We start from the raw sequence: 121,896 nt of genomic DNA, 5'->3' as shown, positions 1-121,896 counted from the left end.
TTGAAAAAGGAAATATGTTTGGTGAAGTTATGTCCTTGTGTCCTTGACCTTTACCCACTGCCAGTGCTAAAGACCCAAAGGCAGTAAAAGATTTAGCCCTCTGCTGCCTACCCCTCAAAGGTGTCAGTCTGTGAATGTTAGGGTCAGGCTATGGTAATAAATTGAATTTAAGCATTTCCAATGTGGACAATATAGGGTCTACCCACCTTCTACTCTGTGCCTGGAATATCTACATTTTAATACATACTTTTACTACAGCCCTGATAGGCATGACTGTCAAGCATCAGGCTGAGCCTAGAAGCAAAACAGGACAGAGCACTTAGAGAAGCAGGCTACTGGGAGATTCCTCAGCTCTTACATGGTCTCAGAAGTGACCTAAGTAAGAAGGAGGGAGCTTAAAGAGCCTGCCAGAATAGATCCTTTTTGGAAATACAGACAGCAACTGGAGCAGAGTCAACAAACAGGACAAAAAAGGAAGCCACAAAAAGCTTCATCTCTGACACTAGCTTTTTTCTGAAGCTCTTGAGGTTTTTTGATAGTTTTCCAGTTACCTGAAGTAGAGATGATTTAACTTCATGTTATAATATTAGGGGACTACTGCCTGCTGTGTAAAATGAAACACTAGAGATATCTTCCAAAGTACAGCACAAAGAAAAGGTAATTATAGACAGTATTTAAGCCTGAAGAGTCAGGCCTTTTAAGTTTCAGGGCTAATGAATTCCTGATAAGAAATTTCTGAGCTAGAAAACTCATGGTGGGACTAATGGAAAATACCAAATTAACTTGAGAAAACAATCAGAATTTGTCAAGCACAAGTAGTTATCCAGTCCAGACTAGTGCTAGAAAAGGCTGACAGCACTGTAACTTTCTGGGTATGACGGAAGATCCAAAGTAATACAGAGAAAGAGACCAAAGCAGGTGGAGAGAAGAAAGAAAAGAAAAATGGTAGAATTCACAAAGAAGAGCACACAGAGATCTCCAGGCCTGGGCTACTGAGAAATGCCATCGGGTTAGAGATCAAGCCTTGCCACAAATTACATAATTTTTTTGCAAGAATTGGCAAAAACTGCTTGCAAACCCTACCAAAAAAACCCCCGGAGACATTCTCAATTCATTTTACAGCCAAAGTGCCATCAGCACAGCATGCCCATCCCTCTGAACTGAGCCGGGCAGAGACGTGCCCCAGGGCAGAAATATCCACCACCACTTCCCCTGCCATGGAGCCCTGCTCTGGAACCAACACCCTGAGCTGCACAGAGCCAAGCAGACCCCACAAGACAGAGCAGCGTGAGCTTCCTTGGGATTTTTGAACTGCGGATGCTCAACTCCTGAGTACCTTGTGCAACATCTATTTTAGTATGACAGAGGGAAAAAAAAAAAATCTCAGTTGTTGCCCTGACTGCTGCCTACCTTCTCCTTTTATGTTAAGACAGAATTTAACCTACAAAACATTTTTGTGTTGCTGTAGCTGGATGGTTACACTCATTGTGATGCTTTGCTACTGATCTAGCATGTTGGCATGTGAAATTCCATAAGACTGGATTATGCCTTTCCTTTCTTTATCCCCCCAAGTTTTGAACAGGCCCAGTGACACCAAAACAGCTGGTTTTCTGAGCTAGCTCATACCTGGGGCTGTTTCACCATTCTGTTCCTGGGTTTACCAAGTGCTGAAGCACAGCAGCTTCCCAGGTACAGAGAAGTGGAGATCTGAAGTTCATGAATTAATTTATTAGCAAACATCTTTGGCTCTTTGATCAGCTCAGCCAAATGGAAATAAGAGCTCCAGTTCCAGGGGACGTCAGGCCTCCATGTGACCTTGAGTTTGGGATTTTCCAAAGAAAGGCAGCTCTGAAATATTTGCACGCAGACTGACAGCTTGCATCCCAGGCACTAGGACAGAAATCAGTAACAGAGCTCTAGAGTTCACAGTGAAAATGCTGTCTGTGTGAAACTGCACACAAAGACCAGACACTTCTTATTTCACACAGGGAAAGTCTGGTGATTTTTTTTTCTTTTTCTTTTTTTTTTTTTTAAAGGCCATATTTCAATCATCCTCAGTCATTTTGCCCCAAGTTAAAACTCAACTGTTAATTGTAGGTATTTCATCTTGGTGGGGTTGCGAAGCTGGAGCCGGTACGGTGGAAACCCTGCACTCAGCACCAAAAGACTCTGCTGAAGCCTGTCATTTATCGCCTGAATGGAAAGAGTAACAACCCAACGCAAATATTTGAACTTCTCTTTGTTCCTGGCAGAGCTCTTGCAGCATACACACGAGCAGATTGCATTTGTTTTTGCTAGGATGGAAGAAGCAATAGAGACAGAGCTGGGTATGAGCTGAATCCAGCATACAGGAGAGGCAGATGCTGTTCCGAGGGCTGTGCCCATGTGCGCAGGACTGAAGCGCAGCATGTGCAGTTTTATCACGGCAGGGTGAGTTGGTTCCTGGAGCCTTATCAGGGTATAGATCAAGGATGGTTGTTGATCATGAAGAGCAGCACAGGACAGAAACTCCAGTGGGTGAATCCTCCACCTATGAGGGTATGAGCAGAACTGAACCAAGCACCAAAAGACTTTAGATCTAAGCAAATATCCAGGTGGTCCAAACCTGGACCTTCCTCAAAACGGCTCCAGCCTGGTCGCGTCACACTTGACCAGAGCAAAGCATTAACCAGACAAACAGCACCCTCCAAAATAATGGCATTTTCCTGTCCTTATTTCAGAGCAAGAGCAGGACCACTGGAAAACTCAGTGACCCCAGCTGCATGACCACACAGTTGGTGTTCCCCCCCACCACCCCATTTTTACGTCTGCTGCAGGTCCAAATACACAGCACTGCTGTTGTAGGGCGAGTTTGTCTTTATGGTTGCCTTGTGTCTGGTGCCGTGGCAACTCATGCAAGATGTTCCCCCATCCTCAAAAAGCACAGGAGCAGGAGATCAGAGGCCTCTACCACCTGCAAACCAAGAGACCACGAGCAGACCCGGTTTCACCGATAGCACTGGCGCAATATAAACAGCCTGTGGAAAAACAAGCAGCCCATCAGTTGATAGGCCTGATTCCCTGGCTCATGGCCCAAGGAGAAAAAACTCGAGAGCACTGAGCAAAGGATTCAGAAGACAGCCCTTGAGTCAAACACCTGCCACAGAGATTAGTGACCGGTGACCTGCACTTCCACAGGGGACAAGGCCTGAGTGGAGAAGCACCAGTGAAGGTACCCTCTCCCTCCTGGTCCTGGATTTCACCAGCAATCACAAAGGGCTGCTTGTCTCCAGTTTAGAGTACGAGTCCCTAGTGACATAACTTGTGATCGATATAAAAGGCAAGATTAGAATTAACTTCTGATATTTCTCCTACTGCTCACCCTGCCTTAATTCAGCGTGGTTTGCTAAACACCGCATTTAGGCTTTTGTTCTGATATTTAAAAAAAAAAAAATCCGCTCTGCACTCAAGGCTTCAAGAGGAAAGAAGTGAAGGAGAAAGTCCGATAGCAACATTGTCTTTGCTGCTCTGCCCATAAAGACGGGCCCAGCCAGACACGGCAGCTGCACAAACTGGTCTTCTACTGCAGCTCAGCTTCTTCTGCAGTGCTGGGAACAGCAACCCAAAATATCAGCCTTCAGAAGTTTGGTGCTATGATGGATGTTCACTGATACGCATCTGAATTATTCCTAACACTTCTCAGAGCTCTTCACATCCATCTATGCCAATATGCTTCAGAAGCTGGGTTCAAGTGAGGCAAGAGCCCTGACGGCAGGCAGAGAACAATACCGCACTTTCTCTCTGCTATCTGTGGCATGATTACACCCCCAGGAGCTCCACTGGGCACACCTGCACAGTCCAGCCTAGTCCAAACAAAGCTGGAGATAACGTGTACATAAACATATGTGCGTTACAAGGCCAGGCAGGCAGTCACACAGCTACTCCTTTTGGTGGAGTCTGTTGGCCAGTATTTGTTTGCTTACCCTTAGTGACACAGTCAAGCAAGTAGGAAGCAGGGTTGAATTAAAACTCAACACTTTAAGTGTGTTTGCAAGGCACGGGATAGCCTTAGAGCACTTCCTATGCTGTGGGAGAACAGCAGAGAGGGATACTTCCCAGGAGTTGGTAAAGCAGCCCCTTCAGATATTTGTCAAGCCCGTTTCTCTTGGCAGCCTCCTGTTGGGACCCAAGGAGACAGGAATTAAATTAGTAAGGGATCAACATCTCCTGGCAAGCACTTGCCGCGTCAGCCTGTATCAGTCTTTAGATACTCATGGAAGGAGAAGCATTATCCCTGAACGGCTTTGCCCAGGACCCGTAGAGGTGCCAGCTCAGACAGCGAGTCACCTCGTCCTGCCCACGCCAAAGGGACTGGTAGAACAGGGCAAAGCACAAAGCCCTGCGCTTACTGTAACGGGGGAGGCAAGGAAGCCTGTGCTGGCTTCCAGCAGGGTAGACAACAGTAAATAAACAGATCGCCTTTGACAGCGTAGAGAAGAATGTTTCACTTTGCTAATGAGAAACGGCTTATGCCAGTGGAAGAGGAGCACCGGGGTCATCCTCCTTTGCAGCAGCTAACAGAACGACACGAGTTTCGATGCAGATCACAATGGGCAGTTGATGGATGAGCCATACTTCAGAGCTGCTGTGACAGAGCGTGCAGAGCAAAGTTCTTCCATTACGTCACTGCTACCTTGCTTGACCCTAGGGTTAAGAATAACAATCGGGCTCCACTGCCTCAGGCTGCCAGAATGAAACTATTTAGAGACAGGCTTCCTAGGGCAGCCATGAGCTTGCTCCCCTGGCAGGCTCACAGGGAGAAGAGCTTTGAGAGGTAGGGCCCATCAGTACCCCCAAAGGAGATGGAGGCCAGTAGGGACACGACTTCATTCCTATAAATGCAAGAAGTGCCAAGTGTTTGGCATGTGCTTTGCCGCATAGGATTAGCATGGGCCCTGCAAAGCTCTGCTCGCCTGAGCATGGCTTTTGCTTAGGGGGTTTCTGATCTCACTTGTTTATCCTGGTTGTACATGATTGTGAAAGCCTTTCCAGAGCCAACAGAGATGAAGGAAGTGCATTCCTGATGAGCTGCTCCCTCTCGAGATGGCCCCCTCTCTTTCAGTAGAGGACTCAGCAGCCAACACAAGGCATCGTGGTTTTTATGAGACTAGAATAGGACCCATGGCCTGTTTCTGGACAAAACCTACTGCAAGCTGCACTTACATGACAAGAACACCTCAGAGCCCCCCCTCTCATATCCCCCATGACAGAAGGGAGTACATGAGGGAGATTGGGTATGGGAGCACTGTGCAACCTCTTGTTGAGTACTAGAAATGCTCTCTCCTCCCTGGGAAGTCAAGTATTTGAACCCCTCTGAGACACAGGGCTGGGAAAAGCAGGAATTCACTTGCTTGCAGAGGTGCCTCAGGAGAAAGAGCCAGCTGGGCATCTGGAGTTACAGCTAAATCGCTCCACTCTTCTTCATGGTCTCCTTACACACATACTCATTGCAGCCTGGGATGTCTCCTGCTGCCCAGCAGGCACATCTGGACAGATGTTTTCAAGCCGCACCACAGACATCTGTCAAATTCCATCATGCAAGTCTCCCTTCTGTAGATGTTCCCAGGTCACTCCAGTCCTGCTTTCTCCCAACTTTGTATTCCCAGGTCAGACTATTGGAGATTCACCAAATACCTTGTGGTATTTCTGATCCTCATGACCCTGGGCTGAGGTCATGATATCCTCTAATGGGTGGTGGTCATCCATTATACACAGATAGAAGAAGCTCTCTAACCACTGGTGCCTGCAGAGCTCCAGGATCTTCTTTCCTAAGAGACCATTGACTCCAGCCTGACCTGTGCATTTTGCAACGGGGAGGGAGAGCTTCATGGCAGCAGATGAGGAAAAAAGGAGGATGAACACAGCAGTGGAAAAAGGGAGGGTGAAAGGAGATAATTGCTGTAAAACACTGTGTGCTCAGGAAATTAGAGCAGTTAAGAGCCTGGACTGAGCATTAGCGATGACATTTCAGGTGAGTTCAAGCACAGCTATACAAATGAGCGGGGCAAAGAGCTACCACTGCTTGTGTGGAAACCCCTCCCTGCGAGCTCTGCTCAGAGGCAGGGCTTCGAGGCAGGAGCACAGTTTCATCACAACAAGCCCTTATTGGCCCCAGTTATTCCATTACCTGGCAACTTTGGAAACAAGCAAACCCATCCCACGGCGCTGCCTCTTTACTGACACGCAAGAGCTGATGCGTGCGCTGCGTAGCTGTCATCCAAGTAAACATGGAGTAGCAGGGCGAGTGCCCAGGAGCAGAGGAGTTGCAGGATGTGAGATAGCCATGGTGCTTCAAGACAGCTGACGATGGACAATTGCCACATAAAGACCACCCAACACCATCATTTTCTATTCCCTGGACAAACCCAGCTTCAGATCCAGAATAAACATCAATTTCTGAGGCTGGGAAGAGGAAGGAGACGTTGTCGCCGAGTTGCCCTGTAACCACCAAGCTCCCTGCCCTCCTCCCCAGGGAAAGCATGCCAGGGGCCATCCTGACTTGGCTATTTCTGCAGTACAGACAGGGTGGGAAGCAAAATAGGGTATTTCCACTCTTTGAAATTTAGTGGAGGGGCCCTGCATACAAACAGGCTTCCACAATCATCACCTGTGCTCCCCCCACGACCCTCCTCTTGTTCTGACAGAGAAGACAAGACCAAATGTCTGATCTGGAGCGAGACACCCTTTTGCTCCCAAGGTTTTCAGCTGCACAACACATTGGCTCGGTTTGGCTTGTCAGATGTGGGGTGAGAAGGCCTCTCCCCAGGATGCACGTTTCCTCACATGAAGCCCAACGACGAGTTGCCACAACCCAAGCAATGCAACCCATAAATCTTGACGCAGTTCCCTGGGAAGCTTGTCAAGTCTTGTCCTCACCGCAACAAAGTGGCCCTGTTGTCAATGCAGCTCTTCCCCTGCCAAGCCGTGCTTGCTGAAAGCTGCTCAGAGCAGACTGATCACTGTCCCAGTGAAAGCCAGGCCTGGGTCTCATTTTATTGGACTGCTTTGAGTGTGCAGTCAAGCTCAAAGCCCTTTAAAAAAAAAAAGAAAAAAAAAGAAAAAAAAAGAGCGAAACCCAGATCCTTCCATGCCACCGACAAATAAGCCCACCAGAGCTGGCAACCTAGTGCTGAGTTAGAGTTTCACTGCTGACAGGATCATAAATCCCAGAGGTTTGGGATTTGTTTTTTTAAAACCAGGGATGAGAAATTTGGGTGGAGGACAGGGAACTGCTCTGGCAGCTCTTGTGGTAGTTTTGTTAGTGCCACAAGGTCAGTAATCATTTGTACTGCAGAAGATCCAGAGGCAGCCCCTCCGCTTCCCATTTACAGCCCTAACACATGCCTACAGAAATCCTCCACATACCATCCGGCTTTAATACCCTCTCCTATTCTTAGCCCAAGCTGGTCTTCTTATAGACTATTACTCAGCTATGTTTTTGGCTGTCCTATATCCCTCCCCTGGCCTGTTCCAGCCCCACAAGGCCAGCCAACTCCCCCTGCCTAGAAATTTCAGAGAAAAGTAAGTGATCCACAGCACCAAGCTTACCAGGAACTGCTAGGACATAGAGAGCCAGGACAAGCCCCCTTCCCCTGGACAAAACATCCCTTGGGCTTGCTTCTGCTGCTTACAGCAGCAGCAGGCTCAGCCCCAGCTCATGCACCATGCTCACCTGGCAGAGAGGATGAAAAAAAGCAAGGTGGCAGGGCTGGAGGCAGCTCTGGTATTTGTCCTCTCCCAAACAGCCATCTGAGAAGCAAAAGGCAGCTCCATCTCTAAGAACTGCAGGAAAGGTTTAGGAGCATGTACCCACCTGCTGATATAGGGCATCATCCGGAACAGCTCCACCTGAGCTATGGGGCTGAGCCCCACCACCTCCTCTCCTGGCCCACAGTTGTGCAAGGGCATTTTCTGATTAAATTGGGGGTTGAGGAGAAAAATGTCATTCTTAATAAAGCAGAAAGTCCCATTTTAGAAAAGCCGTCTGGGGTAAGGGCTGAGGGTCTTCCCCGCAGCTATAAGGGGGCTGTGGAAGGCAGGAACATTTTATGGCACACACACCCATCTTATGATTTGAATCAGCAAGTAACGATGAGTCTCTTTTCAATAACTTTATTGCATTTCTCAAGCTGCTAAGTCCCAGGTCTTGTCTGAGATGACTTGTTATTAATTTTTAAAAAATGCAGGCATTGCCATGGCTCTGTGATTTGAAAACTGCTCCTGCCCACTTTACTCTTTTTTTTTTTCTTCTGCTTTCCTTTATGGTACCAAACCAGAAAAGGCCTCAAGGGCTGGCTGAGCCTGGGGATGGGTGGGAGCGAGAGCCAGGAAAAACCTTGACTGGACCGTGGAGCCAGCCCCAGCAAGCATAGCTGCCATAAACTCATGGGTTCAAATGGCCAGTCGTGTGTGTGTTCCCCAGCCCCCCCCACTTTAAATTCCCATCCCTCCTATTACACAGAAGTATTTCAACTCTGAAATGACCTCACAAAATCCTCTGAGAATTTAAATAGTTGGAAAATATCTAGACTGGGCAATATGCAATAGGAATATGATGCTCAGGTTATTTTTTCGCAGGGTGGAGGTGGCTTTTCCAGCTAAGACTAAGGATGTTGTTGTGGAGGAGAGCCAGCCCAGGGACTCTGGGTAGGACCGGAGGAATCCAGGCACAGGGACGGTGCCAGGGAGCCCGGCGGCAGAGCATCGGCAATGTTTCGGAGTCCAGAGACCGCATTTACATTACATTCTTATTTTTAAGCTGCTGGGAAGCACTTCTGTGTCCCTGCAGGCAGAGCTCTGCAGGGCCGGGAGCGGGAGCCAGCGGCTGTCTCTGCTGTCATCCCGCGGCCGTGCTGGGGACGCCGGTGCTGCCGCTGGCCCAGAGCCGACCCGCTGCCTTCGACCTCCTCTGTGCCCTGGGGAGAGGGCTCTTAGCCCTTGGCAGCGGTACAGCCCCCAGCCCAGGGCCGTGTTTGCCCTTAGCTGGCTCTGCACCCGCTCGGGCCCTCTCGGGGACGGTGCCCGTCTCCCCCAGACCCAGAAAAAGAGGGGGGGGTGAGCCTGGCTTTAGAGGAAAACCCAAGAGAACAAGTTCCCCAAGTACCAGGCACGTGCTGTGATTTGCACCTCTTGCCTCTACCCTACGAGCGATCCGCAAATGTGGTTGGAACTGGCCAGGGATTTCTGAATACACCGTGCCCAGAGGCATCGGGTGGGAGCGTCGGGGCCCTCGCGGCCTTCACAGCCCCCGCCGGGTGCCGCAGAGCCCCCCACCCTGCTGGGCACAGGGCTCGCTCTGCTTTGGGTCTGTGAAGCACGGAACCCCTTCACCGACGGATGCGCACTGCTTCACCCACGCAGGACTGCTGTGTCCCCGTGGAGGAACGATGCAGCACCCCGAGCACCAGGGCGCTCGCTGTAGCACTGCCTTTGTGCCATGGCCGTCTGCTCCCAACGCCCCAGCCCAGCCAACCCCACGCTGAACCAGTGAGCTCGATGGGAAACGCTCCAGCTCCCATTTTCATCCCGGGGGAGCTTGAGCATCCTGCGGCCGCACCCGGAGCTGATGGCAACGGCAGGGCAGCTTTGCCAGTGGCTGGGGGAACGACCAAGCAAGCCACACGCTGGGAGGAGACAGCAGCATCTCTCCATCCTTCCCAAGGGTTGTCCAGTGGCAGCAAAGCCCCGATTCCTGCTCCATTTCTGATTATCAAAATGCATCATTTGAAGTAGAGAAGGGCGTATTGAAAGCCTTTCCACAGGTGAGGCTTTATTTATAAATCAGAGTCCCCCACATTAAATAAACATAATTTAACTTGATGTCCTGTTAGCGTGGGTCCCAGCACCATTGTGACCACATCAGCACGGCTGCAGGGCCACCGGTCCTTGTCACCACAACAGGATCCTTGGTTGGGCTGGAAAAGCCATGCAAGCCGTGCTAGCCATCCATGCCTCCTCTGATCCTTCAGGTGCAGCTTCTGGATAAGTTCTTTTGTGGATGAAGACAAAAAAAAAAAAAAAAAGAGAGAGAGAGGGTGTCTTCCCCAAGATGCTGTGCTCCTACCTGGCTTCATCTCCAAGGGGAATCTGTAACATGCTGACATTCATGCAGTGTCACCCCAGCAAGGACTAAAAGCCGTGCTTTCTTGACACAAGAGGGGAGAGGAAGAAAAGTGATGTGAACCAAAGGAAAATCCCAGCTCCCACGATGGCAACCCACAGCGCCCTGCCTCTGCAGCCTCCGCTCAAGCCAGCAGGCAGGGGTGGGATGGGGACCTGCTTTGAGCAGAGCAAGACTGATGCAGAGGGAAGACCAGAGGCAGCTTAACTCAGCAGAGGGAGGTGCTATGCATGAGGATTTTTGGTTTGTAGTTGTTTTTTTTAAAAAGGATATTTAATGCTTTAATGGGAGGTTTCCATTGACTCATGCCCCATAAAATCACACTGTAGCACATCGTCCTGAAAATAGCTGCACCCTGTGAATGATTGGGACTATTTAAAAATGCAAACAGCAGAGAGGAAAACTCAAGGTGACCCCTTTTTTCTATCAGGAGGCAACTGTGCACTTCTGCCTTTCCCACTCTGCCCCGGAGGGCTTTGTGTTATACCCAGCCCGTGGCAAAAGCCCTGGCTGGCACCGGGGCCAGTGGAGCAGCCTTGGGTCCCACAGCGACACTGCCTGTGGCCAGGTCTCTCCCAGGAGCTGGCCCTGGCAGAGGCAGCAAGAGGCATTTCTGTAGGAGCTTTACAGAAGCAGGGCAGAGAAGAACAGCGTGTCGCAGTGGCTGCTGCCCATTTCTCTCCTTTAACAGCCCTTGACAACACCACACTGGAGGACCCTGGCCTTCCTGACATCTCTATCACAGTTCCTAGCAAAGCTTCTCACTCACCATTTTCCAGGACTCTCAGATGCCCAAATTATACTGCAGAAAATGGATTAGCAGCAAGAAAAAACCCCCCAGGAACATCCTAGTGCAGCGCTTGACCTTGCTCCTGTCGCTCCAAACTCCTGGCAGAGGCATCAAGAAGAGTTTGAGGCTGTGCAGCATCCCTCCTCCCTCCAGCCCATCCTCCGCAGCGCAGCCAGGTATGACAGAGTCACAAATGAATGCAATACATCTTGATCCCTCCCAAAACGTAAAACAGCCTAAAACAGGAACTCCAAGAGCAGGAGTTCACGTGCACGGATTAGGCTGGGGTGGTGGGTGTAATTGCATCTCATTTAGCTGCGCTCGGCAAGGTTGCTCCTTGCATAGAGGTGAGGCTGCTCCCGAGCTTCAGTACTCAGCACCTTACTGCAGGTGGCAGGCTTGGTCTGGCAGAGGACTGGGAGAGCTCTGTGTAGGCAGCCAAGGTTTATTAGAGAAATTGTTAAATTCAAATGACTCGGATACAAAGATAAGCTGCACTGCCTTCTGAAAGGCAAAGGTGTTTGTGACCCGTAGAAACTGATACAGGTTACCGAGACATCAGTGACCACAGCAGGTTTGACGGTAAAATGATCACCTCGCAGTTAATCTTAGTGGAGTCAAAGTTTCTTTCTACCTAGTACATCCAATAGGATGCGTACATTGTGTCAGCATATAACTACCGCCTCTCGCCTATAGCCTTGCTGCCTTTCCTTCGGGATGTTGCCATCTGTCTCAGCAGCATCTCTTCTGTTCCCATTCAATCACAGTAGCTCTTTCCTCCCTTCTTTGCTGTGTTTAAACATCCAAAGCAACACATCTCTATGGAACATTTATAAATTCAACGTTAGGCTGCTCTCATCTTTAACGAGATGGGGGAATAAGAAGGTGCAGAACTCAAAATCTGTTATTAGACCTTTAAACTAAAATTAAAAGAAAAAAACCAGAAACCACAGTTCATTTCTCATGGAGAATTCAAACCCTTCACCGGCATGTTCCTAGGAATGTTTTTCTGCTTGCAACAGTTAGCATCACGGGATGGCATCCCCCTCCCCTCCCTGGAGCACCGTGGCGTTGTCTCCTCTGTGGGATGAGGTGTCATAGGGCTGCACACAGCAGCGTTGCTGTCCACAGGCTCGTCAGCACGAGGCTGGATGACAGTCTGAGCACGGGGCAAGGCCGGAGGGACGGGGAGGCCGAGGTGCAGGAGCAGACCTCGTAGCCGTTTTCTGAGCGGCTCTCGTCGTGCTGCCCTGGTTTGGAGCGTGCCCCAGTCCTGCTGCTCCCAGCTGCTTCTGGAGAGTCAGACTGCATGTCGCTGCACACCAGCCAGTCTCTAGCGATGGACTGGGGATAACCAGGCTGGGCTTCCAGGTCACTGTCCAGCACTTTCCAGTACTCCTTGCCCCTGAAGAAGTAACTCGCACCTGTGAAGAGACCAAAACCCAAAGGCAACATCAGCGGCGATGGGTGCTCTCCCAGCGGAAAGGGCACAGGAGCACTGGGAGCAGCAGAGGAGCAATCCCACCCCTGCTGAGCTCCAGGCAGCGGAGGCACACGCGATACCCCCCCTTGCCGTACCCTCTCTCACCGCAGGAGCACGGCGGCTGCTGGTGGGATGCTCAAAAAGATGGTGCTACGCCCGGCCGGGATCTCTCACACCAGCCAGGAGCCACCAGACAGATGGGAGGCAGGTGGTGAGATGTCACCTCTTCTATGGTGGGTCCTAGAGCAGATGCATCCCCCTAGTACCCAGGGCGTGCAGGATAAAAACCCTAGTAAATCCACGGCTGGATCCACTGTACACGTCCCAGTGGCTGTCAGTGGACGGTCTTTTAACAGGGCATGGTAAGGCTAAAGAAGACCTCACCTACCTGTTAATGACCTGGGGTGCACGCTGCTATCCCCGGGCTCAGATAAATAACCTCAGCCTTGCAGGGCCCTGGGAACTTTCTGTTCTCAGGTGCGTGTTTTCCACTCTGAACTGGGAGGTTGTGAATTCTCTAAGCAGGTCTTATGCTCATGGAGGACTCCTACCCACGTGAATGGCCGGTCGCTCTCAACAGCTTTGGAAATTCAGCTTGAAAGGCCTCTTGAAATGTCTCTCCCCTCTGCCTAGTTTAATGGTTGCTATTACACTGTTAGGTCGTCAGTAAATAAAATCTGGAAGTGCCACTTTGTTGTGAGTGACTGCCTGGTTTTATACATCTGTGACAAAATTTTTGTGGTCTTTTCAGGGGGAAGAAACCACCGAGAAATCTCATCCCCAGAAAATAAGTCATAACTCTGGGGAAAACGTCTCCTTTAAAAATATTTTCTGTCCACATCCTCATATATGTAGCTAAAAATCCAATGACAACAAATTCAGTGAGGAGCAGATCAGCACATATTAGGATAAAAATCACTGCAAAACAACATCAACTGTGTTCTTTTAATAAAATCAAATTATTAGGCCCCCAGGATATTTTTGTTGCCTGTACTTGAAAGTACAAAGTCTTTTAGCGAGCAGTGTGGGGAGCTCTGGCTGGAAGCCTATCTCCCTCTTCAGCTTTCAGACACTGGGAACTGTTGACCCATCAGGGACTTAGCAGTTTATGTCGGCAGGCACGGTAGAAGGGGCTAGAGCTCAAGTGCAAATGAAGCACTGATTTTTTTTTTTTTTCTTGTGTTTTTTTGAACCAGCATATGGACTCACCATCTGACCACCTCATGGCATCATCTAAAGGGCTTGGTATTCCCTTCCACAGGATGGTCTCTGAAGGGTACCCAGGATCCATCCTCCGCTCATGGTCGTCGTAGCACCAGTAGAGATTGTCCTTAAAGAAATAAGTCTTGTCATTGTGGGCCCAGGAGAAAGCGGCGTCGATTCCTCCCGGTGGCAGACCAAAGTCCGAGATCGGCCGTGGATATCCTTCCTCCACGTTATTGTCTTTGAAGACCCAGTATCTGTCTCCTGTGGAAAGGAAAGAAGCACGGAGCAAAATCACATTTGTTTCCCAGCCAAAACCAGCATTCTCCAGCAGACAAGCTGATGTTTCATTATCTGTTGCCGTGACAATTCTCAGGACCGAGCTTTTGGTGTTTAAGGATGGGGACGAGAAGGCAGCAGCCCAGTGGGGAACCTCAATCTTTGAATAGTTGCTTTTTTTGTGTGTCAGGCTCTCCATGGAGCATAGCCCCCCTTTGCTCCTCAACGGCTGCAGGCGTGACAGTCCTGGGACACGAACACGCCGACAGCATTAGTACAGTCGTCATTTTTATGTGTTTGGTAGTGGCATTTGGTTTTCTGCCCCATTGATTTCTGCCTGATATCCGGCTGCAAGAAACAGAAAGTTACATGCAGCTTTTCTGCCTGCTATCTGACTCCTGGGAAGCAAAGTGTAATCGCACTTTGGGAGAGAAATTGCCACAGTTTTTAGAGCCAGCTGGGCTGAAGGACCTGTGGATTTTAAGGGATGTAAGGAGGATGTGCAGGGGCTGGACAAATCCCATCGGAGCAGCCCACTGCTCTTCAAGCGTCCTACACAGCCACCTCACCCTGGCCAGGAAAGAACTGTCAACATGGTTTTTTTTCCAATAAAAATGAAGCCCAAAACGACTGGCCCCTGGTCTGTGGCAGAACAAGAAAATGAACCCAGATCTCGCAATTCCTACATAATCCTCTAACCACTGAGACAGTCTTTCTGTTTGTGCAATGTCTCTTTGGGAACCTGCAGCATCCTTTTAGGTATCAGATGACCTATTTTAAAGATCAGAGTTTTTCCTCCCTTAGTTTTCTAGAAAATCTGAAAAGGCACTTAAATAAATACCCATGTACCAGCAGCAGGACCTTAGAGGCTGGGGTAATTTGTGTGCTTTGGTTTCTGTCCAGGGATCAGTGAAACAGTGCTGGAGAGAGGGAACGAGACAGTATTTTATAGCTAGAAACAAAATCTTGAGTTTAATCTTCAGAGCCAGGCAGGACTAACACACACATCGTGCGTGACCGTGGAGCTCTGTGCCTTGCAGGGGCGAGGCCCCAGCTGTGGCACATCTGTAATTCTGCCCTCCCAAGCAGCCAGGAGGAGCCCCTGGACCTGAGGTGCCGGGGGCCTGTCCGTCCCCAGCAGGGAGAGAAGGAAAGAAGGGAAGGAAGCAAGCGAGTGCCGCTGTGGTCCGCAGCCCGGACCGGGAGGGTCTGGTGCCAGGCGTAAGGGCTGCCATGCTCCAGCTGGCCCAGTTCCCTCCGGATTAGCAGAAAGGCAGTGCTGGGCGGGCTGCCCGAGGCAGCTGGAAACATGCGGCGGAGCTTTTTGCCTCCCGTTCCTTGGGGAGATGCAGGGCTGGGGGCAGCTCTGCGGTGCTCGGCACGCGGGCAGCCTGGAAGGGCTTCGGCTGCGCTTGGAAACGCTTCTGCGAGCAAAGGGGCTCGCGCGGGATGTAAGCCATTCCTCTAGCCTTGCTGGAGGAATCGAAACCCAAATTATTGCTTTCAGAAGTGCTTGGTTCAGCACTTCTGAAACCGATAATTGCACCACGCTCGGAGTAGAACAGTCGGGAGACAAAAAGCAATTTCCAGCCGGGGAGTACGGAGGGCTGGGATGTATTTAGCTCTTCAAGTGCACAACCTTTCCAAAACAAAAGCCAGTGCCTGCCAGGGGCTTGGGTAACATTCAGCACATGGGTAGCATCTAACCAGCACAGGCAGGTGGTTTGTGGGGGACTTGGACACTTGTAGAGGAGCCAAGAGCTAATCTCTTTCCTCCAGCTCTTCTGAAAGAAACTTGCGAGTAATTTTAAATAAAAAGAGAGGATTATACCACTTATTTTAAGAAAAAAAAAAGAAAAAAGTAACAGAAACATAATTAGCAAAACCAAGCACTTCAGGTTTGATTTTTGTCCCCTCTGCTGCTTCTTCTCTTCTTAACAACAAATACTAAAGAGTCAAAAGGCCAAAGAAGGAACAGAAAACCCGTAGTGTGTGCCAGGATGGTTCCTGCTTTTATTTCATTCTTGAAAAGCTAAGATATCAGTTAGATTTGGCTGAAGTTTTTCTTCAATGACATTTCCCTCATTTTCTGGGGAATGTGACTGCTACTTTTTGCCTGCCCTCCCTACAAGCTGGTTTCTCCCGGCCTTGCTCACAGACAAAAGGTCTTGGACCTGCCCTGGGAGATGCTCAACGGCTGACGCTGGTGTCTCCTGCCTTCAGGAGAGGTTAAACGCTGCCAAGATACCTTGGCACCGGGCTCTACAGCAGGGAGACACGCATGCTACCTGCGGCACTGCGTTTGCTCTCACCTTTGAAGAAGACGATCTTGTGGTCGCTGGTTCTCTCATAGACGGCGTCCAGGCTGTCCAGGTTGAGCGGCAAGCCTCGCCAGAAACGGTGGATCTGAGCCGGCTGGAGGGAGACCAAGTGCTTATTGCGAGTCAGTCTCCAGAAGTACTTGCCTGGAGGAACAGACTAGACATTACTGAACCACACTGCAACCCTCCTTCGCTGGGGGAAACGAGCACCAGGCACGTGGCGGCGGCAGAAAGCAAAGTGCGTGAGATGGGAGCTATGAATCAGAGGCATCCTGCTTTCCAGCCGCAGCTGCTAGCGCTTTCTACGTCTGGCAGACCATTAGAAGAAATCCTCTTTTGGGGATCAAAATAATCCTCTGGACATTGCGCTGGAGTTGTTCTACTCCTGGCCGCGGTGTGAAGCCGCACCGCTGAGCCGGATCGGGTGAGAGGAGCCTTTCATCTCCCACCCTGATCTGCACGGGAACTTCTGGGACCAGGCAGCAGCTGAAGCTACGCCAGGCACCAGCAGCCTTTAGTGAGAGCCTCTGAAAAAAACATCCCTATTTCTCCTCTCCCGGAGCACCCGCAGCTTCCTGCACACAGGGTACCCAGCTGCTTTCGTATTTAGAAATATGTATGATGTTACGATGAAAGGTGGACATATCAGAGGGTTTTTTTAAATGAAGAAAGGGAGTAGGAAAATAGAGGAGGAGGAAATTATGTTAATAAAACTGGAAGGGGTTGTGGTGGGGAAGGAGGCACGATTAGGCACATCTAGAGGTGTAGGATGAGCAGGGAACTTCAGTCCTGTGGTGCTCCCAGGGGCTGAATGTACCGGTGGTGTAAGCAAACACACTTCTAGTACCTGCAGCAACACTGCCCCAGCCAGAAAAGTTTGGCTTGGGGTATTTCTGGAATATTTTGGGTAGCGGAAAAGGAAAGAGGTTTGTCCTCTGTGGGAAGGATGCCAAACTTTCTCCTGACAAAGGAGCCTTACGTGGGATTTTCCGCAGAGTCTTAATGATTTTTGGGGCAACTCAAAACCCGACTCTCTGCACTGTCTCTGGGATTCCCAGCCTAAGTTTTTGCAGCACGCTTTCTGCTGCATCTTCCCCGGAGAGCTCGACACAGTGAGATCTGAGCTGGAGCAAGATGTCTAAAAGCCAGCTCTCAACTTCATCTCATATTTGTTATTGCCTGTTAGAAATTATTGCATGTTATTTACATCTGTTCTTGCACGGATTCCCAAGGGGGGATAAGCAACAGAAACCAAAGATGCGTCTTCAGATTTGTATTCACGACAGTCAGCCCTTTCTCCAGAGCCAGCAGATTGTGACACCGTCTTTTAAAATTTTATGGAAATTGGATCTTAGCCTAATAATGCAGGAGGCAAAACTCTAACACTTAAACATCTGCAGAGAGAGGGTTTTATTCTAATTATAAGGATTTATATCATATTCTTGTTCTTCTGCTCCAGTTTGCATATTTGCTCTATCTGACTGAAACCCACAAATGAATAATACATTCAAATGTGGCAGGAATTGCCATAATTACAGATTCTTTTTAAGAACGTTAAAAAAAATAGGATTCAAATTTGGTGGCTATTGTACATCGATGGAAACACATGTAATTAAATAAAGATGATCTCTGCATCTCTAATTAGCGAAGCACTAGACAAAGCCAGATTTTCACTTTTTAAACAAGAAATACAGCTCAACAGAATTCCTTCTTTAGTAGATAAGTATCTGAACTTCAGAGTGCCCTGGGCTCATCTGAGACAAGGAGGGAAGCCCCAGTGCTTTTGACATTTCAACCTTTTGCCAGTGATGGGCTCAGCGGGTGTGCAACTGCAGCAAGCAAGCTTTAAATCTACCCTCAAAGTCAGGCATAGCCTGGGCTGTTGGTTGTTTTTTTGATAAACTATCAGGAAAAAGCAAAAAAATAATAGCAATTAAATAGCAAGGAATTTTTAACACAACGGCCCCAGTCTGCCCGCGCTCATGTTTTGTCATGGCCAAGCCTGCTCGCCAAAGTGTTGTGTTTACTTGGTCGATCATCAGCCAAAGCCAGATCCGCAGGCTGCCATTATCATGCAGAAATAGAATAAAATAAAATGAAAAAAAATATCTCCACCCCCTGTTTGTTTAAAAAGCTGGATTTAAAACCACCCACCAAGGTGGCAAACAGAGCAGGATGAAAGCCAAGTGTAAAGTCCTGCTTTCCCAAGCATCTCGTTTTATATGGATGATGGGTTGAGGCAATTGCTTTCTTTAATACCAGGCGATTTTGATCCCAGCTGTGTACCATGCTCTCCTTACTTCGGCTGCCTCTGGCAAGGTTGCTGCACGCACCGTGCAGACACACACACAGGCCAAAGTTGTTTTAAAACTTCAGGAGTCTGGAGCAAGGCACCTAAATCAAAGCAAGCGGTGTTTTGGAAGTGCAGAGAACCCGCTGTTGCCTTCAATACGACAAACCTGGGAGCCCTGGGGAATTCCAGTCCTGGTGTCTTCCCGGTGGGAGAGGCTGCTCTCCAGCTAGGGAACCAGCCGGACCAGCTCAGAACAAAACATCCATCGATGGAGGGAGCTCATCACTGGAGGTCATTAAAATCCTGCCCCAGAGGTGACATCCCCGCTCCTTGGTGCCCAGGATGGTTTGGTGGCAGCAATGGGGGCTCCAAGGGAGGTGCTGGGCTCCGGAGGCAGCCATGCAGCTGGCACCCACTGACACTGTGCTCTTTACATTTGCATTTTGGCCCACAATAAGTATATCCAAAAATAGACACCGAGATAGATTTCTCTTTAGTTTTCTTTTTTTTTTTTCCCCCTCTGAAACACAGACACCCATTTATCCTGGATACCAGTTCTTGTCTCTTATTTTCCCTTCTTCACTGTGGCTTTTTGGAGCCGTCATCCGAACAAATACCACAGGGGAACAGCCTCTGTATTGTGCTCCCCCAAGGGCACAGACAACATCGAATTCTCTGGAGCTCTTTTGCCATTCTTGCCTGTGACCCGAGACTCGCACTGTGATACCCAGATGGGTTATACATGCCCGGACGCTGCTCCCGATCCCTGGGGGAGATGCTTCTGCTTCCCTGCTGAACGGCTTTGGGGTGGCCAAATGGTGGCCAGGGATGGAAAGAAATGCCCAGTGGGCACTTTTCCATCTTGGAAAGATGGGAAAGAAAGCCCACGGAGTGCAGCCTACATGGGCTCTGTACAGCTGAGAAGGCACCGATGGGACCCTTGTCGACAGCCTGGGGACACACTGCCAGTGAGTGTTTGCTGACACGGAACCAGAAGGCTCTGCAATCGCACGCACGTTGTCTTTGAGCAATGCATGGCAAGCAGCGTTAGGGAAGGTGAAACGTGGGAGGAAAGGGAAGCTGAAGGCATCCAGGAAAAAAAAAAAAGCAGTGGAGAGCTGTTGTTGCTCTGCTTTTTTTTCCTGGATGCCTCCAACTTGGGCAGTGCAGCGTGATGGGGCAGAGCGCTGTACAGAGTGCTGCGCTGGATTCTCACCAGCCCGCCGCTTCAGAGGGAAGCGTTAAACCCCGGGACGTGCCACGTGGACACACGTCTGCCCTGGTGTTAGGACGCACGTCCCTTGTGGGTGCCGCAGCGGCTGTGCACTGCGGTGGGCAGGAGGGTTTGCCGCCACCGGCACAGCTTGCAGGTACTCCTCTGGTCTCTCCTTCCTAACCATCCGCCAGACCACCCAACCGCTCTTGGCTGCAAGTCCCACAGGTTAATTACGTGCTGGGTTTAAAAACATCCATTTTTATCACTTTAAAATAAATTGTGTTTCAGTTTTGCTGGCTTTCACCTTCTTTTTGGATAAAAGAAATGGTCGATTTACCATGCAGCCTTTTGGATACCTCTAGCACATCCCTTTCCCTCCTCCTGCTCCCTCACGGTCCCTGTTCGGCTGTGTTCTCTGCCTGTTCCCCAGCAGTGCCACTGTGTGTCCCCAGCCATCGGCAGAGTGGGCACCTCCTCCGCTGCGCCGTGACAGACCGTGCACGAGCCGGGCGGTTTCCTTCTGCACTGGAGGCAGGATTCCCATTGACATTAAAATTTCCTTATCGTCTGTCCTCAGCCTTAGCGGGTTGATTAAAGGTCTGAGCCCTTTGATTTGAGCCAAAAGGAGTCGGCGGCATGCGAGATGTCTCCCTGGGTCTGCAGACCCCGCAGCCTGCAAACCCTGAGCCAGCTTATCCTCATCGCCTGCCCCAGCCCGTCCCACTCTGCTGCTGCAGCATCCCACGCCAACGCCACCGCAGGGCGACGCACGCAGAGACCAGGTGGGCGCTTACCTTTGAAGAAGAAAGCCTCTCCCCTGATCTGGGCCACCGCGTCGAAGTGAGTGTTGCATCTGTTGGGCACGTCCCTCCTGAACCTGCGGAGAGATGCCCAGGTGAGCACAGCCCAGGCGGGCAGCGGGGAGCCACGTCCTCCCTGGTGTCCTCCATCCTGCAGACCACATCTCCCCTGCCCCCAGAGCCCCCAGCAGAAGACCACAGGCTGCGTCCATCTGTCGTTCCTCATGCTCAGACCCAGCCATCCGCACGGGGATTTCCGAGGCGTGATTGGGAAACCCTTAGCCTGAAGACAGCTTTGTGGCAGACACGCTCCCTGGGCCGCTGGAGGCCATCGCTGGGAGTCAAGCGGGGACACGCTCTAACATCTACCAGCTAGCATAACTGGTGAGGGCAGAGCTGGCTCGCCGCTCCCCGGTGGCACAGCGTGGCTCAGCCGCCTGCCCCCGGGCAGCAGGACACGTGGTGGGCGAGAGCCAAGCAGCATCTTGCTCCGGCAGCTGGGGACGTTGCTGCTCTGAGGCTGAGCTCCGAAATGCCAGGGAGAGGTGACAGAGCTGCAAAGCAGAAAGCAGATGAGACCAAACACAGGGAGACGATGCCACAGGCGAGACGATGCCGTGTGACGTGTGGTGAAAGCCACCCGGCAAGTTGCAGCTGAGATACTGAGCTGCTTTTAACCAGGTGGGTGGGAAAGGCACAGAGTCGGAAGGACCGAAAGAGCTACAAAGCCCACGTGAGAAATGACGACTGATGGAGGACAAGGAGAGGATGCTGGGAACAGGCACAGAAAAGCTGCTGTGGGTGACGGGAAAGCATAAATCTAATTTGCTGATAGGAGAGTTGTGCTGGGCTGCCAGTACCCATTTGACAGCTCTCTTTGGGCGCAAAACGACCGATGGGGAGGTGAACCCCATCCACCCTCCCAGTCATACACGGCGCAGGAAGAAGGGGTGGGTATGAACAAGTGCCCTGCTCCTCCTGGTGCCGGTGTGAGACGATGGTCTCCTACAGCAGCAGAGAGAAATACTCTCATCTCTAGGTCAAAACACAGCCATACAGACCCTTGTGGACAAGATCCATTAGAAGCTACATGGGAAGAAAGATAACTAATGGCATTCAGCATATTCAAGGAAAAAGGGTCCGTTAGGACCCTCATAGCCTTTCTGCATCCCCTGGCAGGTGGGACACCTCCGCCAAGAGCAGGTGCTCAGCACCTCTCTACTGTGGGCATCACACCAGGCAGGGCAAAGCGGGGTGAAGAAGGTGCTGAGGTGGGAGACATAACTGCAGCACCGGGATATTTTTTCAAGATTATATTCTTCTTGGTCCCACTCCTGTAGGAATAATCTGGTTGTTCATGCTTCAGTGCTGTTATCCCCTTTTTGCGGATGGGGCATTGAGGCACAGAGGGATGAAGTGACTTCCTCAAGGTCAAACCCCAGATGAGGTTAGACCAGGAGGTGATGACCTGCTCTGTCTCTGCTGCTCTCACCTGGGGCACTGCTGGTATCTGGCAAAAATATGCGTGACCATGAACTCCTGCCTTTTTGTTCAGTGTCCCTTCCTCTTTTAACTGTCCTGCTGCCCTGGTAGTAAAACAATTTGGTAACTCCAACATTTATTAATGAGCTAGATCCAGAACTTCCCTTAATGAGGGCACGCTGGTTGCTTGATGACACTCAGTGTAAGCAGTCCTTTGCCAATTCAAACCTGCGTTGGAGTCAGGTTATCGGTCCACTTGTTCCAATATTCACCCCCCACAGGTACATTAGGGAGTTGCTCACCGTGGAAAGATTCAGGTAAGTTAGGCTTGCACAAATCAGGATATTGCAGAGGAAGTTTGATTAAAATTTCAGCAAGGATGAGTTCACCTAAGGGTGGTGGGGACAAATTTCCATTAACATGAGTAAAATTTTGAGTCTTAGGGAAACACAAAGCATTCCAAGATGATACAGGATTTCTGGATGTGCCTTGAATGATAACAAGTAGCTAAGGGATAGATAAAACCTATCACTTGTTCCTGCTTTTAACCACTTTGGTTGTGGGCTGGCTGTACACACATACTGCTTGAAAAAAAGCAGCAGTGTGTGCAGGAGATGATCAGGAGACATGAGGAAGAAGGTGCACTTTCTGTGTGTCTGTGTTTTCCAGAAGACAAAAGGTCCAGAGGGAAATACTGAAGCCAGAGTGAGCGGGCAAGATACTGATGCTTGAGTGGAGCTTCACTACTAGATGTCCTTTGCAGGAACATCAGCGACAGTTGAAAAGAAACAAACTTGACTTACGGGACAGTGGAGCGGTTCTCTGGCAGCTCTGGCAGGATAGGATGGTCATCGGTTTTGCTTACTTCAGGCTTGGCTGTGGGGGACACAGATTCCCTGACTCCTGTGCATAAAGACAAAGAAGCAGTAGAGGGCTACACCATCTTCCCCACCAGCTCCACTCACCCCAGAAGACAGCTCTTCCAGCATGCCTCATGGCAGAAATGGGCCATAGCCAGGTGAGGGAAACAAACTTACCGTAGAGTTGCCAGATTCGGACTTTGTCCTCATAAGGTAGGTCATACTTCAGAGGATCCCCCACTGGACCTTGGTAGTAGGGTCTCATGATAGACTCTATGGCAGAGATGTGGGTCAAGCCAATGGCATGGCCAAACTCGTGGACAGCTACAGCAAATAAGTCCATCCCATGAGCGTCTGGAAATAAAGACAGAATTGAAATAAAAGTCACTACATGCTGATTGTGTTTTGGGGGTTTGGGTGGGCTGTAAGGGCTGTAAGAAGAAATGTAGGTATATGTTGGATAAACTGGAAAGAAAAGCTTTGGAATAGGTGAAGTCTGAAAAAGACATTTTTCTCCAGTTGGAAAAAGGAGACCTAAGTGTATCATGTGAAAATGGAAAGCAAGCCAGACATCAGCCCACACTGCAAGTCCTCAGCCCCACACAAGCATAGGGATCACCCCTCCTATTCCCAGATCCCCAATGACACCTGACAAAGAGCTGGACAAACAGCTGAGACAGCGACCTTGGCACAACCATCCGTCATCCCCACTAACCAGCGCTGCAGGAGCTGGGCCAGGGCGGTCGTCTCCCATACCTTATGCCTGCCCTGCAGCAGCTGCCAACACAGTCTTTGTGATGTCCAGAATACCAAATTTCTGCAGCCGCTAGCCAGAAGCTTGTCAAAGCCTGCGATAATGAGCAAAGCCATGTGCCAAGGAACCGGCGAGTGCCCGGCAGTGCCCGCCTGCCCGTGGTGCTCTGCTGGGCTTTCCCTGCCTGCACAATGCTGGCATTGCACGCCGCTGCCCTGGCCAAATCCACCGCAAACGCCTTCCTGCATGCATACAAACGCGGAGCTGTTCACCTGCTCATCGGCCACCAACCCTGGTCATCTAACTGCTGCCCAGTGACCATATCCAGCTTGTTTCCAGAGGACTTGGCCGTCTTCTCCCTTTCTACAGCTTGTGCTGGTGGGGCTGCTGCTCCAGGGTCTGCTCCCTAAGGCAAACACTTTGATCCTCACACACCACACTGGGCGCCAGGGAGACTTTATTGAACATTGATACCTCCTTTGATGACTTTTTTTCCTCAGTCTGGACTATCTCTACTCTATTCTCTTTCCCCAGATTTCTGTATTTGCAATCCAACCCCTAGTGCCTCACACCGTACCCACACACAGACCCATCCAATACTCTCCAGAGCCTCAGACACTCAGGTCAGATCTCAATAGGGGTTACTGTCCACTTCCAAACCTACACCACCACTGCCAAAGCAAAGGAGGAACTGCTCCCAGGAGCCGCATGGGACTGATCCTGCTCGGTGCATTCTCACCACCCAGCCCCAAGACTAGCAATTGCTGCCCCTCGCTGCACAGCAATGCCCTGCAGAGCAATACCAGAGGGCTGCGGTGATTTTAAGTATGGTTCTTGCCAAGATCATGATTGCAAGTATTGTAATAAAAAGGCAGTGAGGTCGGAAAGGTCTCTGCAGAGCTCAGGGGAGCCCCATGTTCCTTGATCCATGGTTGGTGCCTGAGGAGATGTTGCATAGAAGCAGCTGTGGCTGATCCTGCGCAGTCCTTAGTGCTCCCCACTGGGCTTGGGTTGTTGCGGGGGGTTAGGGGGGTAGGGGCAGGCATATTTTTGCTGAATTCTGCTTTTTCCTTGATGACTATTATTTACAGTGTCTGTAAACAGCCAGGATTTTTATAACCTGTGCTGTTTTCCCCAGCACTAGAAGAGAACAAGACATATGCTTTCTGACATTTTAATGCCAAACTGACAACCTTGGGGATATTTTTATATCATCTACCAGGTTGTTATTTTTGAATCACTAGGGAGAACAAAATAAATAAAAGATGAAGCTCAGATAGCTCCAAGACCTTCAAAATAGAGGGCAGCTTTCTCGCTGTCGGGTTCATCCCCTCATCCCTTGGTGGCGCTTGGAGGGATCCTCCCTGCGAGGCCGGCAGCCCTGAGCTCGCTCCTCCACACAAGCCTGTTTCACGACAAGCATTCCCAACCACCAGCTACAAAAGGGGCACCACTCCTTACTTCATCACGTAACACATGTGCTACAGCAAGTTACCAGACCTCAGCGCTTGCCTCTGCCCTGTATGTCTGCAGAGCAGAGCTGCTGTTTTTCTTCCCCATAAGAGACGTCGGTTGGGGTTGCGCAGCAGCATGAACCAAAGACCAGGCTGAATCCTGAAGAATCAGCCTGTCCGGACCTTTAGCCTTAACCTCAGACCTCCTCCAGCACATCTGGCGAACCTCCTGCCCACAAACACTCCGCAGGGATGGATGGAGGTCAACCGGTGGGCAGGGAGGAGAGGGGTGGGGAGAAAGAAGGTATTAGCTGGATTCAGGGAAGATGGTTAGGTCTAAACAGAATCATTAAGCTGAGGCAGCAGGAGCCCCCGGGAGGCTGGCAGAGAAGGTGACACGACAAGTAAATTAGCAGCTGGTGACTGCAGAGGAGACACTCTGTCAAAACACGTCTGACACGAAGGTTGGGGACCCGATCCCCACAGATGGCTCACGCAGCAGAGGAACACTCCCTTCTGAAAGTCCCTCTGCTTATTAAAACTCTGCTCTAGCCAGACAAGATGCAATAAAAGAAAAAAAGACTAAAATTGTAACTTGTAACCATCCTGATGTCAGGTAATGGACACAAGATGGCAGGAAAAACCTAGGGTTCACAGGGGGCTTTTTCCCTGCAGACCAAAGAGCCCTTTCCAGGCAGGTCAGCTTATAAATAACGCTTTCAGAATAGGAAACCGGGATGTGTGGCAGGGAAGCCACTCAAAAGACGCCAAAGTCAGAGAATGCAGTCCCCATCCAAAAGCTCCAAGAGCTAGCACACCCAACTTGTGACCTTCCAGGTCCCAGAAGAGTTGGGGACTGGAGGTGGGCAACGGGGAGCTCTGCAACTGCTGATACAATGGGGAGAAACACGGAGATGCCATTGAGGCTTCCAGGAACACAGAAGGTCCTCAACACTGGCTGTTGTCATTTCGCTAGCAAGGCTGAGGGGGGAACCCTCATTCAAAAAGCGAGTGGACAGGGTACTTCAGGACATGGTTTAGTGGGCATGGTTGATGGTTGGACTTGATGATCTTGAAGGTCTTTTCCAACCTAAATGATTCTATGATTCTAACCAGGAGAAGGTGTTGGGATCCCCAAGCCTGGGTGAAGGTGTAGCAGAGGCTAAACCACTCTAACCACCACCAGAGCAGAAGAGGGAAACTGGGAGCCCTTGCTTTTGGCTGCAGCTCTCCCACCCTGACCTACCTGATGATCGGAAGGTCCAATACTCGTCATCATCAAAATGAGTGTCTCCTGCCGTGTGATGGTCTCCAGGGAAGAAAGCATGTGCCACTGTCCCACCAGGCCCATCGAAGGGATAGCCGTCATTGTGATCTGCCTTGGAGAAGTCTATCTGGATGTCGGCATTGTTACCTGCCACTTCATGGAAATTCAGCGGGGTAATGTCACTCCAGACCTTCAGGGCGTAGTACATCAGGGCTCGGACTGTGTCGTGGCCCAGGTGGGACTCTTTTGGGAAAGTGCGAACTCTGAAATAAAGAGGGCAAAAAAAGAGGATAGATGAGTAGCATGGAAGATCTTCTCTGAGGACCACCAGGAAGGGCTCTGCAGGTGCCTGGTGCATCACAGAGCCTCGGTGAGGCCTCCAGAGCTCTTCGCACTCCTCCTGAATGTGGGACCTCTGGAAATACCGAGCCAACCTTGCCCAACAGAGCATGAAACACAATCAGGATTTGAATCCTGATGCCTCCAGATCCTGCTGTACCAGGTGGCAGTCAGCCTCAGAGCCACGATTCACGCACAAACTGCTGTTAATAACCCAGGACTACTACCCTTGCCCAGCCTTGGAAATGCCAACACCGTGAGTCCCTTGCCCATTTTTTTTCAAGCTCCCTTTCAGATCTGTTGACAATTATTTTCTCACCACTTATTTGTTCCAAATGCAACCCAAATATGCAAAGATCATTGACTCCTGAAGCCTTTGCACCACACACAGGCCCATCAGTTTCTCTGCAACAAACAGCAGGTCATTGCTCATTCTTATTACACACACACAGAAATCCAGTACGGATTTGCTGCCTCCATATATTTCCCAGCATATCTGTTGGAGGTATAAAATATACTCTGAAACCAGTACACTGCCAGCAATCTCTGAGACTGCAATTCATAACGAGGAGGAAGAGGAAAGGATGGATTTTATGCAAATCTCATTCAAAACACCTCCAGCCTATTGCCTGCAGGAGACAGGCTGTCTGATGGAGCACTGTAGTTGAGAAGCTCTTGCATTGCTTCGTGGTAGAAAAAGCAGTGATGAGCAGGGGCTTACAGCACTACTGCACACATCCCAGGACTATTATAGTTTCTCTGTATCAGCACTGCATCCCTTGGTCCCCAGCTCTGCCTTCCCTGGAAGAGAAGCCAGGTGGGACGAGCCGTGTGCTGGCATTTGCCCTGCAGCTGCATGATTCAAACCTCCCTTTTGGTCGGAGCTGGAATGAAAAAAAAGGTCCCTGTTTCCTGTATAATCAAACTTTGAAAAAGAATTCCTAACATTGTTGATTTAATAAAGGAGGTGAAAAGACAAAGATGCAACAAGGCACCTTGGCTTCTAAAAGAGTATGTTTAGATAATCTTTCATTGACAATTTTGAGAAAAATAAACACCCTCCAGGAAAATGTACTGTTGACTGAGTAATTATTGACAAAAACCAATTCTGCTGGAAAATTTCTGGCCAGCTCTACCCCAGTAATAATGGATACTTTATTTTTTGTATACAAGAACACCAACCAAAATGTTCATGAAATATTCATGGCTTGACAGACTTTTAAAGGCTGAAGCAACAATTTTGATCGCCTTACTTGCCCTCCTGCATAATATAGCTGGGAGAGCATCGCTCAGTATTACACCAGTCGCCCAGCACCAATGTGAAGTAATGATCTGACTAAACTTCTAGAGGTAATCACAGGTATCAGAAAGGGACGTGACATCATGTCACTCAAGCTCTTCTTATGACTAGTGATTTGGGTACTAGGAGACACATGGGTCAGAGGAGGGGAGTAGGAATGACTTGCTGACTGAGGTTGGATGCTCTCGCTTCCACAAATATTTGCATATATCCCATGCCCTCAGAGACACACAGCCCAAGGTGGGTAAAACCTCCTTACCTGGGCAAAACTAGTGAGGGTTAAATCCAGGACAGAACAAAAAGGGACTCATGAGAACAAGCAGAAACGTTACTAACAGTTTCTCTGGAGAGCTTGGGAATTCTATCCTAGAGACGGTGGGAATGAGATGGGTGAATCAGGCAAAACACATCACAGCCAGAAGAGCAAAAATCACTGACATCCATGCCTTTGCTATCCCTGTTATTCCTGCTAAACTGTTCTGGGCAAAGAAAGACCTTATCTACTAAACTAAATGAGCCAGCATACATGTAGCATCAGATGATCATAGGACTTCAAACAAAACACATTTGTAAAGACAACATAGAGGTACAAGCAGTATGAGCACAGGATTAGAGAAGACAATTTTCAAGCAATTTTTAATTTATAGAAGAGGCTGTGGCTGGATGTAAACCTCTACAATAAAAAAAAAAAAAAAAAGCCAGCTGGTTTCCAGGTATTCTTTAACTAGGTGCCTTCATCTTCCACAACACTCCTCTGGACTTAGGCAAACCCTTTGCTGCTTTATTCTCCACTGAACAAGTCATTATACATGTAAAACACACCATGTTTATTCCAGGAATTATGACCTATCTCCAAGATCATGGTGCCTAGGGCACAGACTCAGATTCAGGGACATTATCTGTTCTTCCCTCCTCAAGTTCTGCTCAACCACGTGAGCTGCTTTCCTTTTCTTTCCCTCCCTTTCCAGCTGTAGAATGAGGATAATGAATCTGATCTCCCTTGTAAAAGGACGGTGCATGAAAAGCCCTGTCTAAAGAGACAAACATTATTAATATTCATTCCAACCCCTGACTCCAGAAACATTAGATTAAGGCAGAAACAGTATCAATACTTATTTTGCTTCTTATAAGAGGTCCTGCATCTCTGAGCTGACCCACCTTTTATTAACATGCTGCAGGTGTAAGTGAAAAATCCCCCATCCTTTATTCATTACCACCGTTATTTTTCAAGAAAATCCCATCAGGGTTTTTCAATTCAGCATCTGATTTGATTGCCAGAGCTCTGCTAATTGTTTTCAATGAGATTAGGAGAAGACTATTATGCTGATAGGACGTTCGTCAGCACTGCATTACCCAGTTCCACTGAAAAGGAGGCCCATTTCTAATGTCATGCAGATGCAGACAGGACTAAGTAAGCTTCCTCCTACCTTGATTATTATTACTATTATTTGTATTAAATGGCGCTTAGGTACCCAGCGGAGAGCAGTGCTCGTTCTTCTTGGATGTTAATCCCTCCTGAGATTCCCCTTACAGAGCTCCAAGCGTAGCCAAAAGCCCGATGTGAGTAATTGGAGAGAAACCTCTCCCCTCCAGCCCGTCCCTGCCAAGCCACCGGCAAGGTGAGGAATGAGGACAGGGCTGCTCGGTCCCCCTCCGGCCACCCCACCAAGGTGGCCCCGAGCCACGGCGTCAGTCACATCCCTCTGCAAAGCCACGCACTGGGACACCCTGGGGAGCATCCGTCCCCGTGGCGGCTGTGGCCGCGCGAGGCAACGTCAGCCGTGGCGCTTGAAACAGCGGCTGCCGAGCAGCACCTGGTTGTAAGCGGCACAACTGGATGCCGAGGAGAACAACTCTGCTTTTAGAGCTCACCCAGGCAGCGGCACCGCCACGCAGACAAATGAAAGCTGAATTTCACCCGGCTGCTGCCGGTCCTTCGCATGTCCCCCGAGCCCCCTCCTTCACTTGTCTCATCCCAAAGAGATTTTGGGTCCAAGGTGGTTAATAAGTAGAGGCCAGAGAGAGCTGATCTGCCTCTGCTTGCTATTGAGGGACACCCACACCAATGGTTCTTCTGATTTCTGGGTTCCTTTTTGGTTTTTGTCCTCCCAAAGACAAAAGTGGAAGAGTATTAGTGATGTATGAGAAATCAATTGCTGGTTAATGAAAGCACTCCTTCACCTTCTGCAGCCCTGAAACCACAGAGAAATAAAATAAATGCTGATAACTACCAAACACAGCAGGCTAAGGATCACCTGATATACCCAAATTGATTTTTCGGGGGTGGGAGGAAAAGGGGTGGATGCTTACTGCCACGGCAAAGATGCTTTCCCAGCTGCCCAGAGCCACCCGTGGCGCAAGCTGTGGCACGACCCGTGGCACGGCAGCCCCGATCCGGTGCCACCCCGACACTGCCGCAACACCCCAATGCTACAGGCGGAAAGCAGTGGAGCTGCTTGCATCCTCCATTGCACCTCTCCCAGCACTTTGCAAAAATTACTGAATATTTTGGGGTGATAATCCTTTTCCGGCACTTTAATATGCACATAGCACCAGGCAGCTCCCTGTAGCCCAGCAACAGGTGCCGGCAAGGGAATTATCCATCCCAGGGAGAAGAGGTGGGGGAAAGCAAATTTCACAGCCGGTTTCTTGGGTTGTGAGAGGAGCAGCTGCTCCAGCGGGGTGCTGCTGGAGTGGGGCAGCTGCCGGCACTCTGCTCCAGCCGCTCCGGGCTTTTCCTACGAGGGTCCCAGTTGCCTGCAATGGGTGCGTTATGAGAGCCCTAAAGCAGCTCCAGACTGGGGGGAGACACTCCTGCCCCCCTCGGGCATCTGTCACCCCCAGGGAATGGGGGGCACAGCTGTCTGTGACCAGCTGGGCTGGGCTAGGAGGTCCCCACTGTGCGATGCCACCGATTAGAGGAGAAAAGTGGGAGGATGAGGTCCATCGTGGGGATGGGAGCACGGTACTGGGGGTCACCCAGATCGCACACCTTAATCGGGCGGTACGTGCGCAGCAGCTGCCCTTCCGTGCCTTGGTCAACCCATATCTCAGGTCAGGCAGCGCCGTACCTCTGCTGCGGGTGGGCTCAGGGTGCTCCCGGCGGCGATGGGCAGCGGCTGACAGACGTCGCTGCTCCCCTGCCGCCGGCGTTTGTTCCAGCCCCGGCACCTCGTGTCCTGAGCGCCGCAGTTTCAAAGACTGCAGCTTTGATGAAGCGGCACCAGGGACCCGTCCTTAATTAAAGATGGATGAAAGTCAGTTCAGCACCGGGCTGAGATTTCAGCAAGGAAAAAAACCTGGGAAATTTAGAAAGCTGGGCTTCGGGGGCTTCCCCCTGCCCCAGGGAGTTCAAGGCACGCAGAGAGGGGGCACGGCTCTGACGCTGCATTTCCCATGGCGCCTGGGAAGAGGCGGACATGCCGGCCATGAACTCCCCTTCTGCGGGGCATAACCAGAAGCAAGAAAGCAAAATTAGCAAAAGAAAAACCAGGCTGCAAACACAAAGGGGGAACAGGCTTGCGGGCAGCTCCCGGCGCTGAAGCCAGCAGAGGGCATTGGCAGCACGCTGCTCCCCACCCCAGCCGCATCCCAAACCCATCCCGCTGCCGCCTCATCAGCTTACCAAGTGCCCTGGTACCTACGTACCACGCAGAAAAAAAAAAAATCCCATTAAAAGATTGCTGTGTTGTAATATCCTGGAAACATCCATTGGAGATCAGGCACAGAAGACCGCGTGTCTGATGCTGTAGCGGGATGCTCTGACGCTGTACGACGGGCTGTGCGGGATGCAACCTGTACTGTTTTGCCGCTTTAGCTTTCCAGTCCCACAGGCTGGCTGTACGCAAGGGTAAAAAGAAGAAACCTGAGCAACCTGCATGCCTATAAAGTCTCGTTTGCCAGACACTGCATTCTCCATCAGTGCAGATGCCTATCTTGAGATCATCCTTTCGTACAAGTTTCTTACCCATTTATTCCAGCCTCGCAGTTGTTCAGGTTCTTCTTCAATTTTTAAATGCATGCCATAATAGAATTTGGTTTTGTTTTCTTTTTTGAAAATCTTCAATCAATGTGTAAAGGGTAAGCATGTAAAACGTTATGCCTCTACTGGCAGATTTTCATGGCAGTTTCAAAAAGCTATTTTAATCTCAAGTGCTGGATGTAAATACTGTGTTGGAGTTTCTATAATGCTATAGCCTTCTGTTGGCTTATACAACCTCCAGCTATAAAATACAGACCTTTCTTGAACAAAAGCCAAGATCTTGGAAAGGATCAAAGAATAAAAAGCAGAAATGACTTTGTCAGGAGATGGAATTTGTATATTATACATATAAAATCGTCTCAGACCTAAACCCTGTTTTATGGCAATCTTTGCCGCAGCATCACAGCTCTGAGGGGGTGGGAGATGGGGAGTATCCCGGGGCTGCATCCACCAAAAGAGCCCGATCCTGTTTCCCCTCCACACTTTGCTCCAGCCTGGGACTGCGGACATTGGACCAGCATGTCTGGAGTCCTGGTGGTACCTGCAGCACTGGGCTCTTGACTGCCCCGCCTGGCCACCGCACCTGCCCTGCTGTGGGACATAGCTCGGGTTTGTCCAGCCCAGCTTTGCTCAGAGGAGCTGCCAGGTTCAGGGCTGCAAACAAGCTGTCACCCCTGCGCTGGCTCTGGCAGCTCGTGGGACATCAAGGCAGGTTTTACTGATTTGCCCAAAGGGATTTTTTTCCTCTCTGAAATGTGAAGTTTATTCCTCTTACCCATGAAGACGGGGCTAGTCAATGGGGGGACAGGCTGAGCTTTTATAGCATGGGTCACTTCACTACGAGAAGCCATCCATGAGCCAAAATTGTTTCTTACTGAAGCTAACAACGGCTTAATTATGTTTATCTTTTCTGAAAATAAGGTCTCAGGAGAATGTGCTGGACCAAATCCCTGGTAAGGCCAGAGTTTCAACACATGTCAACAGCGACAGCCAAGTTGAGATTTGTTACTGCAGTGGGAGATAGACCCGCTCTAGGGATTATGTCAGGATCAAAGAGAAGCTTATTATTAATAAGATCTCTCCATAGCTTCCACATGTGTTTTCAGGATAGTACGAGCACCTCATGGTGCTCACCTTTCTTGGAGGAACAATCACTGCAGCATGTGGTCTTTGAGGGATGAAAAAGGAGTCCCAAAAAGCACAAGTCTTGGTGGGACAGGGATCAACTTGTTTGCCATCCCTGACCTGCAGCGTGACTGCAAGGGGCTCTGGAAGTTGGACCCAAACTTCTGTGTGTCAGGTTCGGTGACCCACACACATCGCTCCCTGATGTCAAGTGAAAAACACTCCCCTGTAGCAAGGGGAATATGGGGCTGTGGAGAAAAAAAAGTGACTCTATTACCCAGAAAATGCTCCCAACCCTTGGGCTCAGGTGGGGCAAGAGAAGAAGCCTAATCTGTGCTGAGCCAAGTCTGTGGCAGCTGGTTGAGAGAGCGCAAAGTCCCAATGATCTCAAGAGAAATGATGCTCTAACCACTGCAACGCAGCAAAAAGCTCCCAGCTAATCCACCAGCAAAATCTGCACCATTCCCAGCTGGCAGCCGAGCGGGTCCAAGAAGTCAAGGCTAGGATCGACAGGAGAAGAGTTTAAATAAATAGTCTGTGGGGTCCTGGGAGCACAAAGGGACACGTTTGAACACGTCACCCTAAAACTCACCACAAAGCTCTATTTAACCCAGGTCTGTGTGGGATCAGCCCTTCGCTGCAACATTTCAGTACGAGAGGATGAATTCCTACCTCCAAGACAAGTTCCTTTTGCTCCACTTGGTGACAGCCTGCGTGAATCGCTTCCTCCTGGTCTCTGCGGTGGTGAGGTCAGGCAGAGAGCAGCGAGGGGTCTTCATCAGCTCCAGCGTGGCTTCGTCTAGGGTTAGAAAAAAAAGAAAGAAATCATGGGAATGGTGGGTTCTTACTGGAGAAGGGAAGGGAAGTGCTGAGGATGCAGCAGTGGAGTGAAAGGTAGCGCCTGGGAGCCCTTGGGACATGGTCCTTGACCCAGCATCACCCATGTGGTGCCACCCATGGGACACTGAGTCCTCTCCACGCCACGGTTGCACCCACCGATGGCAGCAATTCCTGCTGAAAGCCCTTTTCTTCAAAGCACCCACCAGCTGGGGCTGCCAGGAGGTGAGGGGAGATGACACCCCACGGCCAGGGGGTGAGGTGCTATCTCTGCTGTTAGTGTCAATGGATGGTTTTATTGATTTCGGGAGGAAATGCAGCAGGTTTCCTCTTGCACGACACTCTACAGATCTCGAAAACTTGTATGGAAAATCACCTGTGGCCAGCCTTGATTACACATTAAACCATATTTTTTTAATTATTCTGTTTTGTTCTCTCTTGCTGAATTTCCCATTATTCCCCTGGCAAAGCAGAGACGTTCACATGTAAATAAACTATATCTCTGTTCAGCTAGGAGCTTGTTTGGAAAATGTTCATATTCCTTCTTACCTATTTTTAAAACTGAATGAAAGCTTAAAGCTCCTATTCTCATCTGCTGAAAGGCAAACAAGTTGTTCGTTCATCCATTTTCCGTGCTGGCTTTACCTCTTAAACACTCTTTCAGATGCAAACCCACGTCCACAACCTGCCTGGGGCAGCCCCCCCAGGCCTGTTTCAAACACCCCCTCCAAAAATGAAAATGCAAATGTATTTGAAAGGCCATCCTTGCTCCCGGGCCTCCTGCGGCCTGTGATAAGGTAGAAGAGAAATAATTGCATGCACTCAATTAAGAGCAGAGAGGGAAAAATCTCAGCGATGGGACGCGGCCAGCGGCTACTCAGGCAGCAGCTGCTCCGGGGGACCGGCGGAGGGCTGCCGGGGGCAGCGCGATGGACGGAGACTGGCCTGCTAATTAGCAACTTCTCATTAATTCCGTCCCAAGCAGCAGAACTGAGCTGGCCACGTGGCGGGAGGTCGCGGCCGTGCGTCAGGGAGGAGAGGAAAGCAGACAGGCACCCTTCCAAAGGCCAGGATAATGCTGGCTTTCTCTTTCCCTCAATGAGGACGTTGAGAGGAACGACCTCGGCCATGCCAGGGAAACTTGTGTCACTTCAGCCTGGCCTTGGGCTGCTCCCTCCCAGCCAGAGGTGGCCGCCACGTCAGGCAGAAGCCACCCACTGCCCTGTCCCGTTGACCGCTGGAGCTACTGGGGAGGGGGACGGGCTCTCAGCTGGCCAGGGGCAACCGGGGGTGGGTGCCCAGAGCCACCGTGGCTCGGTGAGAGCCAAGGAGACCCCCGCCAGCTCCGCAGGCACCTCGGGGCTCTCTGTGTTATGGGCAGGAGCGAGCAGCGCTGGGGGGAGGCAACACCATCTTCCTCCCTCCCCTGCGCTCTGCCCCAGTGGTGAAGAAACCAGAATATCTACATGTACAAATTAGGAGGCTTAATTAGGATTTTTGTCCAACTCAATGTGATGCTGCAATTAAGGCTTTGAACAGGACAACCTATCACCCTTAGTTTCTCTGGTTTTTTTTTTTCTTTTTTTTCTTCTTTTTTTGTTTGAACACACCAAGAGCTATTTTAAGCTATTTTAAGCACGACAGGAACCCCAAGGGTGTGTGGGTCTGGTGAAATAATTGCTTGCCTCAGGTTCTTGAAAGCACAAGGCAACAAAGCACCTGAGCCATGTAATTACTCTTACAGCTGTAAACTGGGCCATATGTTACCCCCGTGCGAGCTTTTCCTGGAGATGATGCTACTCCACAACTCAGCGCCAAGTCCCCTCTCCTCCCCGGACCTGCAAGGAGCCATCCCTGCATCCCTCTGCACCGGAGAGAGAAGGGATCATGAGCCACTGACCTAGGACCCCCGTCGCCTCGAGCCCCCCAAACCGCTGCATGGCAGTGATGGCCTTGGTGAGCTCCTCCTGCGTCTGCAGTTGTCCTGTGACAGGATCCGGAGGAGGCAGATACCCAAATTTTGTCAGCCAGTCCTATGAAACAAGGAGAAGAGGGCAGAATGAGAAAAGGAAAGGAAGGGAATACGTACGCAGGGAAAAATGCTCCAAAGGTCCCATCCACTCTGCTCGGAAATCCTTTTCCCATTTACACATTTATACCCGACTTCTCCATCGAACTGCTAACAAATGGACATGTCAGGACGGATCTGTACACATCACTTCAGTAATGGGATCTGGCGACCTTCACACATTCCAAGGGTGACATCTAATTTTGCCACCCAGCTGCAGACCATCTTTGATAGCAGCAGCAGAGCCCCAACCCGAGGGTCACACAGGCGCCTTTGATTCTCCCCTCGGACACTGGCAGCTCTTACTGGAAACTTGTTGCAGGGCTGAGCACAGCACAGGGAGGAAAACCGCTCGTTGTGAGGGCCAGGCAATGCCACCTCACTTCCAGTGGGAGCCCACGGGGGTCTTGGGGACGGTCCCTGGCTCTGATGGAGGAACCTCGCCGACCTCTGGCCGAGGCTGCAGCTGGGTTTTGCCCAACTTTGTCTTGGTCGGACCTCTCTGACCATATGTACTGGGCTTTAAACTTTCTGCTGTCCCCCACAGGCACCACAGTAAGGTCACAGCTTCCCATGAGGGGTGGGTGACAGGAGGGGACCTTTCCTCCTCCCTGCCAGCATGGGGAACACCTCTGTGGCCAAGTGCCCTTTGCAAGTCCTTCCATGTCCCCACGCTGGCACAAGAGCTGTGCCTGCTCTCCTGGTCCCTTCAGCTAATCTGCCACAACACTATCATCCTGCTGTGACATTAATCGACCTGCTGCGACCTCCGGTTGCTTTCCAGTCCATGAATGGCTGGGGTGGCCGAGCTTTGAGATTGCAGTGCATTAAGGGTGCAAACAGCTTGGCAGAGGCTCCCTTCACCCAGTGGAGATGAGCTGGGACACAGGGATGAGGACATCCCTGAGGTCCGAGTCCCCTCAATGCACCCTGATAGTTTGAGGACGTTAGGTTAACGGTTGGACTCAATGATCTTAAGGATCTTTTCCAACCTAAATAATTCCATGAGAGTGACTTGTTTTACCTTGACGTTCACAACACTAGGATTTTGATTGGAAACAAACCCAACCATGAAGTCTCCAACCCCACTCTGACCCTTACAGTCATCCGAGAGCCGAGGCGGATGACCTCAGCATTGACACAAAACTGAGCCCTCTGGAGAAAAACAGCATAGAGTCGTAACATGCCAAGCCACTTCCTCAGAGTCCACCATGTGTGGTGGGACCTTGACTTGGTCCCCTTCCACCAGCTCCCAGGCAACATGATACTGCAGCCACAAAGTTTCAGCTTCCAGGCACCAAAACGCCACCCCCGCGAGACCCAGCGGTTTCCCAGCAGTGCTGTTGCCCTCCAGTGCAGCAGGGAGGGGTATGGGGACAGGGAGCAGAGGAAAACCCTGCAACAGCCTTCCCCTAAAATTTGGCCAATGCCAAAAAGTCATTCCTGCTGATTGAAGGCCCTCGTCATTTTTAAAAAAAAAACAAACCCCAAAACTTACATAAATGGATTTTTTAAAAAACACTAAGAAAATCCCATTGATGGTGGCAGCAGGTTTGTAAACTTCACATTATTTATTCAAAGGGATAAATCTGCAGTCATGCTCACCCCAGCAGCACCAGAAGTGTGAGGACTGGCTTACTGGTGAAGCTGAAACCTCAGTCACCTGCAGCCCCGAGCAGGGCCATCTGGTTTATTTAAGAAGAGAAATAGATGGCTTTTCTCTCTGTGCCCTCCTCTCCAGCATTTCCACGTGCCCTGGTTTAACCATCTCCCTGCCAGTTGCCTGAAAGCGTTTAGAACCAGGTGTGGGCATCTCTACCACCAGAAAGCAGTGGGGACCTATGAAACACCCATGTGTCCCTCTTTGCCAAAGCCTAAGCAAGCACAGCGGCATGCCAGCGATCACCCTGCCATGGGTGCCTCATTAAACCCAAGACCATTATTTGATAGGAATTTGTCTCTCAAAGGACGATACATTCTTATGAAGATCTTTCTCTTCCTCTTTTCAGCCTAAAACTGATGAAAAAATGCCATAAATCTCCTTCTTACAACTGCTTTTTAAATGTCTGGTGAATTATCATTCTAAATCCTTTCTTACCTTCCTTCTCGCTCCCCTCCCCCACCTCAGCAGAAGGATCAGCAAAGAATAATAATACCACATGCAGGGAATGCCATAAACACCTACCCTTTATTTTCTTTATCTGTATCAAAGAAACATTGATCTATTGAGCCTCTTGAAGACTGATATTGATCTAGACTTCCACTGCGGTCAATACGCCACAAATTCATTGTAGTCAGATTAGTGCCAAAAGTCAGTACCTGCTTATCGCTACAATCTGAATGTCTTATAGCTTGGTGTCACCTGCAGCAGCCACCCGAATGCCACAGCATCCCCAGTGCCTCTCTGGCAAACCCAATTAAAGAATTTCACACTTACAGAGCTTTATAACACATCTCCCCACACCTGGTGTGGCTCTCTATTGGGGAACATGGTCTCCTGTGCTGGGTTTCTCACTGGTAATTTACTTCCCTCCTCACCCTCCTTCACGGTTGCCTTATTTTAGCAGAGTGGTGTGTAATTACAGCCAGAGAAAGCAGCTTATCTGGCCATTTCTTGTTGCTTGATGCAACTCCATTAGCCACCACCTTGCCAGGAGCGTGTCAGCATCGTCACAGCTTTCCCTCGCCATCAGGCTGAAGGCCGGGCCAAGCGCTCTCTCCTCTTCTCTCTGCTCCTATTTGTCCCTTTGCATAGCAAAAACATTTGTGACAGAAATTAGAGATACAATTCGCCCTTGATTGTTTATGAGAAATTGGCTGCGACGTGGAGCTCGGCAGCCAGCCCATCAATTGCTAAGGATGGTGGGGTTTAATTTGGTTTCTTCCCCAGCCACGGAGACAAGTGTCATTTATTCTCTAATGACAGAGGAGCCGAAGCTATGCTGGAGATGTACATAACTCAGGTTTGCTCAGGTCCTCCTGGAGATGGACGTGGCAGCAAAAGGCTGAGGAAAGCAAAGGCACAGTGAGGTCCAGCAAAGGTCCTGCTGCTCTGGCTGCAGCTGGGGCAAGATCTTCTCTCCTAATCCAAAGGGACGGAAAAAGCACAAACACAACTGGACACCCCAGAGCAAATGGGGGATTCACTAAAGAAAAGATGGAAGGAATGGACAAAAGTCACAAATCCTTCACCTGATCCACCTTGCAAGCACTGATTTTCCTGAATGTGATTTTTCATGTAGACCATCATGTTTATCATGCCTTACTCAGGTTCTCCATAATATTATAGTCCTCTGTGATATTACTCTCATTCATCTCTTTTCCAGTGTATGGGTTCTGGCTTGTTTCCTCTCTCCTCATAAGCAAAGCTGATCCATAATATTGAACTTTCACATTCCACCTTTGCTGTGGCAGAAAATTTCATTACGGAAAATGCAGCTGGATTTGAAGATGAGAAAGACCAGCAGGAATTGTCTGGCTAATTATCTGTGTGCCCTGTGAAAGCTTTTCAGATATTTTCTTGTCCTTACTTAAAACAAAAGCTAAACTCATAAACTTCCACAGATGAAAATATGAAAACATTTTCCACCGAGATAACTTCAACATGTTCCCTTCTTATTTAACATTTTTTTAATAAAAAAAGGCTTTTTTTCCCAACTCATTAGCTTAAAATGTTTAAATGAAGTAGTGATTTGAGCTGAATGCTGAAATTCTTTGAACATTTTTCTTGCCTGAGTTAGCATGATAAAAACTTTTCCCTAAAAATGTGCTGTGCTAAATGAATTGACCTAATCCCATGAGAAGGTTCAGCTCCAGCAACTCCTTGTTTTAAAAGGAAAAAAATTGCTTCACCCAAAAATTCAGATTGAGCCAAAATCTGACCATCCTCCAGCCCTGAGATGATCTGGGAACAAGTGTGGCTGCACTACATAGCTCATGCCATGGCCCAGAGTACATACCTTGGTCTGGGGCTAACGGGATCCCAGCTCAGTTTTTGTGGGAATCACCTCATTTTGCTTCTGGCCCATAATTCCTCATCTATAAAATACTTGCAATAGACTTCCCTAGTCTCCCTTCTATTGGTCCTGCACTGGGAATTCCATCCTCAACTGCGGGGGGCTGCCAGGTCGGACCCAGCCAACGTGTTTCACTGCCATCGCCAAAAGTGGACCCACACGATGGACTTGTCTGGTGCTGGGAGCTGGCAAAGATGGGGCTGGGGGAAGCTGGAGGGACTGAGCCCAGTCCATGATGACTCTTCTGGTCCAGCTCCACCACTGAGCAATACAGAATTAAACGTTTCCCGTTGTGCTCGGGGCCAGGGGAAAAAAAGAAAGAAAAAAGGAAGAGCTGCATGCCTGGCAAAACCGTCCAAAGACACCCATCCATCTGCACCTCCCCTCCACTGCACCGAATAAACGCAGCTGCCGGAGAGAGCCCTCACGCTGCTCAGCGCTGAGCAGAAGCACATACATACCCCTTAAAAACCACAGCCGGGATGTTTATTGACAAAACACCGTCCCTCTGTGGGGCTGGAGATCCCACCCTGCCCCACACGGGACTCATGCCGTGTCCCGGACAGTGGGGAAAAGCCATCGCGACATGTTCACCTCTCGGGACTGAGGCACCAGGACCGGAGGCTCCACAGGTGCTGCCCATGTCCCATCCCCTGTGGTCTCATGGGACCAGCCATCCACGGACAACACAACTCAAGAAATGAAGAAAAATGGAAAGGAGTTTTTCTCTCCCTTATATCCCTACAACCTTTAAAAGGTTTGATTTTACCCCTCCCATCCCACTGCAGGTGGTACCCAATAAAAGATGTCTTAAGGCAACTGCTTCAAAGCACAGTTTTCCTTTGAAAAGGGACTGTGTCAATGGTGACGCAGCAGCGTCGTTCCTCCACGGAGCTGCTCTGTGCGCGTATTTGGAGACGGATTGCTCACCTGGTTGGCTAAAAATAAGCTCTATTATTTTTTTCTCATTTGGGTTCCCATAGTGCTGTGGCATAGCATAATGGAGAAAAGCCTGCTTCTTGCCTCAAAGAATGGTAAGCAGAATCTAAAACTGCAGAATGTTTTTTTCACGTGATTTTTTTTTTTCATTTGGAAAAGGCACAAAGTTAGAAAAAAATGCTAATTAAGTCCTCTTCTCCCCTGCAAACACGCCCTGCTTCAATTTTGGACTTTTTTTTTATTCCTTAACCCACTTGAATGGAATACCAGGGAGCAACACTGCTGTGGCAGCAGCCAGGAACTGGGGCTTTCCAGGGCCAAGTGATGACCCAGAGCCAAGTGCTGGCTCCAGCAGCAGTGAAGCCTCTGGTATCACTTATGCAGAGCCAGTTTTCAGATTAAAATGGCAATTTCATTTCTTTCATCTATCCACTTCCTTTGTATCTATACCCTTTTTTCCTAGAACCTACTTACCTGCTTAATTTTAAAATAGATGTAGATATTGTCCCTCTTTTATGGAAGATTTATGAGCTCCGTAGGTTTGCTTTTACAAATATTAATATTATATAAGCTGATGGGCTTATTCAACTGCCACAGGCAAAAAAAGACTCCGTCAGCAAGTTTTCTTCCTGATGATTTCTTTTTAAGGGTCGTAGGTTGGCGTTTACAAGAAGACAAACTAGTTCAGGATAACAAGGAGAGGATAAACAGGATAAACAGCAAAAAAGAAATCAGGACAAGCAGAAAAACTCTACTCAAGCCAGTTCCATGCTTCTGCCTGCTCTTGTATTATTATAATGACCACATTTCTAAAGCTTAGCCCCGAAATTTTTTTTTGCTTGTTGTTGCATAAACATACAGGGGAAAAAAACAGCCTTAATCCCGCAGAGTTTGTAACACTCCCTTTGCTCAGGGATGTAGATCGTTATTCTCGCTTTACCCGCCACATTGCCAAGCAGAGAGAAGAGCAGAGCTTTACCCCCAGTCCCTGGGTCCTCTGCAGGTTCCTAGACCGGACCCTGAGCTTTGCACCAGCATCCCACACTCCCCACCCCACCAACGCCAGAGGAGGAAACCGGGTTTAAATTCACGCCCTTGTTGACCAGGGTGCAAGCAGCACCCACAACGCTCTCCGAGAGCTGTCGGTTCTGACACCCGTGGGCACCTCTCCCTGGTCCGTGCCACGGCCACCGGCGTTGCCCCAGGTGCCTCTCTGCAGCGAGGAGCCACGCTCACGGTGACTTGCAACGCACCTCTGGAGACTCTTTGGCTGCACGGAGAGGATGCTGGTATATCCCAATTTCCAAATTTTCAGGGCAGTCCAAGGCTTGAGCAGAAGCATGTTTTTTCACTCAAAAGATCCCTTCCATTCATATTCCTTGAAAAGCTTTACCAAAGTGCACCCTTGGCTCCTTAATCATTTAAAAAGGCTCTTGTCATGGCTGAGAGCCTAAACCCTTACCCTTACCCCAACGTGAATCCGGCCCTCGGCTCTCCGGTGGGGGCAGCGCCGGTGAGGTCCCTCCCCGCCGTGTCCAACGTCCCTGGCTGCAGCAGGAGCACAAACCGCCCCAGCGCTCATCTCTGCCACTCGTCTCCTGCTGTCCACACCGGATAACCACAGAGAAACGGGCTTTGTTTTTGTAGGGTCACCCAGGGGATAGAGGATTTTGAAATATCCCTTTCCTGACCGAAGTCCCTTTATACCCTGGGTGCGGTTGTGCTTCGCGCACACAAGGGAGGAAAAATCCAAACACACTATTCAACAAAATTAATGACCCAGATTACTAAAATAAAGCTACAACTCAAACAGCCGGAACTAATTTCCAAATTACACTTCACTTTATCTCTGCAGCTACCATTAAATAGGGTGGAAGCTTTTAAAATAAAAAAAGAAATTAAAAAAAATCACCACCACCACAAGCTAGATTAAAGGGAAATTGCTTTTGGCTGTTTGAGTTTTTCTTCCAAGTTTTCGAAGGTTTACAGTATTAAAATTTTTACAGTCATTTTCCTGAGATCAAACGACCCCAGGAACAACGCCCATTAGTTAGAGCAACACATATGGTGCTGCAATACTCCAAGGAGTGTGCTCCTGCGATGTAACGGCCTCCGGGCCGCACAAAGCCAGTAATTTCCTTCCAAAGGTTGCCACGCACCTCTCTAATGAGCTATCGCGTGCACGTAATCAGCTGATTAATTCATTAGGAGAAAAAAACTGCAGTTTGGATTACAACCAGGATTTTGGTTGACGCCACCACTGAACCGCAGGACCGGTTTCATTAGCTCACGCTGGAGGAGTTGCTTGAATCCAAACAGCTATTTAATTCGAGCGAACGCTGTGCACAGAATCCAGGGTAGAAGTTAATGCAGCTGCTAATGATTTCCTCTCCCTCCCCCTTGCTTTAAATGTTCGATTAGGTTAACAACAGCGGCGTTGCAAAAGGCCACAACCTACACATCCCAAAGCTAGCAGGTCCCTTGGCAAGGGACGGATCAAACCACTTGATGACACTGGACCTGGGACATCCAGGTCATTCAAGTTCCAGCAGAGAGAGCACCTCCGCTCCGGCGCGGCTCGCTTCCCAGCCAGCAACTGGATGCCAACTTGGCTGCCTGCGGGTCTTGTCGGACGTGATCAGGTCTCGCTTGTAGCCTCAGATGCTCATTTGCAGGGTTCTGCTTGCGTTGCCGCTTTCCTGGGCGTTGGGGGATGACGTCCTCTGCCAGGCAAGGTGGGCACAGAAGAAGGCGGTCGTGATTTGGAAGCAAATTTCATCCACTCTGCGGTAGATGTTACACGAGGTCTAAGCATCTCTTTGGTTGGATGGATATTGAAGGCATTCCCAGAAACACAGAGTTAATCAAGAGATGTTGTAGAAGCAGAAGGAAATTCTCTGCAGACCACAGAAACAGCCTTTTCAATGTCTTTGAACTGAAGATCAAAGAACCAATTCCCACCCATAGAAGGCAGGCAGAACAGTGCAGCACAGAACAATGTTTCCTACAGCTGGTTTAGGTTTCTTTTCAGAGTAAGAAAAAGTGACAAAACATGTAAACAAGGTACAGTTTATTCTGTATTTTCAACATACATGTGTATTTTTCTTGGTGGAGATTTAACACACCAGGACTTTAGGGAGGCCTTCAATCACTAGAGGTTTCCCAGCACATCCTGAAGATTTCCATTCAAAGGCAATGAATGGTGTAAAAAATCTGTGTGTAATTGAAACTCCACATGACCTCAAAAAGGAGTTTCAACGGGAATAGTTTTTTGTTTTTAAATCAGCCCTAGTTTTGCATAATGCTGCCTGTTGCGCTGAAGCATCCTTTGTCATCAATGAGTTATTTAGGAAGGAAAAGAAGAAAGTTCTGGCATAGAATAGTCTGTTGAACTGTGAGGGGAAGTCAGGTAAATGACCGAATTAGCATTCTTTTATCTTGCTGCAAAAGTAGCTCTAAGCCATGTAACTCATCGCTTAGCACAGTTTGTGAAAAATCGCCCTGCTCCTTTCGTGCGGGCGTAGTTGGAGGCTGTTTGCAGCAGGCCAGAAGCTCTCACCTGGCAGCAGCATGTCCCAGTGACAGATGCCGCCTGCCAGATCCTGGGCTGAACAGCAAACTTGGGACTTTGGCCCTCCCTGAATACCCTCAGCCCTGCTCACTACATAGGACAGTGCCAGCGCTTGCATTAAAAACAAAAATGCGATGACTTCTAGTCCTCTGGTGGGCCCAGAGGCCAGTAACCCCACTGGGAGGGGATCTAAACAACCCCAATACTCTATTCCATTGAGAAGCACAAGTAATTACCACTGCAACATATGGCACATAAATACCGGCAGCAGAGTTTGGATGTGCTTTAAAAATCCACTTTAGAGCATCTGTGCTGCTGGAACCCAGGCTGTGCCCAGCTTCATCTGCATCATGGAGCGTAGTGGCTGTTGGGTTAATTCACAGGCTCGCTCCGGCTCCATTTACACAGGAAAAACCAGAGTACGACCTCGACCCATAAGTCCAGGTAGGACGGAGAGTGGCTAAGCAGAGTAGAGGAAAAAGCCCAATTCCAGCGTGAGCGATGGAGCAACTGGAATCCATGAGACCTGCCACCCACTGCTCTTGAAGCAGCTGCGGATGATGATCTCCACTGTTCACAGCTCACACAAAACCCCAGGACAGGCGTTTTGCCTGGATGCTGGCTCCCCTCCGTGCTGGACCCCAGCAGCTGGCGGGTCCCCAGAGCCGGGGAGCACGTCCCCCTGGTACCCCCCTTCCCCACCAGCATCACCCGCTGGTGTGCTCTGAGCATGCCGGCAGGCACGGCTGGATCGAATCTAACCTCAGATCTGGTGTGCCAGGGTTAAATTAGATGTCACCAGATACAGTTCTTACAGCATTTGTAAGCCCAGGAGAACTCTCCTCCCCGTGTACTGGGCTGCCGTCCACACGTAGCCAGGGAAGAGGTTTCCCTGCTCAACACAGCGCAATAAATCATGGTGAGAGGTTGCCTCATCCCTGAAATCACATCCTCTCTGTACGAAGAAAAAATCAAAGCCAAGACTTTGCAAATTCCGGGTTTTCTGGGCACAGGACACGGGAATGTCCGTGGTTTCCTGGATGATTTTGCACAAGGCTCATCAGAGTCCAAAGCTGCCGGGGGGCTGCTGTAAGCAGAGCCAGCTGGACGGCGCTCCTCAGGAAACATCTGCTGGAGATGGACGGGGGGAACAGAGCATGCCTTGACCCTCCTCTGCCCGCTCTCCTCCACCTTGTCTCATCCATAAGGCAGGAGGTTTGGCAGGGAGGGTGGCTGCTGTGTCCCTTGCCAAGGGGAATCCGCTGTCAGGAGGCTCCCCAAGCCCTCTCCACCACAGGAGCTGGGACGCCTGTCCTGCATACAAGGGGTAGGCTCTGCAAGATGAGCTCTCTGGGGGTTTGGTTCATCTCAGCACACAGATTTTCGGACATTTAATTAAAATCTCCAAGCCTCCCAAGTAGCTGACACGGGGCTGTTGACATCACCCAAGCAGACTGTGCAGAGAACTTCTAAACACTCCTGTCTTCCAGCTGGATTGGAACCAAGATGAGCAAGAAAACGATGAATCCTTTTAAAAAAGAAGTACAAATTGCTCTTTACCAAAGTGAGAATACACAGCACAGCTCTCCTAGGGGGTGACTTTAGAGGTCCTGGTTTTGCTTAATGAGCCTGTCCGTCTCATTGGACCTGAACGGCACGTTTGCTTATGGTACGTAGGGAAAGTCAATGACGCATTGAGAACACAATGGCGTTAATCTATATTCTCTCCCAGTCTCACCGAGATGAGCTCCTACTCTTTCGGTTTCAGTCATTAAACAAACCACGTCTGGTAGCTAACTGAGCAGACTGCTATACATCAAAACAAATCTCTCTCTAACTCCGTTTATTGGATCTTTTGTTAGGACAGTGTCTTCTCCAGGATGGACTCCAGACCTGACTTTCTCTCTGCAGCATGACCGCTAACACCAGAGTTTGCCTTGGCCCATCCACATCCTCGCTTACAGCCCTCAGCCTCCATCCCAGGCTTCAGAGCTGAAGCTCCAGCACAGCTTAAATGTTACCCCATTTTACAGCAGCCAACAACATTTTACCTTGATAAATCAGCTCAGCTGCCCGTCTCTCCTCCACTCATTAGCTCAGAGATCAGTGACTTGCTTCCTTCCTTCCCCTTGTAGCATCACGCTTCTCTCCAGCTAGGTAGGCTTGGTTTTCAAGATAACCTCAGGACGCAGGCTGCCTGTTTAAATATGCTGACTGTGTGGCTCAATATCCCTTTCAAGAGATTGCAGAAATCCTCTAGTCCTCTGCAAACTGGGAATTCAAACGCTGTTATTACCGCGCTCTGTGCTAGGACTGGCCCAAGGGCTGCTAACAACAGCCACAGTCCCTGTATTTACCTCAGCAGATTTTAGATTGGGTCTTAGCTGCATCTTCCCCTTTAGTTTTTAGCAATGAAAATATTGTGACGTTAAGAAATCTATAAATCAGAAGCTGTGCTGGGGTGTGAAATTGAGCATCCATTTGGGAGAGGATTAAGCCCCACTTATGTCTCCTGTCCCTGGATCTATGTGACTACAGGAACAACACATTTGCTACCTGGTTGGCTTTGCTGCTTCCCCCAATCTCTTTAAAACAGCGGTATTACAATGAGCTTTTCTTGTTGACAGGCTCTTTCTATTAGCTGTACAAGTGTCTTGAACAATTATTGATGCTGTGGGCAACTGGCGAACAGAAAAAAAAGGAGCCTTCTGTTCGCGAACAAGGCTATTAAATCAAAGGAAGCAATAATATCACAGTTCTTAGATGACCAGCCCTCAGGTACAAACACCAGGAACTCTGCAGAAGTACTTCAGGAGAGCCCCACAGGCTGCACTAGCTGGAAGAAATTACCCACTGAACAGTGGCAGATTAAAAAAAAAAAAAGAGCCCTGCATCACCACAGTGTCGGACAATTTGCAAAACATGACAAAAATTCTTTAATTATTAAAACAAACTAACCAAAATGAATAATTTAACCTGCTCTGACTAGTCCAGGGCATTTTCCTGTGGCTACCAGGACGACTCTGCTTTCAGTAAGAATTGCTGTTAATCATGACTTGGGACCAAAGCTGTTTTGCAGAAAACATCCAGAACAAAGCGGAAACCAAACAAAACCTCAGATTATACTCCTCCCCAGAGGGATTCAAATTATACAGTACCTGACTTCTGCAAACGAGCTGAACTATGCAACGCACTCCTCCTGCCCCAAATGCTAATTTAAATAATAATAAAACTGCACGTCTATACACACTGTTATCTCTTCAGGCATTACAAGCTGTACCAAATTATGCAGCACCGCTTGTGTATGTACCAGACCACCGCAGTTGGGCAAACAGCAATAACTAGCTCCCGCACGAGAGTAAAGCCAAGGGCGCGGGTGCCGACCCCTCCATCCCTCCGGCTGTGCAGAGCTGACACCCCCTCCTGCAACCCACCCCCACCGCTCCCCAGCTCTTCTCCGCGGGAACACGGGGTGCCCTGGCCACTGCTCGCACCTGCGGCTCTGCCACATCGAAGGACGGGCTGAGAGTTGAGTTTTTGCAATGTTTTGTCCAACAGAAACGTGGGTACAGGCTACGGTTTGTGTACCTACTACCAGGTTTTTTTTGCCCTTGCTCACCCCCTCTCACCTGCTTCCAGGCTTTGCTCTGGGCTGGGCACGCACAACTTCATCCCAGCCAAGTACAAGCTGATGGGATATTGGAAAAGCAAGGTTTTGGGGTGGTTTTTTTTTCCCCTCCTTGTTAGGAGGCAGGTTGCTGTTTGTAACACAGCTCTTTGCAGGGAGAATTGCCCTCCCTGCCCCACCAGGACCGCAGCCCTACAGGGGAAATACTCCGCGCTCCCTCCTGAGCCCGCGCGCTGCTGGGGCTGCGTAACGTCAGGAGCTGGCGGTGGGTATACAACTGCTCTTGCTTATGTGGCATGACACAGGGGAAAACTCACGCATCCGGGAGACACATCCCTTTTACTCCGTGGCTGCTATTGGAAGCATTTTCATAGCACAGGAACTTCACACAGGTCCTATTTTACCAATGGGGAAACTGAGGCAGGGGCAGCAAAAGGAAGAGAGCGCTGGGTCACTGGCGGCAGCACATAACGGTGCTTTGCAGACAGTGGTGCGAGGGCATTTTGGGTGCTGTTCCCACACTACCCATTCCTGGGGTGTGGGCACCCTGCAGATGGAAGGATCAGAGGACTGTCCTCTAGTTCTGCCCAGGTAGTTCAGAGGAAAACAGAGGTCCAAACCCCACACCCCACTTGCAGTAATGAGAACTTCTGTCTCCCTGGCACTCATCACGGGGTGGCTTTGGAAATATCCCCAGAAGGTCCTGCCAGCTTTGGAGTATTTCACAAGGGGTTGGCCAGCTGGATCCAAACCAAACTGAGCCTGGAAGTGTCCCTGGCTGAAATACTACCAACAGTTTGCCCATCTGGAAAATCTTCCTTTTTGCCCAAATCTTCCAGTTTTCCAGACCCCGCTGTGCTTAGGGCAACTCAGAACAGTTTACTGGAGGGAGAGGGAAGCTGCGTGCCAGCTGTGGGCTGCACAGCGACCTGGCAGGCTGCAGCAAGGGCACTTCATTAAGCACAGGCATTTTGGGTGCTCAGGATCACCTCCAGGCTCCTGCAAGTGGGGCTGAAGCCAGAGGGCTTCAGGGAGGTGCCAGGGAAAGGGGGTCCTCATTCTGCACAGTGTTCCCCAAAACTGAGGCTTGGCAGGGGGTCCAGGCTTGGCTGAGCATCGCCTGTGAACAACCATGTCCCTAATTAGGAGTCCTCGTTCCTGGCTCTGACCGGGAGCAGCAAGAAGCCTCGGAGGTGCTTGCCGTGACTGATGGCACTGGCTGCGTGGCAGTCAATCGGTCAGAGGCGATGCTTTATGCACAGGCTGCAGATAATAAATAATATTTGGGTGGATTTTAATGTTCCCTTGAAGAACATGGGTACCAAGTGTTGCTGTGACTCACGTCTATTTGAAAGGACAGTGCATTGGGTAGCCACGTGCTGAAGGACAGACTGTCCTGATGTAATTTTCAGATGGGTTTGGACGGGTGGTGGGCAGCGGCACCCCGAAGCCGTTGGGCAGGGACAAGTCTTTTCCCAACGCCACGGCTGTCTGTGCGACCGCAGCCACGCACGGCACCTCAGATCCAACCCTGATCTTAATTACAACAGCGTCTCTTTGCTCACTGCGGTCCCGATTGCACCAACGTGGGATGTGCAAATTAAAGCCAGTGCCTGTGATTTTACACATCAAAAGCCACTCCCCTTCTCAGCATGGCTGGCAACAGGCACATTTATGCACAAAGATCATCTCTCCCCCACTGGGCGGCAAATGATGAAATAAAAAGATTATAAAACTTACATATTTGAAAAAGCTCTAATGGGAAAATATCCCCAATCTTCTGTGGCCTCTCTATGGTGTTGATACAGCCTGACACAGCTGGAGGCATCTTTCACCTTTCTACGCATAAACAGCCAGACTTATATACCTATTAGATCTATTTGCAGATATTAAGATTAAGGGGTTTCAGGTTCCCAGCCGCGTACCCCATGCCAAGACCCAGGTAAAAGGATCCCATCTAACCACCCCAGCTACCGCTGGTCTCCTTAACCCTCAGGCACACTTCCCTGCGCTCGAGGCTGGGTTTGCCTCTCGTACCGTAACCCTTATAGCATCAGCAATAAAGGAAGATGGATATTTTTATCTTGAATCTTTGCTAAAAGTATGTTTCCCGTCTGCGAGGGCTGTGGATGTTGGTGGTGATGGCAGGACGAGGCAGATGCTCCCGTTACGGGCAGCCGCTGCTCTCTGCTCATGAGATTTATGCAGAAGCTCATCCCCCAGCCCCTTCCTGAGACCTATTCCAGCAGGAACGACACAGACTAACTTTTGATACCAATCAAACTCATTAAATGGAAAGGTCTCGCATTCCTACATAAGCGGAATATGAAATGCAGAGAAACTCCTGGAACAGTCCATCCTGCACAGCAGAGCAGAAATCCATCTGGTAAATTGGATACATTTAATCACACCAGGTTTGTTTTGCCCTTTCTTTTTTTTTTAAGGCCCATATATTTTGACTCCTTCAGCTTCACGACACAAGCTCTGTCAACACATTTGATTGAAAATGTCAAAGTGACCATCTGTATCACGTCACAAGCAGAATCGCTCTCCTTGCAACACCAGGACGGCTCTTCATCAGGAGCAGAGACATGCCCCAGCATGCTGAGCGGGCTGCCATTCTCTTAGGCCATATATATATACACACACACACATCTATCTATCTATCTATATCTATCTCAAGTACCATTTGTTAACTATATAGAAGCCAACCATCCAGGCCTGCTTTCTCCTGCCCTAAGTACCATGTGGACGATCTCATCTCCTGCTGAACCTTGTGCAAAAAGGTAATTGGCACCATCCTGCAACCACAGAGTCTATAGGTACTGCTGGCTGGACTAGACAAACTGCCCACAATTTGCAGACACATCTATTTCCAAAGCTCACAAAGCTGCGCAATACCCCAGAAGGAGCCGAACGCCTTCCTATGGGGATGAGGAGCCACACACGGCCACGGCTGCAGCGCCCTGGGGCTCAAGGACTCGGAGCGGTGATGCTACAACAGACACCGTTATGGAGAAAGGCAACAAAACCTGCCAGAAAGGTTGAAGGAGATATGACATGTATGTCCTTGGAGGGACTAAGGCAAAGCACCAGGTTCTGCTGACTGCTGACTTAGGGTTTTGCCTTGACCACACGATAAGCTTGCAGGCGATGAGTTTCTTTTTCATAGAGCAGGGTGAATCCTTGTTCTTCCTCATCAACACATCAATTCTTCCTGCTTTGCTTGGGATAGGAAGGATGCTGCTGTGCTCAAACAGCAGTGAGCACAGGAGAGCTAGAAAAATAAGTGTTATTCCCTCTTTAACACAGGGAACAAACCAATTTGACCTTTCCAGACACCTGCAGCTTTCTACAGCTCCAGCCCTGCCTTTTAGAAAATGTTTTGGGTTACATCTAGCCCGCAGAATGCAAAGCGCAGAGACATTTCAAACAGCTTTAAGCAGGTTAGATACGGAGACCTGTCTAGCTGCAATAATAAACTAGCTTTATTTTGTTGAGGTTTTTTCTTCTTTTTTCTACATGCCACAGCCACCAGCGTGGCGTTAGCGTAGGCGTTATCCTTTATTTTCTTCCATAGCAAGGACACAGACATCTCAGTGCAAGCAGATCTGCTGCTGCTGTGCAATTAACCCACTTTAGCAGACAGCTGTCCCCAAGCAAAACCACAGCAGCAACCGTGGAGGTAGGACATAGCCCCATCCTCAGAGGGATGACTTTCAAACCATGATCAGGCCAATTTCAGCAATCAAGCTATTAAACTGAGTTAATCTTGTTCTTGGTCAAATAACCAAAGTAGTCAAAATGTAAACCCCTAAGTTAATTCAAATTTAAGCTTTCACATTGATTGCCCATCACCTATTTATGTCATTGCTTAATCTAGCAGCACCAAAATTATTCTTCTAGCAACAGTACAAATAATAACCCTCGGTGCTTTTCAGTGAGCAGTAGGATCTCTGGCTCCGAGGCTGCTGTCCTGCAGGGGTGCACAGAGGCTACATGCAGACAGGCAGAGCCTGTCCTTCCCCCAAAGAGATTTCTCCACTTCAGCAAGAGAAATGACAAAATGGAAACAGGGAGGATGAGGTGTGGGCTGGAGGTCGCACCGCAGGGAACACAACATGTCCCAGGCAGACGCCCCGGCCACCAAACCTCAATGCCTCTCAGCAATTATTCACAGCAGCGCTTTGCATTATTGTCTAGCCTTTCATCCTGGTTAAAGCCTCAGGTTAAAAATAAAACAATGTTTTGGTTGAAAATCTCGCGCTTTTTTATTATTATCATTTGTTAGAATTTGTGAAGTATCTGCAACTGATGGAACATTGCTGGGGAGTCGGCGCGGCAGCGATGCTGTCAGCTGGCTCCCTGCCAGCACGCATCAGGCCATAATGGTTAACGAACCCCCTGTAGCCCTTGTTTTCCTCCCTTTTCTGTATTTAACGCCATCATTTATAAGGCCCTTGGGAAAAGCAAAGGGTTTGCATGTGACTGTCCTGTGAATTTTCCACAAGAAACCAGGTTTCTGTGATCAGGGATGCAGCCGAGCGCTTGCGTTTAATGAGGTTATGTCAGAGCTTGCTGTATGGGAAGAGTGAGGGGTTTGCAAGAGCCTTTCCTTTTTCTTTCTCTCCTTTATTTCCTTAAATGAAGGAAATATGCCTTTTGTCAACTTTTCCCTCTCCTTTCTGCTTTGCAAACAAGCCATGAGCGTGGCTCGATGACCATGGCCTGGCAGAGTGGGTGGCTGCAAGCAGAGAAACTGAGGCACACAGGGCTCCCTCAGGATCCCCAGATAAAAGCATTTGTGCTCCCAATGAAAGGAAACTCTAGGGTGGGAAAGTCGATTGGATTTGGCCATAGAGGGCTGCGTTGCCCCATTCCCCACAGCCTTGGGGACATCACAGCCAGCCCTGGGGGACAAACGCCAGCCCAGCCTGACGAGGAGGGGAACAAAGCCGGCAGAAACCTTCACCGCGCATCTCTTGGAGGTGCCCGAGCACAAATGTGATGCCCGGCCCACGGCACAGCTACCTGCTCGCTCCCAGCCGCTGTCTTTTATTTCCTCGCTCCTCCAGGCTCCGCCACCCTCCAGCGAGAGGAAAAGCCCGGCTGCTGGGCTGGGATCAGGTCTGTCCACGTGACGGTGCCACGGACAGCAAATTAATTTCTCCTCATCAGCTCTGTTGCAATTAACGCAGAGCGGTAGCAGGGTGCTTAGAAGTGGCAGGTGCTTGGCAGGACGGGCATTCCTTGCTGTTGCAAAGAAATTCGGGTGGTGCGTGGCTCCCCTTCCCCTGCATGTACGATTAAAACCAAAAAGGGCATGTGCTGTTGCACAGCATCGGCTTTTCCTTCCTCCCCTGGACTAGCCCCACTACGGGTGGCACGAGGCTGCTCTGCTCACCAGGTACAGCAGGAGCAAAACAAACACAGGAGAAGAAACAACTGACCTGCTGCAAAAGTATATTTACTCCGTGGTAGCCAAAACCAGATATCAGAGCCCCTTCCTCTGCTGCTGCTCTTAGGCGGACAACCCAGAGAGGGGCGGCTTCACCCAGCCAGTACTGATCTCAGTCATCCCAACACTTAATTTTGATCTGTCTCTTTTCTTGCTTTAATACAAAGACCTCACTTGGCTTTGGCCAATCTATTGATCAGGCTGAGCTTTCAAAGCAATAAAAGAAGATGCCCAAAGTCCATCTTGTAGACAAGGGAAGAAATCTTGCAGGCAGGACTTACCACAAGTCAGGACAGCATTGTTATGTATATATTCTGTGAATTAATGCCTTTTAGCTAAGCTAGTAAGATTTGAATCTTTTCCAGCCCATAGGCTCATGGTTTTACTAAGTAGCAAGTATTGACTTTTAAAAAGGCCAAGATAATTTTATGACCATCAGGAATATTTCAAGCTATACAAAGACAGATAATAGCATGGGGGGGAGGGGGGAAGAGAAATCAAATCAGTTCATATATATCAGGCCTTAATTACTGACTGACAACAGCCAGGAAGGAATTTTTCCTTTCAGAAGCAGCATTTCATACACTGTTAGACACAGGACTGGCAGGAGCTGAGAGCACATTTGCCCTTCGCGGGACAGGCTCAGAGATGGAGCAGCGAGACCTGTGCTCCCACCAGCGCACTGGGACCCTGCCCAGCCTGACCCAGCGTCCTTTGCTGTCAAGCCAGCCTTCCTCTTGACCACCAGGCTGATGATCGGATGCATGAGCCCAGCTGTATACTGGATGGAAAAACGACGTTTCTCTCCCCAGACTGCCCAAATAAAGAGGGAAAGCCACTGGCATGGAGCTTATGCCGGCACTCCAGAGGAAAGTGGGGAGAAAACATGATATGAAAACACGCAGGAGACAGCTTCTCTGTGACCAGCTTGGGGAAAAAAAAAGCGCTAATTAATGAATAGAGTGGAGGGACTAAAGAATCAAACAAGAGCCCAAATATATCCGATTATTTGAGCTTGCTGGACAGGCAGGAAGGAGCACCAGACCCGGCGGGGATGGAGTGAGGCACTCCTCCCCACCCGTCCCCGCAGAGGGGCAGCTGAGCACCAAGTCCACGTCACAGCGAGGATGGTGAAAGTTAAAAGATTGTATTTTTTCCCCTCAATTCCATGGCTATAAAGTGCCTTTCTCTGGAGGGCCAGCACTGAGCGCAATCCAACACTTCCACTACCGCAAAATCTTACTTCATTTTGCTCCCAGTTTGCCACTTCATGGGCTGGCGGGTTTTGGAAGAAACAGGGCAGGCGAAGGAAGGGTGAAATCTCAGCTCCTCTGAAACCGGGGCAAGGCTCCCACAGCTCAAAAGGAGCCAGGATTTCTCCCCCACATCTGATCACCCAGGCAAGGTGGTCTGAGAAGTTGCTTTCTTCCTCCACCACCCATCACCCCAGGGAGACCCAGCCTCCACCACGGCCAGTTTGCACCAGGTGGGAGTATAAACGCGTCAGCGAAAGGCATCCCCTGATGGATGGATGGAGAGGGAGGAACAGAAGAAAATCTATTCAGATTGCTCTGACACAATTTAATCTGACTAAAAGTCATGACCACAAAGGCAGCAGCAGGCAGACGCCCACAGTAACACCAGCCCACCAGGGCCCATTTTAATGGACTTTTTGTTTGCTCCGTGTTTAAGTGAGTATATTGTATGCCATTGTGTTGTACTACACAGAGCATTAAAGCAGTTTCCCGGCTCTCGGGGCATAAGTGACAGATAAGATGGCTTGGGGAACCGCTCAGTGGGGTGCTGGGGTGGGCAGGCTCCACCGGCTCTCCCCCCAAAGCCTGGCCTGTGGAAAAGCAGCACGTGAGGCAGGTTAGGAAATGCAAGGAAAGGGCAAGAAGAAAGCATTGCACACCCTGATAAAGAACATCACAGACTGCTTGGTAAGAGAAGACAAGTGTCAGCCAAGAGCAGAAATAAGACAGACCCTGATGAAGATGTAGCTAAATAGAAAATTGCGACAGTAGCTGCATTACAGGGATTTCTACAGCAAAGGCAGGTTCAAGAAGGAACCAGTGCTGGGAGAAGCCTCACCCCATGGATGCTGCCATGGCAGCCTAAGCATGGCCCACCACCTCCTGCTGTCCCTAGACCCCCTCAGGCCTTCAGAAAGCAGCTGGCTTCCCCCCGCGCACTGTGCCAGCCAGGACCATCGCTCATGAAGTTATTCCTCCTTCCCCCAGCAATGCCCCATGGGCAGCATCGGCATCCCCATCTGTCTTGACAAGCAGTCCAGAGCCATATTGCCCACAAAACCATCACGGTTCCCCCCTGGGGGTTAGGGATAATGAACAGGCACGCGACTCCCCACTCCCCTGCCTTTGCTCCCACTGCACTTATCCTCCTGCCTGCGCCTAAAGCATTGGAGATGAACTCTGCCATCTTGAGCAACCCGACATGAAAGCATCTCCAACAATAAATCCACCACCACGCGGCAAACCAAAACTATTAGGAGAAAGCAAGCAAGATCTTTGGGTAAGAAAACATTAGCCGAACAATTATAAGCAGATTTGCTTATAAGTAAATTCAAGTAAATTCAAGATGAACTTGACCTAGACAGCAAGAAAAATAATCTCAGCATGCTGCTCCTGCCTCCATTTGCTGCTGGGAGCTCCGCTGGCTCCCCGCACACAGCCCCAGCAAACAGGGCTGAACATCCCCCTGGCCAGTGCGGGCAGGATCCGGCCACATACCAGGCAGCTCCTTGCCCTCCTGACACCAGGGACATAAGAACAGCAGAGGCAAAGCCAAAAATCTCCTGCCGCTTGGGCAGACGAAGCCAGGGGGAATAAGAGGCGGTGGGTGGGTAAGTGGGGAGCAGCCAGGGACAGGAGCCTCCCCCAGAGCCCGAATGCATAAGTGTATTGTAATGCTGCATAAGGGTGGATTTTATAGCAAGGCCCTTTTTGAAATGGATCATGTAAGGAAAGGTTAAAGAATCTTAAATTATTCTTTCTGAACTCCGAGGGTCAGAAGCGATGTCTTTCATGTTGCTTAAGGTACTGGAAGTGCAGCCCTGTGCGGGGTCCGGCTGCTGCAGGGGGCTTTGGGCTTCAAGGGAAAACAAAAAGTTTACAGGAGATCATATTTCTTTTCATTTGTGCACTTAATACAGTGCAGGATCCAGCTGGGACTAGCTAGAGAAGTGGGGAAAAAAACTTTTTTTTTTTTTTAATTAAGGAGCTGGCTGACAATGCCGTTATTCAAGCTCATTTTGTGGCTTTTTTGACTGGGAGTCTCCAGGACACCCCAGGGAAAACCAAAGCAGCATCCTCAAACGCTGCCCTTCCTTGTCCTCTTGGTTAGTTAGAGGGAGCGAGCGGGTCCAACTTGGCCAGACACTCCCTGGGGCTCTCCACCCAAACAAGGCACCTGTGGGGCCACGTTCCCTCACCCAGCACCCCTCGCAGGAGACCTGCCCCACAGTAGCAGGACATTGCATTTTCCACCACAGACATAGGATGCTCCGGGATGGTGTTTAAGGAGGTTTTGGTCCAGCTTCTCTCAAAAGCCACCTCCATCCCTGCCCATCAGCATGCCCTATGCTACGTGCCTGCAGGGAGAGCTTCCTATCTTAAGGGAAGTATTCCCAGTCTGGCCTACTGCAGTACCGTGTCTGATCTCTGCACCCTGCCAAGAAATAGATTAGTTAATAGACAAGAAGGAAATATTTACTGCTTCTTATAAGGGAATGTATGAAACTGCCCCAGCACACCTTCAGAAGACTGCAAGAACCTTGAAACCTAGAACCAGGAATACGCTAATGAAGGGATATGATAAAAAAAAGATTAAGCAGTTTTCAGACTTTGCCTTTCTGCCTTGTCATGTGATGTCCCACTCGCCAAGCCCAGAAATTAGGGGAGAAGGGGGGAGGCAGGACCACTGCCCCCAAGGGACTGGCCAGGGTCCCCCTCCAGGCAGCTCTGCTGCATCTTTAGCAAGAGTAGGAGGCAAACCTGGCCTGGGAGAGGCTTCAGGGGCTGATCACTTGGCCTAATAAGCCAGCTGAGGTGCTGAAGCAGCTACATAAAGAACATATAGTTATGCATCATTTTAATTATACATATAATGGCTTTATCTTTTTGTTACCTTATTTCATTATTGAAAACCTTTATGTTGCATATACATTTTAATTCTCAAATCCAGCCACCAACAAAACTACTTATAAATAATTTAGCACACAACAAGGCACCAATTCCTCCAAAAGCAGCAATCCTGGAATGAGGCTACTGGAAACTCTCTCAGCATCTGACATTTTAATGTTGTACCACAGCACCCAGAAGGTAGCAATATACAGCTCCTCCAAGCTACGCATGCTCATTTAGAAGCTGTAGCTGAGGAGCTTGTGCGAGAAGAGCATCTCTTGGTGATCGTCAATATACAAGAGAGGTCTTTGGCACGCACCAAAGCAAGAGAGCCTGCCAGTGAGTTTGCAACACCAGCTTGAAAGCTGCACAGAGAGAAAGAAGAAACCTTCAGCTGCACGGTCCACTCTGCCTTGGAGACCCATAGCCAGCTATGCAGATTGGGCTGGGCAAGAACATTCCCCTACCAATATCTTTTGGCACTACGACACCACATTTAGGATGGAGAATAGTCATTACAACATGTCAAACCACGCAGAGCAATGAAGAAGTTCTTGAGCACTCATAGCAGCTGCTGAGCACCAGCATCCCTGCAAAATAAACCCAGGAAAGCTGAAGTGAAACCCTCACCTCCCAGCTGTATCAGGAGGAAACAACACTAGTTATCCTAATCCACAATCAGCATTTGCTTAATAAATAGATTTTTCTAATGATGTTTGTCAGCTTTTCTAATTACACAAGACATGCAGCGCAACACCTTAATTTTTCACACACTTGCCTTCCTTTTTTTTTCCAAAATACTGAAATTAAAGACAAATCCACCCATGCAACCTCTACCCCAATAGAACTAAGATTTTCACCACAGACCAGGCTTTTACCTTTTATTTTTTCATTGCATTTATTCTCCCAGTGAAGCTGTATTAAAAATGTATAGGTTAAAACAATAGATACCTGGAGATGGAAGCATGTTTTCTCTCTCTTTTGGTCCTGCTATAGTAAGCATTTGTGTCTAAGACCCAGTGAGGTCAATGGGAAGTAAGCAGGTGCTTAAGTTTTAGGCATGTGAATAAATTAATTGTTATTGAAGAGAGTACACATGTGCATACTTTACTGATTGCTGAATCAGTGTGTTTAAGCTATCAAATTGGATCAGACTGATTGCCATCACAGAGTACCCTTTTTCTCCCCCACCACTGAGGCAAGACCTCCTTAAACTGATTATTTTTGCATTACTCAGTGGAACGGGAGAGATGCAGGGAGCTTCCCTGAGCCCCTGTGTCCACCAACCCTTCCCATGGGGCACCTCTGCTAGATCTTCAGCTCAAGTAAGTGGGAGATGGAAGAGAGCTGCGTGTTGTGATATTACACACTGGGTTTTCCAGTTCTGCGTGTGCTACGTGGGCACTGCGCAAGCCTTCTGCTTTACAGTGAGATGGGAAATTAAGACATATTCCAAGGTAACATAGGATTTTGCCAGTAATGCTAACGAAAGCACAGCTGGCATTAAACTGATAACGATTTTGGGTTCTGACAACAGTCTAAATTGGTGCAACAACACAGTGGCAAAACATTTGCAGCTGATGGTGTCAAACGAATTGCAGGCAGCACTTCATCTGAATGACCACCTGGATGATGAGCTTCCTCCAAATCCCTCCCATGGACAAACCCAGTCCATTTTTTGATGTCGGTAAGGGGGACGCTCTGGATTGCCCCCAGCACGGCCTGCACCAGCTCACTCTGTGAAGGGCCCAATCCGGCCTCATGCAGGCAGGCTCCTGCCAGCAGCTTGTGTTTCAAACCTGACCTGCTGGCTCCTTCCCACCCCCGTTCCCAAAAACCAAAGGGTCGGCTGCTCACCAAGCACTTCCCAAACCGTGGTTCCCATCCCTCCATCCCCGTTTATGCACAACTATGAGACATTGCTGCAGGCTGGATTAAATCCCATTTTTTAAGCCCTCTGAGCTCATCAGATGAAGGTCCCATGGCTGTGGCATGCATCACCCTCCCCTCCTCCCCACACTTTCATCCGGCATGGGAGTGCTGGGACCCTCTCGGGAGCAAACAGCCTTTGCAAAGGGCCTTTATCTTTGCTTGCAGCTAACCTTGAAGTTTCAGAAGGCAGCAAGGGAAATTTGTGCTGTCAAAATCAAAGCTGCGGTAATTAAACAGGAGTTTCCTCTGTCCCAGGGAGGCGGTCGGCAGAGTGGTGTTTGTGAGCGGGGACACGAGGTTATGTCCTACATGAGGGACTGCACACGCAGAAGGTGAAAACTGATCCTGCTCCACAGCACGTGGCACCAACCCCACGGCTGCAGCCGGATCCGGCAGCAGGGGCAGCGGGGTGCTGAGCTGCGTCCCGCACCCACATGCAAGTGCATCCTGAGGACCCTCACCCTGCTCTTCCAAGTACATCCTCACCCTGCAACTCAAAACTTATCCTTTCTTTGTTCAAAACTAAAAAAATCTTTCAGAAAGAAGGGGGAAAAAAAGACCCCACAACCAAAGCAGCTTCTAAAACACCTCCCAACCTGATGTGCAAAGCAGCATTGATCCGGGCTGTGCGTGGCCCTGGGAAAGGCCAGCCACTGCCTTTCCCGACACCCAAGAGCCTTTTCCATTGATTCACCTCTGTGGCTGGCATCCACTCTCCACGTTTCTATTTGTTCCAGTGATGGGTTGCCAAGATGCCAAAGTCAAATCATTTTAATTTCTCGCTGAGTGAAAGATACTCAAGGTTCAAAATTACACCTTGACCCAGCTGGGTCATTTTGCAGCAATTATCACCAATTTCTACGGTGGAAGATTGTACGAGTTCAGAGGAGGAGAAAAAAATTGCTTGTCCTTTCCTCACCTTGCATACAAATGAAAAACAAATGTGATCTTCTTGCTCTTGACATAACCATGCTTTAAAGAGCTTCACAAACATCTATTTCCTCATTTGAGCTCACACAGAAGACGTATTATCTCTTTTAAATATGCTTTCTCCTTGGCAGTGTGCAGCCTATCCCCTATCTTTAACATTTTAAGAAGCCGCCAAGTGGTTATTTGCAAAACTGACGTTAGGAGATGGATATAATCTATTTTAAACCTCAGCAAAATTGGCCAATTTCATGAGGTTTTAACATACAGCTGAATTAATCAAGTCACACAGATTATGAAATGTGAAACGCAGCTCCCCCAGCTCTCCACCCGCATGGGAGCGATTTGGAAAAAGCCCAACTACCTCACGGCACAGCGAGGAGAAAAAAAAATAATCGTAAAGGGAATGGTTTCCAACACACACCGGCTTCCCGAGCGGCGATGCTCTCCCTAGCAAAGCGTCTCTGTCTTGCGAGACTTTCACCTCGACTCACATTTTTGGCATCGCCACGCTCCTCTCCTTTCGGCAGCGAAGCCCAGGGAAACCTGGAGCGATGCCTTCGAGCTCTGCACCTGCCCGGCGCTGCCTCTTCTGCAGTGCGGCCGGATCCAGCCCTTCCTCCCCTCTTCCCAGACGCTTTGGCTACCGCCTGCCTGTCCCTGCTGCCCTCTGCACGGGTACTGGCACCACAGGGTCCCCTCCCCAGGAAAGGAGCCCCCACACTGGCTGGCAGCAGCTTCACCCTTTCAAGGGGATATAAATCCGGGAAAAGGCATTTCCTCCAACGTTGGAATTCCAGGCTCCTCTGTCTGTCTTGATTTTGTTTGTGCTGTCTTGCTATTCGGTTGCTTGGAGACTTTTGTTTATTGCCTTGTTTTTCTTTTGTTTTAAATGGTTGAAGTTAGTGTTTTAACCGAGAATGAGGCCAAAAATATTGATTCCCAGGCAGAACTGCCTGGAGCTGGCCGCGGTTTCCATTTTTTGCTAAAGATACGTTTGATGCGAAGCACTGCGCCCTGTGCAGGGACCAGCGCGCAGGGCATCGCACACCGAATTCTCCTTCCAGCGCAGGTCGCTGGCTTAGGCCAGCGGGCATCAGCAGAGCAAAGCTGTGTTGTGCTGGTGTTAGTAAGGAAGTTGCTCGCTGGATCTGGATTTTTGTATCTGTGCGAATTTCTTCAGCTGCCACCCTCCGTCAGGCTCCGTGTATGGGCAGACGGGCAGCAGCATGCTGGTGATGGTCACCAGGAGTGCTCAGAAAGCCAATTTTTCTGTGTGCCACCATGCAGCAGCTCTGGATGCTTTACCCAAAGCTTGAGGATTTGCTCGGGACGGGGGACCCACGCCAGGCAGCGGAGCCCTGGGCTCACCCTGGCAAAACCCCAGCGGTGCCAGCTCCCACCTGGGCAGTTCAGCTGCTCCCGGGAGCAGCAGCAGGTCCCAGCCCTGGCTCGTCCCCCAGGCACAAGGCGGCTTTAATGTCCTGGTGCTGACCTGCCCGGGTTGTTGGCTGGCTGCTTGTCCTCCTGCCCTACCATCGGCAGCGGGCGAAAGCTTCCCAGCACGTGCTGTGTCCCGTAGGACCTGTACCAGCTGGCCCGGTGTGGGTGCAGTGGGCAGCAGCAGCTCCTCAAAGCTGGGCAGCTACTTTGTAAATTATTCAGTGCGGCAGCGGCTGCCACGAGTGAAGTGAAACACGGGCAGGAACAGGAGCGTGGCCCCCCGACAGCGCGGAGAGGGCTTGAGCAAAGGCTGCGTCCCCTATGGGAGCTGCCAGATGCATCACCCAGGGTGCTGGACCCACGGAGCAACTTGGAAAATAGGGTGGAGCTTTCCAGCGACGGCAGGAGGGCAGCAAGGGGACCCGGGCATGCACCAAGAGGGGTTTCCTCTCGTGCCCCGCCATCCCCTGGGCTCTTCTCCAACACACTGGGTTGTTTTTGAGGGTGCAGGCAGCAGCATCGCTCCCACAGACACCTTCTCTCAGTTGCCTGCGCTCAGAGGGGATTTTCAACAGCGCCAAACACGGCGTCCACAGAGCGGAATTCAGTCCTCCCTCTCCCCTGGCACCCCGGGACAGGCAGCATCTCCCAGGCACCGGCTGCTGTGCAAAGCCAAGGAAGACAGGATGCGGTTTGAATGCAAACACGCCGGGGATAAGAAGACAAATGGCTCTGGGGGAAATACGATGACCTCCCCGGCAGTGTCAGGAAACATTTGTCAAATGGCAGAAGTCATTAGCTGTTTCGCCGCTCACCTATTGGGAACGTCACATCGCTGGTGATGGCTGGTTAATGCAGACCTGGCAGGGCTTTTGCTGCCAGAGCTGAGGTCAGCTCCCTTCTTTGGGTGGCAACAGCCTGGTTTGCCCAGCACAGGCTTGGCCACTGGTCCGGGCACTCCTGGCTCTGCCCCTGCCTTGCGGATGGGCACAGCAAACCGAGCCATGCCAGGAAAACCTGCCTGGCTTCTGGCATCCCTTTTGAAGTAACACCCTGGGCTCATTTTTCTATAAAATCAGAAGATTTCAAAGCCTTTTGATAAAGGTGGAAGACTACTGCAAGCCTATTGCAATGGGTGGGAGGCCAAAGACCTGAGCAGGTAAAGGACTTTCTTAAAATCCATGAAAGGTCGATGCAAACCCCATCAAACCCTATGACCCATCCTTTTGGACGCCTTCAGGGAACGTGCTGAACCGTATTGAGCATAAGCATCCTCTGCAGAAAGCCGCTTGCCTTCTACATACAGCAGAGCAGGAGCCAGCCACCAGTCACCGGCCTTATGGTTGAAGAAAGGAAAGCAGATTTAGTTTGTGTGGTGATTGAATTTTGCCTACCAGCAAACCCGCCCAGCTACTGAGATCTGGCAGTGCGGAACTGCCAGCTGCCTTGCCCTGCAGCACCGCTGGGCCAGCCGGCGGCATTTGGTTTTGTGAGGGTGAAGGTGTGCTCAGCGAAAACGAAAACTGAGAAGCCATCAGGTGAAAACCACGCTTCTCCCTTCATGAGCACGGAGATGGGATGGGGACAACTGAGAGCTAACACCAGGGCATGCAGATGGATTTATACAAATACTTAAATAAGAGCATGTACTCAGGCACTTAACATAATTTAATACATTGCCAATAACATCCCACCGTAACTCGACCACAGCAGCAATTATTTTCCAGTGCTGCCGTGTGACCAGCAGCCCCCCAAGCTCCCGAATTAGCAGCTCGGGCAGCAAGAAGATGGCCCAGCGGCGTGCGGGAGCCTGGCCCATGCTGTGGCCAAGCACTCTCCTGAGAGGCTTTTACTCTGCAATTGCCTTAGAATAAGGGGAAAGGAATTCAATTAACTGCACCCATCACCTGGCAATGAAATGTTACTGTCAAGGCTTCGTTTGGGGAAGTCAGGGAGGCCTCCTCTCCTCTCTTAGGAAAAATGGCATAGATATCTGGACCAGCCAAAAGGGGTAGAGTGAGAGATGAAGGAGGTTAATCCAAACCCAGGTGTGACCAAGGGATGCTGAGACACAAAATGAACAAGCAAACTTGTGTGTTGGGCCGCCCTGCCAATGTGAGCTTCAAATTTAGCATGACCGCATTAAAATGCATTCAAGATAAGATGCATTTTCTGCCTTACATCTGAAACGCGAAGGGGAGGTGGTACCCCCAAGAAGGGCAGCCTGGAGGGGCTCAGCAGCATCAGGCCCCTGCTGAACCTCCCCCTCCAGCGGGAGACGGTGTCCGGCACCTCGGCAGCACATCGGCTGCATTTGCAGCACGCATATCCCTCACCCATCTCAGGCCCAAACTCGTCTTCCTACGTAAACCAGCAACATGCACCTGGAAGCTCAAAAAGCACGGTGCTGGGACTTTGTGAAATGAGGCAGTGAAAGTGAGCAAGAGGTCGATTCCGTAAAAGCTGCCACCACCACCCCTCAGCAAAGAGGCCACTTATCTGCAATGCTACCCGCAGCAAAGGAATAAAGAATTGCAATGAAGTGAAGACGCGATTTCTTTTAGTGGGTCCTGAGCCTCCTTCTGCAGTTAAGACATCAACACAGGCGCGCGTCGGTTGAGTCTCGAAACCAGCTTTTGCAGGCTTGCCTTCCTGGCGGAACCCCTCCTGCGAAAGCAGCTTTAGGAGGAGAGTAGAAAGGGCTGCAAAACGCTCGAGTGAGCAAAGCCACACGGCGTTGCCTCCGCAGCCTCCGCGGCAGGGCACTGCTCTCAGCTGCCTTGATGGAGTGCTGCTTTTGCACCGTGGCCCTCCTCCCAAACAACATTTTCCCTAGAATGGAGCTGCATCTTAAAAGTCAGTATATAAAAAATACTTAGGCCTTGCCTGATCTTAACACGCCTTCCCCTGAGCGCTGAGGAAATTCTCAGCCTGGCTTTCTTGTTCTTGAACCCACAGCAGAGCAGGGCAGGTCCCAAAGCCTCCCCCCGTCCCCCCCAAACCAACCAGGGTCTCAGCACTCCCCACCACCACCTAAAACACTTACAGCACTTTCAGCTGCGTTCAGTTTTCTTGTCCTGGACTCTGATGGTGTGGGGGTTTTTGGGGTGCCCAGCTCTTCACTGGCACACATGGGCAGTGATGCCCAGGGATGCCTTGGGCACCTGATGCCTGCCACAGGCATGGGTCACTGGCATCGCAAGCACAGCGCACCGAAATCAAGAGTTAATGTTAAGAGTTAAATTCAAAACACAAGGAAATGGCACTAGCACAAGCCTGGAAATAGGAAAAGGCTGTCAGAGATGTGAGTGCTGGGACCGAGCCCCCCGGGTGCTGTTTTGGTAGGGCAGCGGGGAGAAACAGGATCACCAGGAGACGCTGAGCAGGTCAGAAGTGTCCTCCAGACATCGCTCCCCCAGACCACGGCAGTTTTTGGTCCTCCCCGTCCTGCCCAGAGCTGTCCCCACGGGCAGGGACTGTGCCGGGGAAGCCCTGCGAGCGCCTTTGGCCGCGCACGTCAGCGCACATCGGTGCACGCCGTGTCGGGCGCCTCGCGCTCTCCTTCCCCCTCCCCGGCGCAGGGCTGGCAGGGCACCAGGGAAATTAAGCAGGCGATTTCTAAAGCCGAGAGAAAAGCAGCCATCTGGGCCCTAACAGACAGGTCGTTTAATGAACAAAGGGAATTTTCTAGAGAAGCTGGAGAAATGCAACGGTCTGAATAAAAGAAGCGGTAACCCCTCCAATCCATCCAGAAGCTGCCATATGAGAGAAGCTTTCAGGGAGCGCTGAATACCGGGGTAACGCCCCGTCCTGTCTAATTAAAGGATGAAGCAGGAGATGGGCTGACGCGGTGGGAAGCAGGAAGGAGCAGGGTGGGCTGGGGGTGAAGTTCAAGGTTTTCTGTGCCACAAAGAGCCGGGGCAGCCACGCACGACGGTGGGAGCAGCCGCCCTGGCAGCCCCCTCTGCCTGGGCGCCTACTTCCGCGCCTTTGCGGATGGGCTTTACATCCCTGGGTCCCCTAGGAGACTTTATGTGCCCTCTTCTTAACTCTCAGCGTATTCCCCTGCAGAAAGCACAATTACTACTCATGTGATGGACGGAAAACCCCGGGCACTTTCCCAGCTCACTGCTCCAAAGTTCAGGGTGCAAACCTGGCTTCCTTGCCCTCACCTTCCACATCCACCACCAGCTATAGACACCTCCTCGCTTTTCTGCTCTTCCTTGTAGGAAAACCATTACCACTCATAATTCAATTTGCGAGCACTTTCTCACCCTATCATTCTGTGCTCTGCAACATTTCATAACCTTGTTTTGCACGCTCACGGGCGGCGCTCCCCCTTCTCCTGGGGCTGATGAGCAGGTCTCTTTTGAAGCTCTTCCAGGTTATTGAACTACTGTGTTAATGCAGCTTGTTTCCCATCAGTTGAGGGCAGAGTGCCGGGGACATCATTTATTTTCCATGTTTATTTATGTCAGGAGAGTCCTTAAAGGATTTGTTTGCAGCTGCTTCGGTCGCTGCTCTTGCCGAGGTTACCTCCCGCCCCGCTGCGTGCCAGCAAGTCAGGCCTGGGGAGACTGGAGTCCACCAGTTTCCTTCAGCTGTTTTGATGCCGTGGAAACAACTAATTTCCTTTATGCTTCTTAATGAGAAGCAGAATTGCCCTGTTTTCTGGCTAATAGGCCCTTATGCCCCTTGAAGGTAAGGCAAGCTGGGAACTAGCAGTGATCCCTCAGTCAAACACCTCTATTTCTGCACCGTCCCCAAAAAAGGATCGGTTCTGGTCACCTCCTTTTCAGATGGCTTGAGCATGTCCTGTCTGGACTTTGATGATATGGTCACAACAGAAAGCAATATTGCTCTGGTAAACCACAACATGCTCCCACGGCATGTGGGCCCCGCCAGGACGATGCGGATGGAGACCTGTAAGCCCTTGAAAAATTGAGGTATTGGGATTATCTCAACTGAGCAACTCCCTCTGCCGCTCTCATCCTTGTGGAGGAACCAGTGGGGTGCATATTTTACTCCACCTGCCACTGCCTTTATTATAATTATTTCTCCAGGCTCAGTCATGGCTGCAGGTGGTCACTTTTTTTTTGCTATAAACAATATATGGCCAATTTGCAAACCGAGATGACCTCCTCTGCACCAGCTCCTGCTCAGGGCTCCACAGCAGCCCTGGTTCATCACCCAGAGACGATGGCCAGACCCTGCGCCCTTCCCCAGGTGGTCTAAGCCAGCACATCACCCCGCTCCCAGCTGCTACCCAGCAACTTCCAGCTCTTTGGAGCATTCCGAGGTGATGTGCTGGGAAGCTGGCTGCCAATTAGAGGGTTTTTTTAGGGTTCAAGGCTACCCTGGCAGAAGAGAGCGTGCCATATCGATTTCCTCTGTTGTCCTCGCAACCATCCGGGCAAAGAAACATTCCTTATTTTGTGACAGATCCCTGCGGAGGCCGCTCAGGCATCCTATCCGCTTGTACAGCAGAGCTGGCAATTTTGCCAGAAACTCTGCTTTAAAGGGTTTCGCAATGTTAATTAAATATCTGCAGTTGTATCTCTTGGCTCTGAATAAGATCCGAGCTTCTCTGAGCACATGAGGAAGGGCTCAGCTCTTCGTCCCTATTCAAATCTGGCCCTGAACAAATCTGGCTCCCAAAACTGAATTCCCTGTACTCAACATCAGAAATACAATATTGTCCCTCACCAAAAGGAAATGAATTCAGAACTGTCAGGGTTCAGAGGCAGTATGGGTCTAGATAACCTAGAGGCTGAGAGATGATCCCGGAGCTACAAAAAAAGCAGATGCCCTTGCCCTGAGAATCGATTCCTCTAAATAGACAAGCAAAAATGAGTATCTGTGATCACACAGACAGGCACGATGCAGGAGGGACAGCGAGTCACCCCAAGGATTCCGGATGAATTCAACACAAGCTCCCACAACTCCGGCTCCCTTTCTCCTCCGAAGATGCACAGCCTCTGCCTCGGGCTGGCACCGATGACCTCCGCCAACATCACACTGCTTATAGACACTGCTTTCCGGGAAAGTATGGAAAGAAGAGGAGCTGCCAAGCCTGGGAAATGCAGGAGAAGACAGGTTGGGTTTAATAGTTAAAATTCTTTAGAAATTTAAAACAGAGGCTGTTTTTTCAGGAAAAGGATAATAATAAATGAGATGGAAGGGAAACGTGGAGAAGATAAGGTGAACTTTAACGCCGGGAAGCTGTGGGACTGGCGCTTCCCAAGCAGCAGGGCTAGATCCAGTGCCTGAGCTTTCCTGCGGTGGAGCTGGGAGACAGGCACGTGGCTCACCAGGGTTCCGCAGGGCTGTGAAACCAGAACAGAGGATGGAAAACAGACCGATGGTGCTGGGCTGGCATTTCCTACACAGTGTAGCACGATTTCTGCCAGCTATTACAAAAGGGCTTGGAAGCGAGGCGGTTGGCGGGGTCAGAAGATGCTTGGCACCAGCAGGTTTGCTTCAGGGCAGCTATTAATCATCACCCTTCGTGGCCAGAGCTGCCCGAGTGCGACAGAGGGGTGGTGCTGGGCTGCGAATGTAGGAGCCAGCATGTTGGCACTGTGGTTCCGCGGGTGCGTTCGCCCGCTGACATTTTTAGGAGATGGCCGAAGCAGCATGACGCCTTCCCGAGGAGAGCGGCAGAGCCGCCGCCGATGGGTGACGGTGGGTCTGTGCCGGCTCTGCGGCTCCGGGAAATACCCGGTGGGCTCAGTGCCGCCGTACACTATCTCAAGAAGAAAGTCAAAAATTTGTGCAGCTGGTGATAAAGGTGTTTGCTACGAGGTAAATGGCAATTATGGCAGAATAAGAGCAAGGAGGCGCAGAAGGTACTTTGCAAACTTTATCCACTTAAAGCACGGACTGCTGCGGCCACGCAGGGGTTTAGCGACCAAAGAACTGCACCGAGGGGCAGGATTTGAACGCCGGCATCCCCTGCCTCCCCGGCTAAGTTAATACCATTTCCCTCACCCTCTATCGATACCAGCGATACAAAAGGCACCGGGGCAGCAGCCTGGAGGGCTGGCCAGGGCTCAGCCCCGGGGGGCGAGCCCAGCCACCCCAACCCACTCCCACGGGTGGGTTTCCAACCTCCGCACCCAGCCCGGCCCCAACGTTATTTTCTGGGATATTTCCCCAGTTTCCACAAGAGGGCACCGGCACGACACCGACGGGGCCGCACCGGCGTCCCCGAGCAGCGCCCGGCCGGCCCCTTCCCACCAGCCCAGAGGCCCCGGGGATGGGCTCTCGCCCTGGGGTTTCGTCTGCAGAAGAAAAGCCGATGATGTCCGTCTCCCAGGAGAGCTCCCTGCAAAGGCTGGGAGGGGGGAGATCTCAGGTCTGGAGCCCTGGCTCACCAAGGCATTTGCTATCGCAGAAAGAAACCCCTTTTGCTCCCGAAGGCGATCTTCTGGAATAGCTCTGCTAACACCGAGTGGGTGCGGAGGGGCACCCACTGTCACCCATCTCCTCCAACCGTCCCCGTGCACAGCCCAGGCAGGAAGCACGAACCCTCGGGAGCTGCTCCTCTGGGGAAACAGCTTCATCCACAGGGTGCTGTCGGGCTCCTGGCAAACCCTGATGCAGGGAAAGATCCCAGCTGGAAAGAGATAGACCAGTGAAAGTAAACCTCCCAGTAGCAGAAACTGGATGAGAAGAGCTGGCCCAGCTCAGCAGATGGGCTTTGCAGAGCAGATCCACGGCGCACACACCTACCCCAACGCCGGGGTCAGCCAGCAGACCTGTAAGTGTCCAGAAGGCAGAAGTCACTCCAGGGCATCACCTGGGAGAGCTGCAAACTGCCACCGGCACCTGCGCAGCAGCATTCGCGCTCGTACCGCAACTGTGAGCAAATACACCAAGGGCTTCTTCCTCTACTACGCGACCCTCCGCACTGCCACGAGGAATAAAGCAGCTCTTAAGAGCCGAATGCTGCCAAGTGCTGATCCAGCAACCAGCTCTCCCATGGAGCCCCTTGAGCTGTACCTAACCCCGGTGAGCTGCAGCGATGGACCCCACCAAAGCCACCCAACTCCAGACTGGACTGGATACCCTTCACAAAGCGAAGCCTTTGAGTATTAAGAGACCTGGTGCTCAGAGCTCAGGTCACCTTTCAGTGAGCAATGCGGTTGCTTGGTCAACAACTACATGTCATGCCTGAGAGTCCGGCAGATTTGGCACTTGGTGCTCTGGGTTTTAGTTAGAGAAAGAGAATTTTAGTATCTTCTCGGGTGAGTTTTTTAACCCAGGTGAGCTTGCAGAAGACTACTCAAATCACTGTTGCCCCGTTCACCACCCATATGGGACCCTAGAGCGTGACAGCTGATTTCCTCTAGGTTATCTTGATCTTGCTGGACACTGAGTGAGTGTGTACCAAAGCACGAGGTGTATTAGGAATGCCAAAACAGCAACAGATTGTCTGACGGGGCTGTCATTCTGTCATGAAATATGACATGCATCCAGCCCGGGAGGAAGAACTGGATTGCTGTACACTTTAGTGCCGGCTGAGGCCATGCAAGATTATTCCTTGGTTCGGAGTCTCATTGATCAGACCTGGAGGATACATTTCTGCAGCATAAACAAAATGTGGCAGAAGTCCCAAACCACCTACCTCCCTTTAGCTGCGTCTCTTTATAAAAAACATGTTGCCATTTCACAGGCGTGTCTATGAGGGATTTCCCTTTTGTGAACCCAATTTCCTCTAGCTTTTGAACAAAAATGCATCTCTGACATGAAGGATGCAAAGGTAGAGACAGCATGGCTCGGTACGGAGCAATGGGGAATTTTCCAAGCAGTAACAAAATGGAGAACAAACAAGAAAAATAAAAGCCAGTTTAATACAGAGAATTTATCAAAGGAGCAAAGATGCTTCTTGAGCAGCATCACCGACTGCCCTTCTGCTGGCGGACGTGCCAGAGGGACACTATGAGCACAAAGAAGGAACAGCAACGACAAAGTAAATACAAGTAACAAGGTGGGAACAAGCCTACGGGTGGGTGGGAGCTCCCTATGCTCCCCACCACCTGCCTTGTCAAAGGCACAGCCTTGACCAAGCACCACCTAGCACATAACTAATGCTGAGTGGATGTAATATCTCCGCAGGAGATCTCACATGGTGGGCTCAAGAAAAACAGGAGAGACCGCTTTGTTTTTCCTCTTGCTCAGTGATAAACAAGACCTGACATCCTTTCCCAAAGGCTGAATATATCAACTCCAGAGCTTACAGGTAATTAGACCTGGAGTTGTGGTGGGATTGTCTCTAGCAGTCATGGTACCATTTTGCTCCTTGTGCTTTCCTTGAGATTCTATAACCAAACTTCCCAGGAGCTACAGTAAGACAAAAGGAGCATTTTCTTGTGTTACACCCTTCAGCCAAGCAGACCTCCAAGTTTTTGGTAATTACATAGGCCTTTGAGAAGGCACTGCCTCCTGGGTGGCTGGGGAAGAGCCCAGCAGAGCCACGCAGCAGCTCAGGGCACTAGGAGTCACAACTTCGACTTTGAGGGAAACATGAAAATCCATCTCCTAAGACATACTTCAGCCACAATACCAGCAGTAGTACTTCGGCATGTGACAACTTCTCACCGAGAAAAACAAATCTTCACGAAGGGTTGACTGATGCGTAGACAGTCAAAGCCTGAGAACAAGCAGTATAGCCTATAACTCACAGTATTTTGGAAAGTCTACAGCTGCCAATCAAGTGCACGCTTCCTCAGATGAGTGTTTCCAGGCTTTCCTCTCAAAAGTGATCTCATGGGAACCCCTTCCTCGCACACCGGTCTTTTCCATCTTTTTATCCCATCCAGGTCCCCTCCAGGGTTCAGTTGCTCACTTGGTCCCAGCACCACACTCAGATCTGCTTCTTCAACCTCAAAAAAGCCTCGAACAGCGAGATCCCCACGGTCTGGCAACAGCCCGTGCAGTTTCCTTTTGATCTCTTGGTAGTCTGCCATCTCCAGCAAGGGGCATTTGGTGGGAAGTGGAAAAATCCAGAGCTGGGTGCTTTGGGACGGGAGCCCTGGGGAAGATGTATGGGGGTTAAACGCCACCACCGTGGTGTAGGACAGGCAACCTCCACAAATGAAGATAAACCTGTGGATGAAGCAGTCCAGACCTCTTATCACCCACTTGTATTTTGGAGGAGGGAACCTTTTGTCCTGCATCCTTAAAGAAGGACGTGTGTAGCGGTCCATGTAGGACACACTTGAATTGCAGAGCAAACCCAGGACGTAACGGCAGCACGTGGGCTGTCGGGCTATCTTCAGCAGCTGGGAGCTGAACCACAGGAGATGCCACTTGGGGTTTGTTAAATGACAAGACGATATAATCCAAACATGTCCATCACCTTCAGCAAGGACCCTGTGACACAGGTAAAATTGCTTTTGTTCACCCAAAAGATCAATATTGTCAGGATGAAATAATATGTCAGCTGGTGTGAAGAACGCCGCCTGACCACTGACAGTCAACAGGCAGAAACTCCCTCTTAAAAAAATAATATAAAAAAAAAAATCCTGAATATACTGCTGCTTTCCAAATCACCGTATTCGGACCGTTCTCACTAGGAGCTGTAGATCATCTCCAGATTTCTTGGAAAAATGATTTTCTGTGCACACGGTTTATTCTGATGCAGGAAATTCCTCAGATTTAATCTTTTTTTTCCTATTAAATCATCATGGCTAATCAAACTGCCAGAGTTTCATCTGAAGACCACACTCCTCGGTGAATGTCAGCATTTAGTCCACGTCAGTCACAGCAGGACTTTCCTCTGAACAAATCCATTGTCAAAGGCAGTTTCTCATTACACTCATCTAAAACTCTCCGGCCCTTCAGCAGCTTCTTCCCCTCGCCCCCACACGTCTGCTTTGTTTTGCACTGGATTTAACTTTGCATATGTGGTTTGGTGTGGATTTTTTTAATATAACATCAAATCTCTTAATTCTCTGACCCAGAAATCAGAGAAAATCCTCATAAAAATCTGGGACAAAGAAGACGCAGCTGTACACGCACAGCAGCAAGAGCTTCCGAAACTCCCAAATCTACCCATTTAAAGTGATTTTGATTAAAGAAAGCATTTTGAGAACTGTTGCTGTCAGATCTTGGGTTATTTTGAAACCAAATCCTTGGCTTTCAAGTGCAGCTCTACTCTGAACAAGAGACTTTGAAGAGCGATGACGCGGTGGCCCAGGTTTACCATCGGCTGGCGATTCGCACCCAAGATACGAGGGCTTTTCCCTCCCACGTTGTCGCCTCCACGAGGCCAGCTAGGACGCGAGACCCACGCAGGGTACGCGCCTGCTCCCACAGCATCCAGAAATAAAGGTTCCCTCCGCCGCAGCGTGACCTTTCCCAGAGCCGCACAGCCCATTGCTGCAGCGCTTTTGCCAATGAGTAAATAATGAGAAATTAGTACGCGGCCCCGGCGATGAGTCAGAGCAAGCTGCCGCCGGCACTAATGAACCCGCGGGGACAAAACAGAGTGTCAGAGACATCCAAGCCCCCCGGTTTCACGATGGCATCACCCATGTCAGCCCCGTGTCCTCGGCGTGTGGTCCCACCAGCGGGTCACACCCAGACACCAAACCAGGATAACCCCGTCCGATGCCAGGCAGGGGACGGGAACGCGCTGCCTTTCGCGTTGCCTCTTTGCCAGTTTAATTTAATGAGGGAGAATAACGAAACATCGCAGGTTGAGTCAGGTGGGCACACGCAGGCACCCTTGCGAGAGCCCCAGGAGTTTTAAGGGGCAAAAGGAGGGTACAGAGGTAGAAGGGGGGGGTCCTGCCAGCCAGGACCTTCTTCCACCCCCCAAAGCTTTGCTGCAGTGCCCAAGGATGAAGAGCGAGGCCAAGGTGGGAGCTCACCCGCTCGTCCCCAGCACCAAGCATGGGCAAGCGCCCAGTGGCAGCAGGGTCTCACCTGCCTGCTCTGAACCCTTCCTGAAGGCAGTCTCATTAAAGCGAGTAATTTAGCTTAACTACCCTGGGTAATTCACACGGCCGGGCCCACAACAGCAGCCAAGCAGGAGGAAATTGCATTACTGTATCTGGAGGTCTGGGGTGCTTAAATCTGAAAGGCAAGTAGCAGTTCAAACCAGCCAGGGCTTTAATACCAGATTAAATGCTTTCACAGGAGCCTGTCTATTTGAAAGCTTCCAGCCAGCCTTTTGTCAAGCCAATTTAGTTTACATTGTACTTTGGCTTCAAAAGGTACCTTAAAATGTAACCAGCACCATTTTTTTTTTTTTTTTTTAACGTGGTAGCTTAACTTTGTTGGAGAGAATTCACAGACCTGGGATGGCCACTGCTCCATACGGGAAGGGAATGAAGTGCTTTAATGGCAGAGGGGGCGAGCAAAGCTCCTCTCTCCAATGCTGTTGGCCTGAATGCGTTATTGTTTAGGGAATCTATTGAGCATTTTGTCCTGAAAGACTTGCCATTTTAGAAGGCTGAATGAAGCTCCAACTGGGATTATCAATTTTTAATTTCCCCATTAGCAGAAACAGAAGGTTACGAGTCTGGTAGTTTCTGCTGATAGAGGGAACGGCCTATTTCCATACAAGGCTTTTACTTTAAGCAGGCTAATTATGCCAAGCCTTGAACCAGGAGGTAAACCATGTCTCAGGGACACCGTGCCTGACCCCAGGTGCTTAAATGCAGCCATTTAGGAGGGTTCCTGGCTTATCCCGGGGCAGGTGGGAGCAGGAGGGCGGCTGGACCGGGATGTGCAGCTGCACGTGGGCATCTGGCAGCGACAGCAGCGGGATGCTCCTGCCCTCCCGCAGGCAGGAAAAACACCCCCGAAACACCAAGGAGGAACCCGTTCCCCAGGCCTGGGCCAGCTTCTGCTTTGAAATTCAGCACCTGGGAGATGCGGGGCACAGACTTGTAGGGAATTGCTGCTCCTCCTGCCCCTCCGCTCCCTGATGTGGGGACACAGAGGAACCTCTGTCTGATCCCTGGCCCACCACAGCCAGCTGGGGGGGGGGCACAGCGTCACAGGGCTCTGTGCCACCCCGGTTCTCCCCACAAGTGCATCCTTGTCATTCAAATGAGAAGCTGCCACAAAGGCGAGGGCCCTGCCCCGAACAAAGAGCCGCTTGGGACGGCGGCAGAGGGGGATGCGGGTCCGGGTCCGTGGTCTCCACCGATGAATGCAAATGCCTCCATCCCCAGAGAGCAACTTCTCTGGGAACAACACAGACGGGCTTTGTGAGCGGGAGGCCGAGAGAGGCATCGAGAGAGGCGTCGCTCATACGCAAGCCCCCAGGAATGCCCAGCAAGCCCCAGCTGGAGAAACGCCTGGGGGGCATGCACAGACCTTCCCCGTCACCCCTGACCACGAAGTCAAGAAAAAGCAGCTCACGGCCTTTTTTTTTTTGGCACCCGCACCCTTGCAACCAAACTAAAACTTTCCTTGGCACTCCTGCATCCCTTGGCCACCGACGCCAGAGCCCACGTCCGCAAGGGATGATCTCGGCGATGCCGCCGCCACCCCCCCGCTGCCAACTCCCATCCTGCAACCTCAGTTCCAGGGCAAAGCATCTTCTTCGGGGCCAAACTCGCTCAGCCTTGGGCATCAGCCCATCCCCAAGCCACAGATTTTGCCTGGCACCCAGCGTCCCACCGCACAGCTGCCGTACCCGCAGCGGGCTTTAACGCAGCCCAGCGGGCAGGAGCTGCCTGCTTTGTTAAGCTCCTTCACAAACCAGCAGGTCTCCAGGTCAACACCTGCGGCGTACAGACTCCACCGCGCCAGCTCTTCTGAAAAATAAAACTTGAAGGTAGACCTCCCTTCAGACCTGGTTCGAAGCCCAGCGAAGTGAGAGCTCTTATTACTCGGTTACTACTAACGTATATAAAGTTTTTGCTGCTCGCACCCCTGAGACGCTCAAGCCCAACAGCCATAAAAAGATGCAATTTGTGAACGCTGGGCACTGCGGTGAGGAGGGGTTGGGGGGTTTACTGTAAAGGCAGCAGTGCAAAATACAAAGTAGTAAATCTCAAAAGCGACATACTAAAATTCAAGGGAAACACTCAAGTCGAGCTCCGTTCCATCTGCTATTTTATGCTCTCTTTGTTAGAGCAGCTAATGGAGAACAATAAAAACATTAATAATCAAGCTAGATTTATAAACTGGGCAGGATATTCCACTAGTAATGAAATCTGGAGAATCATTCAATATTATATTGCTTTGGGCAGCACTCTAACAAGAACTGCCTTTGAATTATAGCCCTCTTTCGTTTTGCTGAACTTTAATTTGGCCCAGCATCACTGTTTCATTTAAAACAAACCCATAGCAGGACTGGAGCAGAGGATGCGGTTCGGAGGCGCAGTCCTGCTCGATGCTGAAGGCCTGTCGGCTGCAAGGGGGGACTATTTGGGATGTAAAAGCTCTGTTGACATTGCACTCTATTTACTGCAGAGAATTGCTGGATATAATTTTCAAAGGTTAGTGGAGCTTTCTATTGCCATGGTTTCATGCTTCCTAGTTTTCAAATATTTGGTTGAAATGCATCACAGATCTTTAATTTCTTAGTTGCTTCATAAAAGTGGATGTCAAATAATTCTTCTTAAAGCTCTGATTTCCCAGGCAGTGCTATTTCCCTGACAAACACCTCTGAAAATACCTGGCATTTTCTGCTCCCTGCTGCTCATTAGAGGGCATAAGCACAGACCTGCTTTACAGTCAACCCCTTTGTAATCCCACCAGCGCCGTCTGGAGCCAGAGAGATGTGTTTGCCCCAGCAAGCACACCCAGTGGAGGGGAGAAATCACCTGGACACCCATCTGACATCCTCTACTCTCTACTTCCCAGCATAAATAGAGCTTGGTCTTAACGTAGGACTCTCTAATCTCTTCCTCGTGCAGTTCACTTCTGCACCGTTATCACCGTTCCTGGCACCTTTTGCTTTGCGAGAATGCCACAGCTCTTCAGCATGGTTTTGAGCTACCGCTCAAATCCGGTCCAGGTCCAAAAAAAAAGGTACCTTAATGCCTGAAAGTTATCAGCGATAACTAATAAGCCCCCTCGAGTATTAACATTTAACCTGTAAAAGCCGAGTGCAGCATGTACGGTAGCAAGGGTAAAAGCAGGTCAAAGATGAAGTTTGAGTCAAATTGATTGGGGCAGAATACACCAAGTCGTGTGCTGTTTGCATGAAATATTAATTCCAGCTTTAACATTTGGTTATAGAGGAAAGCAAATGCACCATAATGCTGCAGATGTACCTTATTTTCCCCACATTTTCTGTTCTGCTAGGAACCAACGGGGAACGACGTGCTTTGTCCTTCCCGGCAGGTGTTTGAGCAGGAGCCTGCGAGCCAGAGCACGCGCTTGGCGGCCGAGCCTTGGCGGCGGAGGCAGCGTCCTGGCGCACTGCTCCGTGCGAGCCCCGCTCGTTAGATAACCCTGCCGTGCTGCAAATCCTCCCTCCCTCCTTCGCAGTAGCGCACAGGCAGCGTTTTCAAATTTGCTGAATTTCAGGGAATTTCTCCAAACTGGCGGGTCCGGCCCCAGGACTGCTCGCCCACACCCAGCCACAGCCAGCTTCCCGACACCCGGGGTCTGACGTAGTCGTGGGGCTTCTCTGAGCTACGGCTGGTATCGGCTACAAGAAACTTTTCCTCCTCCGGGAGAAAAGCCTCCATCTCTCCCCTCTCAGAGGGGATGGCGTGAAGCTTTACAGACCCACTGGCACCGTGACCTGGCAGGGACGCGACCTAAGCCCTCGCTGCCTGCTAAAACCCGTCACGTCCGTGCAAACCGAGCGGGCACCTGCGAGCGGAGAGGCAGGACCACGAGGATGCCCACGCTGTGCAGACCACCGCAATGAAGTCAACCCTCCACCCGCCGCCGGCGCAAAGCAGCCCCTAACGCATCCCCGAGCGTGACCCAGTCCTCCGGGATCGCTCTTACTCCAAACGTGCCATTTTAGCCGGCTCGCTGGCCGGAGTTCTCGTGCCTCTGCTGCAGGCAGAGAGCCCTTGAGAGAGGCCAGCTCTTTCTCAGCGCCTGAGAAACCACCATCCATGTGGGAACGCTGGTGGGGCCATCACTCCGCGGATGCTGGGCTGGAGGAAAGTAGGACCACCGCACCAGGGTGCGGGGGGACACAGAGTGCTGGGGGGGCATGCAGTGGTTGCAAGGGGACGCACTGTATACCGGGTGCAAGGCAGGGGGGACGTTGGCTTCAAAAGGGCTCCGTGCAGTGGGTATGGGGCGGGGGGCACTGGGTGCAGGGGTGGGGGTAAACTGGACCCTTCCGTGGCTCCGGGTGCAACGAGAGGCACCGCGTAGGGAGCGCTGGGGGGGATGGAGTGGGCACCGGGTGTAAAGGGGCACCGAGCAGCGGGTACAAGCCGGAGGGCACTGGCTGCAAAGACTTGGGGGGGGGCACCGAGCAGCGGGGCGCTCCGGGGAGCGTTTCCAGCCGCCGGAGCTCGCCCAGCGACGCGGGGACCGGCGATGCCCGGAGGTGGAGAGGGTGTCGGGGGGGACGGACACCCGGAGAGGCGAGTGCCGGGTGGGGTGGGAGCGGAGAGGACCCGGGGGGGGGGGGTGGGTGTCGCGGATAACTCACAACTCCCCGGGTGATGTCGTCCGCCGCGGGGGTCGGCGCCGCGGGCGCTTCTTGCCACGCCAGCCACAGGGCGACCACGAGGAGCATCTCCCGGCGGCGGGCGCGGGGCCGGGCGGCGGGGCTCAGCATCCCCCCGAGCCCCGCACCTCCCGCCGCCCGCCCCGGCAGGGCCCGGCCCCGGCCCCGCTCTGGGCTCCGCCGGGCCGCCGGGCTCCGCGCCGCATCCGCGCTCCCGCCCCGGGCTGCGGGCGCTGCCGGGGAGGGAGGGAAGGAGGGAGGGAAGGGAAGAGGGAGGGTGGGAGAGACGCGGGGGCGTGGGGGGGGGGGGGGGGGATGCTCCTCGCCGCTCCGCGTTGCCGACGAGGCTCCGCCGCCCGGCGGGTGCGCGGTCACATCGCCCGGTTCCCGCAGCCGGCGGAGAGAGAAAGTTGCTCCAGGCGCCGCCGCGGAGCGGGGCTCGGCTGCGGCTGCTGCTGCTGCTACCGGGGCCGCCGGCGCTTCGCCGCTCCTGCCATGCACCCCTCTGCGCCCGGCCGGCGGAGCGCCCCGGTCAGCGGCGGAGGAGGAGGAGGAGGAGGAGGAAGGGATGCTAATGAGGGAGGCGGTGTCCCGGCTCCGGCGGGGAGGGAGGGGAGGGGGGGGCGGCAGAGCGCGGTCTGGCCGCGGGGCTGCGCAGCGCCGAGCACCGGCACCGCTCCCCGCCGCGGCTGGCAGGGGAGGGAGGGCTCAGTCCCCGCTCAGCTTTGGATCTGCCTCCGGCTGAAATGCCCCAGCGTTCCGCCACGCTTCTTTCTGAGCATCAAAATGTACTGAAGTACCTGCCTCATCCCCCGAGGCTTTTAAGGTGCCGTGGAAGAGGCCGGGTGGTTGGCGCGTCTCCGACTGACAGCCAGTTTCAGCAAGACAAATGTCTGGCTTGTCCCCATAAACAGCATAATGGGATCCTACGGCCTCTGCGGCGTGTCCTCCCATGAGAGCTGTGAATCTGCCACATGCTCCGACAGGCCAGATGGCAGGGGACATCCTGACATCTCCAGCTCCTGCCAGTTCGGGATGAAAATGTACTTCATACTTAGCACCCGTGTTCCCCACTTCTTATTAGCACATTAATATACTCAACAGCTTTGGAAACGATCTTTAAAGTTCTTTAAAACAGAAACTGTAAATGCACTCTTAGGAAAAAAAGATAAGAAATGGAAATAATGAAGAATTGGCAGAGGTGAAAAATTGTTTCTAGATGCTGCTGGGGCAAAATTGTAATGGACATTGATATGACACCTTCTGCACAAATAGATTAATTCCACAATGAACCATAGCTGCTTCTGGAGCTATTTAATATCAGGCAGGATTAGAGCAAAGCAGTGGAGGAGAAAAGAAGAAATTCATGTCCAGAAGGAACTGGTTAAAGAGAATTGACAGGGAGACCTCGCTTCCGGAATGCGGGCGAGTTTGCGCTACCCTGTGTCCCCGTGAGCTGGGCTGAAATTACTGCTCCAACACCAGCAAAATCGGAGGGAAAAACCCTGGATTACAGGGCTCAGAGCCTCACCAACTAGAGCTACCTGTTGTAGCTCAAGAGCTGTTATCTTGAGAGCTTTGCTCCTCTCTACAGCAAAGTTCAGTTTCTTAAAAAAGCCCAGCAAAGCCTGGCCTCTGGTACCGCAGGAGCAGGAAGGGGAGTTCCAAAGGGCAGGAGCTCCCCATGCCCCCATGCCGAGCGATAGGGCCGGCAGCTCCCACTCACCATCTAATTTCACTTTGGAAAGATGTCCACAGCCACCTTGCCGCAAAGCCCCCGTCTCCCAGGGGGTGGTTCCCCCTCTCCGTACGTCCCTCTCACCTTTGCGGGACTCGCTCCTCCTTTGTGCATCTCCTGCTGCCCCTGCCTCATCCCGTCCATCCCGCAGCTGCTGCTGCTCTCGGGAGAGAACTCTTTCTCGCTTCCCATAACTGTCACACCAGCCCCGTTGAGACAAAGATTATTAATTGCTCTATTCCAGAATTCACTGCTCTGAGCAGAAAGCAGCGGCCACCCAACACCCCTCGACCTTTCCCGGGTTTTCTAGCAGAGAAGCGTTATCCCGGGCAGTCAGGCCAGCCTGACATTGCTTAGCAACATCACACGTAGTAATTTCCTGCTAAGCAGCTCCAGAATCTCTTATTAGGGATCATTTCTCTTGGCAGTTGGCATGACTGTGGGCAGATCAAAGTGGTCCTCGGGAGGGAGGCAGAGGCAGCACAGTCGCACAAGGCTGGGAGGAACGCGCAGCAGCGACTCAAAATCCTTGAGTTTAGGACAAGCCTACAGCCCTCAGGGTCAGTAGCTTCTGTGGTGACAGCCCTGACAGGGTGAAAACTGCCAGCACAAGTTCACTAACCTCAGTAAAGGACATGAAATGCGTTTAGGGTTATCACTGACAAATACTTCAGCATCTCAAAATGCGTTCTAGGGGTTTCGGGCTCTTTTATAACAGCTCAGCACAAAAAAGCCTCTCTCCCTCTACGTGGCACAGTTTGCACGCTAGCCTGGTCCCTGTGCTGGGCAGCCTGAAGCTCCAGGGCTCGGTCCTACACCATATCCACTGTGCCACCTCTCCTGCACTGGCCACATCATCCTGTAGCAGCAAGGTTACCTCAGCTACCTTCCTCGTGTTTCTGGAAGACGTTGCACGCTTCACCCTGACCTTTAATCCTGTTTTGCAGATGAGGGCAACAAAGGATAAAGGTTCATCATGGGCAGCCTGTGAGCTGTTGGACCAAAGATAAAGTCTAAGCCCACTCCAGCTGGAAGAGTTTTGCTCTTAACTTCAAGGGGTCAAGATTTTAGGGCACATGCTACCATTTTATCTTCACCTCCTAGGTCATCCTCTCACAGCAGCACATCAGGGACAAAATTTTCACGGTTTCCATCAGACCAGGTGTTTTAAGCAGATTGACAGCAGGGCAAATGGAAGATGCTGCTCCATGTCAAATGTAGTTTAATCCTTTTAGATTCTTTCCTGTGGCATGAAATGTAAGAGCGTACCCATTTTTACCAAATGTAGAATATACTAAAACTTACCTATTGCAAGAGAATACTTTTCCCACAGCCATTTGCCACGTACATGTATTATATACAGGCAGAGGCTGTAATTGCAGAGTTTTGGGTGTTTGTAGAACATTTCACTGCAGCAGGCTCAACCCAAGCTGCCAGCTCCATCCTCCCACTGAGGAGCACCACGCAGAAGCCCAGCTTCCCACCAGCTCTCCTTTGCACAGCCTCCTGCCTCCAGCATACCAGGCAGGAGTTCACCCCAATTGGGATAGATCAGAGTTTGGTGCAGCAGATAGTCAGATAGCCCCAAGCAATTTAAAAAAAAAAAAAAAAAAAAAAAAAAAAAAAAAAAAAAAAAAAAGGTCTGGTATCATCTATTCCTGGTAACAACCACTGTTGCGGAGGACTATAATGTTAGGGTAGCTGCGGCTATTATAACGAGAGCAAGGACTCACAAGCAGCACTGCCCAAATCAAGATTTTGAACCTCTTTTAGCACCAGTTGCTCTGTGGCAGATGGAAACCAGTCCCCAGGAGATGAGCTTTTAACACTGAGCTCAGTTAGCAAGGGCTGGATGGAGTCCCTGCTTTCTTGGAAGCGGGGTTGCTCACCTGCACAGGGGGATTTTTAGTTCCTGGGTGGTCAAAACAGTTCTGTCTGCAACTTTAAATGTCCAAGTGCTGTCCTAGCCCCCTCTACACGCAGCAAAAGGAGAGGTGTGCGTGGGGGTGAGGAGGGCACCCACTGCTCTCCCCTGCTGACACAGGGCCCTGAGCAATCAGCTTCAGGGGGCAACGTTTCAGCTAGTGGAAGTTTGGTGGGATGGGCAGCATCCTTGGTCCTGCTCAGTGAAGCGTCTCAGCTCACAGCTCAGGATTCTTACTCGCATCCCAACTGCTCTGGCGTGGGCTCGGGTCCAGGGCTGTGATCCGCGCACCTTCCTCCAACCAGGAGTGGAGCAGAGCCACGTGCAGGGGAGGAGTTGAACAGTTCTGCAGATCTGGCTGAGCTTTTCAAAGAAAACAAACCAACCCCACAGAGTTTTCAGGTGACCAAATCCCACTGAATTTTCCAGCCTCTGACTCCTGCAGTTGTCAATACCTGCTCTGTTTCACTGTCTGCCCAGGTGTTGGTTATTAGCATCTGTGTTGTGACAGCACCTCAGAGCCAGTCTTGCACCACAAGAACCTACGATGTGAATAATGATGTAGACTGGATGAGCAGAGGCTTTGTCCGTACCCTAAAGCTATTCGAAGTGATTCCCAACATATTTATAAACATTTTTAGCAAGCACTTAAGAGACAAGATGGCAGGTTTCTATGTGTTAATCAAAAGCTGTCATAAATTACAATACCAAAAAAGTCTACAACCATGCCATGTACAAACAGCAGGGAGAGATTCTTTAGTAGTTTAAATTTATTGCATGAGATTTCCTCCTCCAACAAAACACTGCTTGATCATCAAGGCCCAAAGAAATATCAGAGAAGATCTAAACCCTCAGACTGTTGTAGGGTATGTATTCAACTTTAAGCATATGAGTGATCATGCTGACATCACTCTAACCAAATGAATGTAATAAAAGTACATCTCTTCCTGGGCAGGTGGAAGCTATGCACAATATAACGAGGCAGATCATATGGCTGCCATCAGCTCCTTACAGCTGCAAGAGCAGAGTTAGGCAATATGAAGAACCTAGTTAGAACAAACTGAACTGCGAATATTTTTTCTCTCTTTCCCTTTCAGTCAATAAAAAGCCACCTCAATGGCACAGGTTTAACTCCACACTCATGCCGTAAGAACAGTACGGGGGTAGATGGAGTTTTCATGCCATTCGTTACACAGGAGAGTTACTAAATAGAATTTATTTAAGGAAGGAACAGCATGATGATTTTAATTCTGTTAAGTGTAGCTTCCAAAATGCATTCTTTATGCTTCATTTGTTGCAAATGAATGACTCAGTTAAAACAGCATTTCAACACGTTTTAGCCAAAATATTTGCTTTACACCACAACAAAATACAGATAACTGCAATCATCTGTAAGTAAGAACAAGAAAACTGACAGACACAGCAGATGTGTTTATTGTGGTACCTATAGTCTTTTTTAGCACAAAACTTTTATGCAAAACAAGAAATGCTAGTAAAGCTGATTTGCAAGTTCACATTTCCCTGATCTGCCTGTTATTGTCAGTGTTTGGAAAAAAACTGTAAACAAGTACACTATATTTGTTTTCTTTCCACATGCATTCCAACCAAAATGCATGTACTTAAAATATTTTCAACTTTGTGCACCAAGATGATGAGCACGAGTCTAAAATGTCATTATCTTCTAACTATATATGCTACGTGCAAGATGAAAATTTTTCTTCTTGCCGTCTTTAGTATAATTAGCATGTATGACAACATTCAGACGATTTAATTTCCCAATTACACAGCTATACTGAAAATATCCTTCGCATTAAATATGCAGCAATTCTTATCAGTAGATGCTCTACAACTTCTTCTGCCCTGTTACATCACTGCAGATGCTCATGTTTCTGCAAGTTGAGAAAGGATAATTTTTCTGCCCTATCAACCAAGGAGACAGAAATTGCAGTGCCACAGCAGAGAGGGGGTCTGGGCCGATGCGGTGCCCCCTCTCTGGGAGCAGCCACTTCAATGGCACACGTGGCATTCCCAAGGGGCAGCCACATAGCACGGGCTTCTTGCTGAGCCCAAGTGGTGAATCAGTTTATGCTGTGAAGTGTGAGAATGAGGACATTTGTAATATTATCCTGCTGTTCTCCTGGAAGCTTTGGTAGCCATGGGAAAATCAGTTACTGGAATCTAATTTGCTCTCTCGTAATTAATATCACCCAGAAGCTACTTATTTGCTTGCCTACATTTAGGACTGTTGGTGACCAATGATAATAAAAAAAAAATCAATTATTCTTCCGAGACCAATAGTAGACACCTAGCTGTGTAAATGTTAAGTATTACTCATGGCAATTTTGGAAATTTTTCTTTTCTATGGGTAAAAATGAAGTGGAACAGGGCGTTTAAAGATAGCTTGGGAGTATACAGCTGTTTTTGCTTCCTTGTTCTCTGATTGAAAAACCAATGTACTGACATTTCTTCAATACCTAGTATGAAAGGACGGAAGCCAAAGTTAGGAGTGGGGAAACCAGTATTTTCCTGGAGGGCAGGGCTCCGGAGCAGAGGGATGCTGCAGAGATCTTTGTAGTGCTCTTGGCCACAGGAGTCTGTTCTCTGCATAATCACACACGAGGGATCTCCAGCATCTCACGGACATCCATCTGCCAGCTCCAGCTCCACAGGCCAAGGCAGCACCAGCCATCTCCCCTCAGAGTCATCCCACTTGAGCCCACTAACAACACGGCTTAGACCTAACTCACTCTAAGGTCTAAATCTTGCAGATTTCTCCCACATACCGCCCGAAAAATGCAGCTTTCCCTGGCTTCCCACTCAGCTGCAGGTCTCCCCAGCTTGCTTCTCCTCTGCTGCAAAGCCCTTTTATGTCTCGCTGCCAATCACGCTCCTACAGGTACCTGTATCAAATGCAGTTTCAGAGGTCTTTTTCCAAGCCTATCGCTTTGACCATCTCTCTGCGCTCCTCTCCGAGCAGCTCTCTGCTGAATTCTGTATATCAGATCAAACATAAACTGCTTGTCTTTATTTCAAAGGCTTGCACAGACAACCCTGCTTTGTCTTTTATTACTCATTTAGGACCAAGAAATCTGCTCCCTCTTCCAGCTGGCTGTGAAACCAGCCTGTCTCTTCCTTCGCTAGGCTCTCAAACAATCATGCTCACACTTTTGTCCATGCTGTCTCTACTGCCTGGGGATTTTTCCTTCTAAGCAAACCCAAGTCAGCTGTGCTATCCTCCCTCTGCCTATGAATATACCCTATAAGATCAGGACCTGCTCCCCCCCCGCCCTGTATTTTTTCCAATACAACTATGCTCCAAGAAGATGAGCAGGATTTATTTTGTAGTTTCCTTAATCTCCCTTGCTTGCAGGCATGCCTTGTTTTTTGTCTTCTCCTGGGTAAGAGAGCTGGTTTTTTTCCAAGTTTGTGAGGGCCCTAACATGAGTTCATCTTAATCTACTGCTGGAGTCCCTTGACACTGTAGTGACATCACTGGTGGCTACAACATTTAATAACTCGGCTCACAGCCACATTGCCACCAAGCAGATACAAGCACACACCACATCACACAACACCGGCCACTTCTGCCTCCCTGCTGCATCGTATACTTCTCACAGAACTGTGTTTAACACCCATGAATTATAAAACAGTACAAAAGAGGCACATGTTCTCCAGGCTTAGCTTTGCTGCAAGCTTCCCCAATACAGCAAAGCCTTAATCAAGATCTTGTAATAATGAGACAAGAAGTAGAACGGGCCAGACTGCCACGTAAAGCAAACTAAAATGCAATTGTCTCTTCACTAGCAGCATTCCCATCCTTGTTCCCATTGCTTTTTAACATCAACATCCTTCTATGCACTGTCTTGTTTAAGCAATGAAGAGAAGTCCAGAGGTTAATTAACAAGTAGAACATAGTCACTTTACTAAAAAAAAAAAATAAAAAGCCCAACAAAAAACAAAAAGCAGAAAAGATATTAAAAGCTACAAACCAGCAGTTGACGGAGCTTTCCAGTGGAAAACAGTACTCATTTTAACATTCTTTAAACACAACAGACTGTCCTTTGGCTTAGGAAAACCATGAAACCTTTGACCTGCTTTTATAATGCTTTAATAAGCGTTTGTGCTTTCTGTCAGTCAGGAAGACAGCAAATTGTGTGGCACACTTCAAAAGCCAGTAGTCCGTTATATGCACACATAGACCATACCCTACAGAGGCAGATAGGCTGCTAATCAATGTCGTATGTTGAAAGAAGATATATGGCTAGATTTATAGATATGTAAACATATAGATATATGGCTGAGGTGTTCTGCTGTTACTAAAGTGCCTTTCTAGAGACCTGGCCCAGACATTTGGGGCATTTTGCTGGCAAGGTCAGTAAAGCTTCTAATGCAATGCTTTCCATCCTGGAGTCATGGGTGATGAGTTAACAGGCCTCAGCCACATGCTGTGCTCCAGCACCCCCACCTGCAAAGAGCACATGCTGCATCAGGGATGCGTGCCCTGATCTCAGGTCCTTGCTCTGCTCTCTACGCTGTTCACCTTCTGGGTTTACCCCCAGATTCTTCCTCTGCCCAACTCCTCCTTATGTACATCCTGCCAGCTCCTCGAAGTCCCTAATAAATGGGGTTTGACTGCAGTGCTATTCCCTGCTCCCCACCGAGTTCAGTTTTCTCTTCTTGGCCCTGGCTACTCCTCTTGGAGGGCAACAGTTATTTAAGGTGCTGAGAGTCCTGGGTTTGAACTCTGGATAAATCCTGGTGTCCTTCACCTTCTAGTTCTGGGAATCTCACTTCTAGAGAGACAGGGATTACTTGGTGTTCAACAGACAGCAACAAAAAGCATTCAGATGTTTTATGGGAAAGGACTTAAGACTGATCGTACCCATCTTTTCAAGGGAAAATGTTACCAGAAAAGAAGAGGCGGGAAAGAAACTCTTCGTGAGGATGGGACAAGCAGAAAGGACATTGAAACAGAAGGTGTGAGATAGACATTATGGCGAGCTGTAAGAACAGTGAAGTATTCAACCCCATTGCCTGGGAAGGCTGTGGGATCCCTACCACCAGACCAAGAGGCTCTCAGGACCAGCTCAGGCATGGCTGGCCACCTTGGTGCAAGAGGATGGAGAACGGTCTCCTGATGCTCTTCCTAGTCTTGTTTTATATTTTATTTCTTCTGCTCCTCATCTGACCTACATCTTCTTCCCTCTAAGATCTCCATGAGGTTTAAGAGCTGAGGAAAATCAGCCATTAGCCTAAGGCCATTGTTGCATTCATACAGATGCAGTCCCAGATGCTTACCCTATATAATGGGATTTGGGAGCCTGAATTTTCAAATTCAATTTTTTCTTCGGTAAGCAAAGAACCTTTAAGATGTGTCTGAGCCACATGTTAGGATTCAGAGCTGAACACTTACCAAATGGCATGTCCAGAAGTTTTCCCTGGCCCAGTTGGTTACAAAGCCCAGCTGGCAACCATGGAACCCATTTTGAAATGTCAGCAAAACCCAAGGATATTTTGGAGCCAGTGTTGCAAATTCAGGGCTTTTTCTTGCTATAAACAATTCATCTCTTGGAAGTACATTGCCCACAAAGCTAACGTGTCCCTTAGCAGAGCTAAGCACAACCTAAGGACAGCTGCCAGTGCTGCTCAGCTTTCCTGTTAATGCCCTAATGGGAAAACACTGTATCTCTCAAGCAAAGCTATTCCAGTGCATCAAATCCAGACCAATCAATACTTGCAAGGCTTCTTTCTCCACAGCTTCCTCTAGACCTTCTCAGCAAACCTACAACCAAAGGAAAGTTTAACCCACTTGATCAGTCCTCCCTGCCTGAAGCCTGCAGGGAGAGCATCAGTTAAATAAGGCAAATGTTTACCATGAAACTTGTTCTTGGTGGCAAAACTTGTATTTTGCCTTTGTGGTGATTCTCACCGATGGTAGTTTCCATCAAGGTTAAAAGTAAGTGGCTTCTGTTGGAAAAGGAAGGCTTCACTACTGGAAACACAAGGCAAAGGCCCAAGAGGAACATCCTTCTCTTGCTCTGCTCTCCTGTGGATTGATGAAGGGTGAAGAATGAAAGCCCCATTCAGACTGGAAGGATTATGCCTCTTTATGTCAGAGGCATATGAAATAAACAGTAGCCTAGTTTGTGGAGCAGCTTCGAGAATTTAATTATTTCTCAGGATTTGACTTTAATGACTCCTTTCTACTTTCTACTCCCTGGATCCTAAGCAGCTAGTTATGTCGTATTGTTTTAGAAGCTGAAGCTGCAGCAGACAGAACAGCATCAGACCTGGGGGAAAAAAAAAAAAAAAAAAAAAAGGAAAAAACCCTAACCAGTTTTCCTTTACCAAGAACAAACGTATGCAGTAGCACAGTGCTTTGGAAATAAATTGCTCATGAACCTTCTGGCTTGAAGCTACCAGTAAATCTTCCTGTTTGCAATGATGCCCAGGTATATATGGCAAAAAATCTCACTGCTCTATTAAAGGTCTTACTGAAAAGTCTCCCTGCTTTACAGAAAAGCTCTTATTTACCCCTTGTGTCCTCAGAATAACAGATTACAACAGCTCCTGGCAATCACAACACAGCTCAGCTCTATGTCCACACTGCAGACCAAAGTGCATTACATAGATTGCAAGCTGTTACATAAACTAAACTTTTATTATGGTGGTTATAGAAGCAAGATGTCCAAAGGGATGTTTTATATACAGCCTCTCTCTGTGCTTAATCAAAGTACAATCAAATGCCTTTTTTTTTTAAGCTTCACCAGAGAAATGTTTTATTATTTTTAAATCATCCAATACTTTACCACTAATTCCCTATGTTATTAAAGCTTGAATGAGGAGACTAGGGTCTAGTTCTTGCAAATCCTCAGTCAATTGAGTCTGGGGTTTCTAAAGCCTCAGTGCTGAGTGATTCAGACCTGAACCCATTGCAACTGAACTGTCAGAAGACAGCTCTCACTGGACAGGAGGCTCAAAACTGACATTGTTGTCCCTGTTTTGTCCTGAGAACAGGCAGCTACATTGCTTGGGAGCAGGACAGAGACGGTGGGCAAGCAGATGACCCTTTGGCTTGGAGATGCTGTGTGAGATTGGGCACAACCAGCAGCCCCTGGTCACCCACATCTGACAGCAGCATCGTGTTTCTCAGAGGCTTCTTGAGGAAGATACAGGACAGAGCATAAGATATTCAGTTAATGTGGCAACGAGCCTGTGGAAAGAAATTAGGCTGTTACAACAAAGGTCTGGGATCCCAGATCCCCTGGCTTCCAAGAAATACCCTGGTCCTGACCCACACCAGTGGCTGATGATGCTCCACTCAGCTGCACCCCGTGTGTGGGAGCAGTCAGAAATGTGCACAGACATGGGTGTGAGGGCTCTGTGATGGGTGTGCTGCATCACAGCACCCTAAATACCCACCTCCTGCCTCACAGCAATGCACATTGTCCCACATGCTCCCCCAGAAGCTCTCAGCACACACAAGTCCCCTCCCAGAGGACAGAAGCAACTTTCCCCTGCCCAGGACAAACCGGCTTTCTCCTGACAGTAGAGCTATACTTATCGCTGTCTGGTACAATTAGGCTTATTCCTACTTGTAATTTAATTTGTGCAAGAATGCTAGTTCAGCACAGGCGTTTGCGTGCATTTGTGGCTCCTTCAATTAGCGGCACTTTGTAGTCGCTCAGACAATGGCTGCCATAGGGTTTTGTCTCATCCCTCCTGGAACGATGCTCAGAGGGCAGCAGGCACAGGGCTGGTTGGGACTGGGGCAGGGACATGCCCCAGCCTTGCCCCTGGATGGGGGGGACCCGCTCAGGGTCACAGGGCAGGACATTTGGGATCAGCCAACCCTGCCATGACCCTGCAGGGCAGCAGAAGTCACCAGCCAGGAGCCCTCTTGTCTCTCTTGCACCAAGGGCAGCTAGAGTTAAGGGATAGGTAGAGATGGGTGGCAACAGAAACAGAAGAAAAGGAGAAGGAAGGGGACAAAAAAAAAAAAAAAAAGCTGCTGAAAGAAGCCTGACATATACAACACCATGGCAATCAGCCAAGGGCCCCCTTCCCATGAGGTTTGCTGGCCCACAGGACTCAGGTGGACCCAGAAGGGCACATGCTTCACCAGCCAAGTCTAGACAATGTTGTGCTTCACTTGGGGAAAGGAGGAGGGAAAACACTCAAGCAGAAATCAGAATACGATTAATGCAAATCAGTATTTGTGGGTGCCCGTGATGTTTCACTGATCTTTATGTATTTCTTGTGGGATCAAGAACACCTTAGGTACCGTGAGAGGATAAGAGTTCTTGACTAAATAAGCAGATCTCCCGACATCTATCTTTCTTATCCTTTGCTCTGCACACAGATACTAGATGTGGGAAAGCTATTGTATCCCTCTGACAAGATTTTCCTATTAAAAAAAGTATTTCCTTAGCCTTCAAATAAAACCCCCTATTTGGAAAATAAGAGACCTGGGGAGATCTGATTTGAAATTCATCACAGCTCCTGCTCCAGAGACATGCCTAAGGACAGATACTTCAGAACATATGAAACTCTTTTCAGACTTAGCCATGTCCTGCCTGTCTGTTTTGCTCTGATATTTGCTTCAAGAGCATCACAGGGGCTGCTGCAAAGATTTTAAAAGTAGAAAAGACCCCTTTGGTGCTAAGAGAGGCAAGCGGTCACTTAGAGGAACAAAGGCACAGCATTGCATCAACAGGGAATTTGAGAGATAAAGTGTTTTATTTGTAGAAAGTAGCAAAAAAATCCCAAACAACCCACCATTCACAATAACCTGAGAAATTAAGATGATTACTTATGTTCCTCCCCCCTTTTAAATAATCTTGACAAAACAAAACACTTTTCCTTCATTCTGATGCTTAAAGGACAGCCATAAAGATTTAACAGTTAAAACAGAACCATTTATTTCAAAAGGTTGTAGTAAAAGATATATAATTTTAGCAGCAATTGCCTGTGGGCAGTGGAAAGAGAGCTGCTGAATGTGCCATCAGCGGAGAGATTGAAGAGAGGTTAAAGAGGAGAGCTGGGAGAAGGCATTCACCTTCCCGAATGGGCCATAAAATCTAATGACTGACTGCAGCCAGCTAAAAAGCAAGAATATTTCCATTGTGTATCAAAATAACAAGCAGGAGGCTTGCTGGAGCCCTGAGGATGCTTTAGAGGAGCATCTAACTTGAAGTGCTGTTTTATACAGGGAGCAATGCAGTCATCACACACCACAGTCAAAGTGATTAGCCCCATACCGGGAGCTGAAATCCAGCACAAACGTTGGCCTCCTTAGGTAGCGGCTGTGTTGGTAAATTGAGAAATCTAACACTGAAAACCCTGCAGTCTCCCCAGTTATTAGACATTGACAGTCTTTTTCCCCTTGCAGGTTTCCTGGTGCACACCTGAGCCCATGAGCTCCCAGGGACCTGGCTCAGGCTCAGCAGCCTTGTTCCCAGCTGGACAACAAGTGATACACTTGGAAAGAGCTTACACGGAGTAAGCGCAAGCAGAGGCATCGTCACACCCTAACGTGAGTATTGTACCACTAGCCAACGCATACCAAAGGGACAACCAGAAGGCAGGATGGGCAGCGCTGCAGAAGGAGGGAAAGGGACAGCCTGTCCCAGCGATGGAAGTAGGTTATAGCTGGGCACTAACAGGCACTTTGAACAGAAGTTTTGTACCTTCCCAAATGCCAAAGGGCTGAAGTTCATTAGGCGATGCCCCCGAGACCACCCTGCGGCCCCTGTGCCTTGGGGACAGGGAATGACACCATGCATGCCTCCGATCTGCTCCGAGGCGGCCTGGTTATTTGGTGTTAGTCCTGACACCAAATCCCCACTGAGCAAAAGAAATTGTCTCTTCTCAAAACATTGCACCAAGCAGAGAGAGGGACACACAACAGACCCAGCTGGGTGGGCTCCTTTGGCAGCGTAAGGCAGAAAACATGACTCCATGGGTGCCCACCACCCTGCCAGAGAGGGGCCACTGCTCTTCCCAGACACTTCCAGGTGGGAAGACGCATTGTGTTGACCAAAGCCCGAGGTGATGAGAGCAGCTTCGGGGCTTCAGGTAACAGATTTATGCCAGAAAAAAGAAACCCAAATAAAAAAAACAGCTGAATGTATTTGCAGCATTAATAAATCATTTAGGAGTCAGGGAGATGCCCCCATGTTTGACATGGTTCACACACCAGTTGTCCCCAAGCTTAGCCCAAGTGAAAAACGCATTTCAGTTGTGCCAGGCTTTGTCGGGTGCTCAGCAGTTTCTGGAACTCGGGTCTCTCCCCAGAGCTCTGTCAAATCCAGATTATTCCCATCACTGGATATTTGGGCCCCACGAAAATCACGTGGGTGGGAAGGAAGGAAGGACACAGGATTTGCAGGCAGCAGTGTTCCAGAGGAACAAGTGACAGCACAGGCAAATGCTACTGGAGAACAGAAGTAGCAGCAGGGGAGGCTGAGCACCCGAAGGCTTTTCCTCGTGGCCGTGGGCATGCCCAAAGTAGGGGCTGTTCATGCGGGGGAGATGCAGACAGAGGAAAAACAGAACCTCTTCCTAGGCAGTGACCAGAAGGAGAGAGAGATGCACCTCCAATGCTTGTGCAAGCCATAAAAAGGAGAAACTCTCCAAAGTCGCTTGCCACACTGCCTGTTGCAAGCCTGGCAGTGTTTAAACTCAGTAAGTGATGCTCCAGGTCAGCCGTGTGCACTTTATGAGAGTCAGGAGCCAAACAGCAGCTCCTTGCTCACAGATTTACAATGCCACAGATTTACAGCACCATCTTGCCCAGAAAGCCACTTCAGGACATACCAGGGCACGGTTCCCCATCAGCCTCCCCACCTCCACCACGGCCAGAGCTACCCAGCCAGGGGCACAGGAGCATCCCCCATCCCAGGGTGGGCTCAGCCCTGCCGAGGTCCTGCTTTACACCGATAAGTGCTGCTGTTGTAGCTTTTTTCCTCTGTTTCCATGCACCACCACCACTCCCCCCAAGGCTTTTCCTTTTCCTCACAGCCTCAATTCACCTTTACAGCCCCAATCAAGGGGACAGAAAAATTTTGCCCTTGTATAAGAGGTGGAAATTCTTTCAAAAGCAGCAGAGAGAAATCTCCTTTTATCGACACCAGGAACAGAGAAGAGGGAAACAGACCCACTGCTTTATGGAAGATTTATGTACATAAATTGCACACAAACACAGCAAAAGCCTTGCTCGGCTCTGCACAGGGAATAGCCCAAAGAGCCTTCCCGCTCTGCCCCACAGCTTCCAGCCCAGCTCTGCCGGAGCCCGCAGCATTCAGCCCAGCCCCACGCTTCCCCTCCACAGCGTTTCCCAGAACCCTCGAGAGCTTTACCACCCTAAGGCAGTCAAAGAAATGGCAATCACTCCAGGCTGGTAAATGGGACATGGCACTCGCTGCTCTGGAGCGGTTTAAGGGAGAAAATATGTTACACAGCCCCAGGTGACCCTGCAGCAGCGGCAGCAGCACCCCGGGCACCCAGCGGCAGAAGAAATCTGCCAAAAGGGGTTTTCTAGTTTATCAGAACTGAACAAGGAGGTGGTGGTGAAATGTGGGGGTTTCTGCAACTTCTCAGCACTCAGGCACCCCTTTGCTTGGGCAGAGCTATGGCCATATCATCCTAGGCCAGGGCAAGTTTCTGCCCTGTTCCCAGTCAGAATATGTCTCGATTCAAGCACCCTGAACGCCCAGGAGGAGGAAGAGACTGCACTACTCTGGAGCACTCAAGAGAGGGATCAGAGGTCAGGTCTGTCACTGCTACAGCAACCAGTGACCAAACCCCAGAAAGAACCGAGTCACAACAAATACAACAAGAAACATATCACTGAAACCCACTGTGGATTTTATAGAAAAAAAAGTACCTGAAGTGCTAGGAAACCAGTTATTAAAGACTTTCCCTTATCTGAGAGTTAGATACTTGGGGAACTTCTTTTGCAAAAAAGATTTTTTTTTTTAACATTAGTCATTTTCTTAAAAGTTTTCTTTAAAGGAAGACTCCACATTTCTAGAAAAAAAAAATCTACCCTGAAAAAGTAGAACCACTTCATTTTCTGGTCCTTTACTATCTGCACTTCCAGATCGCTTTCCCCTTTCCTATCTCGCTCTCACCCTTACTCTCACACTTAATACATGCATAGAAATTATACAACACACATTTAGCTTTACCTGTACCATTTCCCTCAGACGTGCTCTCCTATATCTCCAAGCCACGCTTGCTCCATACCTCCCCTCTTCTGCTGTGCAGGATTCAGCCAGTCAAGGTAGAAATGGCATAAAACCCATCAGCCCCCAGCCAGCTGTGAGCCACTTACTGCAAAATCTCAGGGGCTTTATCCCTCTGCCCGGAGCAGCTGGGGCCCATCACTCTCCCTGAGCTGCCTCCCAGCCCCAGCTCCTCCATATTAAGCAATCAGACATGCCAGACCTTACAAATCTCTATCACCCAGGTATGCAAACCAACAGATGCGGCTTAAGAAAAATCTTACTGCGGGGTACAGGCCCCCCACCTGCAGAGTGTGAAGAGACTGATGCTGTACTTAAAATTGCTGAAGGTTTTCTATAGATGTAAAAGGGCATTAATTTTATTTCCTTCTGCTTTTTAGCATGCTTTGAGCTGTTAATTTAAAAAAAGGCTTTAAACTAATTAGAATTGTCTACCGAAAATGTACAGCTTCATAGTTTAAAAATATGAGCAAGGGTCCTGCCTGCCTCATGTTTAGCAGCTCAACTTGCACACATGGGGCTAAAACCTGACTTTTTCGGGGACACGGCCTCCCTGCATAGACCTCGGATACTCTGCAGTGGATGGATGGGAGGGTCAGGGACGGTCACTGTGTTTTATGGATGGAGAAATTCAGCCACAACTCCGATGTTGGGCGACTTGGCTGGGACCAGGGCTGCAGAGCACAATCCCAGCCCTGCCGGCAGCTGGGTGCCAGGGCTCCCACGGGGGAAGGTCCCACTGGAGCTGGGGCCAGTGCTGAATCCCAGGCCCTGAGGCAGCTGCTTGGGAGCTACAGCACGCTCCGGGTGGCAGCAGCTCCACCGGCACAGGCAGGGCAAGGGCAAGTACACTCTGAGATGTTGGGTACGCTTATGTTTCAATATATTATTTTTTATGAAGAAATGAGAAGGTTGAGTCAAGCTTTATAGCTCTCCTTTAAAAGTTTGGCTTTCTAAATGATTTCATTTGGGAGAGGAACGAAATCCTTCCCAAGCAGGGGAAGGCTGGAGAGGTCAGCAGATGGGGCATCCGTCTTGATGGGATCCCAGTCATCAGGTGCACAGCACCCAGCAAGCAGACGCAGTTGTGAAAAGTCAGATATCCCAAAGGCAAAGACCATTTCAATCGCCATGTTGTGCCTGGCACTGCTGGAAGATACGAAATGCCTCCAGGGACAGCTCAGCCCTGGTTTTGCAGCCCGTGCAGGGCTGGGGCCAGCTCCTTCCTCGGGAAATGGCCCCCAGTAAGAATCCCAGGTTGGGGTGAACCTGCTGGGTCGGATCCTGGCACTGACAGGTTTAGTTAAATCTTGTGTTTCGAGCTGAAATACATAAAACAAGCTGAAGAAAATGAACCATGGGAGTTAATGATAAGGTGAGAACTCTGCCCAGTAAAACCAACTGCCTTGGGGCCTCCTGTGCATGAAAGGACTTGAAATGGTGCTGTAGCAATGGAGAAACAGTGGAGTTCCAGGAGAAATCCCAGAGAAACTTTGTTTAAACTTGGAGTAGTTGAAAAAGCGATAGGAACTCTGGTAGAGAAAGCTTCATGCCCTGGGCCTGCTGCCACCCGCGTGTGTCCCCGTCCCCACCTGGGGTCCTGCTGATCCCACGGAGGTTACACGTGTGCACAGCCTGCACCAGGACCAGGCTGCTGTGCTCTCCTCTAAAAACGCTCCGGTACTGCTCAATGTCAGAGGAAAGCTCCTGCCTGCACTGCGGTAGTGTGGTCGGTGCCCATCACTCGTGTGACATGAAGGTTAAACGCACCTGTGGAAATTGCTGTTGACGGGTGTGTGCCAGTTTTGGTGCAGTTCTGCTGGAGAAGACATCAATGCCTGTTTTTCCCGCTGCTGTTCTCAGTGTCCCCAGGTTGGTGGCAGGGCTGGGATCTGGCTGCCAGCACTGGCAGGACTGTGGGAAGCTGCTGGTCCAGGGGCTACCCCAGCTGGGCCGTCCCAGCTCTCCTGTCTGCTGAGCACGGGCTTTGCACGTCTTTCCCATACGCATAGTCAGTGATGCTAATGCAAAATTTGCGGTTTCCCACAGGATGCACGCTGCGAGTGCTCGGCACGGTGTTCACGGCCAGGGATAATACAATAATTTGAGCAAGAGCTGTCCAGGGCTCTTGGAAATGTCAGCCTTGTACAGCTCTGGTGTGCTGGGGCTGCATTTCCCTGCCTGCAGAGCAGGCAGGGAGTTAAATGTCAATACTTGTGAGTCTCCTTTGGCAAGCGTTCAGGGCTTTCACTGCACGGATACCCACCCCGCTTCCCTCTCCCCAGGATACCCACCCACCCGTCCTGAGAGTCAGACACTGCAGCCAGTCCCCATGCTTGGGGAGGAGGTGGCTGGAGGGGACCTGAGGGTTTCCAGGATGCTGGAAGAGCCCAAACAGTAAATCTAGGCTTCTTGGCTCCGTAAGCAGCCCAAATCCAGCCGGAGCATGTCCGAGTGCCTACTGAAGGTTTGTCCTGCAAGGCCGTGCCTTGGGCATTGCAGAACAAACTCCCCCCCATAGGACAGCCGGTTTCAGGAAAGCGCGTGGGTCCTGGACCGCGAGGGGTGACAGGCACATCACATTGGTACTCGGCTCCTCGCCTCCCACGCAGCATCCCACTGATGCCCCACTGAAAACACCCCCCAGTGTGCCCAGTCTGACCATCGCTGTGGGTCTGGCCTCGCTACTGGAGGCTCGTCAGGATGGGAGCAACCTTTCACTGAAGACAGGGTGCCAAAACCCCGGGGGGTCTCACTGCAGAGGCCACCAGCGAACGTCCCAACCCGACGGCAGCGCTGCATCCCCCCCCCAGGGGCTGTGCAGAACTCAGCCTTTTCCGAGAAGCCTCACGCGTGGGTCAAATACTTGGGCCAGAGGTCTGAAAATCACGTCTTCTGACAGCTCATCTTCCTGCAGGCTGGAGAGTAGTGTGACACAAGGAAAGGCGCCTGATCCCCATTATAATGCTAATCTCCTATAGAGAGTGACGTGGAGTCCCTCTGACTCCCAGTAGGAGCTGAGTAGCATCCTGTTAATGAAATTATAACCATGGCTCACACAGTGCATTTCTGCTGAACACATCTGAAATCTCTTTCCCTCAGAGGCTACATAACCAATGCCTGGGAGTTATCTTGCTGCTGTTATAAAAGCAACACGATTAGAGTGCTGAAGCTAATTTAAATCCCGTTGAATGCTATTGTAAAGCAGCAAGAGACGAGCCAGTATGTAATGTGTCATTGAGCCATCCTCAGAGTGGGCACGTCAGCCTGATAGCCAAAAGTTTAAGGGCTAAATTCAGAGAATTTAACACAAATCGCAAATCCTGCGTGAACAGGTTCTGTTTGGTGAGACTTTCAGGTACTTAACGTACAAGTCTCATTTAATTGTGTGACCACTTGAGGACTCTTAGCCAGCCACAGTGAAGTATCTTCTTGGATCCTCAGTTATCCCGAGCATCCTCTGGGTACAGTGGCACCTCTGCTCCCAGTGTGAGCAAGGGGTGTGGAGCTGGGGGAAATGACTGTGATAAATCTGAGCACTGGTAATGAGGTCAAAGTGGAGTTTAATTGTACAGGTCAGTTTTGTTGGAGGTTCTTCTAATCCCTTGCTCTATGGGCTTTGTAGGGATTTGGCGTGGGTGTGTGTTTGAAGAGCTGTGTTTTGTAGATCTTAAAGAAGTGTCTCAGCCTCTGCGGTGCCGAAAGGCAACGCCGCTCCCACGCACAGCCAGGACATCGCCGTGGGAGAGACGAAGTGGCCCCTGCGCTACAGAACAGCCCCGTCAGCCCAGATCGTGACAAGCAAACCAGGCACTGAGCTAAGAGGTTTTGTCTTGACCTTTACTAGCTGCCGCAACACCCCAGAGCTCCGGCAATCGCCACCTCGCAAACCCCGAGCAAACAAACTGCCGATTCAGCGGGGAGAAGCGAGTCGGTCAGTACCCGAGCACGACAGCAGACTGCAGCATTCAACTGCTCTCCCGAGCCTGGTGGCGCAGAGACGGGCTCCTAACATTTGCATTTTATAATTGATACTGCACTACAAAGGAGGGTTGAATCGTGCCTTTTTCTCCCCTCCCTTTCCCGGCGCACCTGGGGGCAGATCGCAGAGATGCAGCTGGGCCGAGTGGGTGGTTTTCCGTGGTGCTGAGCAGAGGGCTCTTGCCCTGGGGACAGTCACAGAGCGTTTTGTTCTATCTCGAGCCAGCCCCATCACTGGCTCTTGGCCATGCTTGACATGGATTTCATGCCCCACTCCATTTTCCCCCCTCTCCTGACATTATCAGGATGCCCTCACTGGGCTGGCAGGCAGCGTTGTATGAATTTCAGCCCCTCATGGGAGCTTTGTCCTGGAATTGCTGCCCCTGGTCCAGCCAGCTCATGATTTCCTACTGTGTAATTTAACATCCTATGCCATAAAAATATAAGTGTGGGGAGGGGAAGAGGAAGGAGACAAGGCTACTGCGAGTAGCAAGGAAAGGATCCCAAAGCCTGGGAGATCATCTGTCTTTATGTCACTGAAAGATCAAGCTAGATCTTCACCAGGGTAAAGCAGCTCAGCTCTCTACTCCATCGTGGGTGTCCCGTTGCTTTTGCAGCCCCAGACTCGGCTCGGCCGCCTGCACAGCAGGGTTGGCTGCAGAAGCCCCTGCGTTCCCCCGAGCCGGCTGCTCCCTACCTGGGGCCACTGCCTGCAGACCGCAAGGGTAAGGAGAAAAGTCACCTGCCTTGCAGGAGACACGAACCTTCCCCCGGGTATGTCCCTGCCCCATCAGCTGTTTCAGAGGCTGTAAAAATACTGGTTGGTGTTGAAAAGAGCAATAAGTAGGCAGAGCTTTAAAACAAGCTTGGCTTTAGGGAGCCCCCTAAAAAGGCAGAGGCCATCACCAAAGCAAAGAGGTGAGGGGGTCTGCCTTCTCGGCTCTCACCCGCAAAGCAGGGCTGATACATCCTCGCCGAGGGAGGTTCGATGGATCTCCTCGGCAAGAGCTGAATGAAGGCCAGCAGCCTCCCAGATCAACTCCCCAGCTGGCTTCCTGGAATAACACTGCCGTACCTTTGGCTTGGGCTTTCTGGGCAGCTCCCGTGCCTTCTCCTAGGAGACAAGGTAGCTGCTTCTGCTCTGTAAATGACTTCAAAATCAGTGCTGGAGTCTTGATCTGACAGGGTTAATGGACTTGAAGTCAAGCGAAGGTGGGAGACCAAAGAAGTCATGTAATCCAGGTGGTCTAATCCATGGTTGAAGGGAGCAACAGCAACCAGCCCAAGCTGGAGACATCTCTTCCAGACACCAAATGCTATAGTCTCCCTGCCCAGCCATGACCCATGCTGGCATCACCTGTTTTCTGGGAAAGACCTCTAACTGCATCCCCCAACACAGGATGGCTGCGTCCCTTGAAGCAAGATTTCTCTCTCTGTTCCCGCTCGTATTCTGATCCACAAATTCATGCTTCTTTCCAGAACTCCCTTTCTCCACTGAGACCTCTCACACAGCCGTATTACTCTTCACCAGCACTCCTGCCTGCCAGGATCTCACTAACACTTGGCTAGATTTTGTGCATCTCCTGAGGACCCTACAGCTGTTTCTTCTCAACAGGTCTCATTTATTTTGTAACGTGGCTGAATTTTTAATTCTGTGACTCACTGCAAAGTCTAATTTTCCTCCAAAACCCCATCCAAGGCAGAGCTCTAGTCTCACAGTCTGCACCATGCTAACTAGCCTGTGACTCTCCCACCGAGGTGGGTGGGACTGGCCATATCGCGCTTAGCACAAATGGGACTGCTCATCCATTTATTATTTTATATTTAAAATCCATTTAAAATATTTAATTGTCAGGATATTTTCATCATGGTGCTGAAACAGGGCACCACTATGATCAGAACTCAGTTTGGCTATATTATGGAGAAAGACTCCCCCAAACTGAAGTATCAGCCCAGGGTTCAGCGGCAGAGCTGGAAAATTGGCTTCTCCTGAGCTTTAGAGCCCAGCCAGCCATCAGTCTGTCCATCACTCTTCATCTTGGTCACCAACATCACCCTGCTCTTTGAGAGTTGCTGGGGCCAAACATGTACCTGCTGCCACTAGAAACAGATAGCAAAGTATTTTAGGAGGAGAGTTAACACTCCCAAAATGAACTCATCCTTTCACTTCATGTGCTAGCAGCATGGGCTGTCACAGCTTTATTTTTAAATGGCCTTTCCCTTTATCACCAGAAAAATTTCTTCCCATTGACCTGAACGGCACTAACAAAGTCAAGTGGAATATATATATTCTTTCCTACTCACTGAACATAGGCATTGTTAATCTGAGCATGTTAAAACCACAAGGGACAAGACGTGGAAGGTGGTTAACGCTAACATGATGGGAGCAAAGGGGAAGAGGTGAAGACCAATCTTGCTGAAGGCAGAATTAGACGTTTAAAATGGAAGTGAAGCGGCTATCCGTCTTGGACTTGTGGTACCTACCTCCATCTCACGGGACACAACCGCAGCACAAAGACTCTTGAGTGAGAAGACACAGGGAACCAATGGTCTTGTGGAGCTAACGGCAGCACGAGAAACATGGATCCACGTTCACATGCGTAAAACTGGGAGATCCAGAGTAAGAAACCAGCAAAAGCAGCTTGCACAGTGTTTGCAGAGCACACTGCTGTCTGGTCACCGGGAAAACATTTTGTAGCCACTTTGAAAACCCTGAGCCAAGACAACAGATACTCAGAGACTTTTTTTAAATGTAACACCCTTTTAAGTTAGACCTTTGCATAAGTTTAAGGTCAGTGGAACACAACACGGTTTTCATAAGCAATGACTTAATTTGGTCAGGTTAGTATCGATAAACAGCAATTAGCTATGCAAAAGATAATATGCAAAACCCGCATTTGAGAGTCAGTTCATAGCTGGACTGTCTCATGCAAAGATGATGTGAGTGAATGTCCACGGCGCTTGGCAAAACAAACTCACCTGAAGACCAGTCTCTGAAGTGGGCTAGGAACGATCCTACATTTCCTACATCCTGGAAACAATCCTATAAGCTTCAGTAGTTCTCCCTTTCCACGGCGAGGGGAAAGAAAAGCCTAGAGGAAGAGTTTTAGCATGCAACAAGCAGGGAGAGGAATGTTTGACTAGCCGAGAGAGGACAAGCGTACTGTTCTTTCCATCCTGAGAGTTTTATAGGAGTAAAATGTACCTGTATAATCCACCCAAGGCCTGACAGCACTTAAATCAGTTTGAAGGCATCTGTGGTAGCTACTGGAGGGGGGAGAGAGGAGTAGGAAGCTACAGAGCAGAAGGGATTGACCCCTTCAGCAGGACCCAGAAAGCAGGCAAGTCTCCTCCACAAAATCACTCACCCCCAGCCTCCTCCTCTCAGTGTTTATGCGAGAAGTTCAAAAGCAGCAGCTAAGGTAATGCATTGGAATGATTTCTAACACAGCAAATTCCAATTTTAACAGTGAATTTCATCTGCAGGGAAAAAAAAAAAAAAAAGAAGGAAGTGCCAAATCACACCAATCCATCAGAAACTGTCAAAATTGTCTTTGCTGGTACAAATGTCTTTCTCATTCACACAGTGCTAGAGGTTTAGAACAGAGCAGAAAATCTCTTGCAGAGTTCTTTGGATGGTATTTTAACTATACTACAAAACACGGGTCTAATTAATCCCTGCAATTGGTGACATTACACTTGGGTTGAGTCTGCCCATTAAGCCTGAGGAGGTGGGAAAGGAAAGAATAAAAATATCCACATGCTTCAATTTGTTTCCAATGCAGCCAAAGACCTAGTAAACACAGTTGCTTATTAGAGATTAATTTAAAAGTTAATTAGAACTGGTCTGAAAAACTGGTAAAGGTGAATTTTAATGAAGGTTTAATCACTAGAAGGACCATGAAGTACTTTGGTTTGCATGCCCTCCGCAGCAGTACGGCGCCGCAGTTGCATCTCTGCTCTGGGTACCGCACCCGAGACATCAGGAAGAAATAGTTGAACACCAAAAGGAACCTCCAAGTTCAGAAGTCCCCAGCAGACAGGGGTTTTGTACAAAGCCGTCAACGATGCACAATGGAATCAGACTCTGTTTCACACATGGGATGAACGTTACTTCGCTGCCAGTGTTTTTTTAACTTGGAAAGCCAAAGTGGCCTCATTTCTGGAAGTGATGAGCCAAGCTTCATTTTGCCTATAATGGCGGTTCAGTGCATTAGTACCTACATCTCTTCTTTAAAAATGTGTGTTACTGGTCTACAGCAAGTTCCCATTAAGAAAAAAAAAAATCATTAAAATGTCCTAACAAAGTGGGACAGAGCTGTTTTTAATGAAAATGGATGCAGTTTCATTAATAGGAAAAATAGTTGCTTTTACCTAGGCACATCACTGTAGCAGCCACAGTGACTTTGTGATCCCTGCAATAAGCAACACTTTCTAACTGGGAACAACAGAAGCAACGCCCAGCACATCTGAAAAAATAATCTATCTTCAAGGCATTGCGAATCATAGCAACGAAGGCCAGAGACACAACGGGCAAGACCCATTCCATCAAGTCACAGCTTTAATTAATTGAATTAGTATGAACTTGGAGTTCAATTTAACATGAAAATGACAGGTCTGACACTGTATTTTTAAACATATTTTAAAAAATGCTTAGAAAAATAGTATCAATTATCTGCACCCAAGTCCAAATAAGGCAGTCCATCTTCTGTTCTTCAAGACGCCTGCTGAGACAGACCCACCCCGCTCCCGCTGATGCCCCCACACGCAGCCGAGGCACTTGGGGCTTGGAACAAACCCATCGCCTCCTTTTTGCCAACGAGTCCCTCTGCCCTCAGCTCACCGAGCCCCATCCTCCTCCTCCCGAGCGGACGAGCTCTGGGGTCCGTGCCGGATGCTCCGACCCAAGCGCGCGGCGTGCCGGAGGACCGCTCTCGCTTCCCGGCCCGCAGCTAACTCATCGCTCGAGGGTGCACAAGCCTGACCTTGGCCCAGCCGTTGCCCACCTCCTCCTTCCAGAGCAGTTCCTTTCCCTTTGGGCACCGCTCTTCCATACGGCTCCTAGGAGGCGTTTTAACGCCTTTCCCAGCTGTCACCCCAAACCGGAGCACTCCCGCCTTTCTTTCAGCGTCCCTTTCTTCACGGATTTCAGCTTACCAGTCACACGGGATGCAGAGAGCAGCACCCAGCTGGGCGCCCGCTCCTCTGCCTGCGGCCGCTGCTCACCCCCACAGCTCCAGCCGCCTCGCAGCACCCGGCCAAGCCACGTTGGGAGCTCCAGCATCCCGACGGCTGCCTACTCGTGTGCTCTGCCAGCTAAGCTGGCTTTGACAGTCACTACCTCTAATCAGGTACCCCTAAAGACTTTAATAACATGATTATATGATGGCAAGAAAAACCAATAACCCAGACCCTGATGTAAGCTGTTTTTGTCGCAATCTTGAGACTCCTGCTTGGAGCAGATGCCTTATTAGCCATTTAATTCTCAGCTTCACGGCAAGGCACTACAATGAGAGGAAATATAAAATCAACAAGGCAGCTGCAAACTATCTTCATGTTCTCTCTCAAATTTAATAGAGATTCATGAGGCTTTACACTAATGTGCTGAGAGAAAAGGATTACAGGGCTCTTGCACTTCGCTCGGGTGTAAGGGAGGTGAATATCAGTAATCAGCATGCAGATGATAAAGGCCTGGCAGAAGTTATACCACAACCCGACCGTGCTAATGTCAAACAAGGCACTCCAGCTAATGTTGAGTGTCCAGTTCAGGCCAAACTGTCTCAGAAACATGAGCTCAGAGGTAAAGGAGCGGATCCGTAACAGAGGACGCATCAACGCTGTGTGTGATCAGAGAAGTTGGACCGTTTCCCTTCCAGACAGCACATGCAGCATGAGCTGCAACAGAGCTGCCCAACCTAGTGCATGGCAGAGGGGAGATAAGTTGGGTGTTCCTATTTCTCCTTCGCCACCAGGCCAAAGAGCAGAGGAAGCCAGCAAATTTTTAAAAATGGAAGATTGTATTACAAGATTTTTTTTTTTTAACTGAATAATAATTAGTGGGTGGAGCGGTGAGAGAGGGTGATGGTGCCCAGCAGCCCCCCAGGCAGCTCTGCTCAAATCTCCAGCCCCGAGGGGGGCAAAGGCGGGTGGTATCTGCTTTCCCCAAGACTGTGCAGGAGCCAGGTTGGTTCACTCCCTGCCACGAGGCTTCCAGCCATCGGGCAGTCACGTCCCCATGCTCTCCGAAGCCAGCCGTGCCGGCAGGCTGTGCCGGTCCCACCGGATCCGATGCCTGGCTCCCTCTCCCCACGCACACCGGCGCAGGGCAGCATCTTGAAGGGCAGAACCAGACTCGCATTTATTCCCCTTCGCTGGCGCCTGGCTGCCAGCCAGGTCGCACTCAGTCAAAAACCAGCAACACAATTGACTTCGCTACGCCAGTACTACATACTTACTTGTATAGCCACCACTCGGTTCCTTTAACTCCTCATCTCTTGGGTATTTCACGCAAGACAAAAAGCAGCTGAGCATTAATCCTGTGTCCCCCTGCTCTTTTCCCTCTCCAAACGCATTTTTCCGCAGCGGTGCCAGGCTCCCATCCGGGACCTGCCACCACCACCACCGCTGCGGAGGTGAGCGAGGAGCCTCGGGGCGAGCTGGGCGCATTAGCAGGGTCTGGTTGCTGAACTGCAGATCCAAGTCGGTGAGCTGTCAGCCCAGGCGGTGAAGTTCACAGCACCAGATGAGAAAGAGTCCCCTCGTGCTAGAAAACACACCCTATACGCTTTCCAGCACATAAGGAAAATGGATAATCTTTTTATTTTAAAATGCAGTGCACTCGCATGAAAATGAACATGCCCTAAGAAAGAATTTCCACCTTGGATCCTTTGCCGTAGTCTCAGTAAGTCATAAAACTTGCCGCTATGTATTTTCTTTACCAGGCAGGGAACCTTGGCTGCCATTCAGGAATGTGACTGGGATATAATGGTACCATCCAGCCCCAAGCCAACCTGCACATGATTGTATTTATTGGTACTAAAAGAGCCCTGAAAGTGCTTGACTGAGACCAAACCATACAGAAGCGGGTACAGGACAGCTACTAAGAGAGAATCCTGACCCTAAACACCTTAATCAGGCAGCAGGAAGGAGACAGGAGTTATTTTTACTCTGGTTTATTGGCGTGGAAGCTGTTTGCCAAAGGATGACATAAATTGCACAAACCTTGGGCTGAGCCAAGAAAGAAGCCTGAGGAATAATGCCGATTTACTGCCCTATCTGCAGTCCTCCAGCCGCAGAGTGAGCGGCTCGGGGCCACCAGCCTCGCTGCGGCGGGGGGACACTTGTTAAATGTGGGAACATTTGTTATAGGAGTGCACATCCAGAGCTGTTGTAAATAAAGCAGGGCATTAGACAGTAGTTAATCCAGCACTGTTTTGCTGATCATGTTGAAGATACTGACCTGTTTATGCTCTGCACATCTCTTATTGAAAATAATGGAGCAGATTTCACCTCAGTGGCTTACTTCCATCGAGCCAGCCTCCGTGCCCCTAAATGAAGGATAATAGCTGCCATGCCATTGTAATTCCCGTGCAGTAAAGCATGTTGAAACCTGTTACCTCCTGTTTGTTCTCAGCATGGATCATTGCCTCTTCCACCGCTGCGAAAGCCAGACCAAAAGAAAAACCAGTGGTCTCCCAGCAGAGGTGCTGAATGCATTTACCACACATCTGCGAGGAGATGCAGATACGAACAGGCATGGGAGGTTCTGAAAGGCACCAGGGCTCCCCAGTGCTGGCGCGGGACAGATCCCTGGCACCTGGAAATGGCCACGCTAATTAGCAAAAGGGAAGCACAAAACATTGGGCGCTTTCAGTCCCAGCCAGCAGCCGGGGCTGAGGGCACAACAAAAGCTCGTCTTTGCTTGTTGCTCCAATTTGCTTTATTAGAGAAAGGAGGGCTGCTTCATCTTTTTTGTACCTCTGAGGTACTGTCAGCCTTAAGCCAACGAGATATAATGCAAGAATTATTTTGAGCAACACGGGGTTGGTTTTTGTTGTGGTTTTTTGTTTGGTTTGTTTTAAAAACTTTCCAGAAGGAATCTATTTTTATTCTGCACATGGACACTTTCAATATCACAGGCACTGACTGCACTTAGGCAAAGCAAAGGCAAGAATTCATGTAAAGAAAAAAAAAAGATCTGGGTTTTTGTCCAGTCTTCCAATTAACTTTGCTGGCAATTTGTAACAAGGAATTCATAAAAATCCTGAGGCATTTTTTACAGGCACGAAGGAAAGTGGTTTAGTTTTTTTTTCATCTTGCGGGAAATTTCATTTTCTTTCTCTGAAGCAAAGAAAACACGTCAATAAATAAAGAATGAATCTCCAAAAACTTTCTTTGACTCAAAGGCATCCTGAAATTATACAGCCTAATTCACTTCAAGCACTCCCAGCTCGGCCGGGTGAGTGCATCATTCCCAGAGGCAACACTGCATTTCTAAAGGACAGTCCATTAAGCACCACCAAAGCCCCCCTCTCTGCCTTCGACATACTGGGTTAGATTGCACATCAACTCAGTGTCCTCGTCCCCTCTCTGTGTTAAGTCCCTTAACTCAGCTCTGATTGCTGGCACAAACAGCAGCGTCCTCTGCAAGCAGCGCCGTTCCTTGCTGAGGTCTCTCCTACGCATCCCGAATCTGATAATACAAAAAGAAACCCTGGCTGTTCTGGCTGCAAAATACCTGCAGAAAATTAGCTGGGATCTTTGCTCCCTCCCTGCCCTTGCCCAGCATCTGTCTCTGGGGCTTGACGCACATGTCGTGATGGATGTTAGCGGGGAGCAACAACTCTGAGCCCGGCGGGGACCGCGGCCGTGCCGCTGCCTGGCTTCCACCCACCGAGCATTTCGGCACTTGACGAGAGTGTGTTGGCAATTTGAGCAAATCCCTTGAGTTCTGGAAGGGGTTTTGTTACTGAGAAGGAGTCAGATGTCACTCCTTTGCAAGAAAAGCAAGCGTCATAAAAAGGCACTTGAGGTGCTCTGGTTGCCTCCAGCAGCCAGGAATGTATCAGGTATGTCAGGTCACAACAAGCATCGAGAGGGGCACTGATTTTGTCTTTCTGCCTGCTCAGCCTCTAAGAAGCTGGGAGTCGTTTGGAGAAGGCTTAAACTGGTGCAAATTGGCACTGAGACAGCAGTGGGATTTCTGTGGGGGGGGGAGGGGGGAAATTAGTTCTCGGCTCCTGGATTCAGACAGAACTCAGGGTTTCAGGGCACTTTATGGAAAGGACTGTTAAAAAGTGGGCATGCAGAATGGTACGTTGTTACCTCTTGAGACTACACCTGCAGTGCGTATTTCTCACCAAGCCAAGATCAGCGCACATCCCTGCAGGGAAACGGCAGCACCGGCAGCCACCGTCCCTGTGACGGACCGCTCGGGGATGCTCAGGGGTGAGCCCTGGCAGACCCAGGCTGGGGACAGCCATCTCAGCCCCTCCGCTCCAGCTCCTGGGGGGCTTTGGAGTCGAACAACACGCAGAGCAGCTAAGGAAAGACCCAGGTTCGGGTTCAGATCTCAGCGCGCAGCGTGGATGCGCCGAAGACACTTCTGCTGCGGCGCAGCAAGGGCTGCCTGAGACATTTTTGAGAAAAATCAACTATTCTGCCTTGGCAGACTGTCCACGGGGGGTTGCTGTGGGAAGGGATGGTGGTAAGGGAGGAGGTGGAGGTTTAGGGTCTCCAGCTCTGCTCAGGGTAGGTTTATTGCCCGTCAGATGAACACCTTTACCACCAAGCCATTGTCAGCCTTTCCCTGATCAAATGCATATTAATTACACCGAGCAGCTCAAGCCCTAGGGCTTCACCACGGGACCTGGCTCCAGCAGGCAGAGGACAGCACTACGTCCCAGTACGGAGCCCAGCTCAGACCCAGCGCAGCCAGGGCAGCACAGTGTGGGGCTGGGTCTATGGCAGTACGGCACAGAGGCCCCAAGAAAGGTTTTGGTTTTGCTCTAGAGGAAAACAAAAACACATTTGGAAAACGGAATTTTCCCCATAAAACAGCTTTTCAGCCACCTCATTTCCTGCTCTCCTTCTCCAAGAGGAGGCAAACCTGCTCTTGCAGCCAGCCATGCCAGTTCTCCTGCTCACAAGCTGGTGGTCTTGGACCACTCCTCCAAACATCTCCATTCAAGCACAGTTTCCCACTTTTCCTCTTCCATCAACAGCTACTTTATAGGCTTTGCTCTTCCCACATCCCTTTTTTTTATCTCCCATCTGCTAACACCTCTTTTATTATCCTGCACACCTCTCGAGTCAATGACTGCTATCCACATTCCCTTCTACCCTACATCTGCCGACGCTTGCAGTTTGGACATAATTTCACACGCCTGTTTGAAGGCTGCCTTAAAACCTTAATCACAACTGTTTCTCCTAGTCTGAGATAATTGGGTGTTAGAGAGTGCTTCTCTTATTTATTTTTAGCAGAAGGTAAGACATTTTTACAGGTGTTTCAGCACACAAGGGGAGGGGAGGAGAAAGAAGTCAATTATATGATCAAAAACTTTCCATATTCCATCCCCAGCTCCCTCTCCTCCTGTGCAGATACTGCCAGTGTGTTGAGGCGAGAAGACATGCCCCAGCAGCATAAAGGTCATGTTCTACCTGTCTCAGAGGTCCTTGTCTTCAGCGAACAGGCAGATCCTCACCATTTCCAGAGGGTATCAGCAAAGGCAGAACAGAAAATGCTCCAATCTAGCTAATTTTAAATGAATGTAACAATTATTCAGCAACCTTGTGTAAATTAGGGTTTCCCTGCGTACATTTAGCTAATTATCTGGGATTTTAAAGTGGAAACATGACAGCCAGCAACAAAAAGGATGCATTTTGCGCCCTGCCTGGTTGGCAATGCTTCTTGATCAAAAGGATTTAAATAGTGAAGAATTGATCAATGTACCTTTGTGTGTGGAAAAAAAAAAAGAAAAAAAGAAAAAAAGGGGCTGGTGGGGGCTTAGCTGCTGGCCAGGGTCAGCCCACCACGGTCCTTTTGAGCTAAGGCCATGGAACAGAGTCTGTACTTGCCTATGTTGCTATTTGCAAACAGGGATTGGCAAAGCAATTGCTTTGCCCAAGGTGCTTAGGAAATCTATTGAGGTGGAACCTCAGAACTGAGTTCAGATTTCCCGAATCCTCCCCCGGTTCTGTGGCAAGACGACCATCACCAACAGCACACAGGTTTAACCGGCTGCTGAAGAGTAGATGAAATACCAATGAAGGCAACATAATGGCACCCACTGGCTGCAAATTGAACTCAGTAGGGCTGGCTTCTGAAATAACACACATACAGTCATTTTTTAACTATATTGATAGTAAGAGTTGCATGAATGCCAGTAAACCTGTCATAAGCAGTGTAAATTAGTACGATTTTTAATAATAAGCATCAGAAAAAGCTAATCTACGTTTAGCAGAGGAAAGAATATAATTATTTAAAGGAACCTCTTTGTCTTTCCATGCTGCATGCAAAATAATGTGGGTACATGAAAAGGACACAGGGAAAATAAATGCAATAAAAATTCCTGTGCATAGAAGACTCCTTCTGCAGCAGTGGAGGGCACAACGTGGAGGATGGATCTGAGTTGTATAGGGCAGTGTGGATGAGGCATCCTGTCGGCTTTCTGTGTAAGGCAAGGATCACTGAGATGTCTGCAGTGATTTGAGGCAAGGATTTCACTTCACCTTGACTACACTCAAAACTGCTTCCCTGGAGAGCACAGAGTGTTGTGGGCAAGCGAGGATGGGGCAGAGAGGGTGGAAGGATGACACAGAGCTGGCAAGCACGGCTGTGCACCAACAGCTCCATCTTTCCAGTCCCCATCATGCACCCAGACACGCTGCCCCGTGAGAAGCCCCAGTTTGCTGAAGATTTCAGGATCGTGCTCCTGTCCTGGCAAGCTGCTCTCAGTTCATTAGTGTATGTGAATTCACCAGCAGCTATAGAAATATTTGTACAGGGTAGTCAAAGGAGTGGGTGGATTTCTTCATTAAGTCACCCATCTGTTACTTCTCCCAGAAAAATTGTGTGCATTGCTTCAATTCTACCAAGACGCATTTAAAGAAAATGTGAGGGTCAACAAATCGGCTGTTAATATTGCACACATGTAGAGATGAAGGCAGCAGCAGTTTGTCACTCACGGGAAAGCTGACAGGGATATAGCAGTACAATGGGGTCCTGTACACGTTCAGACTGTAATGCTGCTCCGAACACTGGCACCTAGTGATAGCTTTTTGTCGAGAAGGAGAGGGAAAAACAAAGCTTTGCTTTGGACCTGATAAATGGATCTCCCCAGAGTACTCCAGGAAGATCTGCAAGGGAGAAAAAAGCATGGAATCCTGTACCTACATGAATTATGTATCAGAAGCTTTTGTATAACTGGGGCTTTGTCATGAAACAATAATTTTCAGAAGAATATGAAGAGGTAGGCAGCATGCCTTTGAAGATTGTAACAATGGTATAATGTGTTATCGAGATGGTCGTAAATGCCTGTATTTCCCTGTTTATATCTATTCACACTTACTTCTATGCAAGTTTATACAAGCTTCTCCCTGACATGCACTTTTCTTTCCTTGAGTTTCTCAGTTTTCCCTATTCCTGCTCATTCCCACTGCCCCTGTAACTCTTCCTCAACCCTGCACCCCCCATCTGTGTTCCCTGGGCTCCCCAGCTTTTCTGTTAGAAATTCTTCCCTCCTCTCAATCTCTTTCCCAGTCTGCTCTGATGCCCTGGACCATTTTGGCAAGTGTAGGATTTTCCCTTCAGGAAGGTGATAGGACTAGTCCCTTCTTAGTGCTATTTCATCAACAAAAACCAAATGCAGGAGCCAAGAACAGAGCTAGGTCACTCAAATTCATTGCTCAACAAGTGTCTCAAGCATAGCACCATCTCCTTGTATCACCGCTTAGGGCCAGTACCTCTCAATATTGGCTTTCTAGATGCTAACAGGCTTCTCACGACGCAAGAGTCTGCAAAAACAGACTGCCACTGCTCGTGCTGACTTACCTGGTCAACTTGCAGCTTGGAGGACAAGCAGAGATTTTGTGCTGATGTTAGTAGTAATGGCTAAACACAGTGCCAGATTCCTATGAGCTACACCACCAGTGCTAACCAGCTTTCTACCAAGGAGATGGAGATCCCATCACACCATCCATATGCTGCTGTTTCCACTCTGCTTCTCCAGAGAAAGCCCTGGAAAAAGCTGTTGTGTTGCATGGTAATACTCAATGAGTAGCTCAGAGTAAAAAGAAAACCGTATGTTCAAAACCCAGCATGCTGATTATCAAATTCATTGCTGGTTTAAGAGAACACAGATTGAACAGAATTAATGAATTGTGCCAGCTGCAAAACTCTGGCAGATGGAGCAGAAAAAAAGCAGCCCTGGATGCTGGGAATGATCACCTCTTTTGAGGGAGATAGCTCTACAATGAATATATTTAAGTGATGCAAAAAACGCTTGTGCAAAGATGATCTTGCTTTTTCTTCAATCTTTCTTTGAAATAATTATTTCAAACACAACAGCTCTTCAGAAGATCAATAGCTAGGATTATAAAAATATCCCAGCACAGACTGATTGCTGCTGAAGAAAGAATTATTACTACGGTTCAGCTTCATTTTTTTGGTATTAAATAGAGACTCTTTACAGCCCAGAAAACTCCATGTTTCAAGATCTGAGATGTCATTTTAGCTATGCATTCATCTTTTTGGTTCACATCAACCACCATCATCTCAGTCAATAGGTATCTTCCCTACCTACCTTCGAGATGTCCTGAATGAACCCATCAGTCAAGGAAGTCTTCAGTGCTCTTGCTGCTGGAAAGAAGAAAAGCATATACATCAGAAGGAACCAGGCAAGAAAAACTTCTTCATACATCATCACCGAGCTTGTTTTCTTAAACAGAAGTACAAACTATTGCCTTAACTAAGTGAAGGTATTTAAGATGCAAAACCAATGAAAATTGCTACGCTAGATTATGTGCCTTTACCATTAAGATTCTAATAGTCAAGAATTTAATCTATTTAAAATTAACTCCAAAGTCAATTTTAATGCTATGATGCAGCTGAAAATTGAGTAAGCTCAAAGCCCTAGAAAAGGGGAAAAATGCAGTTTAAAAAGTTAGAGAAGTCTTGTACAGCATCTCTGGCACTAGGAAATCTCAGTCCATCTCTACTGGAAGTGTATTTCTTATCAAATACCCGTGTACGCAGAACACTGTGCTCGCAGAACAGGGGTGCAGACATCTCAGCATAGGACTACTACCTGCATCACACTGCAGTCTCCAGAAGATTTTAGCCTCGTTGCACAGTACAACAAATATACCGGGCTCAGAGTTGAGAGCAGCAGTCTTCAACCATACGTTAAAACCGCAGCATCATGCTTTGTTCTCCCTCTTGGGCTCAGCTTAAGCTGTTGTTTCTTGTCACCTCTGAGCTATGCTCAAAGGTCTCAGAACCACCACACTGCCCTTAAGTCCAGGGTTATGTACCACTGAACAAAGCAAAGAATTACCTCGACTTTTATCACACAGAACTGAAGTCATCTATACGAGATCACATAAGGAGACAGTTGGAGAGCCAAGATCTGAACATTCTCCCACCAAGTGCCAGCCGAGTGCTCTGACCACACCACGGTTCTGCCTGACTTCTAGAGAGTCATAATTTTCAGATTCATTTGCTCCTCTTTCAGATGCCCTGCTTGGCATGGTAATATGCTGTTATAGGGGATAATGCTTCAGCCTCCCGGTCTGGAACCATGCAGTTTGAGAGGATGGTGACAGGTGATAGGCACATTTCATGAATAGTTGTTAATTATCAAAGCCTTTTGATAATATTTATCCAAATAAATTAACAGGTAGAAAGCTCAGCACAATTAGCAGAAGAGCCCAAGGCCTGATGTTGCGCACTTGGCCAGACTTTAATTAGTCAAATAGCAACATTTTTGTAAAAATCCTGACAATTAAAGTCAGCAGCTAATAACATTCACAATGCTAGGCTAAATTGTGCACAGATAAAAACTGTAATGAATATAAATTAAAACTGAAGCTGTAACACAGACTCTTAAAGGCACTTCCTGCAGATCTCTTTGACCAGCAGCATTTGGGGACAGCAGAGCTGTGTGCTGCTAGGGTTCAGGTTATATTTTGGTTGTGGGAGGATTGCTTTCTTACTTTTTTTTTTTTTTTTGCTTTACTCAAAACTTGAAATACTTCTAAATTTTATAGCAGCCAACACAGGAGCAACACCTCCATATGTCCCTTCTTCATGCCTTTACTTACAATTTCTGCACCTCTGTTATTGCCTACGGCCTCACAACACAAACCTTCCAGCCAGGAGCAGCGCTCCTGCAAGGGCACGGTGACTTCACGCACCTTTAACGGTCCTCCTTCATCAACAGGATTGCAGGACGTAGGTTGAAGGACACGGAGAGCTGAACACCTCCTGCTGCAAGCCAAGAGGAGTAAGGGGAAGCGCTCGCAGGACTCTCCAGTCCTCGGGCAGCCGTGATTGCCTTGAGCCCGCAGGCGTGAGCACCAGCTCCATTGCCCGGGGTCCCTCCCTAATAAAGCTTCTGTGTTTTTGCTATGAACACGGGTCAATAAAGCTAATGGGAGATTCTGAAATTTAGAGCTCCTCTTTCTCACCAAGTTTTGTTACTAAAACTCTAAGCAATATAATTTAAAATATTAAAGAAGAAAGGCAAATTCCTCCGCTGTTTACATGGCAGCAGAGAGCTTTTACCCTCTCTTTGGTGAGGGTGAGCATATTTGCAGAACAACTTTCAGTGCTGTTCCAAGGGAATGAGATGATTATTTTCTTTGATAGCACCAGCCCTTCTCCCCATTTCCCACTCAGTGCAGCATGCCATTAGCTTCAGATGTACAAAGAACACTTTACAGCGAGGAATTAGCCTGTTATGATTTCTGTTGATAGGGAGAATGGAAAGGGCAGACTGGCATCATGCTACAAATTAGCTGCTTTAATATATTCCTTTTCTCCCTTTTGAGTTTTCATGGGTACTTCTAGACACTGCAAAGGCTCATCCTCCAGACAGTCCAATTAAAAGAAAAGTTAGATTCAGTGATTCAGTGTTTCAATACAGCGCTGTTTACAGCATTTTTCCTTGTTATTTCATGACACCAACAGTTGGCAGAATAAAAACCACTCAATTTGATTTGTTGTTCATGGGGCTGACTTCCTCTCCATTTACAGGCTGCTGACTTTTTTGAAAGGAAGGTTTTTAGATCGCAATGACAGTGTTTCATTTTCTTCATAAAAACAGGTTTCCAGATAGCTGTGGTCACAGTCACACATTTGAACCAGGCTTAAGTATTTTAAGACTTAACCCTTACCTCTCCCTCCCCTCTTAAAAGAATTAAAGTCTCCCGCGTCTTTCGGTTGTCAGCACTGCTTTCTCAAAACAGTCCTGAAGTTATTTGTCCCATCAGTCATGTAAGAGCTTAGTGCCAGTGCGAACCAGCAGATGTGCTCGAGTAGCGGAAGGCAAGATCTCGTATAACGCATCTTGCCAGCAGGACAGCACCGCAGCGCGTCCTCTCCTCGCCAGCCCTGCAGCAGTGCAGCGAGTGGCCCCATCCCCAACTGGCACTTCTTAACCATTATTTTCATACTGCTTTGGCTGTTAACTATGGAATACTTCCCTCTTTTCCCGCCACTGTCTGAAGCCATGCCTAATAAACCCACATATGTAACTCGAATTACAGCTGCATACCAGCAAATAGCCACCTATCTACATAATGCAGCATAATTTGACACAATGGGCGATCATCTGGAATGCTTTTCAGAGAGTTCAGTTATGCGTTGAACGCTGAAATACCCCTCTAAGAAGGTGGAGAAAAGCTCGTGTGATTGACATGTCATTTTTATTTATTGGCAAATCATTCACAGTCCTGGCCTCTGTGGTATGAACAACAGGAGGATTTGGAGGGCTTTTTACAAGCAGTCTATTCTGCAAAGATCATGCATTTTCGGGGAGGTTCTGCAAAACCTCCCCACTGCTAATTTCTGTCTAGGCAATAAAAATGGTATTGAAAGCTTGTTATAACAGAGTGAACAAGATTTCAGTTGAACTCAAACTATGTGATATGGATAGAAAAAGTAACTATATAAGAACAAGTAATGGAAAACTGTTTCTTAAGGTAACAGTTCATTTATAGAAGACTGTTGAGAAGCTGCTTTTGTACTGCTGACAATGCCTGAATGAAATCAGTGACTCTTCAGTGACTTTAAAGAAATTGCAGATAGATCCTACTTTGCTGGAGCTTTTATTAAGGTGTAAAACTCATTACTACCAAAGTGCTAAAAGCTGTAAAACTTTGGTCTTGAAAGTTCCAGCGTTCAGATGATGAGACACCTTGAAAAAATGGGGTTTGAATGGGCTGTCAAGTTCAGAGTTAGAACTGAGCTTTAAGGTACTCATGATTAGAAACACAGAAGTTCAGCATGGGGTACTACTTTAGGGTCACAGCTGCTTACTACTTTCCTCAGAGAATGCCGTGACTTCTGGCATGAGACAGGGACTTTCAAGAGGCCCAGGATGAACCTGGACCAGTCATAAGTGAGCCACTAGCCAAGCAGAAAGCATGTACCACAAGGAAGAAAGTCCTTATAAGCATCTGGGGACTAGTTGCTTTCATCCAGCAGAGATCCACTCACAGAGAGAACATTAAATTAGAGAGACTGTATGGAGATACTTGGCCACCAGCCTTTTAAGGGGCCTAGAAAGTATTTCCCTGAGAGGATCAAATCAATTGATGGCTGCCCAAACTCGTCATTGTTTTCAGACTTCACAAGATGTTCTCCAGCTCTCCAGCAAGGTGAAATGGGAAGAGACATCTTCGAAGCATGAAAAATACCAGCCAAATGCATTACCTTCAGCCATAGCTACAGACCACTGGCAATGCAGGTATAGCTCCCCAGGTGGGCTCTCACCCATGCACCTACCACTGTTTTTAGACGTAGTGTACATAAATAAAGACCTGGTTTGACATTTCAATTCATTGTGAATCACCTGTAATTGTTTAGTGAAGTCTCAGCCAAGTTGTTACTCTCTTATAACTCAGTTTTTCACAACTCAGTTCTCAGATCTGTGAACACATCAAATCATAGTACTGCTCCCCTTCTTCACTCCTAAATGAGGAAGAACATCACTAAGTCTGAGCCAAACACAGTGAAATACAGATCTATGTCTTCTATTGTTAGATACTGACCTTGCTTTTACAATATTAAAAAAAAAAAAAAAAAGCCCAGTAGCAGAATAATTGCAAACTGTAGTTGAAACTGGACATCATCCTACTTGGTTCAATTTTACCTATGGTCTGACTTCCCCGATGATGCCAGCTGCATGATCTAACCTGTATTTGCCTGAACTTGAACAAGTCTCCACATGCAATCTGTAACACCCACTTGAATCTACTCGTGCCATTTTTCTCTCTCTACACTATTTTAATTGATATTTAGAATATATTCTATTCTCTCTTCCCATGCAGATAGGCCACTGATAGAAGATTTCCCACAACTTAACCATTATTTAAGGATAAATAGTAGTATTTACTGTATCTGCATATTCTTAAAGCCTAAGGGCAAAGAATATTCTTTCTTTATAGAATACTTGATATCTTGTGTTTCCTTGTGGCTTGAATAAGACCATCACATTGGTGCTCTTCTGCATTGTCACAAGACAATACCGAGAAGTTAGCAAGACAGAAACCTTAACTTCCAGTGACATTTCAGAGTGCCTCTGATGGTGTAAACTTCAGCACACTGTATGCAGCAAGACGGCGAGTCTAAACTGAGCAGTTAGGGAATCCAAGTACTCCCCTGCCTCATCATGAGCAGCTAGTCCATAGAGCAGAGGTCTCTCTCTCATCCATGCGCATCCTCAATAGCTGTTTCTATTTCTGTCTCTCTGAGAGGTGTCACCCACTTATCCATAGGAACAGTAAACTGCTTATTGCTTCAAACAGAGACACAGACAATTAAATCAAACCCCTACTTACAAAACGGCATTCAACCCAGTTGTCCTCTACAAAAAAGGACATCCCTAACTTGGATGTTACAGAAAGCATATTCCTAGCTTTCCTAAATCATAGCTTCTGCTTTGGGCTTGGAGGATTGTCAAAAAGAGGAAGCAAGTTCAATGATTTTGAAGGCCAGTAGCTCAATCGTTTCTATAAGGTAAAGCAGTCTGATTGCACACTGCTTGTTATCCTCAGCTCCATGTAAAGTAGTCATTATCCTGGGAAGGAAACGCAGAATTGCTTCTGCCTCTAAAGATATAACACTTCATTCGTTGGCAAAGTTGCGCTGGCCTTAAAATCCAGCAAATTTTCGCTGTCACAGTATGAGAACAACAGCTTTTCAACACCACTTATTGTACCCATGCTCAAAAAACTATCACAGTGTCATCAAAATCATTAGGTTGTCAGAACTGAGTGAATGTCTCTTTGCCAGTTAAGAAACACTGGACAAATGCCATCAGATTTGCCAGCATAGCTCACTCATTTTTACAGTATTCTCTTAAATTCAACATATAATATCACTCTTTGTCCACTTTGTCTCCTTATCTACAATGCTTTAAAATAGAAATAGCTTTAGGAAAGGATGAAAGATGTGTTTAATTTTTGCCAAGTGCGATACCATTAAAGTCATTAGCCAATATTGGTTCCAACGGGAGATTACGAACAGTGGGAATTTAACATGCTCCTTCTGCAGGATTAATAGATACATGTCTCATAATGTTTTTGTGGGCAATAACAGCTTGAGGCTGTCAATTTCTACCATTTCCTGATTAAAAAACATCAGACAAACTTACACCCATTCAAGAAGCACAAGCAGAAGATGCAACTGAAGACAAATTTTTATGTGACGTACAAAGGTTTAAAGCATAAGAAGTTTCTGGCAATGGGATGTGTGGGTTCAGGGAGTGTTTTATGGATCACGAAGCTGCCAATGTTCAGCTATGAGGTCTCCCAGATTACATAGCATATTATCATATTTTTAAATGTATCTTTTATGAAGGGGAAGGAGGGAAGGAGTTCAATAAAAGCTACTTTAGTATACCGGCTTTTTTCAGTCTTTGAGACAACTTCTATTGTCTGTTGTGGTAAGACAGAGGGCATTTACCTTTGGACTTAATATACCTCTGCAAAGCTATTCCAGAGACACAGGGGACCTAGAATACGCAGTGGAGGCAAAACCAGTTGTTACCACCCTGATTAGGATGGGCAGCCTTGGAGTGTTAGCGAACACGAACCACAGAATAGCTGAGGTTGGCAGAGACCTCTGGAGATCGTTGCGTCCTAGCCCTCGGCTCAAAGCAAGATGAGCTGGAGCCGGGTGTCCAGGTCTGTGTGCAGTCAGGTTTTGACTGTCTCCTGGGTCGGAGACTCCACAGCCTCTCCGCACAATGACGACAGCCAGCGAGTTAGACCTGAGGGACAAGAGCCAGGGAGCAGCGAGGGCCAACTGCTCCTTGAAGGGTGGGAGCTGGGAGCTCAGCGCGATAATGCAGGTGGCAGGGCAGGGACCTCATCAGCCCGGCCGCAGCCCCACGGTACCCGAGCGAGCAGGGTGGGCCCAGGAACGGCAGCTGGGATCAGCCGAGAGTCAGGATCGCCAGACCGGCGTGTGGCGACAAGGCAGCTCCGAGGTCAGGCTGGGAAGTCAGCCTGTGGGTCGGGGTCAACAGGGTCCATAGCCAGGCACAGACATGGCTGCGACGGACCTACAGACGGACATACCTACAGCCAGCTCGGCAGAGAGCCAAGGCGTTGAGCTGAAACAGAGCCTCCGGTCAGAGGCTGTGAGCGAAGGTTCCATGCGAGGCCGGTCAGGACCATTAAGGTCTATTACTGCATTCAGGGCCCTGACAGAGAGAACACAAATGAGCTGGAAATATCTTCCCACTGATAAATTGCAGCACGACTCACAGGGACAGTGTGAACCCAAACAGATAAGGGACCCGCACAAAAGAATAATGATCGTCTATTCTCTGTTTGCAATGGCAATTCTGAGAAAACTATTAACTTACAAACTCAAAGGCTTTCACAATTCATGATTCAACTGAGTAAACTGGTGGCTTCTTATTATGCAAATACACGAGATGTTTTGTTCTGGGAATATAAAACAATAGATTGGGGCATCTAAAGAACCTTTATTCCTCTGTCTGTCATTATTATACCATTACACTTAAATCCCACATATTCTACTCTTAGTATCCAAGGGAACAAGAGGTTTCCCACTAGAAATACACCTCTGGAGTAGTTGCCTTTTCACTCTGTCTTCAGTATGCGCTCGGAGAAGGTTTCTAGGTGAGGTCAAGGTCATATAGCTTTCGAAATTCTCTTGCAGCATAGATAGCTTACTGACAATGGACTGTAATAATGCCATTGTAATACAGGCTTCATCCACTCCACCATTTTTTTAAGGCAACATCTTATGATTTTCATAAAATTTTTAATCGTTGTACTTGGTAATTTATAGTCTTCACTGTGCATAAGCTAGGGCACTCAAAGACCTGCGGACAATTCACTGTGCATAAGCTAGGGCACTCAAAGACCTGCGGACAATGTACTTTTGATTGTCTCAATACCTTAAGGCTGAAACATCTTCTCACACTTACTTGGTTCAAGGTAGAAAAATACTCATCTTTTCATCAGTCCTTACAAAATGAATTTTTTCCTTTCCATTTTTCCTTAGAAAATGAATTAAATTATTAGAACTTCAGAAAGGAGGAGCAGAGATTACAGATTACTTTTGTTCCCTTCCTTGTGATGCCAAACCCTCTGACCTGTTTCTTGGTCAGAGTTAAGGTTAGTTTTTTTCAAGCTTTAGCATTTCTGAAGGAAAAAAAGCTGTTAAAACAACCGAGAGCAATAATTTAACAGACAGTCCTACAATCACCAAGGCTACCATATCCTAATGCATAAAGTTGCAGATAAACATCTTTGGATTACATTTTAACAAGAAACCCCAAATCTTCCTACTTTTTAATAGAGAAGATATGAGCATATACAGGACTTCTCCCTGCAAGAATACATCCTTAGATTTTACTTTACAACAAACAGGACAAGGAAAAGCTTGGAACCCCAAATTACGCCAGTTTCAGTGAAGTAACTTATCATATCTGCCACTCTATGTTGTCTGGGGAAGTCGGCACCTGCCCTTCTCCAGTCTTGCATACTGGGATTTCTCTTACCCTACAAGGCAGCTGTATTTATAAACACTGTCAAGTCCCATCAAAAAGTCATCACACTTTCTATTTAGAGATCAACACTTGAATACTCTGTCTAAAGAGAAAAACGAGTTTCTCAGCAAGCATCTAGATGTGCAGCCATTTTGTCCTTATCAGAAAAACCAAGTCATAGCAGGTCTCCCGACAAGAGTATGGCAGTGATCCAGAAATGGCAGATTATCACCATCGCTTTTAAAAAGGTCTGGCAGAGCTTTTTATAATGTTTGTCATGCTACATATTCAGGATTAATTGTTGCCAAGAGATTATCATCTTCATTCAAATTAAAGATATTAAATTAATAGCATGGAAGTTTCAAGTTCACTGGAAGGTAAAAGTGGATTTGTTATAAACAGTCAGGACTTGCTTTAAGATTATACAAAACCCAGCAGGGTATTTCTATACCTATATTCACCTCCTGTGTAATCCAGAACAGGGAAAATTAAGGCAAAAACCAAAGACATGCTTTGCATCAAGAATTATCAAGAATCCTTCAATGGTTCAAACAGAATAACAAAAGCAATACCACACCAGCTGGCCACCAGAAAGATGGAAACCTAATTAGTGTGCAGACAGGTATTAGTTTCTAACCAACCGCTCCAATAAAGCCCTTCCCTTTACAAGTAATGCTTAACCAAACCACACTTCTGGTGCTTGAAAGAATCTGTCTAAAAGCAAAATAAAATATTCAGAACAAGTTCATATTTAAATCACAACAGAAAGAAATTCAAACACTGAGCTTTCAACTTTTAAGAGCTCCATTTAGGAGAATTTCAAACCAATTTTCATAAAGTTATAGCCAAATTAATTTACGAGATGAAAATAAGAATGTTAGATCAGTGCAATGCTGTATTTCCTACTTTCAGATCATGAGGCAAAAGAAAAATCAGTAAAGAAGATGCTTTAGCATTTTACTAACCTCAATCCACAGGTCTTTTACTTCTTTGCTTCATATAATTAGTTGCTGGGTAGGAATGGGAGAAGAGGAATAGATGATAAACAAAATTTAATTAAGTAGAAATT

General features: G+C 49.1%; 1 protein-coding gene across 1 annotated transcript; it reads right to left on the bottom strand.

The window, feature by feature from the left end:
- Positions 1 to 9,805: 9,805 nt before the first annotated feature.
- MMP17 (matrix metallopeptidase 17) lies at positions 9,806 to 79,212 on the bottom strand. The gene is made up of 10 exons (XM_075041465.1): positions 78,669 to 79,212; positions 35,845 to 35,977; positions 33,780 to 33,906; positions 26,341 to 26,624; positions 23,064 to 23,240; positions 22,830 to 22,929; positions 20,539 to 20,621; positions 16,227 to 16,379; positions 13,642 to 13,899; positions 9,806 to 12,373 (listed from the first exon to the last, which is right to left on the bottom strand). The coding sequence occupies exons 1-10, from the start codon at positions 78,795 to 78,797 to the stop codon at positions 12,045 to 12,047; spliced, it is 1,773 nt and encodes a 590-aa protein (XP_074897566.1). The 5' UTR covers positions 78,798 to 79,212; the 3' UTR covers positions 9,806 to 12,044.
- Positions 79,213 to 121,896: the final 42,684 nt, after the last annotated feature.

This window comes from Buteo buteo, chromosome 11, assembly GCF_964188355.1.
Source record: "Buteo buteo chromosome 11, bButBut1.hap1.1, whole genome shotgun sequence".
NCBI classification, from domain to species: domain Eukaryota; kingdom Metazoa; phylum Chordata; class Aves; order Accipitriformes; family Accipitridae; genus Buteo; species Buteo buteo.
This window is presented reverse-complemented; position numbering and strand designations above follow the sequence as displayed.

Bases quoted from the DNA above. Each gene is read 5' to 3' on its own strand.
- MMP17 (XM_075041465.1), bottom strand. From the start codon at position 78,797: ATGCTGAGCCCCGCCGCCCGGCCCCGCGCCCGCCGCCGGGAGATGCTC. The intron at 22,930-23,063 runs GTAAGTTTGTTT...CTTTATGCACAG, and splicing joins CCGAATCTGGCAACTCTACG to GAGTCAGGGAATCTGTGTCC. The intron at 12,374-13,641 runs GTGAGTCCATAT...GTCTCTTCACAG, and splicing joins TGCCATGAGGTGGTCAGATG to GTGCGAGTTACTTCTTCAGG.